General features: G+C 42.6%; 13 protein-coding genes across 16 annotated transcripts; 6 read left to right on the top strand and 7 right to left on the bottom strand.

Moving 5' to 3' along the window:
• The first annotated feature begins 11,770 nt into the window (after positions 1 to 11,770).
• Positions 11,771 to 15,126, top strand: cep57l1 (centrosomal protein 57, like 1). The gene is made up of 11 exons (XM_079179958.1): positions 11,771 to 11,900; positions 12,337 to 12,508; positions 12,618 to 12,806; positions 12,892 to 13,013; positions 13,175 to 13,288; positions 13,376 to 13,453; positions 13,699 to 13,788; positions 13,868 to 13,942; positions 14,054 to 14,286; positions 14,357 to 14,501; positions 14,652 to 15,126. Exons 1-11 carry the CDS (start codon positions 11,838 to 11,840, stop codon positions 14,850 to 14,852), a joined length of 1,482 nt encoding a protein of 493 aa, XP_079036084.1. The 5' UTR covers positions 11,771 to 11,837; the 3' UTR covers positions 14,853 to 15,126.
• Positions 15,127 to 17,684: 2,558 nt separating this feature from the next.
• cd164 (CD164 molecule, sialomucin) lies at positions 17,685 to 27,251 on the bottom strand. Of its 3 annotated transcripts, none has more exons than XM_079180563.1 (6): positions 27,020 to 27,251; positions 26,434 to 26,502; positions 22,320 to 22,388; positions 21,842 to 21,898; positions 21,385 to 21,468; positions 17,685 to 21,283 (listed from the first exon to the last, which is right to left on the bottom strand). In XM_079180563.1, exons 1-6 carry the CDS (start codon positions 27,087 to 27,089, stop codon positions 21,111 to 21,113), a joined length of 522 nt encoding a protein of 173 aa, XP_079036689.1. In that variant the 5' UTR covers positions 27,090 to 27,251; the 3' UTR covers positions 17,685 to 21,110. The 3 variants fall into 3 exon arrangements, with proteins under 3 accessions (XP_079036689.1, XP_079036688.1, XP_079036690.1); XM_079180562.1 differs by having other exon boundaries at positions 21,842 to 21,952; XM_079180564.1 differs by lacking the exon at positions 21,842 to 21,898.
• A 1,037-nt stretch (positions 27,252 to 28,288) lies between these two features.
• Positions 28,289 to 30,222, bottom strand: ppil6 (peptidylprolyl isomerase (cyclophilin)-like 6; the record flags this gene model as incomplete). Its single annotated transcript, XM_079180838.1, has 8 exons — positions 28,289 to 28,400; positions 28,496 to 28,631; positions 28,742 to 28,801; positions 29,028 to 29,175; positions 29,293 to 29,355; positions 29,478 to 29,666; positions 29,972 to 30,067; positions 30,145 to 30,222. 8 exons carry the CDS (start codon positions 30,220 to 30,222, stop codon positions 28,289 to 28,291), a joined length of 882 nt encoding a protein of 293 aa, XP_079036964.1.
• A 445-nt stretch (positions 30,223 to 30,667) lies between these two features.
• gen1 (GEN1 Holliday junction 5' flap endonuclease) lies at positions 30,668 to 36,728 on the top strand (the record flags this gene model as incomplete). The annotated part of the gene is made up of 13 exons (XM_079179869.1): positions 30,668 to 30,828; positions 30,918 to 31,116; positions 31,202 to 31,378; positions 31,614 to 31,724; positions 31,817 to 31,890; positions 32,006 to 32,088; positions 32,384 to 32,534; positions 32,966 to 33,002; positions 33,100 to 33,180; positions 33,267 to 33,397; positions 33,499 to 33,560; positions 34,237 to 34,386; positions 34,914 to 36,728. The coding sequence occupies 13 exons, from the start codon at positions 30,668 to 30,670 to the stop codon at positions 36,221 to 36,223; spliced, it is 2,727 nt and encodes a 908-aa protein (XP_079035995.1). The 3' UTR covers positions 36,224 to 36,728.
• Positions 36,729 to 37,919: 1,191 nt separating this feature from the next.
• On the top strand, positions 37,920 to 38,351 carry msgn1 (mesogenin 1; the record flags this gene model as incomplete). The annotated part of the gene is made up of 1 exon (XM_079179806.1): positions 37,920 to 38,351. One exon carries the CDS (start codon positions 37,920 to 37,922, stop codon positions 38,349 to 38,351), a length of 432 nt encoding a protein of 143 aa, XP_079035932.1.
• A 2,566-nt stretch (positions 38,352 to 40,917) lies between these two features.
• LOC306711685 (uncharacterized protein) lies at positions 40,918 to 42,510 on the top strand (the record flags this gene model as incomplete). Its single annotated transcript, XM_079180701.1, has 5 exons — positions 40,918 to 40,934; positions 41,135 to 41,284; positions 41,417 to 41,548; positions 41,687 to 41,812; positions 42,420 to 42,510. 5 exons carry the CDS (start codon positions 40,918 to 40,920, stop codon positions 42,508 to 42,510), a joined length of 516 nt encoding a protein of 171 aa, XP_079036827.1.
• Positions 42,511 to 44,966: 2,456 nt separating this feature from the next.
• mrps10 (mitochondrial ribosomal protein S10) lies at positions 44,967 to 47,760 on the bottom strand. The gene is made up of 7 exons (XM_079180192.1): positions 47,658 to 47,760; positions 47,464 to 47,516; positions 46,733 to 46,802; positions 46,474 to 46,613; positions 46,196 to 46,304; positions 46,025 to 46,114; positions 44,967 to 45,914 (listed from the first exon to the last, which is right to left on the bottom strand). The coding sequence occupies exons 1-7, from the start codon at positions 47,727 to 47,729 to the stop codon at positions 45,834 to 45,836; spliced, it is 615 nt and encodes a 204-aa protein (XP_079036318.1). The 5' UTR covers positions 47,730 to 47,760; the 3' UTR covers positions 44,967 to 45,833.
• Positions 47,761 to 48,578: 818 nt separating this feature from the next.
• tulp4a (TUB like protein 4a) lies at positions 48,579 to 74,206 on the top strand. The gene is made up of 14 exons (XM_079179931.1): positions 48,579 to 48,611; positions 49,681 to 50,599; positions 59,967 to 60,095; positions 60,676 to 60,837; positions 61,331 to 61,511; positions 64,593 to 64,700; positions 64,823 to 64,989; positions 65,431 to 65,655; positions 65,830 to 66,064; positions 67,184 to 67,328; positions 67,767 to 67,911; positions 68,046 to 68,139; positions 68,273 to 71,709; positions 71,846 to 74,206. Exons 2-14 carry the CDS (start codon positions 50,348 to 50,350, stop codon positions 71,960 to 71,962), a joined length of 5,397 nt encoding a protein of 1,798 aa, XP_079036057.1. The 5' UTR covers positions 48,579 to 48,611; positions 49,681 to 50,347; the 3' UTR covers positions 71,963 to 74,206.
• A 2,545-nt stretch (positions 74,207 to 76,751) lies between these two features.
• Positions 76,752 to 80,382, top strand: tmem181 (transmembrane protein 181). The gene is made up of 17 exons (XM_079180571.1): positions 76,752 to 76,846; positions 77,094 to 77,197; positions 77,382 to 77,449; positions 77,677 to 77,767; positions 77,859 to 77,977; positions 78,107 to 78,223; positions 78,376 to 78,456; positions 78,563 to 78,662; positions 78,772 to 78,902; positions 78,981 to 79,072; positions 79,162 to 79,219; positions 79,328 to 79,430; positions 79,519 to 79,570; positions 79,721 to 79,803; positions 79,918 to 80,007; positions 80,093 to 80,159; positions 80,245 to 80,382. The coding sequence occupies exons 1-17, from the start codon at positions 76,839 to 76,841 to the stop codon at positions 80,327 to 80,329; spliced, it is 1,449 nt and encodes a 482-aa protein (XP_079036697.1). The 5' UTR covers positions 76,752 to 76,838; the 3' UTR covers positions 80,330 to 80,382.
• A 1,196-nt stretch (positions 80,383 to 81,578) lies between these two features.
• On the bottom strand, positions 81,579 to 82,573 carry dynlt1b (dynein light chain Tctex-type 1b). Its single transcript, XM_079180572.1, has 4 exons — positions 82,501 to 82,573; positions 82,071 to 82,194; positions 81,904 to 81,981; positions 81,579 to 81,759 (listed from the first exon to the last, which is right to left on the bottom strand). The coding sequence occupies exons 1-4, from the start codon at positions 82,567 to 82,569 to the stop codon at positions 81,689 to 81,691; spliced, it is 342 nt and encodes a 113-aa protein (XP_079036698.1). The 5' UTR covers positions 82,570 to 82,573; the 3' UTR covers positions 81,579 to 81,688.
• An 18,769-nt stretch (positions 82,574 to 101,342) lies between these two features.
• gtf2h5 (general transcription factor IIH, polypeptide 5) lies at positions 101,343 to 102,340 on the bottom strand. 2 transcript variants are annotated; one of them, XM_079180830.1, is made up of 3 exons: positions 102,313 to 102,340; positions 101,825 to 101,910; positions 101,343 to 101,665 (listed from the first exon to the last, which is right to left on the bottom strand). In XM_079180830.1, exons 2-3 carry the CDS (start codon positions 101,857 to 101,859, stop codon positions 101,485 to 101,487), a joined length of 216 nt encoding a protein of 71 aa, XP_079036956.1. In that variant the 5' UTR covers positions 101,860 to 101,910; positions 102,313 to 102,340; the 3' UTR covers positions 101,343 to 101,484. The 2 variants fall into 2 exon arrangements, with proteins under 2 accessions (XP_079036956.1, XP_079036957.1); XM_079180831.1 differs by lacking the exon at positions 102,313 to 102,340 and adding an exon at positions 102,241 to 102,312.
• Positions 102,341 to 102,693: 353 nt separating this feature from the next.
• On the bottom strand, positions 102,694 to 108,841 carry serac1 (serine active site containing 1). The gene is made up of 17 exons (XM_079180856.1): positions 108,742 to 108,841; positions 108,142 to 108,236; positions 107,988 to 108,024; positions 107,760 to 107,902; positions 107,223 to 107,312; positions 106,462 to 106,593; positions 106,252 to 106,373; positions 106,038 to 106,166; positions 105,814 to 105,927; positions 105,310 to 105,472; positions 104,932 to 105,082; positions 104,686 to 104,827; positions 104,344 to 104,444; positions 104,058 to 104,155; positions 103,711 to 103,893; positions 103,468 to 103,611; positions 102,694 to 103,327 (listed from the first exon to the last, which is right to left on the bottom strand). Exons 2-17 carry the CDS (start codon positions 108,233 to 108,235, stop codon positions 103,191 to 103,193), a joined length of 1,980 nt encoding a protein of 659 aa, XP_079036982.1. The 5' UTR covers position 108,236; positions 108,742 to 108,841; the 3' UTR covers positions 102,694 to 103,190.
• Positions 108,842 to 109,377: 536 nt separating this feature from the next.
• Positions 109,378 to 111,739, bottom strand: myct1a (myc target 1a). Its single transcript, XM_079180616.1, has 2 exons — positions 111,494 to 111,739; positions 109,378 to 110,611 (listed from the first exon to the last, which is right to left on the bottom strand). Exons 1-2 carry the CDS (start codon positions 111,546 to 111,548, stop codon positions 110,064 to 110,066), a joined length of 603 nt encoding a protein of 200 aa, XP_079036742.1. The 5' UTR covers positions 111,549 to 111,739; the 3' UTR covers positions 109,378 to 110,063.
• Between the last annotated feature and the right edge of the window lie 11,386 nt (positions 111,740 to 123,125).

Genomic DNA, 123,125 nt, shown 5'->3' on the forward strand with positions numbered 1-123,125 from the left:
CACAATACCAGTCCACCACTCCACACTGGGCCTGAAACAATACCACACACGCTGAAACAACATCATAGCCGGGCCTAAGCCAACACGACACTGGGTAAACTGAAGCGGCACCATTTGGTGAGCAGCACCACACAATGCCTGCAATGGGAAACAATCCATCAGGTGCTGACCACAGCTAAGCTCATGTCTCAAAGTGTCGGGTCTTTGCAAGATTGAATGAGGTGCACAGAGGTGAACAAGAGCTTGCGAGCATTGTGTGTGTGTCATGCTGCATGTTTAATGTTTTCTCTCAAGACTAAGTACAGTTAGGGGACTTTCAACTTGTATGTATTATTGCCCCATTATTTCTGACACTCACACTATATAAAATGTCAAAACAATGAAAAATGTTGATCCAGATCCAGACCTCAAGGTGAGGCCTTCAAATTGCATTTTTGTCAAATCTGTGCTCCAAAACCAAAAGAAATTCTGTTTTCAATGATATACAACAGAGAAAAGGAGCTTGGAACCAGTAAATGTTTGCATGATAAATGACTTAAACACTCAAACCTAGCACACAGAGTGTTATTCAGTAGCACTTTCTGCTCAAGTCAAAAGCAGCAACATTAAGTTAAATCGATTAAGAATCACAGTTTTCCACCTGGATTCAGATTGAACAAAATTTGAGTTCCTGTAACAGAACTGGAGCGAGTGTCTAGTATTTAGCTTGTGTACTCCAGCTGGCTAAGCTTGGTGTTGAGCCTGTGTGGTTTGTATCCTAATAGGGGCTACCTCAGACTGAAGTCTGGACCGCAGCCACTGGGCTATTCATGCTTTGTGACCTGATCCGCAGATGCCTCTGAAGGCTGCATGCTCACGGCTATAAATCTCTCAAGACCTGTAAACACACAACACACACACACACACACACACACACACACACACACACACACACACACACACACACACAAGAAAAAGACAAACACACAAACCCACACACACACACACACATACTGGATGAATGCCCAGTGACCAGGGCAAAAGGAAAAAATGAAAATCATTTGCAGCATTGCATGTATTTAAACCAGCGCATGGAAAATTCCCATCCAGCAACTTGAGAGGAGAGCAGAAGCAGACCACAGACTAGTACAGAGCGCCCTCCTGTGTCCACACAGCTGAACTGCAGCAGCTTCAGTCCCTCGATGCGCCGTGTGAATGATGAAACCACTCAATGGGCGATTCTTTTTCATCAAGTAAAAAGCCAAGCATTAAGAGGGTGGAAGATAAAAGGCATATATTGATTTTTTTTTTTCAAATACTGCCTCCACTGGATGATAACCTTCATCCTTCATTTATGAATTCGATCAAATTAATCCTGAACAGATGATAGATGAAAGTGTTCGAGACCAGGAGCCGAGTGCATGAGGCCAGGAGCAGAGTGGTCAGCCAGCCGCTACTATAGGAAGATGTATTTAGTGGGATTGTATGAGTGTGTGTGCTTGTGTGTCCCTGTTTGAATACTCCCTCAGGATATCCAAAAGCCTACAGCAGGGTATAGCTTTGGTTTCAGAAGTAAGGGGGACACAATTAAGTCAGAGCACAGAAAAAGATATTTATGTGTGTATATATATATATATATATATGTGTTGAAGAAATATGTCTAGTTTAATTGATACTTCACAATAAATAATGTTGTATTTGAATATTAACTACAAAGAGCGATGGCCTTAGCTGCGGTCTTTGATTGTTATTTTAAGGAAGAAGTGGAGGCACTTTTTCATGTCTTGGTAGAGCCTTTAGTCAACCTTTCAGGCTGCAACAACCTCCATCAATAAAGTAAGGCGGACTATACGTAGCCTGAAGATCACAAAATACCTCTGCTGCTCCTTATGACCAGGGAATACTTGAAAAAAAACTGGTTCATATGACGTATCGGCAAAACTGTTAAAAGCCTTTCTGAACGGCCACAGTCGAAGCGGAGGGAAAAATCAGCTTTCATAGAGAGGGGCAAGACGTGCTATTGTCTATATAGACACAGCGCTGCACCCGTGTGGAAACACACTAAAAAAAGAGAGAGCTTGGGCATGAAGTTCAAAACCAGCTTTCCGTTTCACCTCCACACATTCCCGGGTCACAAAGGTGTGGGAATGGAAACTACGCTTTTTGAAATATACACGTTCCTGGAAATATTGAATGAGACAGAAGGCCTTTTTTCACGAGAGACATTTGGACTTGTCATAAAAAGGAAAAGCTGTTGATTGATTTTATTATTTACACCTTTGCTTTTACTGCAACTTGTCAAAATGTCTGCCTTGAAAAGAGGTCTATTGCTACAGGATAATGTAATGCGGTCACAAGATTAAAGGGTCAATATACATTACCTTTCTCATCGCAGACATTTTGACTTGTCAAAGCACAGGTGTAATTAATAACACAATGATGGCTCCATTCCATTAGTAAAAAACTAATCCTTATCTTTATCCTTATCCTTGTGACAGTTACAAAAGCTTCAGTTTCTGCAGGCAACATTAAACCAACAGAAAGGAGAGGTGAACACAATCTTGTGACCGACATGCTGAGAAAATTAATAAAAAAAGAGGAGCTAATGGAGCAGCAGGAGGCATTACTTTATAAATAATTTGTACATTTTAATTCCATATGCACGTTATAAATATCCCATTATGGCAATGAGAGAGTGAGACTTGTTTCTTCAACAGCACCATGTGATCACTTGATTCTTGAATCTCCTGATAAACCTGCTCTACCCGGGTTTGAAACATTACATGCAGAGCAGCAGAACATGTCCCATTATTTCTGTCACACACTGAACCTACAGCTCTGTTATGTGACTTGTCTTTGTGCGTTTGTCTCCTTCAAAGAGTTTGTTATCCCCCCCTCCTGCTGCAGCACTTTGTTACTGTTGTCCTCCGCCTTGCCTCCACCTCCTCCTCCTCCCACAGTCTCAGGGTGTGTGGGTGAGACAAGCTGAGCCTTGTGTCTGTATGCTTCTATGATGTATGAAGATAATGTATGCTTGATCAGACGGGAGACGACTGCAAGCCACGGTGGAATGCAAGGATCCGGGCTCGGCTGACAAAGTGACCTGATTATCAACTTATTATGAGGGAAATTATCATCTTTCATTTAGGGACATTTAAATCCATTACTCGTGGAGTTCGGTTCTGGACCAGAAAGAAATTATTATTATTATTATTATTATTATTATAGAAATGATTCAGGCTCCGGAGACTTGTCGTTGCTGACTGAATGCAGAGATTGTGTTTGTTCCACCTCTCTTGGGCCTACATGATCTATTCAACCTTCAGTGCGTCGACATCATGTTTTGCAACATTTCCACTTTAATTCTTTCCCACTATTACATCTCCCTAACACTCAATTCTCAAATAGCACTGCCAGAAATAATCACAGACAAGCCAGCACCCCCCACCCCCAAGTAACGGTGTCAAGCCACCCACCCTATCACTGCACACGGTGCGACTGGTACCATGACGACTGCTTTGGTTCTGCAAAAGCCCATAGCTAACATGAGCCCATCCCTCCCTCAGTGCCCGGGCAATACATGTTTTAGTGGAACAAATGAAGAATTAAAATTAAAATTTTTCTTGGATTTTTATGCATGTGTAATAATGGCTAAAAATTGTGAAGAAATGTGCTTTTTTCCAAACATGTATTCAGGCTTACAACAGGATTGACAGTGACCTAGTTGCACACTTCCCACATTCCCCCTCCTCACTAGTCTTCCCAAGTCTACAGCCGGGAGCATGCTGCACTGGCTGGAAGGTGTGGGGGGGGGGGGGGGTGGGGGGGGGGGGGTGGGTGGGGGGTGGGGGTGGGGGTCTGTGTTGTAGGATCAAAGTGGGGGCTTGTGTGTTCGTCTGCTTTCCTAGCGTGTTAGAAATGCTCTCTAATATCTCGGCAAAACAGGCATTTGGTGCTATTGTATAAATCCTCAGATTCTTGCACAGTTTATTTTCCTGTGCAGTGAACTTGACATACTTAATAAATGCAATCTATTATAAATTCATGAAATATTGGTGATTATTAAGACTTCCACTCACTGCGTGTTTTATTCAAAGACACGTGGCAAAAGTATAAAACCCACACAATTTAAATTTGATGATGAAGTGAATTGTACTAGGGCTGTAACTAAAAGTTATTACGAACTAACTGTAAATAATAGTTTCATTATCACTTTCTTCGTTAATCAACCAATCCACTGGTCTATAAAATGTCCCAACAGACTTCCCAAGAATCCAGGATTGAAATGTCTTCAAGTGTCGCGTTTTGTGCGGCCACCTATTACAAACCCAAGAAGAAGGAGAAACAGCAGAAATTATCAATTGTCAGAACTGTCGTTGATTTATTTTCTGTTTACTGAATTATATCCTCAAGCCTAAAATGCACCAAAACTTTGAAAAGCAACAGAAAATAAGCTAAAATGCATTAAATAAAAAGAGCTACAACATTGTGCAGCTATCATAGCCAGTATCAGCATCATCGGGGCCGAAAACAATCATATGATAAGAGAAAAAAGCCTTAAGTGGTCACAATATGATTGCACCATAAAGCTCCTATCAACACTGTCCCATCACTCTGCCCAGCTGGCTGGCAGCTGTAAATCCACAGCTTTATTTGACTCTATCACATCCTCCATATCCATGGAGGATGTACAGTTACTGTGCCAAAGGTCACTGCCTCCTGCTGCTGCTGCTGCTGCTGCTGCTTTCTCTCCCCCCTCAACATGCAGTTTGTCTGACCTGGTTCGAGCAGAGATGGCCCATAATCCAGCAGATCTGTCCAGACCATAAGGCTCTATCTCTCTCCGTGGGTCCTCCTCACTCTATTTACAGAGTAAGCAGAGGTAGCCCGGAGAGGACCGGAGGCATGCACACACACACACACACACACACACACACACGTCGACACGTACAGTACACTCAAAACACAAAGGCAAATATACATAACACACACACACGTTCGTGCACAAAAAGCATATGCAAAAGAGAGAACTTGTGACAGTGAGCACAAACGTTACCAACTCTGAACTAATGTTACCGAGAGGACTTTGACTCTGCCCTCTCTGAAAAGCACTGTTGCATCTGTCCACACTCCCGTCTGTCAAGGTTGAAAAGTGAAGTTTGTTTATATAGCCTCGCCACCTTTGAGACAGGTTCATACAGACAAGCTTTCCGAGACCAAACCAAATCTACAAATCGATCACGAATGAATACGGAACAATGCAACAACGGGTCAACCCACTGCACACAAGCAACCACGCAACACCTCAAACCAAATCAGCGAAGGGAGGAAAACATAAAAACGGATGAAACACTTTGGGGACAATTCAAATGAGGACTTTATGACATGTTTTTTGTCTTGACAAACTGATTTAACGACAGCGCACACCCTTTACAGCCTGTATGACAGTGACCTTATGCACCTGCCTTGAATGAATCAATTGTGAAAAAGCAACGTGATCAATATCTGATGTAATCTCCGAGGGCCTGGAGACCCTCCCAAGCTTTCCATGTAGAGCAACAAATATGCTCTACGGTATTCTGGGAGGCCAGATCCAGGAAACCATTTCACTTAATTAATCACACTTAAGTGTTTATTACAGGGGCTGCTGAGTCAGCCTAAATCCTTAGTAGCAAAAGAAAGTCAGACCTAAAATGGACTGGACTGCATATGAATTCAGAACTGCACTGACTCAAATTCAAAGAGACACTAATTCCATGTGGTATTTACTGTACATTCTTTACTACATCTTTTCATCTCTGGAGGCTGGAGATGAGGACAAAGTCTCTGAAATCTGAGCAGCACCAGCCTGAAAAGGTTGATCTTTTGAGAGTAGCTCTTAATTCAAGTTAGTGTAGAGGGCTAACTCAATGGAGTAATTACATAACACAAAGAAACCCCTCTCTGTCTCTGTCAAGCCGCCCAAGACTGGGCTCCTTTCATCCAGCGAGGCGACATGGTGGCCGGAGAGAGAAAGGGACGATGGAGTCTGCCCACTCCTTTCATACACTCAGAACAAACACTATTGTCTCTCTTGGTTTGTGCATATATGCATTAGATAAATATGCATTAGATAAATTAAGCTCAGTGACGTCAAGCCCCACGATGACCCCCTTCGGTGTATGTTGACCGTGTCGCAGGATTGCAAAGGTAAGTGATTTTGAATGACCCCGGCATACCCTGACACAAGGACGGCTCCTCCCCACGCACATGGAACCCTATTTCCAGCCGTGGCCCCGTAACCCTTGACCTCAGAAATATTGGGGCAACATGACACAGCAAATGTTCAAGCCCATTCCTTTAACTGTGAACAGCTTGACCTGCATATTCACAGGGAGGCTTGAAAAGCGAGCAAAGACTCAGATTACATAAAAAAGGCAGATGAGGTGACTGCTAGGACCAGAGAAGGTTAGATGATATATCAACACCAGTGCATATCAACACACTTGTCTTAATAGTTTGACATGTTGGTAAATTCCGAGAGTTAGATGAGAAGATCAAAACCACTCTTATATCTGTCCCCTAAATATAAGGCTACAGCCATAGGTCTGTTAGCATAGCTTAGCACAAAGACTGTAAACAGGGAGAAACAGCTAGCCTGGCTCTGTCCAAAGAAAATTAAATAAAAAAAGTGTAAGTCGTAAAGGGGAAGTCATGATGTCTTGTTGTCACCACAAGGTTTCAAGGCAACCAGCTGAACAACTGCTGGAAGTCACTGCACCCGGCCAGGAAATAGTTTAGCACATAAGCCCCCATAAAACCAGAAAGTGTGTTTTTTACACTGCTTTTTTATGGATTAAAAAGGAGCTGTATTCTGAACCCCACCCTCCGGTTCAACCTCAGGTAAAGATGATTAGCTCTGTCAGTACTTTCAGCGTAGTTTGCACCGTTAGCGCTGGTAGCGCTGTTAGTATCGTCGGCTATGAGCCCCCAGCTTGCCGTCGGCATGTTGAGAGCCAATCGAATTGCTCCCAATCTCAGATCTGGCACAAACAAGCTAATTAAGAGACATTGCTCGTTTTGTTACATGCAGAGAGAGCCAGTCTTATCGCTACGCTAAGCTAGCTGGCAACTCTAGTACAGCTGAATGTAGGAAATGGAATAAGTGTTTTTCCCAAAGTTACAAACTGTTGCTTTAAATGTGTGTAGGCGGGCCAATGTGCATTAGCATATTCTTTAAGGCTTTATTTTTACCATCTACTGTACATGAGTGCTTAGAATTAGATTGTTTTCATGCCACACTTGATTTTCTTTCTCACAGATGATAAAATGTGCAATCATATACGGTGGATATGCACAATGGAACAATAAACTAGCAAAACACAGTTCCAGGCCAAATTTTTCCAAGCCAGGAGGATATTAAGAGACATTATTCTCACCAGGCAGGAGGCCTTCCTCTTTAGAGGAAGGGGGTTGCCATGAGGAAAGGGCTGTCTGTGCTTTCAAAGATTTTGTCTTTAATCAGCGGATCTGCTGGTATTAGAGGTCCGTCTGAGCCCAAGCCCCCCTCCCTTACCCCCTTCCATCCCTCACAACGTGAGAAAGGTGTGTGTGTGTGTGTGTGTTTGTGTGGGGGGTGGGGGGGTGGGGTGGGGGTGGGGGGGGGGTCAGGGGGGTCTTCAACCGTGGGACTAGGAAGACATGAGCTGCCACAATGGGCCCATAACTGCACCCTTTGGCAAGCCCACAGCAAATGCAGCTTAGCATAATTCAAAAATACCAGACGGTGTGTACTATGGTGCACGGCTAAACCCGCAAAGCAGCTTTCTCCCTCTCTCATCTCTCTCTCTCTCTCTCTCTGCTCCTCTCCACCATCTTCCAAAAACACTTCCGCACAAACAGGAATTAAGGCCCCTGCCAAACAGTCTATTTCCTCAGAATAACAACATGTCAAGCCATCAGAAGTTGTCAGGCTTAGTTGTGCCTCTCAACAGAGGACTCATTAAGTGGAACAGGCCACAGCTCACACCACGGTAAATAAGGATAATTTTAACAGACAAAATATAATAAATCCAAAATACTTTAGTGCCAACATTAATCATCAAAACATATTAACCATGAATATACATTTATTTTAGGTCCTGTCCGTGTCTTATACTAAGGCTGGTTCAGAAAGAATTGACAACAACATGAATACAGAATCAAATTTGGCTCCATGCTGTGACCTGAATCCAGATTACACCCCACCACATCTGGAATAGCATTTAAAAACAGCATGGCATACTGATAGTGCCGACATTGATTTCAGCTGATAGACGGTTATGATGTCAGATGGTTGTGACATGTTGTTTTCCCTTCAGCCAGCCGCTTGTCACATTACACCAAACTTATACCAGAAAAATTGTTTAAACAAATTCTTGACTTGCCCTGTGCATGCATACGGTTGGAGAACTGGGTTGGTAAACCCTTGGCTCTTGTAAAGTTTAAGTGTTGATGAGTTCATGGTGTCTGGTCGTGTCCTTGAATGTAATCTACTTGACTAAACATGATGTTCTGACTCAACCCCAGTGTTTGCAATGCTTATGAAGAGGCGAAGAGAGGAGCAGATGGCAACAGAACAATACCATAAGCGCTAGTACGGAAGGGTATGAGACAGTATTGTGGAGCTTAATGCAACATGGAACAAGATGCTCACCGGGATCACATCATAAGCTGTATGAGTCTCCTACCTGGACGCCCTGTAGAAGCCGAATGCATCGCTCCTTGACGTCGTCAAAGGGACACCGTTTAGAGAGCATGAGGAGGTGAGTCAGGATGTCATTCAGGTCACTGTTGGGAGGGCTTCCTGAGGCTGGGGGTGACGGTGGTATGGGCCTGATGGCCTCCACCTTCCTCATGACGTCATGGCGGATGCTCTCCATGGCTTCAGATCTGGAGATGGCATCCCGGCTGCCCAGCCCGTTCCATCTCCCCACAGACTCCTGGACCTGCACTTCCATCTTTTGATGTCGGACTAACGTTTCTGCTATCTTACAACAGGCTTTGCAACAAATAACACATGGAACAGTCATTGTTTACATCACAGCATTAAAAAAAACTATGGGTGAGCGTGCACCTATAATTTTGAGTAAAAACAGCATAGCAGGAATTAGAGCCCCACTGATAAAATGGCCAGACAATACTATTGCCCGATATTAGTGTATGACAGATATATGGTACCAGCACATATGCCAATAAGTAACGGGAAATTTCACAATTAAATGTCAAAAATGGGTTTTCAAATTGTAATTACATACAAGGAGCATGTATATTTCTCACCTGTAAAATGTCCCATCAATAAAAGCGGTGTGCAAATTGCTAATTCCTCTATTAATATGGTATTTGTTAATTGCAATATACTGTACATCCTAGTATATCCAAGTACTATTTCTTGGAAATCTGTTTATGGATAAAATAACCAGACAGGGATGTCTGTTGTTAAAATAATCCAGCATATTAAATATAACAAATCTGGCATCACATTGATGCACAAATTGATGCAAAAATACAATATTACTTCTAATTGCTTGCTAACAAACCTATATCACATATCAAAAGGTATATACAAGGGTATATTTCAACATATTGCATATCATATATGAAGCCTAAAGAATAAAAACAAAAATATCAGAAGGAGAAGCTATTGGTTATCTGATTTCTAAACTCTCAAATAAAAAGTGTCAGTCGGTCTGTGACGGGCTTACAGGGATTTAAACCCAGATCATGCTTAAAAATGGTAATATTGGTATTTGATCTGTTACCAATTTCCAAGAAAAACAGCCTGGTTAGAGGGATTATTTATTGGTGTTACAAGCCACCATAATCTGGCAATTAAAGTGGTATTGCCACATAGCGTTTGTAAACAACAATTAACCGACGTTGCTTTATTGACTTTATATTTAAATATTAGACATAACATGACTGAAAATATACAAATACGCAACTTGTCAGTGAGTGAGTCCATTCAATCTCTCTCTCTGGCTTCCTTTCGTGTCAAGGCTCTCAAGCTGCCCGTTAACAAAGACACCATTAAAGTGCAACAAAAACGCGACCAAAACAACATTGCTACACACAAACCTTTCAATGTGCACCAAACACAGAAAGTGTCATTCTCTAATACTCACTTTATCCACATTCTTTGGTGCAGGTCTTCAGGTACGGGACGTCTTGCCACAGCGCTGACCAGTAACGTTAGTCCCACGGTAGAAACGAGAGGAGGCAACAATTTGAGGGTAAACATCTGATTGGCAGGACGGGCCGGCCAATGAGAGGAGTTCTTGGGCGTTCTAGGTTGGTGCCGTGAGGTATTCTGACAAATGATTGGTTGGAGCCGCCGGCGGGGCGGGGGGGGGGGGTATTTTTAAGAACTACATCTCCCATCATACGTAGAGCAGCCCCCCCCACCCCTCTTGTTTGTCTGCAGGCCGAGGAGAGAGTACATTTCCATTTGATTCGTTTCTGCCAAATTGCACACTGCAGGCAACTATCAATGTCAACACATTCTCTGAATTAAGTTTTAGTTGTATTCTGTTGTGCCATGTAATGAATGTCTGTGTTAGGGTCTAAGCTAAGGTGTATTTTTGCTAAATCTACAAAATATGCATAAAGCTGCAGAGGAAACCCCCAAAAGCTTAACCATTTCTATGGGACACTTGTCCTTTCTTTCAGTGCTGCACACCTGCCACATTGCTGACATGCTGCCTTTAGCTGCAGCAGGTCATTTGCGTACTGTTTTTCAAGTGTGTACAGGGTGATTGATTGATTGACTGGTTAAAGACACTTTGCTTACAGACAAGAGCCTATAGGTGATCAGAAAATGGCATCAACAATTGTTGTTGTTGTGAAAGTGGGCATGTCTCTGTCTAATACTCCACCTTCCCATTTTGCAGACCTCAAGGGTCTCATTTTCACACGTTAAACAAGGCCATAGCTTTGACACTGAGGTCATGTCCTGGGTATTTTGGGGGATATGTGTGTGGTGTGTGTGTGTGTGTGTGTGTGTGTGTGTGTGTGTGTGTGTGTGTGTGTGTGTGTGTGTGTGTGTGTGTGTGTGTGTGCGTGTGTGTGTGTGTGTGTGTGTGTGTTTGTGTGTGTGTGTGTGTGTGTGTCTGGTTAAAGAAAAAATATCACATTTGCCTTGTTTGAGTGATAAAACAAATGTAACATTATGCCATCTGTGTTGCCCTCAACTTTAATGGGTGTGATTTGTTTTCACTTAAATGCACCGTTTTTTGTAACATTAACATTCTAAAAATATGAACTTTGGATACTTATTCAGCAATGTGTCTGGACATTATCAAATACTCTACATGAGCCTACTGGTTAGTCATTATTCTCACCAAACAATGGCAAAAATACTTTCAATGCATAAAAAGCTTTTCTTGAAATGTATTACAAACACTGTGGGCATTCTCAGCACCTAATCTACAACAGATCCCTTTTGTAAGCATCCTTATGATGACAAATAGCCAACGTGTCAGTTTGTATTCAAATATTGAATGTATTAAATAATTTGTAATTCTACAACATTGCTTGTTTTTAGGGGGAGTATTCTAACTGTATCAACGTGTCAGATGGTGTCTCTGTGATAAAACCTTCAACAGATATCATCGAGTGTTTATTTTAGACATTGATCATATACTTATACATTTAAAAGTCTGTAACAGTCTGGAGGAAGTGAGTAAGGATCACAGTGCGCAGGCTCTCAGTGCGCAGGCGGAACCAATGTAGGAGGGAAATTTAAAAAGTCCGGACTGCCTGTGACAGGAAGCGTACTGGACAACTGAAGAAACCAGTTAGCTATAAACACAAGCAGTCGGGGAATATTAATATACAAACATATGATTAGTTTCGAAACGAGTACCTACCTCAATGTTCAAAAAATGGAGACTTATAACGACCAGGTAACACTAGCAAATCAGCCGTTAGCTGCGAGTGTGGCTAACGCATTAGCTTTGTTTACTTTGGCTGTCGTCGATTGTTAAGCTAGCTGCTAACGTTAGGTTGTCTGAAGGAGCTTTTCTACATGGTTTTGTTACGTAACGTTTATCTGGATTAACTTGCGCAAGGGCAGATACAAAGGGCGATACTGCTTTATGCTAAGATAGATATTTTAGCGTGGTTTGTTTTCGTTTGCAATTTTGAAATGAAGCTTTTTTTAGCTTAACGGTGGGCTTATTAGGAAAATCGCTTCTTGTTGCTGAAAGCTACTTCACTTGGGTACAGTGCGTTAGTTATCGTCAGGTAATTTACCAGCTAAAGCTAGATCTTTTCTGGTTTCAGCTCCACATATTGAAGAAATGTGAATTTAATTTATATACCTCCTCTTTTTGTCTGCAGACTTTAGACTCACCCTCAAAAAACAGTTACATCGGGAGCTATTACCAGCCTCCAAACAGGATACTACCAATAGCAAGACAGCTCGAGTTTCCTGTCCCCTCGTCCATCAGCGTGGACCAACAGATGACCAGTCCTCGGGTGTCCCACACCACACCTAATATTGACAGCACAGGTATGGCACAGCCATTATTTCTATCTTCTTGTCTCGTGACATGTTTTTGTTTTGTCCACCGGCTGCAATGACCAGTTATGCCTTTCTGTTCTCCTTAACTCCTCTTCAGCTGTTGTGGATGCACTGAAGACCCTCCAGGAGAAAATCAGGCGGTTGGAGCTGGAAAGGAAGCAAGCGGAGAAGAGCTATAGACAATTCTCCCATGATGCTCGGAGGCATCAAGAGGTCACAGGCTCTCACACGGTGCCCGGTCAACCAGCAGCGGGCCTGCCTGCGACAGATAACTCGGGCAAGAAAGGTAAGTGGTGGAAGCTGCAGAGGGAGAGGCCAATGCACATGTCTTTTCTGTAGATTTCTTCTAATCGTTGTGTTTATAATGACAGAGCTGGACTCAAAGCTGCAGTCTGCAGAGGCTCGGTGTAAGGTCCTTGAGAAGCAGCTGGACTACATAAGGAAGATGGTTGAAAACGCGAAGAAGGAGAGGAATGTCCTCATGGAGAATCAGGTGCTCCAAAAGATTACAAACTGAAAGAATCAAATCTGCCTAATATATTACAGAGAAACAATGAGGAGTATGTAAAACATGCGTAGTATTTTTCAAACAAGATTGAATTAACAATGTATGTTTCTAAATAACCATATAATCTCGGTTTACCTCCGCACTAGGCTTCACTGCAAAACCAGCAGCCGTGCATCTCAAACAGCCCATCTCAGCGGGATAAGCTGGAGAAACTCGAATCAGAGTGTCTCAAATTGAGTCGGACACAAACTCTGGCTGAGGTTAGTCACAGTTTCTTTCACTTGATTAGTCTAAACGCTGATCATCACAAGCTGAGTGACGTTATTTTAATGCTATTTTGCTTTCAGACGAAGCTTGCTATTCTGGAGCAAAGACTACTGAAAGAAGAGCACGAGCGTAAACTTGTGCAGGAAAAAGCCGACCAGGTCAGTCCACACACACACTGAAATCATCTAAAAGAAATGACACAAAATCTACATTTACACTTCTCCTTACCTCCAACCTGCAGAAAAAATAAGCAATTTTTAAAAGAAATCTGAATTCCATTAATTTTACTTCCTATTAAAGATATCTCATCTGTTTTAAGTTGCACTTACTGTCTAATAATAGTAAAATACCAACAAAGAATCTTGAAAAGGAAACTTAAACCAGGCTATTTCCATGTCCACAGCTCCAGAAGGAGTTGGACATCAACTTTCAATTGTCTGTGCCGACCGCTGAAGAAATAAAACCAAAGAAGAAAACAAAAAAGACCACCAAGGTACTTTTTTTATTGATAAAGCTAAATAACTTTTAATTTGTTTGCACAGCGTAGTGATAAAAGCTGTCCTTTTCCTCAGAAAACCTCCCGACAGAATGAGCTGCCATCGCCAAGGGGCCCAAGGCACAAACAAATGCCGTTTGTTGCAGGAACGGTACGTCAGTTCTGATGCATTATCACTTACTGTCACTTACTGCATTATCATTAACTCTTTACCCTTATTTGGTTTCTTTTGATTCATTTGAATTATCTCTCCCTGTCACAGTCGACAAGCCCGAGCCACTCGGTACACGCCAACGTACAGAGCATACTTCACATGATGAAGCACCATCAGCCCCAGCTGTGTGAACGAGTGAGCACGCTGCACAGGTCTGCTTGTGGAGCCAAGAAAAGCCTCCAGAGGGACTTCGCTTCATCTTCCACCGCTTTTCACGAGCCGCTGGGCTCACTTTCTGACCTGCTCTTGGCGCTGCAGGACGAGCTAGGACAAATGAGCTTGTGAGTACGCTTTTTGTATTCCTTTTTATTTCTATTTTTTACACATTTAACAATCTGCGTTTTTTTTCAGTGAGCATCAAGACTTGGTGCATCAGATAGATGCAACCCAAGATTGCAAGCAGAGGCATGACCTGCAGAGAGAACTGGAGAGGTTGGTCGCCAGAATGGAGGAGAAGGGAGCTCAGATCACGAAGCTCCGCAAACACCAGCAGACGGTACGTGAACCATCACTCGGTACAATCCAGCGGCATGCTTTGTAGATGTGTGAAAATATTTAAGCATGTCCGGTGTCAGTTTTGTGGCGCCATCCCTAATTGTGTACGTAGTTTAGGTCACTAATGTCGCTGACTTCGGCTCCTGCACAGGTCCACAAATTGACTCAGAGCCAGCCATGTGCCGAGGAACACACAGCCAAGAAGTTGAGTGGGATCAAGCCACCTGTTCCCTCTCCTGTTAAGAGTAAGGGAAAGAAAGGTGGGACCACCCACAATAACCTGCAGCTTCTTAGAGAGACCCAGAAGTTCAGAAACAGCCTGAAACAAGACGACGTGTCCTGGGAAACATGAGGTTCTCTGAAAGACCTTTCTGTGATACTACAGCTGGTCGAACCACAAGACTCCCTTTGGTTCCCTGCAGACGGTTTTTCTCTTCAAATGGCCTCTGGGACGTTTTTAGTAACAAATAAAAAGAGGGAACACACAAAGGGGTTGATTACGTGTTACTTATGAAACCTATTAAAGCAATAGGTGTTTGACTTAAATGAAGTCGTTCACATACAGGGTACTTTATAAATAGAGGGTGTAATGTCTATGAATCATGACCTCACCCTGTCATCTCAAACGAAGCTGAAGTAATCTATTTTTAATATTTTCACATTTTAATAAAGTTTATTCTCTGTATATTTAAAAACATATTTTTGTTTACATTTTAATTCTGCCAACACAAATGTTTTTTCTGCACCATTCATTTGTAATTCATACTTTGAACCACTAGGTGGCAGTGCTCATCCTATCTCTATTTTACAAATATGAAGGCTGTCACCCCACACACCCTGCAGTTGCATGTATAATAATAAGACATAACTTTTATAATGTAGCGTGCAGCATCAAGCGCCTACTGTCTTGAACAGATGGACCAAAAAGCTCTGTGAGCTCTGTTACAGCAGCAGGCTGGACAGCTGAGTAAATGTCGCCCTGACCACAGGACAAACGGATGTGGTTTTTATCTCGCAGTGCACTAGTGGGAGGAACTGCTTTTTGCCACAGGATTTTGCTATCTCACACTGCCAAAACCGCTAAATTCTCTCAAATTCATCAATGATGGCTATTACTAATTGTAGGCTGGTCAGATGACGAGACACCTTTTCTTTGCTGCCTGTTTATTTGAGTCAACCACCTTTTTATGGGAGCAACAACCACATGCTGCCTCATAACATTCCTGCATTATCTCCTCGTTATCAGGCCTCGGTCAATTGTCACAGGTCACATTTTTGATGAGCAGAAAGCATTTTTCTTTTTACCATAAAGCTATTCTCAGTCACTTCCTATACCACCAACTCCACAGTGGTGGTTTAGTCACACAATGAAGACATCCCTGTCCAAGGTTCTGGGTCACGGGAGTAGAAAACAGCTGACTGTTATTGTTGCCCTCCGCGTTCAGCCTTTTCAGTTCATTATCTAGCTAAAATTGCTTGGTCCTGGTATTCTTGGCATGACTCTGAGTTCACGGCATGGTTAAATGGATTGAGCTGGCCTATGGGAGAGAGAGAGAGAGAGAGACTAAACCTATTGCATTGTTTCTCTGTGCTCCCATATTAGATTACAGAGCATGACTGGACACGGCAATCAGGTTAGCTGAGGCAAGTCAAGCCTCCTCCGTGCCCACATACAACATCTCTCCTGACCCTGCAGCTCTGATACCGTGCGACTGCACACCCCGCTCTTTGCCTGGTGTGGAATAGCAGCGATGTGTTCGGAGAGCAGTGTATGTAGGAGGGCTGGGTAGATGCGAGTCTGTAAGGCATTTTTGTTGTGTGTGTGAAGGATTTCCCAAAACAGCTAAAAGATAAAGATACGTCTTAAGTTTACAATTAATTTACAGCTTACAGTCTATTTCTTTGAGTTATAAATTGACAGGGAGAACAATTGAAAAGTTACCTCAGTGTGTGAATACAAGTTTGTAGGAAAGGTTTGCCGAAATTAAGGAATTAAGGCCCCATAAGGGATGACCTCTGTCCATTAGCAGCAGAGACTGTGCAGGGTTACAGATGTTCTTTAATGGACACACACACACACACACACACACACACAAAAGACAGAAGTTATGGTGCGGTTGTCCAAAAAAACCTCTCTTTGGTTCTAGGAAACAGTGTCAGCTGGGGACTCAGGGCCACTGGAAGAAGAACAGTCTGCTCAGCACAAAAACATTGTACGCACACATCTTGTTCAAGAACGTAGTCAACTGTACAGACCGATTCTTGAGAGTGCACACACACACGGAAACACGTACACGATCATTTCCTTTAGAGCTAACAGTTTTTGCTACATCTGCAGAACCTTGCTGTGACCCTGGAAACTGACCATGTGTCAACTCAGTGTGAAAAACAAACTGGTTGTTTTAAACAGAGGGGGGGATTTCTTTGATTTTGTCAACTCATCAGTTGTACATGACAGCAAATAATGTTGCATTGTTGCCATAAACTTTGCACCCGTTTGCTTCGTTCAAAACATGATTGCTATCATACACAGAAAGTAGTAAACCAGTTCAAGTTGCAGTCTGCTCCATAAACTTTATGAAAGACAATACAGTGGATAATTGTGGGGCTTTTAGTTTGTATGTGGCCAAAGGGGGGCACTAGTGTCACTAAAACCCCTCTACATTATCAGGTGACCCCTCAAAACCAAGCAGTGTCTACTAGTCACCCCTCACAAGTAAATGAAAAGAGATAAAATGAGATACAACCAGGCTAAATATGAAGCTACCATCAGCCAGTTAGCTTAGCATAAAGTCTGGATACACCGAGAACTATAGTTGATGTCAAATCCAGATTTTATATGGAAATACCGCTGAATTTGGAGTCACCTACTTTGTTTAAACACAACTTGAGGAAATTGTTTGTTCAGCACTGCTTTGCCATTTTCTTCTGTAACATGATAGCTTGTTGACCTAGCATCACACACACACACACACACACACACACACACACACACACACACACACAGGGAAGTACAAAGCAAAGCCTGAATTTGATACATTTTGTTGTCCAGGCAACTGGCTGTTCAATTGTAACCATGGCAGTGGAGACCTGGCTGCGTGTCATCGTCCCACTCGGGGTTTGTCATGTAAATGATCCGCTCCACTGCTGCCAAAATGAAAAAGGTAAAACACAGTGATTTGTTTAACAATATTCAAACTTTATTGGCTTTACATCGTGAACTAAAAAGGCAACACTAGAAAACAAGGCACAAAATAAAAAGCTTTGAGAGAGCGAGAAAGGAGCACAAAGTAAGCACAGAAAACATTTCAGGAGGCTTTTTGGGGCACCTGCAAGTGTCTACATGTACAGTCTTGTGTATGTCAGAGCCAGAAATATCGTACCAACAAGACCGCTGGCCTCTAACACAAAAAGGGAAAAGATTTGTCACTACAATGAGCCACGGGGCAAAGAGGAGGGAATCAAAAAGCTTTTTACGCGTTGCTCTTGGAGCTGAACTGAGGAAAGCCTTCCATGACCAAGCAAACTTAAAATCCTACTCGACAGAAAACAAGTCATTCAGTAAAACAATTGAAAATTACAAGTCCTCACATGACTGTTTGCGTGATGGAGGAAGTGTTGCAGTTTATTACAACGTGCTGGTGATAAGTTGACCAGGCCACAAACCGGGCGTCATCTAGTTTAAAACCACTCATTAGCAGGTTGAAGCCATTTCACCAGCATTTAAAACGCCTATAATTCTATTGTGTGATTGGTTGAAATGTAGGCACTTAAATGCTAATAAAGGGCCAACCATCATGCATCCAACGCACTCACTTTCCAAACAAAAAGCAGCCTGGTGATGGCCTGGGCAGCTTGTCACTAGCGCAAGAAGTTAAGGCCGAGCATGACGGAAACAGACATTTAAGCAGAATACGACACAGAGAACCACTTCACAGGGGTCTGAAAGTGCTGAGTCACATTATTTAATAGGTGCGTCATATTTTACAAACTACAACTATAGATGGGTATTAACTGAATAAGGCACTTTTCCTTAAGTGGTGCACTGACTGAGTTAGTTAACTTGTCGCCGAAGCTGCGGAGAGGCAACACAATGGACATCGATGGGTACCAGAGGTGTTTTTGGACTCATCACGATGTCCAACCCGGGATGCTGTGTTCTTAGGGAATGCAGCCACCGTGTCGACAGCATAGAGCACTTACGCAGCATGCCACTCAACAGCTGTGAATAAAACTCAAAATGTTTCTCTTAAATTTGGGGCGAAGGCTCTCCACAGCTGAGGCGAAACTCTGGAGCCTTGTCGCCGTAGTTGGGTCTTTGGGCTGTAGCCTAATGCCACCAGGTGACTCGGTTAAAAAGGCGTGTTAACGGTGAGCAGCAGGAAACATGTAATCCTAAATTATGAAAAGAAAAAAAAAAAACATTTGCACACTCACACTCTGTGGCCGTACAGAACAAGGTGATTATTCATCCACTATCTAGTAAATATTCAAGACTGAGTATTTATACAAGCAATCAGATTTTTTTTCAGGGGGGGGGGGGGCTCAACCATGAAACATTTACAAAGTTACAAAACAAAGCTTGTCAGTGCAATGCTCAATTTCCATGCCAAAACTGAGGACATTGGCTCAAAGCACACTGTTTCAAGGCATTCTTTCAACTAGCATATTGGCTAATTAACAAGTGGTTTTAAATTGTCTAAATCCTTTAAGAGCGTATGCAATGGGAGGAAGAGTCACAACTCCCAAGCACCCAGCATGCAATTAATGAAAAGAAAGCATTTAACAAAACATCATCGACACTGACGAGCCGCTACGAGCACAACGTACTGATAAACACTCCTTCATTTAGCCTTTCCTCAAGAAGATTAAAAAAAAAACCAGGACGTGGCTATGTACAGGAGGGACAAAATGGAAAGAAATAAAAATCACACAGTTAGCAGCGAGCTAATAGGAGAATGCGACATGAGCTCATGAGCAGTTCTGCACTTCGATCACAATCCTCTCATTTACACGGCAAAGTCAGAAATCAGAGGTGCAATGCTCATTTGAACAAACAAACAGTCCAACATTTTTACCTCAATGCACTCTCTGCAATACTCAAGTTTTTAAATTAGGCCCAATACGTTTTGCCATTTCTTTAAAGTTGCATTCCCTGATTTAAAAGCACCTAACGGCGACCCCAAAATGTCCTGCAAGCTCATCGTTCATGTTCTGAAATTGACTATAAAACGTGAATAGTGAGGTGGTAGGATATTTGGGAGCAGTGTTGGGTGCCACAAAAAAGGGGGAGAGCACTTTAAAATACTCATTTATACAAAGTCACCAGTGAGAAGACCATAGGTTTCATGTACTGAATATATAGTCCTCTACTTTATAGGGAAAAACTTCAATCTCCATTGATCAAGGCCCTCAGATTACATCGATTTACTCCATTCCTCAAAATACAAGGCTCTTCAGTCCAGCTGGGATACAACGGTTCTCCCCAATATCAGCACAGCGATACCGCTTCTTTCTTAAAAACTAATGATAACACCTGGGCCTCAACCAGGAAGACTCCTCCTCTTCCTCTTCTCCCTTTAAGTCATACCGGACATTAAAGGCACTTCACTGCTATCACTGTCCACATCAAGAAGGTGCATGCCATTTTCTTTATCTCCCCATTCTCTGTATTAAACATTATTAAAACATATTCATTGTTAATATTCTACAATCTTTCGTTTTGACCTCCCCACAGAAATTCGGGCAAAGGGCCGGCTCGTTAGCAGTCGGAGTGGGTACATTTTAAAGTTGGTGAAGAAGAAATAACAACTGGGAGATTAAAGGATGGGAAATGAACTTGATATGGGACTTATTGCATTGATCTGCTCTCCTGGCAGTTGTTTTTTGACTCTTTTTTTTCAGCACTCCTAAATGCCATGGGACACACCCAGATTAGGATGGCTATTTGTTTTAGTCTGACGTCAGATGATTGGGTGTTGCTTTTATTCCCTCGTAGATACATGATGTATGAACACACACCGGGGGGGGGGGGGACCTGAATCATCACAGCCGTCACGTTAAAGAACAAGCTGTGAACTCAAACAGTGTTTCCAAATCAAGACACAAATAAAATAAAAAATGTGGACGCTACCAGTTTGCAGCCGTACTACTCCTAAGCATCAACAGGAAAGCTGCTTTGGGTACATGACTAATTCTTTAACTCTCATGTGGTGCATTGAATTGAGGAGGCCACGAGGAGAGGGGCTGTAAATAACACAAACCCCCTCAATTCACTCGGATAACTAACAGCATGATGGAGGTGGGAGTAACTATCATATTATGTAATAATTCCTGGAGAGTTCATTTATCATACGTACAGGCCTTAGTGTGCATATGTGTGTGTGTGTGTGTGTGTGTGTGTGTCTGTGTGCCTTAATACATACTACAACAGCAGGGCTAATGCAGGCCCAAACCACAAGTGGCACAAACATTGAAGATCTAGGACACCCTGCTTGAAAACACTGTTCGAGTCCACCGTGATGAGTGCATGCCGAGTGGGGAGTCTTCTCTGCAAGGTTCTGGTTGGTGGGGATCGGTCGAGTGATGTGGATCCAAACGTGCGGCCGCTTCAAAGGGTGTGGTAGTTGCGGTCCTTGGACTTGCAGAACTTGTAGAGGAAGAAGATCACGGCCTGCAGGCCCAGGATCAGCACTATTCCACCGATGAAGCTTGCGGCGTCGAAGGTGTTCTTGTGAGGGGCGGGAGAGGGGGCGATCGGGGTGGAATTGGTGCTGGGCCCCACTGTGATGAAAGGAAAACAAAAAAAAACATGTCATTATTGTGGTTTGTGTACACGTAAATGTTCTTGCTCCATCACAATGTCAGGATTTCTTTCCACGTACTTGAAGTAGGGGATGGAGCCGTAGGGGAGGAGAAGTTCCCACTGTGAGTCGGGAGGACGGTGGTGGAATTCATGGTCGTATTGCCTGTAGTGGGGCACAGTGAGAACGCATCCTTTTACCTCCACACCGTTTCACTTTTAAAGACGTTTGAAGTTGTAATCCTTAAGATTTCCGCCCTGGTAGTTACTCATGGCATTAGTAAGCACCCTTTAATACTTATACCTCCGATTCCCTCATGATTTATTTTTTAAATAAACCACATAGTATTTATTTCTTTTACTTTCTCTAGCTGTACTATTGCTGTCTTTGTGCTGCTGCAACAACAGCATTTCAATAAAGATTTAACTTATCTTGAAGATATGTCAATAAACACTATTAACAAGACCACTTCAAACCGTACATGCTGGACACCACGGACTAAAGCAGGTTGCAGCAGAGGGCATTAAGGACTGGTTACCTGTTGTGGGCTCAGGGCTGCTGGCGTTGGTGAAGGTGACAACACTGACAGGGAAGGCTGTAACGGGAGGGGGGGTAGGCGTAGAGACATGAATCGGGACTGTTGGGGTTTCTACAGCAGGACAGGGAACCGACACAGAGGAGACAGGGTGAAAGGAGGAAAGCAAGAGACACCACACAAACGACAATGGCCAGAAAGAACACAACGTGCCCTCATCATTTCTCCTGTGAAAGGTAAAATTAGTATTTTGGGAAACAAACAAAAGCCGAGAGAGACGGAGCCAAAGTGCAGAGACTGACCATTATCCGACACCTCAGTTCAAACGTAGCTAAACCCAAACAGAATCTGCAGATTTTAATAATGCGTTCCTTTGTGTACAAATATGGAGTCTGACGATTCTCTTCGGGCCTAAAAGAACATGTTAATACAAAATGTTAATTTCCCCCATCAGAAAAAAACACTATGCTGTTTGACTTACCTGAGCAGCTGGCTGGGGTGCAGGTCTCATTAGCTGGCAGGAGAGTCGTGTTGTAACAGCCAACAGTTACTGTGAGAGACAAAAGTAACGCGGATTAAAAGCCCGATTCGTGCTCGAGACGTGTTCGGTTTCCCCAAGCGAACAGAGTCGACTTCAGTGTCTTGTGTTGGCAAGAGCAACACCACTCTCAAGCCTGAGCAGCTATTTTGAGCTGACGACTGGACAATAAGCTCATATTGCTGGCAATATCTGGCAATATGAGCTCATGGCTCATTTTATTTATGTCATGTAAAATACATTTTTATTGTTTATCCGCAAAGTAAATAGTGACAAAAATGTCAAATAAATGCGTTTCCTTTTGAAATATATATAGCGAGTACAGGGAGTAGAAGAATAAAGTACCAGAAATGTGTCAAATACAAGCACCTTGTAATTGTATTTGCGTACAGAACTTCAGTAAATGTACTTAGTTTGATTCTACCACAGTTTTATTTGTTTTCTGAATGTTCAGTTCTCTTGACTCATAGCTTGATCATCGAGGCGTAGTCTCTCTTATTGTAAAATCGGATTATTAATTAACCATGACAGAAAGGGACTTTGCTCCGCCATGAAGTTCTGCCTGTGCCAAATACTCGATACAAGAACTCCAGATACAGACGTAGCGGCGGTTTTGTTGTTTATCCATTAACCTTAAAACAGGATTTGACTAAATGACAGACAGGATTAACCACAGAAAAATTCAATTCTATCGGTTAAAACAACACAGAAACGTCTATGAATGTGTTTGTTTCCTTTAATGGTTCAACTCTGTCACAGTGAGGAAAGCATGAGTCACGACAGACAGCACCTTGTGACTATAGATGCGTTTCACACCCGGTTATATCACTGCACTGCTCTTGTTATATAGCCAAACACGTCAGAAACTAAATCAAAAATGCCAAAAATAAATAAATAGAATATCTTTCAGATTTTAATAACTATAGTGACAAGAGAGGCCATTAAAGTCCCTTTACCTTGTGTTGATAAAACAATAGCTCTTGAATTTGTTTATTATACGAGCATATGGGAGCATTATCATCCCGGCTTACAGGAACATCATAAAGGGAACTGTGTCTACTCAACGTAAGGGCACCTGGTGCTGTAAAACAAGTAACGACTCACACCAGATGGCCGCCCATAAATTACAGATACGGCAATTTTAACAGTAACGGCCGCAGCCATTGTTGAAAGCATCTTTTGGCTTTCTCCAAACGGGGTCAAAGATGACTCACCAGCCCGTGTTACCTTCTCCACAGCTCACAGCGCTACATTTCGTAGCAGGTCGTGCGTCGTTATGCACTGGGCTCGAAGACAAGCAACTACCCAACGGCCGTGCTGACGTAATTATTAGTTAGTGGAGCCCATGATGTGAAGTTTCTGTGTCGCTTGGCTGTTGGTTCGATTATATTGTGGTTTTGTGGTATTCGGTAGCTAATCCGTCCACCATTGTTTCTCTTTGCCAAAGCAGCTTCTCCCCGTTTTACGAACTGCTACCTCACATTATTTAGCAGTTCTGCTACGACTGAAATAAGCTGCTTGATTTATCTTAAACTCAGAAAGTGAAACTTTTTAAAAGCTGGAAACGTAATGGCATCAAAGATCAAGTCAATACGAAAGTATTTGCTGCATTATTTTACACACACACTCTGTGTGATCCGACACTGCGATCGATGTATGTTGAAGCATGTTGGAGGAGGGTTTTGTTTTTCACTCCCTGGTAGGTCACTACTCAGAGGGCTGTTATCTCGCAGGCAGCTGTGAACGGTAGGACTGACTCTCACCCTTTTCCAAGATGGTGACATCATGATCATCATACACAGCTTGCTGAAGCTAAAAAGGTGTGAGTGAAAGCCTCCACACAGAACAGCGTCTTGGTTTAAGAGCACTCACAGACTACAGCCTGTACTTAAGAGGCGCTACGGGACTTGCGTGTACACGCGTAAAGTTTTTGAGTGTTCAAACACCGGGCAGCTGGGAAATGTGCCTCTGACGCCAAAGGCTTGTTTACACAAATTCCCTAAACCCGAAGACGAATGTGATAATGACACTGCGGCAGCAGTGTGGTTGTGCCGCGCTTCGGGAAAGCCATCTCGACTGGCCAGAGCTGACCTTTCATATAAAATAGGCGATCCGTTCTTGGGTTTGTGAAAAGGCTTCAGCTCTCGGCTTACTTTGTTGAGCGGTCAGTGTTGTTCAACACTGTTGAGCCTGCTGTGTCCCGTGTAGCAGGCTGGTGAGAGACAGCACTGAGGAAAGTCTTTGGGTAGAAAAGACACGTTTAAAAACCAGCCAAACCTCCCTGAAACTTTTAACAAAGCCTCCTTATCTTGTTTACAATAACATCACATGATCATGGTAAAAAACATAGCTGCTGATCAAATCTTACTCGTACAATAAAAACACAGACTATGTTGATCAAAACTTGTGAAAATGACGACAAATGCAATACGAGAACAGATCTCAACATATTTGGGTTGTTTTTTTGTGTTTACGGGTGCTGTGTTTTCCTCACTTGCATTAAATGTAATTGTAAACCTCTATATGAAATAAAACAGGCTTGTCCTGTCTCCCTCGGCTCTGAGAGGACGGGCATAATTACCGTCTCACCTGTCCTGTTCAACAACTTAACGAATTGTTGCGTAATAGGGGGGACATTCAGAGACAAAGCAGAAGGAGGGCGTGGGATCAACAGATCTCTATACGCCCTTTGAAGAGAATCACAGCTCCTCTTTGGTTAGGAGTGTCAAACTCCCATGAGAGGTAAAATACTTGTGCTACTTACGTTACCTGTGGTTGGAGCAAAGCTTAATGAATGTGTATCTGCTAGACCACCAACTAGTAATACAGTTCGGATTATTAGTTATATTTTGTACGATGAGATCACAGAACACTTTCCCCCCGAGCTGCACCCGAGGCACACATTACGAGAACAACAAGTCACGTGAAGCTAATCGTTGGTGCTTTCTGCACACTCCTTCCTTTGACTCTCTTTTCTTCTGCTCCCCAGCGTGAGGATATTGCAGGCTTCCTGTCACACATCCACTAGGTTCCTCTCCTGTTTATCTTTTACACAATCACGTGAGACCCGTGTGTGTGTGTGTGTGTGTGTGTGTGTGTGTGTCTGACTACACACACACACACACACTGAACTCAGGCCAACTTTGGAGTGCTGCCTTCTAGGGCAATATGGTGAACTTTTTTTGTTCACCTACAAGGTTTAGGTTTTGATCAGAAGTCTACCGTAGCAGTTACCTCACAAAACACTGAATAATCACAAGGGTTTATCACACACTCTTATTCACATGAATGAAAAAGTGACAAATCTACAATTCTTTAAGATACATGATGTCACCTGATCTCTGCTTTCCTCATACAAGCTGTAACCTCATTTCCTGACACTGATAACAAGATGAAAGCAAACAGCTCCTCTCCTACTAAAACAACAAACCATACAGGGAGCATGCAGCGAATGGAAAGCCGTTGGTTGACTCAGGAAACTTCTTTATAATCACAACCAGCGCACTCCCAAATTGGGTTGAAAATTACCACTGCGGCATATTTCTCCACATCCTCCGCTCTACCGTGCAGAAGTCAGAGAGATTTCTCACACTCGCAGCACTCGTGTGTAGACAGACATTCCCATTAACATAATGAAATCACAGGACGGCTACACAGAGATGTAGGCAAAGGGCAGCGAAACCAAAAATCAGGACAAGAGCACAGCGTTAATGCCGAAAAGACATACAGCTCTGCCTCTCCTGCCCTCTACAATTACATTATTGTGGGAAGAAATAGTGAGTGTAAGCAACAACCTCGACCCCTCACCCTACAGAGCTGTGTGCCAGCAGCTTACTCCCAAACCAACTTGCCCGTTGGTGTTGCCAGACCATTACGAGACAGTTCGGGCTTTCGGGAAATAGAGATGACATCATCTAAAAGTCGAGCATCGACTGCCGTGCATTCTCTCCATACCCGAGGAATCATGTGTCCAATCAGTCCAGCTGTCTGGGCACACAAAGACCAACCTGTGCCACTCCCTCCCACGACCTGCCACACAGTCATGACAGATACTCACATGTGCAGTTAGACCACTGGCAGCCAGCAGTGGTTCCACAGTCCTCACACAACTTAGAGGGACATTCATCTGCAAAGAAGACATTTATTAATTTAGTAGTGGTATTTATACAGTAACTTCCTCCAGCATGTGGTAGAAAATGAAACTGTAACAGTAGCTCTCCAGGTGTTGCTGCTAAATAAGGGATCTAACCGACAATAACTCAAATAATTTAGCACAAACAAACAGCAAAATATTACAATGTTGTGAATTTTAAAATGTGACACAGGAGGCAAATGAAAGAGGTTACATAACAAGCTGATCTGGATCTGACAATGAGAGTTACACCAGTCTGTCCTGTGTCGTTTATAGTATTCTAATAATAATAATAATATTAACCTACAGTCCACGTGACACCATGTCAACTGAATCTAAACCCACACTGGCTAAAGCGTGAGCTAATCCTGGCAATTTGAGCGTGGAAATAAAAACTGTAATGACCAAAAATGGAGGCATATACTCCAGACAGATTCTGGATCAGTTGACTGGTGGACGTCTTGGTTGTAGCTATAGCCGCTAGCTCAGCAGCGAGAGGTCGCAAACTTACCTGAGTCTGTTGCGGCTGGCGCGCCTATCAGAGCCAGAACCACAGTGAAAAACACCACCTTCAAGTACATGACTGCGGGCAACTTATTGCTCTTTGTGTTCCCGACGGAGGCAACTGTAATCTGAGGAGAAACGTCGAGGGTGAGACTTCGGAGATTTCACAGCTTCCTCCTCGTCTTTGCGTTTCTGGTCACTGCTGCTGCTGTTGTTGCTGCTCGCGCTAGCTCGCTACTTCCTACTTGACAGGTCATGTGGCACTTTTTTTTTTTTTTTTTACTGGGAGGAGGGAGAGAAAAACCAAAGTGCACGTGAACTGCCACCACGTCAAGGAGTAGAAGGGAAAAGGCGCTTATTGTTCGTTTAACATTAACCAAACGTCTGGGCGTCACTTCTATGTTTAGCTGAGGGAGACGTGACTCAAGAAATACCTGATGAAAAAAAGTACACCTGTGACGCAAAACACTGAATATTAATACACTAAAAATAACCTCTCGCATCCCTGGCCTGATTGGCACAGATTGGCCCCCCTGACACTCACTTCCCGTCCACTCTAAGTGGATTTTTAGGGGATACAACATGCACAGTATCAATTTAAATGATGTCAGGAGCCTCTTATCTCAGCCTGCCTCTGGACTGAATCTGTTCATATAGAATAAATTAAGTTAAACAAACACACAGTCTGATGAACAGGATATCTCTATCTGACTTCTAAAACAGATACAGGTTAATGTACCATTCATTGATATCATTCTGAGCCTTACTCATAGGTCATCATTATATTTTGGACAGCTAAAATTCAATTTAATGATGAAGTTTCACCTGCTTGCTCCACGTCTGCGCCGTTCTCTTAAGTTGATATTCAAATATACTTCTTGGCAAAGACAAAGAGAAATGTTTTCAGTTGATCCCACCTCATTTACTGAATTGGGTTTGCATTTTAGTACCTGCAGGTTTTACTCTGGGTTTTAAACATTATGAAATATATGTTGTTCGTACTACCTGTAAGTATTCAGTGAGTAAATGTTACTCTCAAAAACACAAAGAAACCAGTATAAAATCATATAAATATACACATACACAGAGTAATTGACGTGGATGTCATGATAAAATGCTATTTGACGACATAAAGACACAAAATGGACTTTATTCATGCACAGTATAAACAAAATGCCAAATTACAAGTACATACAAAAGAGAAGCAAATGTCAGTCGTATGTATCTTTATTTGATAACAAGAAAAAAATAGAAAAAAAACATTTAAACACTCAACTTAAAACTTAAAAACTCCACAATCTGTAACTTTACAATCATACTTGGGTCTTTCATTGCAGGTCAGAGCTCCTTCTAGTCTCCTGAGGACATCGACACCCTCAACCACATGACTAGAATAGAAAATAAAGACACTAGGCTTGAGCAGAACTGTATAAGAGATCTGAAATATTGCAGCTTTCTGAAATTAAATAGGTGTGATACAAACCCGAAAGCAACATAGGTCCTTTCCATCCAGGGTGTTGGCTGCAGGGTGATGTAAAACTGGGATCCATTAGTATGGGGTCCCTTATTGGCCATTCCTAGAGTGCCCCGTCTAGTGTGGGACACGGCAAAGCTCTCATCTAAAAGGAGAAAGGACACATTTACAATAAAATCCACTAATGTACACACATGCACAGTGGGTTCTCGTGGCAATTCTGTTGATGTCTTGGAACGTTTATATGTTCTTTACCTTCAAATGTTGGTCCATAGATTGACTCCCCTCCATCACCTTTCCTTTCTGGAGAAATATCTGCAAAATTGAAAGATATATGTATTGTGCAACTAGACCACAGTGATACAAATTCACTTCCTCAATCTCACAATATTTTTGCTGACGACTTTATTTTCTGTCACAATCATAACATGGGTTGGGCTGTAATGAGTAACGTGGATGGGAAGTTGGAGGAAGTCACTGCTTATCTCACTTTCTGGAAACAGAGTCAGATTAGTAGTATCTAGTTTAATGTGGACCATACCTCCACCTTGCACCCAGCCGTTAGGCACCACACGGTGAAACACGGAGCCCTTGTAGCAAAGTGGGAGGCCGCTCTGTGACAGACCTCGCTCTCCGGTGCACAGAGCCTCGAAGTTCTTTGATGTCTTTGGACAAACATCTGAGAACAGCTGAGGAGAGGGAGGACAATGTGCCTTATTAACATGCTGCTATGCTGTAATGGTAATCCGTTTAATCAGATAATGCAGGTGGTAAGCAATGATAAACTACATGAATTTGTCCCTCACCTCAAACAATAACTTCCCCACTGCCTCTCCTGCTATTTCAATGTCCATGAAGACAAACTGATGCTGTAACGGAATGACAGAGATGTGTATTCCTTTCATTTTAATGTGTCACGGTTGAACAAATATAAAGAAAAGGTCATTTTTAACCTAAACTTGTAATGTTTGTGTCAGTGGTGTGGACTTGCCCCATTGTCCCGGAGGTGTTTGGTGTAGTAGTCTTCAGTGAGAGCCAAATAGAAAGCCTGTGGCCGAGTGAAAGAGAAACTCCACTCATTCTGGGCCCAGGAGGCGAGGTCCTTCTCATTACCGAGGAGAAGGCCGTTCACAAAGCACATCAGGCTGCTGGAGTACTGCCACGCTTCACCACGCAGCTCCTTGAGTCACAAGGGTTTGAACAACAGATGTGTTGTGATTCAGCAGAATAACCGTAACGTCAAACTACAGCAGTACTGTGCTGTGTCTGTAGCTGTATAGTAGAGCATCACAACCCTCAGCAAGCAGCTGAAGCTTACACAATCTAAAATACATATAATACTGCTATGGAGTATTTGCTTTCCATTTTTTCGCAGTATATCTTTTCTCTGCTTTAATGACTTTAAGAGTTATTCCATTCAATTTGCAGCCCAAAAACTATTTGCTTGAGGGTTGTATTTGAAAGGAATATAAAGAGATGACTTACCCTTTTCTTTTGAAACAGATATGTGTGCCAGTCAAATTCCAGTAGTGGTTGAATTTTTGGATCGAGGAACGTCTCGGGAAACTTCTGTTTTAGTCCCTATTGTGCATAAAAGATAGAAGTGTTGATAACGCTCAGGGGAAATTATGCCAAATAACAAGAGATGGACGCTTTACCTCGGCAATACTTCTGGCAACATGGAAATTGCAATCTTTAATTAAGCCGACCACTTCTAGGAGTATTTCTGAGTCCATGGTGGAAAATAAAAACAGTCAAAAAAGTCTGTAAACAAGAGCCTGTCTCCATAACAACACGCATTCAGAGGCGCTTTAATATGACGCGCGTGTTAAAATGTCCGGCTTCGACCGACTTCGCGAGACTGTTCCCTTTCTTTCCACCTTGTAGTTGAAATAATTAAGTGAATCGAAATTATACAATCACATAAAGCCTCACAATGACCTATATTCAATTTAAACATCGAGTTGACTTTCTTTTTCCGCGTCCTGACAGTTAATACAGCAACAAGGCAGCGTAGTGCACAGATGTGTTCAACGAATTGGAACCCGGCCCAACGGCCGCCACTGTTTGAAAACTTGTCGTCGTCCTGTGTTGGTTTTTTGTGTTGTTCAGCGTTCACGTTTTCTACACACTCCACTGAATCAAATCAATTAAAAAAGCCGTTTTTTGGGGGGGTTAGATATGGGTGTTCAAGACTTGTGGTCCATCGTGGAGCCGGTTCGTGAGTCGGTGCCGCTGTACAGTTTGAGCGGAATGACGCTGGCAGTGGACCTGAGTCTGTGGGTGTGCGAGGCCCAGCATGTCCAAGCGATGATGGGGAGAGTCACCAAGCCACACCTGAGGTAAACGTCACATATTTCTCTTTAATTAATCAGCTTAAAACAGTTTCTGGTCACCGGTTACCCCAAAGGCAATGCTCTTGTGTGTCCAGGAATTTATTTTTCAGGGCGTCATCCCTCACGCTTATGGGAGTAAAGCTTGTGTTCGTGATGGAAGGAGAAGCCCCTAAACTTAAAGCAGAAACCATGAGCAAGAGGACACAAACAAGATATGGAGGATTCAAAAAGGCGTCTGCCCCGAAGACTACAGTGAACACCAGCAGAGGGCGCTTTAAAGCTGTCCTTCGAGAGGTTAGTTGCTTCCCCCACTCACCTGCAGCTCAGACAAGTCATGATGAATTACTAATTAGTATGCACCCTTCTCTGATACCTGCAGTGTGCAGACATGTTGGACTGTCTGGGTCTGCCCTGGGTGACAGCTGCCGGGGAGGCCGAGGCCATGTGTGCCTACCTGGACTCACAGGGCCTGGTGGACGGCTGCATCACCAACGATGGAGACGCCTTCTTGTATGGAGCCCGGACTGTCTACAGGAACTTCAATATGAACAGTAAAGTATGTCTGTGAAAGTTGAATCATCCACGGTGTACAACATCTGGAGACACTTGAACCCAAACCACAGGAGTGGAGTCTGATTTGAATGTGCTGCAGTGCTCATTCGAAAGGCTGTTCTGGGGATTAGTACTGAATTTATCTCTGAAGAATCCCCTGTTGATTTCCAGAAGAACATTCTGTATTCTATGTCTTTGTTCCTAATCTGCATAATATTGTTTGTGACTGTTCCCTGCAGGACCCACAGGTGGACTGTTACAGGACATCCAGGGTGCAAACAGAGTTACATCTCTCCAGAGAGAATCTAGTTGGTCTGGCCGTCCTCCTCGGCTGTGATTATATTCCTAAAGTAGGGAGGACCTCTTAATCTGAAATTTTGCATCCTCAAAATCACCAACATGAATGACTTATGTCAACTGAACAATGTCATTCTTCCGTCAGGGCATTCTAGGTGTTGGTAAAGAGCAAGCTCTGAGGCTTATCCAGATGCTGAAAGGACAAACACTTCTGCAGCGGTAGGACACCCAGATGTGTGATTGTACATTAGCACTATTTTTTTCCGTTGCCTCACATAAACGGTGTTTATAGTGTCGTGTTTGTGCGCTTGTAAGCTGTCTTTGATCACCTCAGGTTTATGCAGTGGAAGGAGGAGAATGCAGATGTGTTTGAGGGAGTGAAGAAGGTTCCTCACTGCAACATATGTCGACATCCTGGTGAGTGGGTGCCCTGCTTTGAACTCTGACCCCTGTTCCCGATAAGAGGTGGAAAGGAAAAGAGGGTGGGGGGGGGGGGGGGGGGGGGTCCCTGAGAGGACATGTCTCACACATGGCTGCTTTAAAGCCATTTAACATGTCATGTTAAAACATATGTGAGCGATGGGTTAGTCTGAATGTGCCTCTGACTTTACACCCAAGTCGTAGTAGTGTGTTGGATGTTTTTTTTTTTGTTCGTCTACTCTTTCTTCTCTTGTTTTATCAAATTCTGATTCATCTCCTTCCCCTTTTTCAGGCTCAGCGAAGGCACATGAACGTGGCGGCTGTGCGCTTTGCGACAGTAGACGTTTCTGTCAACCTCAGGACTTTGACTACCGGTGTCCCTGTGACTGGCACCGCTATGAACAGGCCCGGCAGGACTTGTCTTTTGAGGCAAATATCAGAAAGTATGTGACTTCACAAAAAACAGTCAATGTAAATGCACAAAATGGAAGTGGAACGGCAAGCAGGGAAATACAGGCAACATATTAAAAAGAAGATCAAGGCTAGTAGTCAATGATCATTCTCTGTCTGAGGAGGTGCAATGACGAGTTAATTAATTGATTGTTAATTATCAGAAAGATAATCGGCATCAGTTTTGCAATTTTCCTTTTAATCAAGGCATTTTTTAGCTAAATTGTAAAACAAATAATTCTTTGCAGCAACTCGGATGTGAATATTGTCAGATGTTCTTCTGTGATCGTAAACTTGATATCTTTGTACTATTGGTCAAAAGAACTGACTAAAGACATCAACATTGAGGTTTTGTCGTAATGATTTTAAAGGACAGTTTGCATGTTATGTATAATCTGTTAATTTTGTTTTATTTATTTTTTAGGAAAACACTGGCAAGTCAACAGTTCCCTTTCACAGAGGTACAGCTGTTCTCATCTGCAATGGCTTGTATGCTATCGCTCAGTCGTATGATAATCTACACTACATGGTTTCTAAATCTTTGAATGCATTTTGCAGATCATTCGTGAGTTTCTGATTTCAAAAGATGAGCCTGTGTCTCATTTTAAGAGGAGACAGCCAAATATGCTGTTGATGCAGGTAATGAGTTTATTTATTTGTATGACTTGTCCAGTCAGTGAGTTATATCTTTTAGTGATTTGAATGTTTAAATTTGTGTTTTTCAGAAATTTGCCTATGACAAGATGGAGTGGCCGACGCATTACACCAGTGAAAAGGTTTTAGTCCTGATGACCTACGTAGAGCTGATGAACCGAAAATATGGAAGAGAAATGTGCTCCCAAATCAAGCCCCTCAGGTAGTCTTACAAGCCCAATTTCAATTTTTAACAACAACAAAACTGTTCAAAGTTATTTCAGTACAATCATAACACAGAACGACGTGTTTTTCCTTCAAAAGAATATTCAAACCGAGGGTGAGGAATGCCGTCGCTTGCTTGGAGATCATCTGGAGCGCTCCAGGTCGGTATGAATCTCACGAACTGTCTTCCTTTTCTCATATTAGACGATCGCGATATTTTAGAAAAACATCCTCTGGGTTGAGTGACACCGGGTTGTCTGTTAGTGACTTGCTGTGAGGTTGAGTTCAGAGGTGACAGATCAGTCGCAACAGCCACTAGGTGCTAAACTGGCTTCCTCCCAATCTGTCATATCAAAGTGCTCTTCACTAACAAGCCCGCCTGACGTGACCGGCCCGAGAAACTCTCAATCAGCGTGTTCAGAGTGGGGTTCCTCATTTCCTGTATTATGTCATTTAAAATATGTACAACTCAAAGTATTACATAAAGGGTTTACATTTGTATTTACCATTAATGAGTATATTTTGAAGTAACAACACTTGAATTGATTGCAAATGCATAGGTAATCAAATTTCTGAAACATAAATATGGAAAACAAGAAAATTATTATATTCTTGTATAATAGAAGTCATTTTCTTTTACTCTATATGTTTCTTGATTTTTGTACTCACTTTTGTTCCTATGTTTATCTTACTATGTATACAATGAATGCACCAAAACACCGCCTTGTACGTGAAACCCACTTGGCAACAGACTGGATTCTGATTCTGGCTTTTGATTTTCTTATAAAAGGTATTGAGACCAATTTAGGTCTGACCTTGATTTTTTTTCTTCTACAGAACATTACGTGTTTCCTGAGGACCGGCCTGCAGAGGATCAACATGAAGTGAGGACGGTGGAGGAAGAGTCTCTCTTCCGTGTGTCCTACCCAGAGGTGGTGGAGAGCTACCTGAGAGACAAAGCTCAGGCCGAAGAGAACAAGACCAAGAGTGAGACAATCAGTTATTATATTCACTGGCATAAACATACAACATTAAGTGCCATGTGGTTATTTCTTTCTGGGAAGATTTTTATAAAATTATTCATGTCTGGCAAAAAATGGGAGGCCCCCCCCCCCCCTTCCCACACACACACACACACACAGACTTGAAAAGCTCCTGATCAAAGGCACCTGGTGCTGTGACTTGTTTTTCAAGGCCGTCTATTGCAGCAGCTCTGACACCTGAAAATGTAGAGTTTGGCAGCTCGGCTGGTTCACACCAAAGGCTTTGATGCAGCCGAGAGGTGTCTGTCTCACAGGCTTCGCTGTCACTTTATGCAGGTTGTACTCCGCTCCCCCCCCCCCCTCCTCTGGTCATAACTGCTGTAGAGCTTCACTTCCTAAAAACTAGCCACTGAGATTTACAGTCGAGAGATACCAGAGTGAATATGTTTACAGTAGCCTTTCATTCAATAAATGTGTTTTAAATCCTTTTTATTTGGTCACTGACATCCAGTCTCAATCTTTTTTTTACAGAGAAAAAGCCAAAGAGTAAAAAGGAGACGCCATCTGATGTCTCCGGTGGTATTTCAGACCTCTTGGCCCAGATGACCCTCCAGAGTTCCTCAAACACAAACACACAAACGCTGATCCATGCCGTTTCAACCACAGAGGAACCAGAAGTGGTGGTTTTGGACACTCCGGTGAACCATAAACAGCATCTGAAGTTAAAGGAAGACCACAGCAGCCCCAGTACTCCTCTGTCTCGCGCAGAATCCGAGGCTGTCGCTTCACCGTCTGTCTCTGCTGTTATCGACGCTCTACACCTGAGTGATATCGACTGGGATGCTTTGTCCTTCACATCCTCTCCAACTCAAGCGTCGGCTACAAACCACAACACTGAGCCCAAACTGAGCAAAACTCCAGACGGTGATGTCAGGGAAACAGAGGACAAGAACACAAAGCAGAAAACCTCAGGTGATGTCAAAGAAGCCGACTCCAGATCTGCTCCGGAGTTGTGCTACACAGACTGTCCTCTAAGGGACAGGCTGCTCATGAGGAACACAGCTAAAGCTATAAACCAGGCGGAGGCACACAGTGACGTGGTCTCAAAACAACTGAACTATGAGTTGGCTTCTCTCAAACACATTTCGTCTCACAACTCAAAACCAAAAGGCCAGATCCCCAGTAAAGGTGGTAGTGACAGTAAGTTGTCAGGAAAGGAATCTACTGTTGACAAAAAAGAGCCACTCACGGACAAAAGGCAGTGCGCAACAAGTAAGGCAGAAACAAAGGACAAATGTAATGGCTCCCAAAAGCCTCCTGTGAAATATAAATTTGTCCGAAAAGCCATCTCATCATCTGCTGTCCCCCCACAGAGGAGCCACTCTGAGCCAGCCCGAAGTGACAAGGACGGGAACGTGCCGCAGACCACCAAGAAGAGCGTGTGCATGAGCATGTGTTCATCGAGCGAGGACAGTGATGCAGAGAACCAGCAGTCTGGACCTCAAAGAAAAGCTCAAATCAAGCCCATGAACATGAAGATCAAGGGCGGCTTCCTCTCAGACTTCCCCCTGAAACCTAAAACGATCAAACCAGCAGCGAAGACGGCTCACACTCTTCAGTTACTACAACTAAAACCTCAGAGCTACAGTGCCGATGTCGAGATAAACGGCATACCTGCATCAACTGGAAGCAGATGCCAGGATGTTTCACCAGCTAATGTGGCCGGTGGTGTGTTCCTTCAGACTCCAGCATCACCTGCGTTGGACAGTGACGACTCAGTTATTTGTAGTGAGAGTCCACTGCCACTGGCAGAGAGACTGAGGCTGAAATTCCTGAAGTGAGCCGGACGATTACAGGATGATGGCCAAGAACATGTAAGCTGTGTTATGTTGAATGTGAACGTTTATTCTGAACCTTGGAAATGGAGGTTGAGCAAAAAGTCTTATCTGAAGGTTCACTGTTTACAGAAGAGCTGCAACAATTAGTGTCGTAGTCAACTGACGGAAAATGAATCGGCAACTCTTTTTCAGTATTTTTTCAAGCAAATAGGTCAACATTTTTATGGTTCAAGCCTCTCAAATACAATAATTTGCTGCTTTTCTTTGCCTTAACGGTATAACAGCTTGTATATCTTTGTGTTTTTTATCAGACTAAAAAAAGACATTTGTTGAAATCTAATGAAATTGTGAAGAATTATCAAAAAATAATCAAGAAAAACAGCCTGTTACTGTGATCCTAAATGGATCTGTTTCAATAAAACGGGGGCAAAGTTTAAACACAGTTGTAAGTATAACATGCTGATTATTAGTGAGATTTCAGAAAAAGCTAAAAAAATCAGACCGTAAGTCAAACTTTCCTACATTATTTTATTGAAGCTGTGCCAGTAGGTTCGATACAATGTTCTGTAACATATGTTGGTATTGAAAAGCCTGACTGATTGTGTTGCTAATGAACAAAAAAATGTAATTGTTACAATAAATCTTTTTATAAATCTTTTGTATCAACAAAGTTTGCCTTGCTATAATCCATCCATCTGATCCTAACAAGATCCGTTTATGTAAATCAGGGTTGACGGTTGTGGATTAGCACAGTTTTCATGTTATACCGTGTAACAGCACCACATGTGTTTTGTTTTTTTCTCCCTCCCACTTCTGCTTGACAAGCTGAAATGTCACTCCACATAGAGGCACTGCAGCTCAGGGGGACACCGAGGACGCTGAGCCGTTGGTTTTACAACCTGCCAGCGTTGGTCCCCTTGATCATGAGTGAGGCCTTACACACCTTTTCAGACATGAAAGGTCTGGCAGCAGCTTGGTGACAGCTGCATCCTCTACCCAAATAACAACAAGAAGTGCTGGAAATAGAGCAGTTTGTCAGGATCATTCTGCTCGTTTTCCAAATCAACTTGGCTCCTAAAGTTTGTTGAGTCATGTAATTTTTTTTTGTGAAGTGTAAATATCACACTTGATGTAAAGAGGAAAAAAACTGCATTGGAAACAAGTGACATTACTCCAGGTGTGCGTTTAAAGGTAAAACAGGATCTTAAGATTCAGTGCAGAACAGTAAAATATTGAATAATTTTGGCCTTGAATTACTTGAATAATTTGGTTAATATAACTCCTCAACTGAAGACACACGTGGGCCTGACTTACCAGAGAGGTGTGAAGATATCAGGTGAAGCAGCATCCCCTCATTCCTTCATTAGACAGATCACATCAAACTGATAATTGTCGTCATGCAGACTTTAAAGAGTAATTTCCCACTAAAGGAATCTAATTATTTTTCTTTCTATCACATTATCCGTCTGTTTAGCCCGATTCACACCCCAGTGATGAACGAGGTCCTTCGAGAAGGTCGCATTTTGGCACTTCAGGTTTTCTTTGAACTTTTTTCGCCTGAGCTGTGAACCCATAAACCTCCGGAGATCTGCTTCTATATAAAAACGCTTTGGCCAAAATCACCTCCACAGAATCTGTCATTCGTCGCCAATGTCACCCGCGCTGCACGAACGTCTGGAAGTCTCGGGATATTTCTAACATGGACCTGGATGTTGTCACCGCTAAAATGCTGGCTGAGTGGAAGAGCCATGAGAGCACTTTTGGGGGAGATCAGGACTCACTTCAGTCCACCTCACCGGAGTCCTCGATAGACTCCATGTGCACCTCACTGGAGATGTGCTACTCCAGCGGGCATCAGGAGATGAAGGACTTCCACTTCGGCTTCACGGGACGGAGGGCTACTCCAACGGCGCAGAGGCTGGGCAAGCCCAAGATGTCCACCAAAAGACGCGTGAAGGCCAGCGAGAGGGAGAAGATGCGGATGAGGAGTCTTGCGGAGGCTCTGCACCATCTCCGAGACTACCTGCCACCGGACTACAGCAAGAGAGGCCAGCCCTTGACCAAGATACAAACCCTCAAATATACAATTGAGTACATCAACAAGCTTTCAAACATCCTGAGCCGCGCGTAACGGACGCCAATTTGACTTTTTACGCATCAGGTTTACTCTCATCTGGACATTTAATGGAGTTAGTTTTATATACTTGATGAGAAATACAACATCTTTGAGATAACTTAATCATTTGATTTCATTTAATATGTCCTTTGTTTGCCGTTTTCTTGGTGTAAATATTGTTTAACGGGCACTTGGCAATTATTTTGTAGCCCATATGAGGCTGCCTTTGATGAATTCAGTGTTTGGATATACAGTGTGCTGTTTGTTGATATGTATATGTTTCTCTTATGGTATCTTAATGGGTATGAAATATAACTTTAGTGATGAAGAATCTCTCTATAGCCCATGTGTTTGTGTTAACAGAGAACTTAGTGTATTTGGTTTATGGTGTGTTTTAGAGTAAAGTAACGTTAGCTGCATGATAGATCAAAGTTTTGAAAGCTATTCAATAATTAGTCTTATCTTTTGTAAATGATAAGTTAATTTGTTTATTCAATTCTACCTATATTTGTATCGACTGTAAAATATAGGTTATAACAATCACCGTGTGTCAGATCCAGTTTATATACACGCGAATATGTCCTCTACTTAAACATCTACAATAAATGAGCGATTTGTGTTTAACGTGATGCCCAGTTAATTAATTAACCTTCTTTAATAGTACAATTGATTAGAGCGAACGTCATTCAATTCCTCCAATCAGAATGCCAAAACATCGCACACAGGCTGATTGAGAGCAACAAGTAGCCAATCAGACACCAGCATTCCTCCCGGTGGGCGTAACCCCCCGTAATGCGTTCCTCTCCACTAAATCTCAGACCAGGGACTAGTCTGACGAAGCCGCCATCTCAAACCGCTAAAGAGCTACAGAAGCTGTAGGACATTTTTGTACATTTTTATTTTACTAATATATATATTTTATTTGTATTATCTAGTAGGAACATTGTAATACTTTTTGAATCTACCTCGCCTCCATCATCACCTGAAGTAAGTCCCTTCTCTATCAACGCGTTTGTAAACCACAGGAACGCCCCCTTTATACACGACTAATTAACACTTTAAGACACAATTTATCAAAATGTCAGGTCAGCTCTGCGATGTTTACTCCAGGAAATAGACGGGGCCCTTTTAGCCCTTTAACCAGCCGTGCTCAACATTAGCTCCTGTAGAGACTTCAAGTGTTGCACACGGCCCCTCTGTTGGTCCTATAGCTTAATATTTCAGAGCTCATAGCTTCAGAATACAATGTTTGTGACACCTCTGGCTCTGCAGGCTTATTTACTTTAATATAACACTGTGATAATGTATATATGCATGACAGTCAGTGGCACGGTTACTGTCTGTGTAAATAGATATACAGATATAAATAGATATATTAAGATGGATGCATATAAAGAGAGAACATCTACCCTCATTGATATAAATGGGATGCACAAAACATAAACAACATTCAGATACAATTCAACAACACCACAAACAGGCTACACAAAATCCTTTTGTCAGAAGTCATTCATTGAAGCTAGGTGTTCCTTTATGTACATACAGTTAAGATAAAGTATTGGACAAACGACATACGAAAAGCAGATATAATCAGCACAGTTGCATACATTAAAACAGGCTTTAACAATGCAGGAACTCACCGTTTATCAAATAATCAGAAGTATATAAACACCAGTGTTTCTAAACCTGCATATAGACTTTGTTGTTTACTGGTAGACCATAGATAGACCAAGACCATAATAAGGAGATAATATTCCTACAGGGAGAGTAAATAGTACACATATGGTCACCTCATCATAACATGTCATGTTTTTTTGTCATGTTTTTTCAACTTGAACTTAACAGTTGTGCAGTATTTATTATTGTATCCTTACAGAGTTTATCTTAGAATGCGGTTCTTTTTAAAAGGGTATTTGGCCAACATGTGGACCTCTTATTAAGCTCATGGGATTTGTTGAATCCCCAGCCAAAGTTTCTGACACTCTGGAAGAAAAACTATTTATGAGGTTGCTCCCTCAGTCGCTCCAAAAATGCGAATTCCCCGAATAAGTGTCAGCTAAATGCTTAGTACCCAAACCCCCCCCCCCCCACCCCTCTTCTCTTCCTTTCCCCCTAAATCACAAAAGTCTGCTCTCCACACTCCACTGGCTAGCAGCGTCACAGATGCTGCATTTTACAACGGTAGTGATCCTGGCTTAGGGACTATTAATAATTTTCCCGTTATCAGCTTTGACTTGCAGTTGTCCCGTCCGTGCTTAACTTGGAAACCTGCCACCTGTTTCTCTGTGAGACATGCACGGTCTATGCAGGGAATGCAACACCGAGGTTTCATGTTTCAGTGACATTTTAAGACACATACATACCTAAACACATACCTAGCGAAATTACATTTTGTATGTAGAAATCTCTATCATGTCAGAGCAGGCTGTATATGTCTTTTATGTCCAATATTTTTTATTTCATACAGAAGAATGAATTGGAATATTAATATTGACCTGCATCGTTTCAGATGGATGCAGACGCAGGAGAAAAGGTGACAGAAACTTCAAAAAATTCCAAGGAAGAATCTCAGAGACCCTTAATGGACAACAAATTTAGGTCAGTCTTATTGTTCCTTCCAGCCTGATACTGTATTTATGGAGACATAATGGTTTTTAAACTGCATGTGAAGGAAAGCTAAGGGCTCCTTATCACTTGAGTGTCCTTCACTGCTTTTGGGTTTCGCCATTGTACAGAGTTGCCTGTATACGACTGAACTTGGACTAATGGCGGAACGGCTGTTTTCCTCATCTCCTCAGGGGTCATAGCTTTAAAAGCCGTGGTCGAGGGGGTCGGATGAGTCGAGGCGGCATGCGTGGCGGGCGGGGCATGATGAAAGGGTTTGATCCACATGGATATGGGAGGGGTCGAGCGAAAGATGGAGCCATGAATGGATTTGCACCCATGAGGTAAGGACATTTGAACAGTACATGGTGTTAGGGACAAATAAGATAAACAAATACCTTTCGTTACGTGCTGTATTTAAGATTAAAATGCGTAACTTTTATGGGTAAATAGAACTTCCTGCCCTTCCCTTGCAGAGGAATGAGGAGGATGCGACCTTACCCAGACCCCAGAGATCATCGGGGTCGGGGTGGACCAATGAGCATGGGCCCTCCTCCTCCCCCACTACCTCCCATGCATCTCAGAGGCCCCTTCCCACCCATGCCCAGGTAACCACCTCACACACAATCGCCCTACATGTTCTTTAACGCAGGCTCATCTGTATCACTCCCAAAGGTTTTCCTCTGATTGAAAAATGTATCCATGAAACTGTATTGTGTCGCTGTGACACTTCTCTCTGTCTCTAGGCACGGACCCCATCCACCCCCTCCTCCAGGTCATCCTGGTTTCAGAGGGCGTCCGCCACACCCTCGAGGCCGCGGCATGCTGCCCCCTGGACCTCCACGGCACTTCCACCCCCGCAGCCCAAGAGGGTAAGTGAATATTAATATCACGCTCGAGCTTTGCAAGTCACAATTCTCTGCAGTTTCTTTGCTACGCTGAATAGATTTAAAATGCCTCTGATGAGTACTTGAGACGTGGTTACACCAGTTACATTCCTTTAGTTCTGTGAAGCAAATACGCAGTAAACTGCGAGCCAACAGACAGAAGCTTGTGACACAATGCACATCCCTCTCTGTCCCTTTTCTCTTATGCTTCACTCTAGCTTAATTTCTTTCACGTTAACCTTAAAAGCTCTAATCATCACATTTCTTTCTCAGTTTGTCAAATAGAATCAATTATGAAGCCTTTTGCCCAACTCATTTGTCTGACTACAACAAATTGGTCAAAGAATGTTAACTTAGTTTGTAAATAAAAATTATAATATCTGCTCAACTATGTTAAGCCAGAGTCTTAAACAGTGCATGGAATAGTGACATTGGGAAAGACGTTCCACTGTATTTGCCTTTGATAGGTTCACAGTAAGTGAGATGGGATGACATCCCCGACAGGAGTAGTTCAGATGGCTGCTCTTAACAGAGTGTGCACCCTAGTGGCCGAAGCCAAGAATCCAATGTGTGATTTTATCCTTTTACACAGCTACCACAATGGACCGGTCTCTCCTCCGCCTCACCCTTCACCTGGCAGAGGCCAGAGGTGGCCAGGGCCCCCTGGTGGCCGACGCTTTTAACACGGCCAGCCCTAAAAACCATAACCAAACACTTGTTAATGTAGAAGGGGCCTAAGGTGGTGCAGTAAATGAAACTCCCCTTAAATATGTGTTACACAACGTCTCCGAGTAGCTTCATGACATACTCTGTGGCCAAATGTCTGCTTCTTGATATCGTCTACTGGCAAAGAAATAATGTGAAAACTTGACAAAATGACAACTTGAAATGCCTCACAACTTTAACAATGTAAAGGCATTCTGTTATCTTTGTTAAATATGTACTGTTGGTACTGTAGGAGCTATTTGACAATGTTGAGAAGCCGCTGTTCTCAAAGGGAGGAAACTTCTTGTCAAAGTTCATTAAATGTTCTGTGGTTCTTGTTACAGTCGCCCTGTGAGCCTTAAGACGTTTTCCTCAATCGTAATAAAGAATTGAAAAAATGGGTGACACTGTATATTTTAAGCTGGGGAAAGATGTGTGAATTAAATTAATTAAAAAAAAACAGCTCTGGAGCACCGCTGTCCACTAGCGTTAGACTGTGGAACTCTCTCACTTTCCTTTTGTTACATAGAAATAGTTACAGTATGTATTATAACAGCACCAAGCCGTGCACTATTGTTTAACGCTGACACATTTTCCAAAAGAATATTCCACTTGTTAAGTATTAATGAGTATTTCATTTCATATTTTACATTGTTAATGTGCAGCTATTTTATGTTTTACCAGTATTGCTGTTTGGAACATTCATGTTTGTCTTCAGCAATTTATCCTGTAATGGCAAAATGGAATAGACCTCACAAATGAATAGTATATTGAAATAGATTTCTAGTAGATTTTATAAAGCAAATTCCATTCGTATTTGCTTCAGTTAAGGACGAGAAGTTACTCTTTCCTGTGTCTAGTTTTTGTAAGTGTTATGAATACTCTATTTACTGTAATTAACATAACGTTTGTGAACCTGTGAATGTGTTTGATGAAAACCGTCAAGACATATGACATAGTCAAAATAAAGCTAAAAATCTACTCTACTTTTCTTTATTTGTTCATTCACAAACCAGTCTGAGAGTTGTCATTATAATTTACAACATATTTGTAATATATGGGAGAGAATGAAATGTCAAAACTAGTACTGTACACAGTGGCACAGCAACACTGTTTCATATTTGAAAGTGAACATTTGATCCATATAAATACCACTTTAAAATGGACATGATTATCTACATATATATATATATATATATATGTATAAATATATATATTTTGGAAAAGTGTGGAGGACAAAAGCCCTTAATGATTGCAATACTCAGCTTCCTGGCGGCTGAAACTTACTGCAGATAAGAAAAGACTTGGAAAAGTAATCTAAGTATTACACTTTTAGCAACTTGAAAATGGACTTTACTCACTCAATATAGTGCATCAATATTTATGTCACCGTGTTAATTCGACTGGAGGTTGAAATGCTTTTGACTGAACTTCAAGTCATAGTTCAAATTCAGTGGTAGCATGTCTAAAAGGAGGACATCATCTTCAAAAGATAAACACTCTGATATGACCAAGGACTTATTTTCTTGCTATAATAAGATATTGTCAGTAGTTTAATAATCTTATAATATCTAATTTCTCTTATAGTCCTGTACATTTCTATAAAAATAAAATCTGCCATGCATGTATGCGTATGTATGTGCATATAAAGTTGCAGTATCTTAATAGTAATGTAAGGACACCATCTCATGGGACATTGAATAAAATGGACACCAATTAAAAAGATATTTGAGTTCTTAATGTTTTGCAAGCTTTATGAATGCATGTATCTCTTTTTCCATAATGTGCTATTTTAGGCTTACTTACTTTTTTAAAGTTGTCACAAAACCCGTCATATAAAGATACATTTATTATTAGTACTTTATGTTCTATTTACTGATGGCAAAAACAAGGATTTTTCATGATTTCAGAACATTTTATTTTCTGAGCCAATCACAGCTAGTACGATGAATAAATTAGCCATGGCAGGTGTTCTTCTCTTCTTTTTTTCATCTCTTCAGCACTTTCAATACATGTTGCTGCCTCTTCAGTCTCTGCAGTCCCTTCTCATTTCTCCCTTTGGTTGATTATAACAGAATGACTGTTATTGTCTCCTAAAGGGGGGCACACAGTACAGGTAACCTCCCGGGCCCCCGGAACCCAGGCCCTTCCTCACATCTCTCCCCTCCTTCATCAGCGGCGTGACACTTCACCTGAACAGGTGAGTCTCCTCTTGTGTCTTAATCCCTAAACCCCTCCCTCTCTGATGCCGGGAGAGTCTCTCTTTCTGGATGGAAGTTGAAACAATGACAAAACTCAGTGACACTCAAGACGACTATAGCTCAATAGTTTATGGTACTCTTTTATTAATGCCTACAAACCATACATTTCAGATTTTTGCTTGACTCACATGGAAGTAAATCTGTACTGTGAGTTCCTAACAAGAATAGACAGTAGGTAGACCTTGTGTTAAGTGTTAACAATACCTACGTAACCATGCGAGGTACATCAAGTAGGCACAGAATTGATGATTACGTAAAACAACCCGGATCCCTGCAGCCATACCACCGCCAGATCTGTCCAAATATGAGTCTAATAACGTGATTTGTGTTGAATAGCTGGACATTTCTCTGCAGCAAAGACGATAAAGCGCCTCACCAGTTTACTTTGTGGGGATGACACACTGTGATATATGTTTTATGTCAGAGTGTCCTCTCCGTATGATGGCTCATTTTGATACAGAAAGAGAAGAAAAGTGTCTGCATAAATACGGGGACTTTTAACAGGAAATATTTGCCTTCAATCACAGGATAAGTATGCCATGTTGTTTTCACTGTTAAGCGGAGGATGGATGTGAAATTAAATGAGTTTCTTTTCTGCTTTGCCTCAAAGATTTTTGTATACTAATAATTCAATAAATGCAAAAAACAAATGTCTTGTGTTCGGGTCTTGTGTCCTACAGAATAACAAACTAATCCCAAATCTCTGCAGACAGTTAAACAAAAACATTGTAATATTAATGCAGTATTATTAAAAGCATAACTCTGAATGAAGAACTGCACAAAAAGGTGAGTTAAAGTTATTAGATGTAGAATTTTATTTATTTATTGAAGAAAAAAAAAGGAAAGAAACAAAAACATACAATGGATTCCATACCTTTTTGCCACAGAAAAAGACAAAACATGCCACTGAGTAAGTGACTGTTACATGTTGATATGATGACTGCAAGTTCTATAGCTGGCTCTTTTTGTGTCGTGTTCAACTCCGTGTTGATGCAAATGTTCTGGAGAAAACACATCCAATAAGCATCCATTGCTTGTCATCACTGGCTGAGCTTGTCATCAATGGGGTGGTCCTCCCACATGGGTTCAAGGATGTGATCTGGAACCTTCTCCATGGCGGTCTGATAGCATGAACAAAAGGGGAGGGAGGAAATTCAGCCCATTTGAATTCACAATTAGATTGAGCAGGTGGGATTGTTGTGGGTGTACGACTGACTCTCCAGTAACTCGCCTTTGTCACCTCCATGGCCACACCTTCAGGGAGGTTCCTCTGGACGTATTCAAGGAATACCTGTGCTGTGCAGCCCGTTATATGAGACAGCTGCAACACAAGAGTTTAGAACCATCACATACCACGGTGAGGCTCAAATACCAAACGTTGACTAATTTAATTAATCATCACCTCAATGCAGCGGTAGTGTGTCCTCATCTCATACTGGACCCTGTGGTTTTTGAAGATGTGAACTGACTTCAAGAGTGTAAACCTCTCCATGTCCTTGGGAAGTTCATGACTGTGGCAGAAAAAAAAGATCAGCAAAATATGTCCGTGAGAAAGATATATATATATATATATATATATATATATATATATATATATATATATATATATATATATACACTATAATATATGGCTAACATTGCTAGTGTCCTGTGTGGCAGATTAACTCTTCTAGTACTCACACTTTGTTGATGGTGATGCCCAGCTCTTTAGCTGCCATGGAGGCAAACAACTCATAGCTGTCCAACACGGCTCTGTCGTGACCTTTGACCAACAGTGACACCGTCTGAAACAGCGCGTCGGGCTCTTCTGTGACAGTGATCTGAGAGGAAACAAATGTAAACAAGATACATTACACGTGAGTGGATGTCTCACTTTTTTTGTATTATGTCAATATCGAGTAAAGAAAAAACAGTCTAAGATGAATAAATTGTAACTCACTGATGAAGGCGTTGATGAAAACACTGTTGCCGTGTGGAAGGAAGTGCTGGATGCCAATGGGAGATGGGACCTGCAGGCACAGAATGGTGAATTGTTAATGTAAATTTAGTACAAATGATTCTGTCTCTTTACTGTGTTTTAGTTTTGGTGTTGGCTTCAAACTGAATCCTGTTTTTCTGTTTAAAATTAAAAAAAGCATAACAAAGCTCACAACATCCTTCGTCTTCTTGTGTGTCGGAGCAGATTTTAGGATCATTTAACTTGTTAAGAGATCAGTTAGAGCCACATACACGCCGCTATTCAGACTGTTAGACCGGTACCAACGATGAAGCCTTCTGCACTTTTGATTGTCAAACTGTGGAATAAGCTCCCAAGTCATTAGATAATAATTATAATATAATTACACGTTTTCCTTTGAAAAATGCCTTGTGTTTATCTTTCTTTTGTTCCACATGTGCTTCTGCACATTTCATTACATTTCACTTTTACTACATCAAATAAAGTGCACTAAAAATAAACTTATTAGATAGACTTGAACGTGTGCAATGCTGCTACCACAATTTGTTGAGAAAATAAATAGATTAAAACTTGATATGGTTGATATGATATATGCTGTCTCGGTGTACTGTAGAAAACAGCTCAAAAGGTGACTTTTCATTATTGTATTTTGTTACCGTTATTAATAAACTACGTAGACTTCTAACGAGCGGAGATGAAAAACTGTAACATACCTTATTATATTACATTTCCTGTGACCTGAACAGGCCCCCAACGCTCTCGGTCCCTGTAAGTAAACGCACATTAGTAACGTGAGAGAAGACATTTAACGTTACGTATTAACTGTCAGTGACCAAACTGCGAGATGTCACATTAGTTAACTGTTAGCGGATGTTGTACAAATCAAAGAATATGTTAGTTACTATACCGAATGTGAGATTCCTCCAAGTATCCTTGTAAGAGAAAACAATTCTCTTCTGACAGCCATGGGGGCAGCCATGTTTTTAAGAAGGTGGGACAGAAGAAGAAAAAAAAAGAAAAGGTATTCTTCTTCTCCTGTTTTTGTGTTTATGGCGGTTGGTAAATAACGTTATGTCGCATTAGCGCCACCAAGTGGTATTGGAGGGTAAATTGCGATTCTAAATATTCACTAATTCAAATATTACAGAATAAAGTTTAAAATATATACAAAATCTCGGACTATTAATGAAATACAAATGTTGTGAACTGAGCACCTGTGTAAATGTAAACAAATATATAGTAGTTATATCACTGGTGTACGTAAAACAAACTCCTTATCTTTGTTCTTTTTTGGCAAACAGTGCGACTCATACAACAAGGTCAGGAAGTGGCCTATCCATGGTGGTATTACTGATAGGGACACCCTTGGACTCATGTTTATTTCAGTTATTTCTAGCTCTTGTCCATCCAAAAACGTTTAGCTTTTCTTTTCTCCCAACAGGGTTTCAGTGTATCTAGTGTTAGATTATTTTAGGATGCCCTTTTAAATGTACCAGGTTCTAAAAGACGATACTTTTCCCTTTATACTTTGAAATCAACTGTACATAGCCTCAAATAAATCAATCAGTGCAGCCCTGGAGTCTTAACTACTGGTACCAAGGAGGACCATCTTTATTGTTAAAAAAATATGTTTTTAATAAAAATAAACATGGGTATGTCTTATATGCTTAATTCAAATGTGGGCAACTCAAAAACCCACAGATTGTATATAAGAAGAAGAAGAAAAAACTTGAGTTATTGATGCGAACTGTGATAATTTAATTGGTCTAAATCACGTGCCTGTCACGTGACCCAGCTGTCGGGCCCTACCAGTGTACACAGTAGCAGGCTGCAGAAGAAGAAGCAGCAGCACAGAGCAGAGGTAAGCTCTTCACCGTTCGTTGGTGTTTCTCCGGCTTTGTTAATTAACTGCCCACTTTGTCAACAAGGCCACCGACCTCTGGGTACTATGAAAACCTACGTGCTAATATTTAAAAAACTGATAGGATAAAGAGTGCTAACGTGCTAGCTGTAGCCTGTTAGCGACCAAGTGCCAGCGGCGGATGGACGGAGCTCAGTCTCCGCTGATGGTCGCTCAGGTTCGGCTAGCTGGTCGGTTAGCCCGGGTTAGCTACCTCTGGCTGTTCTTTGTGGAGGGGGGAGACAACACAGACAAGCTAATGTTCACTCACGAGCATGTCGGTTAGCTAGATTAGCGTCACTGCACAAAGACGATAGCTACATTTAAACTGTGGAGATTAATCTGCTGACATGTTTTGATCTATGGAGCCAACACAGCAACATACAGAATCTAGCTATCTGTTGCTAGCAGGCAGCTCACGGTGATGGTTGTTTTGGCTGTTTTGTCATCATCTTCACCTGGCTTCAATAGTATTTCAGTATTAAAAACGTTATTTGTCTTTATTTGCATTAACGGCAGGATAAACTGGCTTATGTTACACTTCTGCTGGAGTAGCTGTTGTACCGCCACCTGTCTAAAATCTAGTTTTAGTGGAATAGATGTAGATACTATTTTTTTCTATATATATATATATATTATAATTGTTTGTCACTGTTTCATTTGGTTTTCTCTTCCGTCTGTTATCACATCGAATTGTTACTGACGCCTTGGTACATCAGTGCTAGCCTAATAAAACGGGAGCTAAAATAAAACAAGGTTCTCCTGAATAATTCAGTAGTTAAATGTCCTTCCGCTGAGCAGGATAGTCCTCAATCTGAAGTGATTGCTCTTCACGACATGAGTAAGTGATGGTTAATTTTAGGTTTGTGCATTAATATTTAAATTACCGGCAGAGGGTGGCAGGTGAGTGCTTCCACCGCTTTTACAGTTCATACCTTTTTTACATTTGTATTTTCTTTAAATAACACACGCATGTTTACTTTCTTAGCGACAGTTCTGTGTGATACTGACGTCCTCTTTTTGTCTCCAGCAGTCCTGCATGGGATCCCCGAGGCGGGTTGTAAAGACGTGATGACGTTACCGGGAGAAGCTGATGGAGTCCCTGCTCCTCCTCTCACACGCACACGGGGGTCGCATGAGGAGGACACGGAGCACTGACACAACACACTGAACTGGACAGAAACGCTACGAACATCAACTGGAACCTGGGTTTGTTTTTGATCACATGACTGGAGTCTGCAATCTGCCACGGTGGATTTCTAAATCCTTACCCGGTACTCTCTCGTATGTTGCCTTGTCATTTAAACATCACCAACAAGGCAGCTCACGCGTAATCAAACGCATCACAATGACTTGAATGAGTGCCTTTTTTGTTGTGTATGCAGCCCATTCAGCTGTATGACATCTTCCACACAGCTTCGCTAAAGAAGTCCACATTTTTGTGACCTCATTTGTACTTTTTTGGGGAAGTGTTCACTGATCACCTTTTTAATCGTTATTGCAAATCACCGAGATAGCCGAGGGAAAGCGTGAGTACTATGCACCGTTGTCGCTGTCTCACATCTGACACTGAACCAGTGACTTCAGCGGAGGAGAGGCGCTCATAACGGTACCGACCCCTCCGAAGAACCCGCCACCTCCCTCTGGGTATTTTTTATTTTCTTCTTTTATCTACGGGGGTGTGGAGAGCTGCAGGGATGTTCGCCGCCGTGGAGCACGGCCCGGTCCTCTGCAGCGACTCCAACATCCTGTGCTTGTCCTGGAAGGGCCGCGTGCCCAAGAGCGAGAAGGAGAAGCCGGTGTGCAGGAAGCGCTACTACGAGGAGGGCTGGCTCGCTACCGGGAACGGTCGTGGAGTCGTCGGGGTCACGTTCACGTCCAGCCACTGCAGACGGGACCGGCCCACCCCGCAGAGAGTCAACTTCAACCTCAGAGGACACAACAGCGAGGTAAGAGGAGTTTCCTGGGTAAATGCGTATTATCCTGCAAGAATAGGGCGTTGATATTTGGGTCGACAGGAAAGGTAAAGAACAAATCTGAGTAAAAAATGCGTTTCTGATTAGTTACTTAGCCCATGTTCCCTTCCTCGAGCTCAAACTCTACATTATAAATGTTTCTCTGTATTTATCCATAACATGTTGGTGTATTGATCCCCCTTCAAACAGTCTGCATAAACCTCCTCAGTCCCATACATCTGGGATGCAAATGGATGCAAACTGTTACCAGCAGCACTGTGGGCTCACAAAAATGTGATTAAAGAGTCGAGCCGGAGAAGATTTTCTTTCACTTTTTCCTTTCCCCAGCTGCAGCGTCGGGTGAAGAGCAATGTCCTTGAAGCTGCTGGTCTCTGTACTTATTTAGGGCTTATTTTGTCAACAAGCATCTTGTCTAGCAGCACAGAGGTGGTTCACTTTAGTTAAAGGGTGTCCGAAAACCTGTGCCACGGCACGCTTAGTGTTTCAAGTCTTTCTACAGCAGTTTATTTCACTGTTTTAACGCGTAACTAACTAGATAGTTTCACCATTCACTCCGTGTGGATACACCCGTCAGTATAGCAGTGCTGGCACCAGTAGACTGCAAACAGGTTGCGTTTTCTCTCTTAGTGGGTGGAGCTGTTGGTCAGATGGAGCAAGGTGCTGTGTCAGCATCCCATAAGGCAGCTGAGGGGAGAGTGGATGAATCCCTACAGAGAGTGACTGAAGCGCAGCAGAAATGTCATTTAACTCTGCCCACTTGAATCTGGTCCAAGTACTGAAATTTCCCTTTTTATTATTTTTGGTGCATGCGGTGTGGAGGAGGTTAAACCTACACAACTCAAATCTAACCACTTTTTTTTTTTTTTTATACATATTTGAATTTGACTTTATGCTCTTATTTGGGCTGATTTAAATTCATTATGACACACATTGAACACATGTGCTACTGGGAGAAGATTGCACACTTCCCTCAGCCCGGCACCAGTAATGAAAGCAGTAATGTCCTCTCCACTTCCACTCTATATTTGATATCATGCAATAAATAAATGCTTTGGGAAATCCATCACTCGTCCACCCTATGCATAATTTGGGGTTTCTGACAGTGGTGGAAATCACACTGCCTAATGACTTTTGTCAAGCGATGATGGATCTGTTCACTCACCCACGTCATCTTCTATCCGAGGTCTGAGGAGGAGAGAACGCTCTTTGCAGGATACAGGGCAACCACATGGGTGGTATAGAGTTTCTAGTACTGTCGGGGTATTCAAGCAGTTTTTAGAACAGGCAAAAGCTCTCCTCAAACCAACATTATTTCATTTTTAAAAAGTTGTTTTTTAAAATGCTGTGTCAATACATTTGGGTAACCTTTCCTCATCTCAAAGAAGCTGCACACTCAGCAGTTACGTCCCCCGACGGGCCCGTCCTTTAAACGTCAGCAGCGTCATTGAGCACTTGTCGTCGCTGGTGACGAGTGTCCTTTCACGTTAATTGGCTCATGTTATGAATGACTACACACACACACACACACACACACACACACACACACACACACACACACACACACACACACAGACAAATGCTACATGACCCATCCTGTGGGAGTCCAGTCCTGCCAAGATCAATACTCATGGCAGCGTCCTTAAGTTTGGCCATTATTCCTGTTTGATGTATAGATCAAAATGTTCTGTGATCATTTTAATGTAAGCGAGCGTCTGAACGGATGTGTCTTTTGGACTGGGCCCAATACAGGCAATGTAGTAAAGTACAGGGCGGATCTTAAGCTGTCAGACATCTGGTAAGAAGAGGGCAGACGGGTAGAGGACCAGAGGCCTGCAGAGCGCTGCACCGCCTCTCCCAGGATAGAGGGTTTTAGTTACACTGGGGTCCACCCAGTTTGCACTCATTGCACTATAAGATAAAAGCGTGTTGTGTTGTGTAACTCAGCTGTTGTCCGGTTGTAGCACCTGTTCCTAGGACTCTCATGATGTTCTTCAGATAATGAAAAGGCCTGTAACATATCTGTGATTGTCGCTCTCTGTGTTGTTCTGTGGGTTGGGCTGAGAGCGATAATAACAAGGTATCGGCTTCAAAGGGAGCGAGGTGTGTGGTGCCATGCTCCTTTTGTTCCCTCTCCCACAGACATCTTTTCACAGTGGGCGTGAGGAGAAACTTCTTTGTGTTTTTCATTGAGCTTGGTTGCTTAGCAGAAGTGCTCAGACTAAGTACACAGTATCGCATATCTATAAACATTTTGTTCATGTGTTTTCATGTGCATGCTTTTAATTATACTCGATGTCAACCATTAATTATATTATTTTATTGTCGTGGTTGTAGCCCTGTTTGATTTCTTATTGTTAAGTGTGGTTTATGTTATGTGTGCTTATAGTCTCATCCCGTTTCATGACATCAAAATCTTCTTCTTTCACATTATGTGAATTTTCACAATACTTTGTATTACAACGCAAAATAACATTAATTGAAGTAACTTCTTTTAGGACTAAAAATAAGACAACCAGACAAATAATAGTTGTATTGAAAGAAAATGTGTCCTCAAATGTCCTGATACTATTTTTATAGAATTTTCTAAACCGAGCGTCTGACCTTTTTTATCAGCAGGTGTGTCCGCTGCATTACATGAAAGAACAATAATATTGAAAATAGATGAAAGTGTCCCATCTCTCTAAGTGACTATACCTCTGATGCTGCGGCGTTATTCCTCGGGGACGTGCATCAGAATAGATCAACGACTCTTTTGACAATCCACTGCTTTTTTTGTTTTTTTTCCATCATTGCGCTCTCAGATGCTGAACAGACTGAGCAGACAGTCACTAGGAGTCCATTCCTTCTCCACGAGAGCTGAACATCCCAGACAGGCTTGACAATGACTGTTAGCATGTTGACAAGGAGTTTGAGAAAATTGTCTGCCAGCATCCCATCAACTTACTAGCTGTGCCATTTGTCCTACGGTGCAATCATATATATATATATATATATATATATATGCTTTAATATTTAAAAGTACTTTTATTTCTAGAGAAAATATCCACTATTCCAATACGGTTCCATTGTAGATTTAGGATGCTGTATGTTGCATGTTTTTTTTTTTTAACTCATTTAAATTTTCAGTATAAAATCTTAATATATTGGTGTTTATATTGAAGTTTAAAAGCCTTCTTTTGCGGCAACATCATTGGCCCTTGAGGGCCTTTCATAGAGAATGCAACAACCGCACCACTGCTCTCTGAAGCCGTTATTTCCAATAACCTTTGTTGCGTGGTGTATGCTGAGCCCAGAAAGTAGAACATTAAGAGACCATCTCAAGGGGGGGGGGGGGGGGGTGTTGTCACTTAAAGTCCTCAGTGCAATGCCGTTGTGTTTATGAGTTGTTGGGACTAACGCCCCTTTTTAGTGTTGTGTGTGTGTGTCTGCTGAAACTGTTGAAAACATGTGTACATACACACCTCGCTACTCTTCCCATGAGTCTTAGTGGTGGATTATTGCCCAAAGGCAGGAGTCCCGCCTGTTGGTTTTCCCCTTTGAGGCCAGACCCGGGCTCTTAGCTAAGTCAGAAAGGGACTAATTGTCTAAGGGCCTAAAAAAGAGACGGGTGACCCAAAGGGCACCAGCTTATGTTTACCCCTTCACCATGTTGGTTCTACTCCCAGTGCAGCTTCTTTGGGTTGTTGTTCTCTGAAACTGTTTCATGGGGTCTGTGCACCATGTCTCCCTCTCTGACTCATACAGACATTAAAAGTTGTTTCCTGACAGAACCTCATAAATAAGTCCGTTTCGATGGCCTGTTTAAGAACCAGCACTGATCTGGGACATGCACAGTTGTTTTCTGTGGGCAGGGAGTTTGACTTCTGTGGTGCAGTACAACTAACCTGTCTGCTCAGACTTGTTTACAGACTATAATAATAGATTGCATGACAGGAATAATGCTGCATCATTGTTCCTGCCGTACAAGCAGAAGAAAGTTAGAGGAAAGTCGTCACTTTTAATTGGCTGTGCTGCATTTCAGTTTCACTCCTCTCCACCTGTGTCCAGACACTTGTGTCTCGTCACACCGCCTCAGTAGTTCCTCCCTCTGCACCACAGCTCAGTCCTCCATGGTCTCCTCCCCTGTGCCGGTCACTATCTCACCTTTACACAACTTCACTTTCTTCTGCTCTCTCTTCGTCTGGCCTCTTAACATCAGAAGCCTCTGAGTACACGATCCATTCACCGCATTAAAATGGTCTCACCAAATGGGTTTAGTTGGCTAATCCGTCGTCGGCGAGGACACGTAGCATAACACTGGGGCTCGGCTGCTTCCTCATATCCAGGTGGACTTGTCTGCTCGCTAGAACATTTCCAAGAGAGACGGCGTGGCCTGGACAGTGCAGGTTCTTCTTGCTGTGAGCGGTGTTTGTAGTCAGGACATACAGTAAAAAGCATATCATTATCATTCTATTAATCTTTAAAGAACCGTAGTGTAGGGAGAAAATACAATCAAATGTTCTGCAAACATTAAATAATGAATCACAAGATTTTCAAGCATGTAACTGTTTGCCCGCTGCTACTTTCTTTCTTAGTCTTTGCATCATTCACACCCAGTGATAAGCAATGTAAATGCTATTATCGGATATTGGTATTGATTAAGGTTTTTATAACTTATCACACGCCTGCTCCACTCGTAAACATTTCAGATTCAACCTCCGCCGAAGGTCCCGCCGCCCTTTCCTTCACGCTGCAAATCACTCCGGGCCTTTACTTCGTCCCATTCTGGCTTCCTTGCTTTTTGTATCAGCGCAACGCAGCGCTTCTTTAATTGAGTTTTGCGTCTGATTTAATATCATGTCAGATCCCGAATCGGAGTGGGTGGTAGAGGGGGGGGTTGTACAGAGAAAGGGAAGAGCCTCTCCTTCCTGCTCGCTTGCACTGCATCAGATTTTATTGTCGCCCGGGTGGACTTTCCAATAATTCTTCACTCATTAGTCAGGCGTGGAACCAAGTGTTTTTTAGAAATTCTATGTTACTTTCTCTAATTTATGTTTATTAAATCGATAAGTCTGTATTGTTTCAACTGTTATTGTAGTCCTGCAATCCAAATTTCCAATATGGGACGATAAAGGCTAAACTGAACTATACCACGTTCTTTTATAATAATTGTAGCTATGACATATTTTCTGGCTTATTTAGATTATAAGCCCTTGCTTTACTTAAAGCATGTGTACTGCATGTGTAGTTTCATCTAACAGTATGCAGTGTCACATAGGTATAGATGTGACAAAACGATCTTAAGCTATACTTTTATGACATTGTGGTCGTATTCCACCAGTCCAGCCTACTCATCCGTAAGCTCCTTGCAAAAAAAGAATAATTTAAAACTCCTTCGTGCCAGGGACCAGTGCTGCCCTGGACCCGAGTGCTCACGACTGCACCACTCTGACGCTGCACCGTCACAGTGTCCTCTCACTTCTGCTGACTCCGATGTAACCCAAAGCTGTCCCTTGATTTGATTTGGTCTTCTCGGTTAAGTTGCTGGGGTCAGCTCAGCTCCCCGTCTCCAAGTCCCAGCAAGAGGCCAAGGCTGCAGTGACGACAACACGGCGCTGCAGGAGGGAAGACGCTGCCAACTTCCCAAGGAGAAGTTGTCAATGGCCATGCACGGGCCAAGGGGCAGTATTAAAGGATCGTAGGAACATGTAGTCTCCTCTTCTCCAGGTAGTGGTTTGCCTGGCTTGGAGCATGTGACTATAGCTGAGATGCACCGATTGCAATTTTCTTTGCAGATTCAGATTTTAAAGAAACGTCAAACGTGCCGATTGCGACTTTCTTTCTTTCTTTCTTTTCATTCTAAGATCTATAAATGAAGGAGTGAAGTGAAAAAGTCAGTAAATTGGCAACAATGTGTGTGTGGCTGAGATTATAGTTTACTGTCTGAGCCGCTGTGGACACGACCTGAACCATCTTGCGGCGCATGCGTGTCAAGCCGGAAATCGTCTGATTCTGGCCAATAAAGGCTTTTTCAGTCATGCTGTACTCTTGAAATGTCAAATTGTGTTATATTTAATTTTAAGGTACTTTGAATGGGCCTTGAGCACACAGGCATCAATCAACTGCTGCATAGCGGTTCATTTTTGTCGGTACTTGTCTTTGACCATGCAGCAAATTGATAACCGGTGAAGAGGAAGATCTGCGTGTGTTTGTTCCTTTCCTGCCCGTGATCCCTCTGGCCCCTCGCTGTCCTGTGGCTCCTCACTCTGATCCCGTCTGTCTCCATGTGACGTCTGATCTCCCCGATCGCTGCGTCACAGCGAGCTGCTCAGCTGTCCCCCCTCGCGGGATGCCTGACCAGCTCACACTAATCTCCATGCTGAACTAAATTTACACACTCACACACACAGATTATTCTCACCTCCATGAGGCTGCAGATAAGTGTGCACACATGCAAGACACAGCATGTAAACCGTGTGCTAATTTTGTCTTTTTTGTTGTTTTCATTTTGTCCCTTCTTTGTTAGTTTATGCACAGTGTATGAATGACGTTAGAATTACGCAAACTGGAGCTCCTACCTAATCTAAAGCCTCATATATACACTGGCTGGAGCTGCATCAGGTTGTCTAATACCATCTGTAAAATTCGTTTAGCTCACCAGAGGTTGCAGACGACTGGAGTAACAACACTGATCTGTAGTCCCCAATGAGATCCTTGAGCATGGAAATGTCTTACCTTTGACAATACTACGGCTGAAGCTGGTCAGCTTTGTGCCCACCGAGCAGTCTTAAGCTGCATCAGGTGACTGCTGTGGCTGAATGATGGATGGAAAGCCGTTTTTTTTTTTTTAATGGTCCGTGATTATGGTCTACTCAGTCAGAATGAAATAGCTGCAGACCTGCAACGGGCCGGGTCTCATTGTGTCCTCCTTCCTGCAGTTTGCCAGCTGAGACACACCTACAGATGCAACATTGGGATTTATACCACTGGGATTGGGAGTGAAAACACAGTAAATCTGGCTCACAGGACACCTTATTGCTGAGGGAGCGGGGCCAGGAGAGCGATGAATCCTACTGTTCGCTCATTACGCTGGAGGGGCTGCACATGGTGTATTCATATAAACATGTTTGTGTGAGACGGATCACTTTAAGTTCACCGAGGATAACCCTGTCTTTTATCACTTCAGACATTTAACGATGCACAAGGCGGTGGCTGGTGGGGAATTGCTGACAACCCCTACAGAATACATGTGATTGGTAACAGGAGTTACCTCAGCATTGTTGCTGCAGTTGCATAGAAACAACTTCTACTCGTAAATGTTCCCTGTTTAAACTTTATTTATAGGAGCATTACTCATGTACAGTGAACTAAAAATTGCTTACTATCTAACTTACCGTAAAACCAGGACGAAAGCTACCTGGGATTTCTTCCACCACATTCTGGTGATTATTAAACTAACTCCAGCCTGGCGTCAGACAATTTGTCTCCTGGTTTCCTGACCGTGTGTGTGTGTGTGTGTGTGTGTGTGTGTGTGTGTGTGTGTGTGTGTGTGTGTGTGTGTGTGTGTGTGTGTGTGTGTGTGTGTGTGTGTGTGTGTGTGTGTTAATACTCTGGCACATGCCCAACAACTGGAGAACGTTAAGGGCCTGGGGCCACACATTTTGCTCATCTATTAGTTTCAGGAGTAAATTAATATTTTTTCTTTTTGCTAATTTGTGTTTATTGGGTTATGAAAACCAAGAATGCATCAGCATATCGTGACTAAGTTTCATAGCGACAGACCTCCTGCCTGCATGTGCACAGCGAAAGCAAGTGGCCAAGAACTGCAATTCTTCATACTTTAGGCTGGCTCTAAAAGCGAGTCAATCTCCATAGATGCCCATGTTAAAGTCCCCAAAGCTTCATTTATAATGTTGATATTAAAATTATTATTATTATTATTAACTTAGGCTGAGTGTGTTTTATTTATTTTTTTCAGAGCGCTCTGACAAAAAAGTGTTTGCTCTCCGGCTTCCCACACCAGACATTCACAGTTTCATACAAAACCTCAGGTTTTGAATGTGTCCTCTTTTCGCTCCACGACAATATCGGTTATGAATTTGTCTTTCTTCAGGTTTCAAAGTTTATTTATTTGTAAACAAGACCAGTCTGGCCTGATTGACGGGCCGCGGGAGGGAATATTATTGTTTACATTTCTGTAACTTTCTCTTCTCGGACACAAAAACAGAAATGTAGTCTGAACTGAATGTTTGATTATTTATTAATAACACCTGTTCAACTGGAGTGTGGACAGATGGGACTGTGTGTTTGTCTCAGGGGTGAGGAGGGGGATGGTGTTGTTGGGGGGGGGGGGGGGGGGGGGGGAGAGCGAGACTGGCAGGCTTAGCCAACTCTCAGCCACTGATCTGTTGGACTTGCACTCAGAGAGCGTAAGCCCCGGTGAAACCTTCCCTGTGTTGAGTGTTTCAGCCTGTACAGCCCACGTGCTTCACTCGGCAAGAGCAGAGCTGCTCTCTGTTTCGGATTATTCAGCGGGGAATAGGCTGAGTCACGCTATAGAAGACCAGGCAGATAGACACACAGGGAGAGGGGGCAGGATGGAGACCGTAATGGGTGCCTTAGAGATGGATGACGCTGACAAAGAAAGAGATTATGGACAGTTTGATTTATAATGTTCTCTGCGACTGATCCAAACTTCTTCCCCTGCAACTCATTTCTTAGGCAAATGACCATCCATGTCTATATCTACCTCTGGGCCAATGCTGAAACCCATGCATCTGTGTTGGAGGCTATACAGTTTACTATATGCCCACCATATAGTGTTGTCTGTAGGGACGTTGATGCCTCAGTGCATTTTCTCTTTTAGATTACATTCCCCTTTAGTTACAAACCAAATGCTTTCTATAAAAGTATGATCGAGACATAAGTTGTGCTTGAAAGATGCACAACATCAGAAAGTATTCATCACAAAGTATTTTTGAAATGCATGTTATACGTGTGGTATGGTTAGACAACCCATGAATCTCATTGTTTGTAATATTCAGGATATTAGCAGCTCCTTTGCAACTTTTTCAAAATGAGGTTGACCCAGTTTGATATATATTTTTATCTGGTTCAATGCTAAATTTAGCTCATTGAAATGTGGAAACTTGGTTTTTACTTTCTGGATTTCAGGCGTTTCAGCTAACGCCCCAATTTGGAGCGACTTGCGGCGAGTGTGCAAGAGTTCAGAGTGTTGATCAAGGACACTCTGACAAGACACGGTGGTGTTGATCAACTCTCATTATCTGTTGTAGTTAAAGGAGCAAAGCTGTGTCAAAGGAAGGCCACTGCTAAATTCTTTTGTCCCTTTTTCTTGAAGGTGGTCTTGGTGCGATGGAACGAGCCCTTCCAGAAACTGGCCACCTGTGATACAGACGGAGGGATCTTTGTTTGGATCCAGTATGAAGGCCGCTGGTCCGTGGAGCTGGTCAATGACCGTGGAGCGCAGGTAAAATACACTACACAGAAATAAGACATGAACTAAATCAATAATTAAAAAGTGACTTTTTACTTTGACGCTGATAGGGCTGGGCAAAGTGGCTTATAAATACTATATCAATATTTTGGGTTTTATTTTGAAGTCAGATCTTACTGTAATGACTAGTACATACTCTTACAGTAAAACAACTGTCTCTTTCCATTACCGTTTCCTGAGTACCGTTCACTGGGAAAACCTCCCAGACATTCCACTTGCTGATTTTGATGATAACTGCCAAGCGAGGTACAAATGCTAGGACTGATCCATCAATCACTGGCATCTGTTGAGCTGCGTCTGACACATTGTGACGGCATCTTATTGTTTTATGATCAAGCTAGTTGGTAGATGACAGTCTAAACAATAGCTTCTCTCTTTAAACACATGGCCTATGCAGTTTGAAATGGCCCCTTTGCTCTTTTCCCTTGGAGGGTAAGATTTTATTTCATACAAGTATATTTGTCGGATAACTACCAGCTGTTCATTTTGATAATCAAGCTAGCGTCTCATCATCCTCATTTCTTTCTTACCTGATGTGTCCGGTGCTCTGTAGGTGAGTGACTTCACCTGGTCCCATGATGGCACCCAGGCTCTTATCTCCTACCGGGACGGCTTTGTACTGGTGGGATCCGTCAGCGGGCAGAGACACTGGTCCTCCGAGATCAACCTGGAAAGCCAGATCACATGTGGTATCTGGACCCCCGATGACCAGCAGGTAACATACACACACATGCACGTCCCACAGAAATGTGACAGGTGCAACGTGTCCGCCTAGCACTGTGCCAGCCTTTGAATGCTAATAGGCGTAGAAGTTTCCGGTTGTCATTTTCCACTTTTAGTATGTGGACTTGTCCCTCAGAAGGCAGAGACGGGCCCTGAGGGAGATCATCTTTGAGTGACGGCAACCGTTCTCTGTCTTGAATGTTTTGTGAGGCTATCTATGTATTTGCTTTCATGCTGTTAAGTTGTCAGCTCAGGTTGGACATCATTAAACTTTCAGTCTCTGCCTTTGTTCATCGCCTTCATCCCATTTACGACTATTTCTGTGAGTTATTTTCCGTGTGATATGCATTTCTTTCGTCTTTCTTTGCTCTCTCTGTCATCTCTGTGTCTGTTTCTAAGTGTGCCTGTCTTCTGTCTCAGTGAAATGTCTTGTTGTTTTTTCTCTTTCTTCTTCTCCTTAATAACACTCGACTATTTCTCTCTAGGTGTTGTTTGGTACTGCAGATGGACAGGTGATAGTGATGGACTGCCATGGGCGCATGCTGGCCCACATTCTGCTGCATGAGTCGGATGGCATCGTCAGCATGTCCTGGAACTATCCCAGTTTCCTGGTGGAGGACAGCAGTGAGAGCGACACAGACTCTGACGACTACTCCCCACCACAAGGTAAGTGCCTTGGGGTTAGATATGAATAGACGGCTCTTTGTGGCTTCTTCAGGCACACAACAACAAAAATGCCACGATGAGACATGATGTAAGTGTATAATCTGATGTAGAACTGGAGATAAACAGGTTTAGCTGGTAAGGAGTTGTGGCTATAAGAACTTTATTGGAGGGCTGGAGTAGTTCAGCTGTTTCATACGTAGGTACCTCGGTGCAGAAGAAAGCAGATGTGGGACCATCTGTTAGCTTCTAGCTCCGCCCACCTTTTACCTCCATCTTTTACTGCGCCATCAATTCGTCCTCATGCTCTTAGTCCTTAGGGAGGGGGAGAGATTTCCAAAGTTGGGGGCACCAGGTGGGGAAACATGCTATGGCTGGTAGGTCTGCGCTATATTGTGAATAGGAGCCTCAGCCCCCCTGGTATTCCCATGAATATTTTATACTCTGAAACACATAAACGGTGCCTGGATTCTCTGTCAAGTGATTAGATAAACATGAAGACCATATCTATGAAGGACATATAAAAGACAAAGCTGCATGCGTCTGAACACGCTGCACTTTTGACTTTCTTTTTGATGTTTGGATGTCTTTCTTGAGAAAACAGGGTCGTATTCTTGAATAAGGCACCACACTTCTATTTTGTCTGGAGTATACTATTGGACTAAAGTGCAAAATGTGTGAATTGAAGCTTATAGTTTGAAGGATAAGTCATTAGAAGGATAAGTCATTTGTGGTGCTGATCTCACAGGCGATGAGAGACATTTAATGGAGCTTCAGAAGTGGGAAGGTGACTATTCAACGATTTTCCACTTCTCTGCCAGCGGTGAAAACAGGGAGGGAGAGACTCATTAAAACAAAAGAGTGTGACCAAATGGAAGGTGGGTGGGGGGGCTGCGTTGAAAAGATGGAGGACAAGAGGTGGAGGAGGAGGATTGAGCTGACATTGCCACTCCCACCACCTGTTTGCTCTTAATGCTGCAGTAGCTATTGTCATACGGGGAGGTAGTGCCATCCTAATCATGTGCACACATGTACAGGGATATATATAGTCAGTGGTGTCTATAATGTGAATCCCTGGATATTAAGCACGGCTCACTATGCTGATTACGATACAGCGTGATGCCGCTGCTGTTACAAACGACAGAAATCCACCAAGTGCAACACATGTTAAAAAAATAGTGTTTCCCATGAAGACACCTGTCAAGAGCTTTGTTGAGAGGTGGCCACCTGCCATACCAGCAGCAGATATCGCAGTGTAGCGGTGTGCATTACTAGACTCTTCACGTACGACACACTGACGGTATGCTCAAGTGGACAATCGCAGCCTATACCCAGGAAACCTGGAAAAGGATATGCATCATCTTGAATGAAGATGCGATAAGTATCTCTTTTAAAATGTACAATAACAACACCAGCTGTTTGTACAGTTGTGCAATTAATGTGTAAATCTGTCCTCACTGTATTCTCAATGGTGCCGTCTTTAACCCAAATCCCCCAGGACTACCCTATAATAATTTTACCTGCAATGTCAATGATGGAGCCCTTGTACTTGTGTGCTGCGTTGACACAGTTAACTGCACACTATCTTTAGCATTAGGAGAGTGAGAACAGAAGAGTAAAAAAAAAAAAAAACCTTGCAAGATAAACACTTGCATCCCACTTTTTCCTCCAATGAACTTCTGTTCCGATTGTCATAATTCAAATATTTGCAGGTCATGTCAGCGTTTCTATTTTCTTTTGTGCCTTCCTGTGCTAACAGCCTCCAGACATTTACAATGGTAGTAATTAAGAACTGTTAATGGTGTTTATCTGGTGAGTTCACTGTCCAACATGTAGATGACCAGTGTGTATCTGGTGCACTGGGACGTGAGCAGAGAAGAGTTGTATGTGGTTCGCTTTCCCCACCGTCTTGCTGCTCTCACCGCCTCGTTTTTATTGGTTCCTGTTTTGTCTTTTTGCCTCCTTCTTTCTCTTGAGCCTAATTAGTCCCAGTTGCTAAGGCTGTAGTGGTGAGGGTCTGTCCTCCTCCTGCTGTGCTTTCTTTTTCTCCCTCACTTCCCCGCAGGCCACGCGGTAAAGCCGAAAAGTGCTTGCCTTAGCTGGAACACTGATTATGCTCTAACTCACTAATTTAACCAGTCAATAGTAATTGATTGGCCCCGATAGAAATTATCTCTCAAGTCGACAACCCGACTGAGACACTAGACCGCCTATTCCTCCGGCTGCCAGATCTCTCTATCATGATATATGATGATGACCCATTATCACTGCACAGCACAGCACAGCACACTGCATTCACAGCAGCACCATACATCTCATTTAATGCAAAACCCATTGTGAACTGATTACTAATGAGAAGTTGTAACTGTATTGGGCTGAGAGTCAAAACTACAGGTGGATTTATTTTTATGTTTTTCTTTGGGTCATTGCTGAGAGTGCGTTAGTGAAATAGTGTATTCTCATGAATATGACACAGTGGAAACTCACTGAAAATGAATGACAGCTGCCAAGGATATGGAACTGTCCTTGTTTCTCCTATAACAGCCCCGATCCACCTCACAAATAAGCACACAAACAGACAATATTTATAATGTTGAAATGCATATTCATCATCTCATCCCTTATAAAATGTCAGGGAAAAGCCGCATCACAATTTTCTAAATCCTAAGGAGATACCATCAAATTGCTTTTTTTTTGTCAAACCAGAACTGTTCAGTTTAACATCACATAGGACAAAGAAAATAAGTAAATCCTCACAATTGAGAAGCAGAAACTGAGCTAGATTGTGGTTGTAATAAGTAATGTAACTTACTCTCTATGTTTTGTCAAACAAAGTTAAACCCGAAGATAATATTAATGTAGAATTAATTATTGCATTGTATTCAACATACAGGTGTGTATCATTTTAACACTAGTCCTTCTTTGATAGACATTGATTGACATCCACTATCCACTCCACTGTAAAGGTGTATTTTTCTTTATTTACAGATTATGCCGTGTACTTTAAACTGTCACACGCCTCATTTTTGTTGCGCTCACATTGCCTGTTTACAGTGTTTGTGTTGTACTTTTGTCTCTTCCCAGTGTACAGCCAGAAACCGCTGTTAACAGTCAGCTTCACTTCTGGAGACATCAGCCTGATGAACAACTATGACGACCTCTCTCCCACCCTCATCCACACCGGTCTGAAAGGTGTGTGGGTATCCTATAATTAATGCACGCCCAAGTGTTCCAGTAACTCTGTCTACATTGCCTCCAAATGTAAATTCTGCATGACACTTTGGTTACTTTTATTCCCGTGACTTGTGCTGCAGATGTGGTGGTCCAGTGGTGCTCGCAGGGGGACCTCCTTGCAGTGGCGGGGATGGAGAGGACCGTCCTCTCCAACGAGCCCTCCTGTCTTCCCACCACCAGGAACGCACTCGTTAAGTTCTACAACGTTCGGGGTGAACACATCTACACACTGGACACACCAGCACAGGTGATGAACTGTAACAGGGTTAAACCTGGCTAATGAGTAGACTGAGTCACATATAATTGTATGTATTGTATTTCCTTTCCTCCAGTGATGAGACTCGATATGTATTTGAAGACCTAAGATGACACTAGCTAAAGTAATAGACTAACGTAAAGTAACAGTTTCAATTTGGAAACTTGACTGCTGCAAACAAGACAAACTTACAGATGCTTAGTTTTATTGCAGAAGACTACCAGTCTCAGAATTCACTCTTAGAAATGTACTTTAAAGATTTGCCAAGTTCAGTAAAGACTTAAATCAGAACCATAACGGTCAGAAACCTTAACATCGACCCATATTTCATTCTGGACATTAACATTGTGGAAGGATGTAGTGCAGAATCTAATAAATGTGGCAAAACAATCTTACCCCGCTCTCCAATGCATCTCCTCTGTCGCCCTGCAGCGCCCCATCACTACGCTGTGTTGGGGTCACCGGGACTCTCGTCTGTTCTTGGCGTGTGGCTCGGCGCTGTACGTGGTGCGAGTGGAGCACCGCGTCGCCAACCTGCAGCTACTCTGCCAGCAGGGCATTGCCACAGCAGTGAAGGAGGAGAAAGACGTTGCCAAGCTCACCATGCCTTCCCGCCTCTGTTCTTACGTCACAACTGCTTTTGTCCCCACCATCAAGGTAACAAAGAACAGGAGGGTTGTAGTTTACTTTCTGCGCAGCATTGCTTTCATAGCTTTCTGAGATTAGACTACTCTCCAAAGCTAAGCATAACAAACGTATACAGCAGTACACTTTAGCTCATGCTAACACAACAACTTGAGTTGAACTGCAAACCCATGTTTTCTCTTCCAGCCCCCCATCCCTGATCCCAACAACATGCGTGATTTTGTGAGCTACCCAACAGCTGGAAACGAGCGTCTGCACTGTACCATGAAGCGTACGGAAGATAACCCCGAGGTGGGGGGGCCCTGCTACACTCTTTACCTGGAGTACCTCGGAGGGCTGGTGCCGATCCTCAAAGGTCGTCGAATAAGTAAACTGCGTCCAGAGTTTGTCATTATGGACCCCAAGACGGATGGGAAAACAGGTAAAACTAAAGGTCCTCCATTTTGACATCCTCACCGAACAAAAACAAAACAAACATGTTACCTGATTAGAGTGTACGAGTTAAAATAGCTTTTCTCAACGGGGGCGTTCAGAAAAGTGTTTTTGTTTTTAAATCATGCCTGAACATGTGTTGACTCAGCAGAAATAACAGTAGATTATATTCCAATATGTTTTTCTATTAATCATTTCTTTCCATTTAAATAGTTGCATAACGATAAAGTATTTTAAAAGGTGTTACTCCCATGTTTTTGTTCAGTGAGCTATTACTGCCTTCTGTAAAACTGACTTGGATTTAGAAGATGTTCAAGAACCATTTTTTTTTCTATGTTTTTGATGATACCAATCATGAGTATGTGTTTAAATCACAACATACATCCAGTATATGTTTTACTGTTTGTAACGATTCAAACACAACTGCTAAATGTATTCCTTATAGACACGTTTTCCTGCTCCAGTACTTTGAGTATTCTTGAGTTGGCACTCAGAGAGTGAGTATGTTTTAGTCACATAGGGCAGACTGGGCTCATGTTAATTAAAAGCTGCTTAATGGGGGCTCTGATGGCCCCTGGGTTTCTCATAAATCAACCCACACCCTGCCCACACAGTGATAAATGAAGCCAGCCATGAAATGGTTCCAGCCCATTCACACTTTAATGCCCATCAAATAAATTAGCTGGACCTAAACTGGAGCAGCAGTGGTTCAGACTCCGTATGAATGAGGAAAAAGGGAAGAAGTGAGACTACTGAAAATAGGGTTTGCACTGAATGGGTCTAAATGTTTATCTGTAGAAATGGGTGAACATTGCTGCTGCCATCGTGTTTTTTAAACAACATGAAGGTGCTAAAATAGATTTCCTGCAATGCCAACTTTATTGTAATATTTGCCATTTAGTCCATGGAATAATACCCTTTTGAAACAGCAATATTATAAACATTTTAGCCAGAATCAAAGCATCAAGGTATAGGTTTGCTGCATCATTGTAAATGAGAGAACAAATAATGCCAATAGTAAACTTTATCTTGAGAGCTACACATTTACAATATATTTACTCTAAACTGACTCCATTCTTTCCATCCACATCTTGTTTTCTCTCCTCAGATGAGATGTACGGCAACAGTCTGATTACTGCCATGATTGACAGCTGTAACTGCTCAGACTCCAGTGACATTGAGCTGAGTGATGACTGGGTTGGCAAGAAGTCTCCAAAGATATCCAGGGGCAGCAAATCCCCCAAACTGCCCAGGTAACCAGACACCTGAACTGTGTGTACTGTAGCATGCCATCTTTAACTATATTTCATTTTATTTGTATGGAACATAGCAGCCAGTGGTCTGTGTGAAATGAACACAATAATACATAAATCAAGTCAATGTTTGCTTTTCATATTTAGTCAAATTGAATAAAGAAACTATTTTTGTCCCCATTTCAATTCTTTAAAAACATTTCCCACATGATACCCAGTTATTCAGTGTTTGTTTAGATGCTGCTGTGTCAACAAATGTTTATTAATAGTCATTAGTGTGGCATCCTGGCAGTTATTTAACTCTTAACCTTCGTTCCTATATTATCAACCCTGAACATGAATGTTTTACACTTGTTTATTGGTTCACTGCATGCCTAAACCTTATTTTTGTATTTGCTACCTTTTCTGTAGAGACTTAGTTTGTCCCTTTACCAACAGGATCAACATTGATCCCAGAAAATCGCCCAAACTATCTCGCACTACACAAGAGATATCCAGGTCACCACGGTTACCTATACGGAAACCCTCAATTGGGTCACCGAGTCTAACACGGAGGGAGTTTCCTCTAGATGACATCACTCAGGTAACACAGCTGAATTCAGTATTTTCTTCTTGTTTGATGATAAGCTCACACATTTCACTATTTGAAGATTTATTCTGTAGATTGTTTTGAATGTTTTTATAAAAAATAATATTATCTTTGTTCCTGTCTTGTAGCAAAATTACCTTGCTCAGGTCACATCCAATATTTGGGGAACAAAGTTTAAGATTGTGGGACTCTCCACATTCTTGCCAACTAATCTTGGTGCAGGTAACCAATCAACAACTTCTCCATTAGCGTTTAGCATGAATTAACAAATAGATGTCATCAGTCGTTTTAATTAGTCCCATTTGTCAATTGTCTTTATTGTTATCATTCATACTCTGTCTCTCTCTCCCCTCAGTCATCTATAAGACAAGCCTCCTCCATCTACAGCCCAGACAGATGACCATCTACCTGCCAGAGGTGCGTAAAGTCTCCATGGACTACATCAATCTGCCCGTCTTCAGCCCCAATGTCTTCAGTGAGGATGAAGATGACCTGCCCGTCACGGGCCCTGCTGGTAGCACCGATGACAACCCGCCCTGCACGGTCAACATACCTATTGCCCCCATCCATAGTCCCGCCCAGGCCATGTCCCCCGCCCAAAGCATTGGTCTGGTCCAGTCACTTCTAGCCAATCAAAATGTTCAACTGGATGTCCTAACGAATCCCACGGCCACCCCTGCTGGGGCCACCGCTGGTGGGTCAGACCAAAGCCAGGACACCATCCTGACAGCCCAGTACACAGTTCCCACGAGGTACTCCAATCCTGGTCAGGTCATCTTTGGGGGACTAGAAATGAGTCGCCTAATGGTGGGACCCCCACCTTCTCATCATCCTTCACAACAACCGCAACAACAACCAAGCCACCATCAACAACAGCAGCAGCAGCAGCACCATCATCAACAACAGCAACAGCAACAACTACAACTACAACACCAACAACATATTCAGCACCAGCACCAACAGCTTCAGCACCAACAGCAACTCCAACAGCAGCAGCAGCAGATACTCCAGCACCAACACTTACAACAGCAGCAGCAGCTTCAGCAACAGCACATTCAGCAGCAGCTCCAACACATGCAGCAGCAGCATCAACATCAGCTCCAGCAGCACATACAACAACAGCAACAACTACAACAGCAGCATCAACAAATTCAACATCAACTGCAGCAACAAATACACCATCAACAGCAAACACAGCAGCAGCATCAGATGCAACAACAACAGCAGCAGCACCATCAACATCAGCAGCAGCAGTTCCAGATTCAAATCCCTGTTCCCTCTATGTCATCAGGACAGCCGTCGGGTGCAGCTGTGCTCCAGCAGGGGACGCTGCAGATACAGATCCCTCATCCACCTGCGGAATTGGTGCTTGAGAGAACAGTGGGGGGTGAACACGAGCACCTACTGAAAATCAAAACCACTCGGTCAACGCCACAGCTGGCTGAGGGTGATACAGTGGTGTTCAGTGCCCCTCTAGAGCTCAGCAAGATGAACCCCCCACCCCCTTACCCTGGGACAGTGGCTGCCGCTGTGGCTGCTGCGGCTGCCGCTGCTGCTGCAGCATCAGCCGCCGCTGCAGCCTCCAATGCTGCTTCTGGAACAGGAGGCAGCACCAGTGGGACTCCTCCCCCTGGGGACCTTTGTCTGAAGAAGGGAGAGTTATCACTTTATCCTTCAGGTCAGCAGCAAGCGCAGTACCCCACACCACTGGGATATGAGAGGATAACAACGTTTGACAGCAGTGGGAATGTGGAGGAAGTATGTCGTCCTCGAACGCGCCTTGTCTGCAATCAGAATGTGTACACACTCCAGGGACCTGGCAGCTCTGCCACTCTCAGGGTCTCCTCCTCATCCTCCTCCTCACAAGACAAGAAGATCCAGCTGCCCTACACCTCTGCAACACTCAACAGACTCACTGCACCTCGCTATTCCATACCCAGTGGAGACCCGCCCCCATACCCTGACCCAGCCAATCAGAACAGTGCTGTCGGCAGGAACCCTGGACAGAGGCTTGACAGCAGTCTGATCCATGCCACTCTCAGGAGGAACAGCCGAGAGGCCGCTCTCAAAGTTTCCCAGATGCTGGAGCCGCCCAGACCATTGCCTCCTAAGGCTAAAAATAATAGTGCACTAGCAGCCTCGTTCCAGCAGAGGGTGCCAACAGCCTTATACACCTGCAGTCAGTGTAGCAGTGGCTCTAGTGTTGGAAGCACTGCCCCAGGGAGCACTAACGGAATAGCAGGAGGAACTATTATCAGACAGGATTTCCCTCCAGGGAATGGGGCGCCACACAGCACAGTTATTGTTCACTCCAACAGCGCTACTCCTCTGGCCTCCCAGTCCTCTTACAGCCTGCTGAGTGCTCTTGAAGGATCTGGTTCTTCAGCAGGAGGAGGAAGTAACAGAGACAGGGCTGATTATGTTAATTCAGCATTTAGTGAGGATGAAAGCCTGAACCAGTCACTGAGGAATCTGGCGCTAGGAGGAAATGATGCACCAGGGCTGGTTGTCAAACGCCCACCTCCCTATCAGTGGGACCCAGCTGCCACGGAGGAGGTGTGGGTTCCTCAGGAACGGACAGCAGCGCTGAATCCCACCGGACCCCCCGGACCCCACAAACCACCCCCACTTATTCTTAGCCCAGCTCAGCACTTGGATCTGTCCAGGCTGCCTTTTGTCCTTTCTCCAAAGTCCCCCACCAGCCCAAGTGCTGCATCATTTCAAGCTGCTGCAGCAGCTGCTGGCTACCAAATCTCTCTCCAGTACCCTCCAACAACTGCCTATTCTGGAGCACAGCTACAGCCCATGCCGGGGTCCCCACACCCCTGCTCCTCCCCAAAGGAGATGGTGGCACCTGTACCCTTCTCTCAACAGGAGGCAACCCTTGTATTACCGCCTGGTTACCCTGCAAACCTTGCAAACCTAGCCTGTTGCCCACTCCCACCCATGTATCCAGGAGGAAGTGCTTGTTCCGGGCTTCCCATTCCCCCTATTTCCCTTCACACTCCTTGGGGTACCTATAATTCTTGCCCGCCTCTGCCCAGTCCTGCAGTGCCACTACCACCCAAAGCCTCCCACATGGCAGTAGACAAAAAGGTCCTTTCGCCACCGCCTCCTCCTCCACCACCCCCACCGCCACCACCAGCAGAGCTGCAGAGCCATGGAGGATTACAAGAGGCCATGGCAGAGGCTGGGGAAGGTTTTCAGGAGGTACTGTCCTTGACTGAGAGCCCCGTCCCACAGCGGTCCGAGAAGTTCAGCAAGAAGAACCGCAAGCGGGTTGATGGGCGCACTGAGGAGGCTAACGTGCCACCTTTGGCTGAAGGGAGCAAATCGAAAAAGGAGGGCCGAGCTTTGGGTGATTTCAACGCACTCATCTCTAGTCCGCGGCTGGGAGGAAGGGACAAGAAGAAGCTTAAGGGACAGAAAGAGCAGCAGTTGAAGACCAAGAAGCTGAATAAAGCTACTGCCAATAGCGAGTTCCAAGACAGTTCAGAAAGTGAGCCAGAGCTGTTCATCAGTGGAGATGAGCTGCTCAATCAGTGCCAGAGTGGTAAGAAGGGCTGGAAGAGCAAGAGGAACATGAGGGCTGCCAGTGAGCTGGACGAGATCAAGTGTCGAAAGGCCAACGAGAAGGAGGACCGAGGGCTGGGCAGCCAGGGCTTTGTGTACGTCATGGCCAACAAGCAGCCACTGTGGAATGAAGCCACGCAGGTCTACCAGCTGGACTTTGGTGGGCGCGTCACACAGGAGTCTGCCAAGAACTTCCAAATTGAACTGGAGGGCAGACAGGTAAGAGAGCTCTTGTTCAAGGAATATCATCCACTGCATGTTATCTGTGTACTGAAATGACCATTACAAGGAATATGATGTTGATGAAAGTAGCTTCTACACTCTGTATTCACAATTTGTTTGTTTTTCTACACAGGTGATGCAGTTCGGCAGGATTGATGGCAATGCCTACATCCTGGACTTTCAGTATCCCTTCTCTGCTGTGCAGGCCTTTGCAGTGGCTTTAGCCAATGTTACTCAACGCCTCAAATGAGAGGTCCCCTCCCTGTTTACCCTGAGTTCTATCTGGGATTCGAACGCAATCTGTTGAAGGGACAGTTGTTTCATTTGAGATTAATAGACTTTGATTTTGGTGCGAAGACTTAAATCAGCCCTGGTCATAGAGAGAGATACAATCATGCTGCACTACACAATGCTGCCACTAGAGTTGGTGCAATAAGCATTGGCTGCATTCGCCCAAGGACGCCCTCAGATCTGCTCCGTTTGGCGGTCAGTGGCACCTTGCAATGCATGTAGGGCCAAAGAGCTGAGCTTTGGTAATCGTCATGCAAATAAATGCTGCTTTAGCTAGAAGAAGCTTATAGACATGATAACCGATCGGTTAACCGAGAGAAGAAGGTGCAGTTTTCAAAAGAAGCAGCAGTAATACTTGAAAACCACACTCTGGAGATCACCGTTGTGTTTTTCCGAGAGCGCACAGGTACTACTGGGCACTGAAATCCATTGCTGTACAAACTTCAGTGAAACAGTTACCACTTTATTATACTGCTTTTGCTTTTAGGATTTTATTAAATGACTAGGTCGGAGGTTGTTTTTGCTCTCTGCCATTCCTTTTGTTACTATCTCAGTCCATCTTGGTGGGAATTGAGGCTTAGATATATGCATCATTTAGGAGCACTACTAAGAGGTCACACATTTCACTGTAGTCAAAGGTGTGTCACTGTTAAAAACTGGGGCAGGTCAAGTAGTAAATATAGATAAGATGAACTGCAGTCTTTTCCATATATTTTCCTGGGACGTTGAAGGAAGAAGAAGTGTTACTCTGCTACATGGATTAATTTATATGTACATTTTGTTCCTTATCTATTCAGATATGAATTTTAACATTATTGTCATTGTTTGTGATACACAATCGTCACACCCTGTCAACATGGTTTTCAACTTACTTGCTTTATTTGGGAGAACTGGTTGCTGAATTTGAATATTAGGTGGAAGGGGTGTACTGAATAGCTTTGACTGATACGTCCTGCACTTGGTGAAATATATCTACATACGGTGACACAGGCGCAAAAGAAGTCGCCAAGGCCTGGATTGAACAACTTAACCTCTGGCATGAAGTGATTTGTCACCTGCTGTCACTTCTGTGAAGTGAGTGTGTAGTTGAGGGGTGGGGTGCGGGGGGTGGGGGTGCTGCCCCTGCTCTTTAAGACCACACTAAACATGTAAGCAAGGTACAGGAGATATTTTTGTATTTCCCCGATGCCATTTCATACTCTTTTCAGAAGTCGTGTAAATACATATCGGTCACATGTAAATGTTGTAAAGAGACTTGGGTGACCTTGACGGATGTCTGTTTGCACCCGTTTTCACTGTGTTTTAGGTGTAATTTCAGTTGTGGAGCGACGCTGTAGAACTGTTTAACTCCACAGCTCCAACCACAAAAAGAAAAGTTAACGGTTGAGATGAAATAGTCGTCGCTGAATCTTTGAAATCAGAACTCCAATGAGGGACGAAGCTATTGAAACCTGTTCATTCAGTAAGCTGACACTGAAATCTGAAAAGCTGTTTCTTTTTCTTTCTTTTTTTCCCAGGCAGTCCAGCTTGTATTTGTGTTGAACTAAGGACACAGAGCTGATAGGACCGTGGACAAGAGTAAATTATTAGGCAAATATATATAAATAGGTTTTATCTGTATAAGATGATAGCAAAACACATCTAAACAGGCCAGTAATATTAGGCAGGTGTGACTCGGGTCAGCTCTAACCTTTGTGCCAAAAGATGCATTTGCTAAAATTTATAGTTGGGGGGGGGGGGGGGAAATGGGCCTAGAGGGAAGTGTAACGTGACTCTTGCTATAAAGAAAAGCGATCACTTTCGGCCGGCTCTGTTTTGGTCTCTGAATTGATGAGAATATTAAACTTTTTCGTGTGATCTTTCTGTATCACAGCCAGATGCATGTCTGTCAGAGGGGCGTTGTGGGGATGTGGGTTGAAAAAAGAAGTCTCTTATGATCCTAAAAAATTAAAAGAACACGAGCATGTCATAAAGAAAATATCCATCTCTTTGTGTTAGTTGTGCAATATTTTCTTTGAGGGGAAAAAGATCCCTTGTCATCAATTTTGACCACAGTTTGATCCCATTCTTTTAGTTCAGCATCTCAGTTGCTGGTCTGTACATTTTATTTATGAGATTATTTCCTGAAGGAGATATAGTATCTATATATACTGTATATTGTGGAGTTTTCTGAACATTTCTTTGTGTTGATAAAAATTTGTGTAGCCCAAATTGTGAGATGGGGTTGGGTCAGGGAGGGGGGCGGGGGGAAAGGGGCAGATTTTCTGTGTTTTGTGAAGTTTGCATTGGATGGAAAAGATGTGAATGAGTAAGTGCCCAGTTTAGTGTAGTTGGTAGACTAGTTATGTAGAGTGTAACTGTCAAGTCAAGGTGTGTCTGTATTCAACTGTGCAGTCTACCGATCCCATCAGTGTTAAATCTATTCTATTTAAATGTGTGTGTGGTCATGGCTTCTTACACATACACAAACATCGTTGACACAAGTTCACAAGTGTAAGCCACTGAGTTCCTGTTAAGAAGTTGCCTGTGGACTTCGGCTACGGGTTCACTTTGAACTGATTTCATGAGATGACCTGTTGTAGATAATGTAGGATTTGGCTTTTCTTTAGAAAAGGTATGTGCTTTGTATTTGTAGATGTAGACTTAAATGACAAAAACACTTGAAAAGAGTCTGATTTGGTGACTGAACGTTTATAGTGAATGGATAGTAAGGCATGCCATGTAAATTATTTTATAATTGTATATGTCACGCATCTTTTGAATAAAATGTCATTGTTTTCTGAAAAATGCTGTCTCGTTTCCTAAATGGATCCATTATTATTGTTGAATTGAGAGATGGCAAGGTTCAAACCCAGCCAGCTATTGGACTGGACTAGAGTTGCCACAAGGTGGCTCTATTGTCTCAAACAGCAAATATTATGCCTTCAAAACAGAAAAGGTCTGGAGAGCTCGGAAGATCAATCAAGTGTAATGAAGGTGCTCTTTGATAGGGCACATAAAAGTTCAAGAAGAAAGGTAAAAGGCCTTTAATCATAATTCTAAAAACAGACGGTGCTCTTACGTGTTGAGATACAGCCGGGTTACAACCAGCTCTAACAATGGCCCAGTTCAATTCAAGTGTCCCAGTAGGCCAGTCAATAAGCATGCACAATACCAGGACCCTGAAACACAGCTATGACTCACTATCTCAACATGATAACACACTTTCTCATGATTTTAATATCTTTCTCATACTTGTGAGAATGTTTTTTATTTTTTTTTATTGTTTCTCACAAATTTGACTTCAGATTGGTGAGAAACACAGACTTAGAAACTTATGATTACAAAAAAAAGAAAGCTGCTCAATTAGGGATTCTCCACACCCCAACTAGACTCTAATTTGGGATTATGTATTAATAAAATGCTGTATATGTGATCAAAGTATGAATATGTAACGGTAGGCATTGATGGGTTGTGCGTCTTTGGAGCCACACACCCACAACACATTGATGTCTGCAGCTCTCTTTCTCTGTCCGTGGTGCTGAACTCTGATCACGTGTGTTTTCTATGCGCTTCCGCCCCCCCCCCCCCCCCCCCACCCCTCCCTTTTTTTAAAAACAGCTTTTGTTTTGTCTTTCTTTGAAGCGAAACAAACAAAACAGCCTCGGCTGCATTTTCAATTAAACGACGTAACACAATACAGAGTGATCATTGTGCGGTTCTCTATAGGCTGCAGGTTTGTTTCCCCCTCATCGCCATTTTTAGCAGCCAGACGGCTCGATGTAATCATGGATACCGACTACTCGTCCGGCTTGGAAAACCCTCTGTACACCGAGCTGAAATACTTCTGTAGGAAGATACAGGAGGCCTACAATGAGCTGAAGGAGGACCTGACACCTTACCGGGATGATCGCTTTTACAGGTGGGTCTCCTGTTTATCTACCGACACAATGGCAGACATACATTTCCCCGCTGCGTTTCAATATTGGGGCTATAGGAGAACCGTTGTTAGAATATGAGCCTATTGTGTAATGATGGTAGATAAACAAGAGGTGTCCGTTGAGATGTATTTGGGATTATACTCGTGTATTGTATGTTGTCGCTTTATATTTTAGATGATGTCAGACTAAGGGGTAGAGTAGCCCTAAAAAAGATCAGTAACAAATCAATGGAAATGGGGTAAATAGGGGAATACTTTGCATTTCACACATATTCTCAGAATGTGCTGATTTTTTAGATACTCTTTAAACAAGGTAGCGGCCTCTCGATTCCTCTCAAAGGCAACAAGTGTTGTCATGCAGAAGGGAATTGAACCATAGACCACATCTGCATTAAACGGTGTTAAATCACCATATGCCCTACTGCAAAATCCAGATGGTGTTCAAATTTGAAGAAATTAATTAAATAGCTTATTAGATATTTTTTTTAATTGCTCATTAGAAATTAAAAGTTGACGTAGGACGCAGTCGTGTTACGCAATACGCATACACACCACGTAGAGGGTTTTAAATACAATGAAAGATGACGTGTTCAGTCGTTGCCTTCAAGACTTTAAACCGTACGCCTCTTTAGCTGAACATAATACGTCTCAGCCACAAGTAAAATGACACATAAACTTAATGTCTAACACTGAAACATGACCGTCGATGTGGAATCATTTGAATGAGCATGACAGCTTCATGTATCTCATAAAGGAGGAGGAAAGCCCCTCTCGAGGGGAGTCACGTGACCACGGCTCCTCCCACTCAATGACGTTGCAGTCCAGTTGTCGCAGACTGATGTTGATACGCGGATGTGGATTCACCGCTAATGTTTGTTTCTTCTCCACCGGGCATCGACACTGCGAACCGAAATAAATGGAGCTGTAAGTGAAGCTGTGGTGAGATGTGTCACCGATGTCTATATGTGTGAGGGAGCGTGATAGAAACCACTCCGTGTGGCTCTGTCCTGCCATCTGTTACTGCTAGCATAAGCTAGCATGGAAGCTAGAAGTGTTGACATACCCGCACCTGCACCACAGCAGGCTTAACAGCGTTCACCACGTCGGTTGGTTCCGCTCCCTCTCTGCCTCTGCTGATTAGTGTGTGTGTGTTCATGTCTCCCTCTGACAGACTGGCCCCCATGCGGCTCTACACGCTGTCCAAAAGACATTTTGTCTTGGTCTTCGTGTTTTTCCTGATCTGCTTTGGCCTCACCATCTTCATTGGGATTGCAGGTAATGACCGAATATACATTTCTGCAACAGCTGGCACAAGCTGGGTGTCTGTCAGAAGTCATTTAAACAGACTGTGGGTTAGTTAAGTGAGTGAGTAATTCAGCTCTGATGAAACAATACGTAAAGAATGAAAACTGTTATTTAGACACTGCTTTGACCCTTTCTGTCTTCTTGATTCGTGTAGGTCCCAAAGTGATTACTGAGCAAGAGCACAGTGGTGATCAGTTACTTCTCAAGAACCTCTCAGTTAAGGTACGGTTAAACCGTGTATGTTACCGTAAATAGCAAGCACATAGTATCGCATTGTTGTTTTTTTATGCATCATTTCGTTTTAAGAGAAAATCTTTTAAGTTTTGAGTTATGATCCGAGCAAAGATGTCTTCTTCCTGTCATAGCACATTGTGCATTTCAGTGACTTCCATTGACAAGTATCCTTTTATAATGATTAGTAAATTATTTAATTCATTGTATGTTTTCAGACTGGGCCCTTCAATCTAGTCTCACCGCCCCTCACCACATACAACCAGCAGCTATGGCTCACCTGCGTGATGCAGGTTGAACACAGCAACAGTGAGACCACCACATCTCTTCCATTGTTATGCAAACATACTTGGTTTTGGTTATTAACAACATGTATTTTATTAATGCTTGTCTGTGTCAGTGGGAGACTTCCAGCAGCCCTTTGAGATCAACGTTGAGCTAAAAGGAGTGATGCAGGACGCCAGTGTGATGCACATCAACAATGTGCACCAGAAGTCCCGAACGCTACACTGCGGGACTGTAAGTGTCAATCAGCGAACGCTGTCGTGTGACACAGTAACATCCTCAGAGCCGGGTCATTGATGCACAGCACAGTTGGATTGTTGACTGAGCAAACAGTGACTCAGCGTTTGTTGTCTCTCCTTCCAGAAATGTGACGAGATCATTGTGCTCCATCTTGGCTATCTGAACTACACCCAGTACCAGGTCATGGTCAGCTTCAGCGGCCTGGAGAATATCACGTATGAAATCAAAGTCAAGTTTGTGGTACGTGACAAAGTCTGCACACTGACTCTGATGTTGTCTCTTTGTTCCTACATTGGATGCATATGTATAGCTTGGGCTCACATGTCAGCACAGCTTTTTTACTCCTTTTTGTTTCTTCTGCTCTTCTTCTCGTTTTTAACTGTCCTCCTCAGTGGAAGACGTACAACCCCACCTTCTCTCAAGTGGAGATCTGGTTCCGGTTTGTCTTCGTGGTGTTGACCTTTATGGTGACGGTAAGAGCACAGATTACTTTTTTTTTAGTTCTTAATCATCCATCGTGACTTAAAATCTGTGTTTGACAAATGCATTCCTGAAACTCTTTCCTCTGCCTGTCCCCAGTGTTTGTTTGCACACTCACTGAGGAAGTTTTCTATGAGGGATTGGGGCATAGAGCAGAAGTGGATGTCGATCCTGCTCCCTATGCTGTTACTCTACAATGGTGAGCTTCAGTGTTATCTCTCCTCAAGTCATATTTTACCCCTAAAATACATTTGAACCATTACGGCTGCACCTGTTGCTGAGTGTGTTTTGTTGCTTTTGCGGTTCAGATCCATTTTTCCCGCTGTCATTCCTGGTGAACAGCTGGTTTCCGGGGACGTTGGACACTTTCTTCCAGGCTCTGTTCCTGTGTGCGCTGCTTCTCTTCTGGCTCTGTGTTTATCATGGCATCAGGGTTCAGGTGGGTCCGGTACTACACATGTAAATACTTACCGTATTTATGAATCTTATTTCATGTGTTTTAATGTCGTTTCCACAGGGTGAGAGGAAATGTCTGACGTTCTACCTGCCTAAGCTGATAATCGTCGGTCTTCTGTGGCTCTCAGCGGTCACACTGGGCATATGGCAAACGTAAGTCTGACTCCACCGGCCGCTAAAAGATTCAAACTATGAATAAAAACAGGACTAAAAACATCTGCTCTCCTCTATTGATTTTGCAGGGTTAATGAACTCCAGGACCCGACCTATCAGTATAAAGTGGACATAGTGAACTTCCAGGTGAGACTGTCTTCATGGTACAGGTGTTTGGACAGTATTGTTACATTTCGTACACCCGGTGTTTATGTCTTCCCAGCAGTTTAATAAAGTCCCATGTTATTTGTCCAGGGCATGAAGGTCTTCTTCCTGATTGTAGTTGCCCTCTACATCCTCTACCTGATTTTCCTGGTCGTCAGAGCTTGTTCTGAACTCAAGAACATGCCGTACTCAGGTATCCACAGCACGCCTCTCCGTGTTTGATTCAAGTCAATCGCTGTTAGTATGATAACATTAATGTGCTGTTTGTTTTCAACCACTAGATCTCCGGCTCAGGTTTTTGACTGCTCTGACGTTTGTGGTCCTTATTATAAGGTGTGTTTTAAAGAAAATCCCAAAACCTAAAAGAACCGTGTGCGTGTGCGTGTGCGTGTGCGTGTGCGTGTGCGTGTGCGTGTGTGTGTGAGAGAATGTTTGATGAAGCGCTTTGTGGTTAACTTCATCTTGTGTCTCTTTCTCCTCCAGCATGGTCATTCTCTACCTGAGGTTTGGTGCCAAGGCTCTCCAAAACAATTTTGTCGCTGAACTGTCTACTCATTACCAAAACTATATCTTTTAAAACAATAGTTAATTTTGACTATTATTGCTCTTAGATATAACGTGTGAGATGCCGTATTGATGTCTTTAAATAGTGAGAAAATCTTCCTTAACTCCAGACATACCAGCTGAATTTTTATCATTCTATGGTCTTCTCAACTTTTACTTGTACACATTGGCATTTGTGTATTCCCCCTCCAAAAATGCACTTTATGGTAGGTAATACACTACAATTTAAATTCAGTAGATAATGAAGATGAAGTCATGTATAACCCGACTGGTTTTGTTTAATTTTCCCAGACTCCCAGTTGAAGGATAATCCTGCTTTCTCCATGCTGAATGACTCAGATGATGAAGTAATATATGGGTAAGCATTTATCTTACAGTTTGTGATGTAGTATCCAGTGTGAACTTTCATAAACCAGCTGATGTTTTCTTTTTCTTTTGTAAAGGAGCGATTATGAAGACATGCCTTTACAAAACGGACGCGCCATCAAAGCAACCGCCAAGTACCAGGATGAGAGTGACACTGATTGAGGAGGTCTCTGATTGGCTTGTTGTCCCTTTGTTGTGTCCCTGTTGGGAACTATGAGAATACAATGTGAATAAGGAGGAATTGCATTGATAATATGAAATGATATACTTTCCATGTACATAATTATATTTTTAAGAAAAGTTCCATGTCTACTGAATGTACTGTATTTTACTGAAAGTTGGGGCAAGTGGCCACTCGACCTTTTTTCTCATTGAAAACAAAGGAAACAAACTGGAGTACGATGATACAATTTCTACACGTTTGCAAACTCTTTTCCTCCTAAGATTTCTCACACAATGATTTGTTGTGTGTGAAATCAACGTTATTTCAAATGCTTTGTGTTGAACCACTGCTGTCACTCTATTGCACTGTGTTGTTTTTGTAACATCCTGTTCTCTGACAGTCTGAGAAGAATGAGAATGCATGTATCGGGCCAAAGCTGATTTACATTATACCGGTGGTAGAAAGTAGAGGAAGCTTATCCTGCAGCAGCAGCCGTAAGCGAACATTTTGGGCTCACAGGCACTGACATGAGTGATGAATGTGAATTAAAGGGCCATAGCAATGCTGGCTGACACATTCTGTTTGTTTTTTTAAATACAGAGAGAGCCTTAGCAGGAGTAGATCTCACTTCTCTTTTACCACTTCTTCCCTTGGAAAGCAGCTTTGTAATTGCACTAGTATAAGAATTTAACTTATTTCTCTAAAAAGTGATTTGATACTGTGTTATCTGAATGAATGGCTTTTGATGAACTGCTTGGATTTTACACAACTGAATGTAGAGGACTACTGACTAAATGTTTCTTATCCCCACACATACAGTACAGACCATTGGCCAAATCTTTTTTTTGCCTTATGTTGAACACTTTATTTTAAGCAATCGTCTTTTCTGCCGTAACTTTCTCGATATTGCTTGCAATGTGAGATGTGCTGACCTATTATTTTATAAAACTGGAGTTATGGACAAAAACAGCCAAAACAAATGTGTTTCATGTATTCATGTATTATATTCAAGATGGTGCCTTGTCTTTGTTTCTTTTATGTTAATGTATAAATGCTTTGACATAAATGTACATTTTTGATTCTTTCAGTATGAATGTAGTTTATAGTGGTTAAATGACGTTGTTGTGGGTCCTTGTATGATGCAAAATACCAACGTTTTTTGTTGCTTCGTAAGATAAAAGCTGTACATGTAACACTCTGTCACATCACATGTAAATAAAGCAAAGTGTATACAGCACAGTATTGCTTTAATCAGTTAGCACTTAATATACAAAAATATAACAGTTTATTCAAATATAGCCAACGCGAATATACAACTTCCTCCAGATTTCAAACACTTCAGTTGCATTGTAGTTGGTTCAGATGGCCAGCCCAAAAACACTGACGATACAGTATATGGACTTGTTCTCCCATCTCACCGTGCAGCTTCCTGTTGGGTGTAAATACAAAATACATTCAGTATTATCTCAACATTTACACAGTTATAGTATGTGACAACATGCCACCAGTCTCTGAGAGCTGACCCCCCCCCCCCCAAAAGCTGACAGAAGAGAAAACATATTCTGTATTTTACCATCAGTAGAGTTGTCCCAGAAGCACGTGCAAGATGTTTGCAGACCTGCTCCATTCTTTTGCATGATGATACAGGTCGCTGGGGGGGGGGGGGGGGGGGGGACAGACATCTTTTAATACCAACTACATAGCCCAATAACCATAACAATGCTATGGTTGCACATGTACCTATGTATTTGAAAGGCTTCCCGAGTTTGCTGAGTTGACTGAGGCTCTGCTCCACTACACTGGTGCTCCACTGGTTCACTCTGCTGTGCTGGTAGGCATTTCCTCCGATGGCTGCTTCCACCGACTAGAGACAGTGTAAACAAATGTTCAGCAACTAATCAACAAACACAGTGTGTTACCTTTTAATAGCCTCGCAATGACACTGTAATACAAGTAGATGTTATAAATCATACAATACAATTTACACAGCACAATACAGTACGACATTGTAGAGGAAAAGACGGTATGTGCCTAGCAACCGTTAAAGTGTCATTAGCAACCAACAGGTCGGTTTAAACATAAAGTTGCAAACTAGCCAAAGCAACGAGCCGATAAAATGTATGAAACTCTCTGAGGATAAACCGAGAGGCGTGGTGTCTTTCTACTTTACCTCTTTAATGATTTTGGTCACTTCTTCAACGACGAACGCAGTCTCCTCTTCTGTCTGATACTCGTCCATTATAGTGCCTCCGACGTGTGAGCCGAGAATAGCATGTAGCATGTAGCTATAAGCTAACTATATATGAGAAGGGACCAAGATACCCAAGACACTTCCGGTTGTACTTCTCCAGAATAAAAGGAACCAACTGAAATCTTTTTTTGTTGTTGTGATAAGCATTTATTCTACAAAATCAGCTTACAAGATCCCAAGCTTAATTGTCATAAAACTAGCCAAGTTACGAATTTTTTAACATAATCAATTAACGTTTGCTAACTTTAAATTGTTGTCCAATATGATGAAAATTGCTCAAAACAAAGTGACCAGATGTACTTCAGTGCAAAGTCATACAAAGTCATTTCTGCCTGCTTGATACTTTATAATTCATTTGTTTTTCATGTAACATGTAACATTAATTTATTAACAACCTATAAGCTAGTTATATGGCTATGTTAGGTAGACTAATCACAATGATAGCACTTGGGTGATGTGCCAGGACATGTTCCTCGTCTTGATGAAAAACAACAACTTACAAATGTGTTATGAAGCTAAACTCAAACAGGGGAAATAGCGTCCCCTCTGACCATTTGTTGCATTTCTCGGTATATAACATCAAGCTGACGCAACTTGTCTTCACTCGCTGGCTCGTCGAGAGGACAGGTTCAGGTCGGTGAAGGTTAATGCTTTTACAAACCAGCTTCTTTAAACGTTGTATTGTATATTTATTCCTCACTGTACCTCGACATTAACTTTAGCTGTAACATGTGTTGTTAATGTTCAGGATAACGTTAGCCTATAGCTTTAGTCCGTCGAGTTTATGTGACCTTGCTAGCGCAAATTGTAGCTTCGCTAGGCTAGCTGTAGCTGAATTTGCATAGGGACGCGTAAACGGAAGGTAGGAGCTGTGGTAGACACTGGTAACGTTAACGCTGGTTTATTGGTGTTAACTTTCTCGGTGAACTTGGTCACATTAATTAACATCATAAAGTTCGATAATTAGTTCCTCACATTACCCTTAACCTCACACTATAGCTTCTAGCTAAAGGTAATTATTAAGTATCGACGTTCTCCTGAAATGCGCTATCGTTAATTAATGCTAAATATTGAGCTAGCTAACGCTAACTAGCACTTTCGCTTTCGTGTTGAAGTTCGCGCTAAAGGACACTTATCAATTGTAATTTGCGTGGTTTAGTATTGTAATTTACACGTTTACTCCTTCAATTAGAAATTGTTTTGAATCCGATACCATTTGAACAGCTTTGACTTATTATTACATTACCTTCGAAACTGTGACGTTGATTGCTGCCGTACAACTTTTATTTTGAAAACACAAATACCGGAAGGTAAATGGTTCTGGTGCTAGCTTGATGCACGAGATCTGTCTCATGGGTGTCCGCATATCGATGGTTTAACAATATCGTTACCAACACTGATATTTTGATGATTTTTTCCATGTTTCCAATATTGAAATGTGCAACGTTACTTGAGCACAATGTACAGAGTAAAGCGCACATGTTTCCTGCATAGTTTCCGCCACCAGAGAGCAAGAAAGATCAATTTATCTTTGTAAAAACATTAAAAGCTTAAAGTCCCGCATTTTTTAAATTTTCATCCACACACACGATCCCGTCATTAGACGTATCTATATTAAATGTCGATCATATATTTTTTTACCTTATCAGTTGTACCTCCATTAAAGATATAAGTTTAAGGTAACGTTACCAGAAACAGCATTGTTCACACTCCAGACCGATAGGGGCCAGTAGCAGACATGACCGTTTTCCCACCAGCAGTGAACAAAGAAACAGGAAGTGCTTGAAATGTTGGAAAACAAATGTGTGTTTTTATACTTTCCTCTGATTTTTTTGATGTGAATCAAACGAGGTTTGGTTGCATTATGATTTAGCTTTATCTCTTTTGAAGTTGGGGTTGAGCTGTTACTCATTTACCAAAGTAAAATAGACAACACTGGTGGTTTTAGGTTGCCTTTTGATATGGAGATACACTAGTGCATTATGGGATATGCAGTATTCCTTCTCAAGTTAAATGTTAGTCATAATTTTAAGATTTAGTACCAAAGTGTGTTTTGTTTGGTGTTAAATTATTTTAGATGACCACCTGCTTTCTAATCTCAGGGTTTTTAAATGTTAAACACCGTCACTTTGCTTGGTTTGTCTCTGAATGACTTCTCTGCCTCCAATGTGTACAACTCATACTTACCTGGCAAGGGAGATACCATGATCAAGAAGGTGGTTCACCCAGGGCGAGGCTTAGCCATTGCACTCCGGCTGAGCTGACCTCTGCGAATTTCTCAAATGTAGAAATCTCGATTGCATAATTTCTGGTAGTGGGGGACTGCGTTCGCGCTCTCCCCTGATAAAGTGTATGAAGATAAATCTTAATTTAAACTTTTGTAAGTCCTGGTGACTGACATCTGTATCTATCTAAGCTTCATGTTAGCAGAACATATTTAAATAGTAGACTGTTGGGAAGCTGTGTTAGTTTAAATGGAAGTAGGAATCATGATGAAACATGAAGCCCCCCGTGCTCCGGTTCAGATCACGCGGTCACTCATTATCGTTAAACCCGAACATCGGCGGATCTGGTTGCAGGTTGTTGTTGTTTTTTAACTCAAAGTAGAATGAGGCGATTTCGTGGTCATACTAACTCATGACCACGAAACATGAGGCCCAGATACTGATGAGATGACGAGGTCAAAGAGCTTCAGGGCAGGGCTGAGATGTGAGTGGAGCTGGGCCTGGATAAACATGGAGGTCTAAACAGACGTAAAGGGAGAGCAGTACAGCTTCCTGCTGTCACAGTATTTGAAATACATTAATAAATCAGGGTATGCTAAATGCAGCCTCTGCTCCAAGGAGATAAACTACAGCAACAAGGGCTCACGTGCCCTCTCATCACACTGCCAGACACGGTTCACTGTAATGACCACAGCCAGAGTAGATTATCATTTTAATTTAAATAATAGAACTGGATTGAATGCATATTAATTACAAATAGAAGATCGGCTACAATTCTAACAGCTGTACAGTAACAGTAGACGTTAATATGAAGCCATACAGTAACAGGGTTCAATGAAAACTAATCACTTTATTTTGTACAGGCGATGGTTCTCGCTACTCTTGCTCCTTGTTTTTATTTGACTAAAACTTTTGAAAATGAGACCTCGTTCTCAATGGATTTTGTCTAAATAAAGGTTCATAAGAATAATAATGATTGAAAAAAAAGAAGCTAACTAGCCAACTGTTCAACTAGAGCTGAAATACTGATTAATCACTGAATAATACATTATTATTCTGCTTTAAGTAAATATTGTCTTATCACTTAATTTTATTCTCAGAGTACAGAATGCGACATTTTAAAGCTCATATTTCAAATAAAATTCAGTTCTACCTCCATTTTGCTCCACAGTTAATTTTCAGGCCAGCTAATTCTTCAAAAGCGAGAATCCTCTGCTTAATTTCTGCTCCTGCTGTTGCTTCCCAGTCTGATTTCCGTATACACACACAAAAGCAAATACTCTTAATATGTAAGCACTTCACTTTCTGTAATCTAAATTAACTCTTCGTGCTGTTAGTAACAAACAGTAGAAGCACATAGATGTGTTTAACAAACAGCATTGTTCACACTCCAGACCGATAGGGGCCAGTAGCAGACATGACAGTTTTCCCACCAGCAGTGAACAAAGAAACAGGAAGTGCTTGAAATGTTGGAAAGAAATGTGTGTTTTTATACTTTCCTCTGATTTTTAGATGTGAATCAAACGAGGTTTGGTTGCATTATGATTTAGCTTTATCTCTTTTGAAGTTGGGGTTGAGCTGTTACTCATTTACCAAAGAAAATAGAAAACACTGGTGGTTTTAGGTTGCCTTTTGATATGGAGATACACTAGTGCATTATGGGATATGCAGTATTCCTTCTCAAGTTAAATGTTCGTCATCATTTTAAGATTTAGTACCAAAGTGTGTTTTGTTTGGTGTTAAATTATTTTAGACGACCACCTGCTTTCTAATCTCAGGGTTTTTAAATGTTAAACACCGTCACTTTGCTTGGTTTGTCTCTGAATGACTTCTCTGCCTCCAATGTGTACAACTCATACTTACCTGGCAAGGGAGATACCATGATCAAGAAGGTGGTTCACCCAGGGCGAGGCTTAGCCATTGCACTCCGGCTGAGCTGACCTCTGCGAATTTCTCAAATGTAGAAATCTCGATTGCATAATTTCTGGTAGTGGGGGACTGCGTTCGCGCTCTCCCCTGATAAAGTGTATAAAGATAAATCTTAATTTAAACTTTTGTAAGTCCTGGTGACTGACATCTGTATCTATCTAAGCTTCATGTTAGCAGAACATATTTAAATAGTAGACTGTTGGGAAGCTGTGTTAGTTTAAATGGAAGTAGGAATCATGATGAAACATGAATCCCCCCGTGCTCCGGTTCAGATCACGCGGTCACTCATTATCGTTAAACCCGAACATCGGCGGATCTGGTTGCAGGTTGTTGTTGTTTTTTAACTCAAAGTAGAATGAGGCGATTTCGTGGTCATAATAACTTTCATGACCACGAAACATGAGGCCCAGATACTGATGAGATGACGAGGTTAAAGAGCTTCAGGGCAGGGCTGAGATGTGAGTGGAGCTGGGCCTGGATAAACATGGTGGTCTAAACAGACGTAAAGGGAGAGCAGTACAGCTTCCTGCTGTCACAGTATTTTAAATACATTAATAAATCAGGGTATGCTAAATGCAGCCTCTGCTCCAAGGAGATAAACTACAGCAACAAGGGCTCACTGCCCTCTCATCACACTGCCAGACACGGTTCACTGTAATGACCACAGCCAGAGTAGATTATCATTTTAATTTAAATAATAGAACTGGATTGAATGCATATTAATTACAAATAGAAGATCGGCTACAATTCTAACAGCTGTACAGTAACAGTAGACGTTAATATGAAGCCATACAGTAACAGGGTTCAATGAAAACTAATCACTTTATTTTGTACAGGCGATGGTTCTCGCTACTCTTGCTCCTTGTTTTTATTTGACTAAAACTTTTGAAAATGAGACCTCGTTCTCAATGGATTTTGTCTAAATAAAGGTTCATAAGAATAATAATGATTGAAAAAAAAGAAGCTAACTAGCCAACTGTTCAACTAGAGCTGAAATACTGATTAATCACTGAATAATACATTATTATTCTGCTTTAAGTAAATATTGTCTTATCACTTAATTTTATTCTCAGAGTACAGAATGCGACATTTTAAAGCTCATATTTCAAATAAAATTCAGTTCTACCTCCATTTTGCTCCATAGTTAATTTTCAGGCCAGCTAATTCTTCAAAAGCGAGAATCCTCTGCTTAATTTCTGCTCCTGCTGTTGCTTCCCAGTCTGATTTCCGTATACACACACAAAAGCAAATACTCTTAATATGTAAGCACTTCACTTTCTGTAATCTAAATTAACTCTTCGTGCTGTTAGTAACAAACAGTAGAAGCACATAGATGTGTTTAACAAACAGCATTGTTCACACTCCAGACCGATAGGGGCCAGTAGCAGACATGACAGTTTTCCCACCAGCAGTGAACAAAGAAACAGGAAGTGCTTGAAATGTTGGAAAGAAATGTGTGTTTTTATACTTTCCTCTGATTTTTAGATGTGAATCAAACGAGGTTTGGTTGCATTATGATTTAGCTTTATCTCTTTTGAAGTTGGGGTTGAGCTGTTACTCATTTACCAAAGTAAAATAGAAAACATTGGTGGTTTTAGGTTGCCTTTTGATATGGAGATACACTAGTGCATTATGGGATATGCAGTATTCCTTCTCAAGTTAAATGTTAGTCATCATTTTAAGACTTAGTACCAAAGTGGGTTTTGTTGGTGTTAAATTGTTTTAGACGATCACCTGCTTTCTAATCTCAGAGTTTTTAAATGTTAAACACCGTCACTTTGCTTGGTTTGTCTCTGAATGACTTCTCTGCCTCCAATGTGTACAACTCATACTTACCTGGCAAGGGAGATACCATGATCAAGAAGGTGGTTCACCCAGGGCGAGGCTTAGCCATTGCACTCCGGCTGAGCTGACCTCTCCAGATGGGGGTTACGCCGTATTGTAGTGCTGTCTCCCGAAAGGTCATTGGCTAATGTGCGAAAGTGAAACATTTGCTCCCCCAGCGGTCAAAGCCTGCATAAAGTCTGCGTTATTTGAAGAACATTTGCTCCCCCAGTGGTCAAAGCCTGCATAAAGTCTGCGTTATTTGAAGAACGTGTAATGTCGCCATCAAGTGGTCTATTAATATCGGTTCAATCAATAAATGTAGAATGGATATTCGTCCCTGAAGTTGTCAAACGGTGGTTTCAGCAGCAGAATCATGTACCACCATCTACTCCAAGCTTACATGTTCCATGTTTACAGGAGAGAGCGTCAACAGAGTCCCCACCACCGGAAAATATGCACACAAGATTCCCACATGTGTGGAATATGAAGCAGTCACAGGAGGAGTCTAGAACATGCCTCACCTCCTTTCAAGGTAGATGTTGCAGACACTGTTATCATCTGGATTGATTCATGTGTGTAAAATTGTCCATTTCAGATTGTAATTAGCTATTTATTGTGATACCTGTTGATGTTATTATAGAATGACGCTATAAATAGAGAATCTCAAGTATATTTGTGTCAGCAAATGCTCCATAATTCATGTCATTTATTCAGGTTACTGTCCTATCTTTTTTCAATAAAATGAATCTTATTCCAAATCAAAATGAGACATGTGAGAGAATGATTTTTGTTTACATTTGTCACTTCTGTTTTTTCAAATTCCCTTATGACACCTGGGAGGCTAATTAGAAGTAGTTTTATATTTTCTGAGGCTGTTTAATGTTTCTATTGCAAAATGATCTGATATCATTGTAATAGAGGCATATACACTGACACGCAAGTAATCTGGACCTCTATATACCCGTGTCCATATTGTTGATGAAAACAAACACTTCTGTTGTTGCATTCAATAATTGATATTCCACAACTCAATGTTACTGTAACACTTAACACTTTATTGAATACAGTGCATGAAATGGAGAACAATCAGAAAAAACAGTGCAGTCATAAAAAAGAAGACTACAATATGTACATGAAGATCTTAACTATTTACAATGTGCATGAGTATGTAAAGGAAGATCTAAACTATTTACAATATGCACGAGTATGTACAGGAAGATCTAAAGTATTTACAATATGCACAAGTATTTACAGATATTTACAGGGTGTCTACAGCTCATCGCTCCAACTTGTCCACAACAGAGGTAAAGTGTTCGTAGCTGTTGTACACTGTGTAGTCCAGACCTTTTGATGTGGACATCATCTTTACAGGGCAGAAAGCCTTTTTGTTGTACTTTTTATGTCCCTGGGTCGGTTGGCCACAGCATGTACAGACAGGGAGATTATGCACTCGTGACACCTTTGCACCTACTGCAGAGGGCTGTTCCAGACTCTTTCTTCTGTACTTCGTAGCTCTGGCCCAGGACGGTGGGCTTAAGTGAAGAGGGGCAGACATTGTGGGCAGAGTAGGAGGAGCAGACATTGTGGGCAGAGTAGGAGGAGCAGACATTGTGGGCAGAGTAGGAGGAGCAGACATTGTGGGCAGAGTAGGAGGAGCAGACATTGTGGGCAGAATAGGAGGACATTGTGGGCAGAGTAGGAGGAGCAGACATTGTTGAGTAGGAGGAGCAGACATTGTGGGCAGAGTAGGAGGAGCAGACATTGTGGGCAGAGTTGTAGGGACTGATGTCGTAGGAGGAGCGGGCAGTATGGGCCGTCGTGTGGAGGGGCCAGCAGTCTCAGCGGTTGCTGTGGATGCAGAGAGGGAGGGCATAGGTCTGCTGATGGTAGAGGTGGTAGAGGGGTTTCTAACTGCCGGTAGCAAAAGTGGCAGTGGCAGTGGTGGTTGAGGCCGGGAGAGTGGCATGATTATGTCCGTCCTTCCCTTCAACACTTTAGTCCCTGCCGTGCTGGGTGTGGGCACATACTCCATCAGAGGGTAGAGTGGTGGAGGGAGGACTGCCGGCTGGTGTGGTGCTGGAGGGAGGTCAGCAGATGAGATGGAGGTGGTTTTAGTTCTAGTGGACGGCTGTTTGCTGGCATGCAGATTAAGGAGGCGCTCTTGACATTGGATGAAGTCCCGTACGGTCTTAACGTTGATTTTTGGGAGAGGAATGCCTGCTTTACAGAGGATTGGATCCTCCACCAGAATCCGGTGCTGGATTCTCTCATAGGCCTTCAAGATGGTGGTCTTCTCAGGACTGCTGCGAGACCCTTGAGGTGAGCGCAACCACAGCAGTTTCACCAGCGTGTACATCAGCCGGTTGTGTTGAGCACTGATGTCTTGTTGAGCTGGTGCGTAGCGCTTAGCCATCTTTAGCCTCTGGATCACAGCAGCTTCAACAAGATCATCCCTCTTTGTGCGGCAGTAGAGGGTGTTGCCCCAGTGTGTCCTGTACAGCTGGTTGAACTGCTGCGGCTGCTTGTCGTGCTCCTCCACTGCATTCCAGGCTTCAAGGACCTTGTTCCTCTGCTCAGTGGTGAGAGTCAGCTTGTCCTCAGTCAGGCTAATCTCCACCAGAGCAGAGCAGAACTTTTCCAACCTTTCGAAGCCAGGAAGGGGGGTGGGACTGCAGGCATCCTCCTGTTGAAAAGTTGACATATAAAGGTGGTAAGTTCAAATGTGCACATTGTCCAGCAATCGATGCATTGCATTTAATTCTACCAGATACACAGTTACTCACAAAGGCCGGAGGGTGAGCAGTGGAGGTTTCGTCGCTGGTGAGCGTAATGTGGGGCAGGTTGGCACCCAACACATCCACATGTGCCTCCCCGTCGCTCTGGTACGCCTCGTCGGCCTCGGGATCTGGATCGGGCTGCCCATGCAGAACCACCTCCTCCTCTGGACCAGGTCCATCGTTGACTAGGTCCTTGAGTGAGAAGGGTTCAGATTCCCCCGTGCTCTGGCTGAACAAGTATTCCAACCCAAGCAGCTCGTTGGAAGGAACATTGGCCGGGGCCCGGAAATTCTCCTCCACAGTCTCTCCGAACAGCTGCCGACAGCGGGTGTTGAGGCGGTCGATCAGCGGTGCAGAGTAGGTCCTGTGGTGCCGCCCTTTGCCACCGAACACGGCATCTGAGCTCCTATCAGAATTCCACCGAGCAATGCCACTGATCAGGTAAACCTGATAGGGCCGTGCTGCACAATGGGGACCTGAGTCGAGTAGAACAGAGCAAAGTTAAGCTTTAATGTCCCAGAGGGGCAATTTGTCTTACAGACTACACATAAACAAAAGTACACACGTAGTACACATCACCGCTATGAAAGAATGAAGTGTTCCTTTATGTTTCATTAGTTAATTCGTCCCGTGTGCATTTAGCCTGTGTGTTCTCTCTTTCAGTGGTCAGGTTGTTGTTTCGGAAGGTATTAGAATAATGACAAAATCACATGATGTTTGTTACAACTATACAGGCAGCACTTGGAATCACCTGGAATCATGTGTGGTAGAGATTTATGGAATCCCTCCAGGCTGTTGCTTCCACGCAGACATTTGTAATAGGGCACATCCACAGTGTTGATGGTTGTGGTACGTGCCACCCTGTACATGTGCATGTCTGGTGGATCCTGGATGCACTCCAGGTGTCGCTGCTGGGCTGCCCACATCTCATTCATGGCCTCTGTAGATACACATGCATAAAGTGCGTTATGTTCACTTTGTATGCTACACTATCTGTTGCTACTATGCTACTATTAATGTTGTAATAACTATTTTTGTATAAGGTCTTTTATACCAGGTGTTTTGAAGAGGCTCACTCCACTCTGATCCAGCCCAGCGGGACCTTTCAGCTCCTCAATCGTCAGGTGGATGAGCCGAAATGTCTCCTGAGCCCCGAGTGTGACTCACGTGGTGTTTGAGCTGCTCCCTAGATATGTAGCAGCGCACAACATCCTCGTCTGAGACAGCCTTCATAGTTGCCGGGTCCTTGGCTCTGACTGCTTTGATGAGCAGCTCCATGTCTGAGCGGTTGTAGGCCAGCACTGCACCAGCTAGAGCAGACTTGAACATACCATACTTGCAGTGAGACTCTGTCCGTATGGGTGCGTCAAACTGGTGGATCCAGTGGAAAATGTCCAGGCGCACAACCATCCCATTGTCCACCCAAGGCTGGAACAAAGTCTCCACTGATGTTGGGCCCTGAGCCCGGCAACACCCACGGTCCACATAGAGGATCTCAGGGACAGGTTGATTGGCCAGCCGGAACCTCTCCATGACTCCATGGCACATCGGTTTCAGCTTCTGAGTTGACTCCTCACAGGTCAGCACAAACGAAACTATTTGCGAGTGCTCGTTCCCGATGCTGGTGAACCACTCGGCTGAGCCTCGACCTTCCCCAGACAGCTTCTTCACCACCTGAAAAAATATGTTGAGTTTGCATAATGTGATTAACTCTGTTAGATTCTATTGATATTGTGATTTTTCTGAATCATTTTACATCATACAGTATGGCATGTGTTTTGATTTACATACTTTCTTGGTGGAAACCATTTTCAGCGCAGTGCCAAAAGTGGAGAGGATCTGGCTGCGGTAGTCCTGCACATTGTCGGCCTCCGCCAGCAGGAAGGCGTGACGCAAGAGCCGCGCGGAGGGAAGCTCTCTTGGAGGAGGTGGAGCCTGGAATGAGTGTCCTAATGCGGAGACGATCCCTCCCGGTTCCACTATAGTCATGAGGAGCGTGGTGTACAGGTCCTTGCGTTGAAGGTACTCCTCAACGTGATTTTCCCGTACCTGCCTCCACACCTTGACCATTGTGTTCCCTTCGGTCCGGTCCCTCAGAAGGCGCACAACACTCCTATCGACACCACGCCTGTGAGTAGATTCACAATCAATATGGTGAGGTTGATAGAATACTTTCAAGTTAGTCTGTTGAATGCACATAATGTTCAGCAAACTCACCTGCTGGTGAGGATGGCAGGGAACTGAGCTTGATGAGCCTCGCTAAGTTGTATTGAAATAGCGGAATCCCATGCAAGCCACCGGCCCACTGTTCCACCTTCTCGGCTCCTGGCTGACTTTGTGCAGGCTCCACAGCACAGGACCTCGGTGATCACTGTGTACCAGCTGGACACATCACAGATGTGACGTACCTACAGTACATATTAAAGCGATCAATTAAGCGCCAACAGCAGCATTTTACGTTCTCTTTTTTCATGTTTACCTGCACAGTAATAAAGAAATGTAATAACACAAGTGAAGTGAGTTATACCCGGGTGTGGTAGCCAGACTTGTACAGGTGCACATTCCGTCCTCGACCCACACAGTCATCACCTCGAGGACACTTCAGGGAGTATCTCCAAACTCCAACAGGGCGCCACACAAAGACGCGGCTCCGAAAAAAGAGCTGTGGAGTTGGCAGAGCACCCTTGATGTAGCCAGGAGGTTCTGGTGGATAAAACCACATGCGGTCTGATTTGATCACCCGTCGCCTCTTTAACTGACCAGTGATGTCCTTGAAGATTTGAACGGGGGTGAACAGGCCTCGTTCTGTGTCCTCTTTCAGCCAGGAAATGTCTGCAGATGGGATGCCATTGGGGTCTTCCCACGGACGCACCCAACCCTCCAGCTCCACCTGCAACACACATACAAAACCTTTGGTTATTATTGTGTACAAAATATTGTTAAAACATGCAACCAATTTAAAAAACGTTACATTGTTTGTATAGAATGTGAATATCACTTACAGGAGAGTCATTCCGAGGTGATTCCATGGTGTAATCAGGACCCCTGGTTGTGGACGGGGTATCTGTGGGCTGGCTCGTTGACTCTGGCTGTTTCGGCCGGACGGTGGACTCTGGCTGTTTCGGCCGGACAAAGGTCTCTGGCTGATTCCGCTGCTTGGTCCTGTCTGTGGGCTGGGAGCCCTGGGACTGGCTGCTAGTCTTGGGACGTACTGACTCTTGGGACTTGAGCAAGTCTAAGAATTTACCAAACAGAGTAGTTTTGTATTGTATTGTATTATATTGTCTATTAAATGTTTTGATGTCTATTAATTGTATATGTTACTGACCTTCCACAGTCTGGCTTGCAGCAACCAGTTCAGCGTCATCACCTGGCGATGATGAGGGATCACACCTGGTGCTAGCCTGCTGGACAACAAATGTAAAGTTACTATCTACATTTTATGACATACTAGTTTTTAATTACCAAAAGCCAAGAAACACATTTTGCAGAGGTGCATAAACTATCAGTTATTTGAACAATTTTCCTTTACTATGCTATTCTGCTCTTCATAACATATGAATAATCAGATCAACACTCACTTGCTCCTTGTCCTTGATGTACTTTCTGAACCTCTTCATTTGTACGCTTGTGATGTGGGTCACCGGTGTGTTCAGCCACCTCCTCACAGAACTGGAGGCCTTCTGTATGAGCTCCCTCTGCTCAGCACTGAACTGCTCTGGCCTGTCTTTTTGGATGAGGTGCTGGCTGTAGAGCTCCCACATCTCCAGAAAGGTGTGGTGCTCAAACCCTCTCTGGCCGTAGATACACCTGTCGGTGTTGGCTTCAAGGAGACTGGAGACTTGTGGGAAGCTCTCTGCGTATTCATGCAGGTAGTCCTTCACCCACTGGTTGCCCACCTTCCCCTTTCTCTGTGGGTTTGTTGTTTCCGCTCTGTGCTTGTCAAGCATGCTGGAATCATACACATCAACTTAGTACTTATATCATTAATATCACTGCACTTGAGATATTGAGTAAAGAAACTTTGCAAAGATGAATAATAAACACTGATGATAGTTTTTGTGCAAACAGATATACAGGCCCATAAACATTGTATTTAAACTGCATAGCCTACAATGGTATTGATATAATAATGATAATATAACATGCTTACCACTTCAAGTAGCCGACATCGTTTGCCACAAGCCAGTGGAATGGTGCGTGTTCGTACTGGCCAAATGGAACCACCAGCTTTCCCAAACACAGCTGACGCGATGGTGCGGGTACACCCTCTGCTCGAAGGAGCTTCTCTGCGTGGGCCAGAGAAGAGGTCTCGTACAGCAGCTCCTGTGGAGGTTTGGGGAAGACCGTTCTCTTCTCCCTGTAGTCACGGGCTTCTTTGGTCGCTGTTACTACGGCCTGCTGACGATTCCCAGGGGCATCTGGGTTGATGATGCGGATTACGGGGGTCGCCATCTTCAAATGTTGCTGAAATACACTTGTAGAGTAACACCACAACAACAAAATATTATTATTACTATATTAGATATTGTTATATTATAATAATACATTACTAATATAACAATGAACGTACAACAGGCCATTGATATCCTTTTAGCACCCAGGGAGGAAGAGGAAGAGGAGGATGACAACTGCTAAACCCTGATTACAGATTAGATTAGAGATCTCTGAGGTTCTTATAACGTTAACTCATATATCATATCTCATAACTCCTGAGCCTACAACACTGACTGATTCCTCTGCTATTTTATCAACTGTTCAGCTTCCCTTTGGATAAGTTTCATGTTTTTACTCATGGCAAAACTCAAGAGTGTGCACGTCATCGTGCCAGTAAGATATCAGAAATATGACAGCACGTAAATAATTAAAAGAACGAATTTAAATTACTGTCTCCATAACCTCTGGAACACTGGCTAATATTTGGTTAACTATTGATTAATGAGTGACTGACTGGCTGTTGTGGGATGCAAAGAAGATTTGGCATTCGTAATAATGATTTAAGAGGTTATATTTAGAGACGCTAACGTAACGTTAACGTTATCTTACCGGACCCGGCCCGTACTCGAGCATCAGGATTTGAACCGTATGCAAGGGTTAACGGGTTAACACAAGATAAAATGCATATTGACAAATCATTTTCAGTATCATTTTCAGTAGTGGTAACGTTATAACAAATGCGTTATAATTTCAAATAAGTATAGCTGAGAGATGTCGACCGTTAACTAGCCTTAGCTGAACACGTACGTTACCTGACCCGCCGCACACAACGAACACTTGCTGTTGTGTTGTGTTCGGATTTGAAGAGTATTTAAAGCTTAACACAAGATAAAATAGATATTGACAGTAATACAATTTCGAAGAGATGTTATTGAGAGCTGCTAAGTCTTAGCTAGCTAGCTAACATTATCACTATATCGATTTTTTTTCCAAAAGACAATTGGGCAGTCTTACCAGAATTACTGCAAGGTCAACGCTGTGGGTAGATTCGCAACTCCACCTTGATGTATTCAAGATTTGCAGGTCCACTTGTGATTAGTGGTCTACAGTCGGTAGCTCCGATCCAATTGGTAGTCCACAATCAAACTGACCAATCAGGACGCGTAAATGTCTACAGTCACTGTAGACATTGCACGACTGTAGACTCGAGTGACCAGATGTACTTCAGTGCAAAGTCATACAAAGTCATTTCTGCCTGCTTGATACTTTATAATTCATTTATTTTTCATGTAACATGTTACATTAATTTATTAACAACCTATACGCTAGTTATATGGCTATGTTAGGTAGACTAATCACAATGATTGCACCGCTGCAGTGACTTGGGTGATGTGCCAGGACATGTTCCTCGTCTTGATGAAAAACAACAACTTACAAATGTGTTATGAAGCTAAACTCAAACAGGGGAAATAGCGTCCCCGCTGACCATTTGTTGCATTTCTCGGTATATAACATCAAGCTGACGCAACTTGTCTTCACTCGCTGGCTGTCGAGAGGACAGGTTCAGGTCGGTGAAGGTTAATGCTTTTACAAACCAGCTTCTTTAAACATTGTATTATATATTTATTCCTCACTGTACCTCGACATTAACTTTAGCTGTAACATGTGTTGTTAATGTTCAGGATAACGTTAGCCTATAGCTTTAGTCCGTCGAGTTTATGTGACCTTGCTAGCGCAAATTGTAGCTTCGCTAGGCTAGCTGTAGCTGAATTTGCATAGGGACGCATAAACGGAAGGTAGTAGCTGTGGTAGACACTGGTAACGTTAACGCTGGTTTATTGGTGTTAACTTTCTCGGTGAACTTGGTCACATTAATTAACATCATAAAGTTCGATAATTAGTTCCTCACATTACCCTTAACCTCACGCTATAGCTTCTAGCTAAAGGTAATTATTAAGTATCGACGTTCTCCTGAAATGCGCTATCGTTAATTATCGTTAACTAATGCTAAATATTGAGCTAGCTAACGCTAACTAGCACTTTCGCTTTCGTGTTGAAGTTCGCGCTAAAGGACACTTATCAATTGTAATTTGCGTGGTTTAGTATTGTAATTTACACGTTTACTCCTTCAATTAGAAATTGTTTTGAATCCGATACCATTTGAACAGCTTTGACTTATTATTACATTATCTTCGAAACTGTGACGTTGATTGCTGCCGTACAACTTTTATTTTGAAAACACAAATACCGGAAGGTAAATGGTTCTGGTGCTAGCTTGATGCACGCGATCTGTCTCATGGGTGTCCGCATATCGATGGTTTAACAATATCGTTACCAACACTGATATTTTGATGATTTTTTCCATGTTTCCAATATTGAAATGTGCAACGTTACTTGAGCACAATGTACAGAGTACAGCGCACTTATGTTTCCTGCATAGTTTCCGCCACCAGAGAGCAAGAAAGATAAATTTATTTTTGTAAAAACATTAAAAGCTTAAAGTCCCGCATTTTTTAAATTTTCATCCACACACACGATCCCGTCATTAGACATATCTATATTAAATGTCGATCATATATTTTTTACCTTATCAGTTGTACCTCCATTAAAGATATAAGTTTAAGGTAACGTTACCAGAAACAGCATTGTTCACACTCCAGACCGATAGGGGCCAGTAGCAGACATGACAGTTTTCCCACCAGCAGTGAACAAAGAAACAGGAAGTGCTTGAAATGTTGGAAAACAAATGTGTGTTTTTATACTTTCCTCTGATTTTTTGATGTGAATCAAACGAGGTTTGGTTGCATTATGATTTACCTTTATCTCTTTTGAAGTTGGGGTTGAGCTGTTACTTATTTACCAAAGTAAAATAGACAACACTGGTGATTTTAGGTTGACTTTTGATATGGAGATACACTAGTGCATTATGGGATATGCAGTATTCCTTCTCAAGTTAAATGTTCGTCATCATTTTAAGATTTAGTACCAAAGTGTGTTTTGTTTGGTGTTAAATTATTTTAGACGACCACCTGCTTTCTAATCTCAGGGTTTTTAAATGTTAAACACCGTCACTTTGCTTGGTTTGTCTCTGAATGACTTCTCTGCCTCCAATGTGTACAACTCATACTTACCTGGCAAGGGAGATACCATGATCAAGAAGGTGGTTCACCCAGGGCGAGGCTTAGCCATTGCACTCCGGCTGAGCTGACCTCTGCGAATTTCTCAAATGTAGAAATCTCGATTGCATAATTTCTGGTAGTGGGGGACTGCGTTCGCGCTCTCCCCTGATAAGGTGTCTAAAGATAAATCATAATATTGACTTGTGGAAGTCCTGGTGACTGATATCTGAATTACTAAGCTTCATGTTAGCAGAACATATTTACACAGTAGATGTTGTCTGTTGTGAAGCTGTGTTAGTTTATATAAATGTAGGAATCAAAGCCTTATAAGTTGTGTCCCACTACTAAAGAAGTTTGTGATAGTGTTATACCCTCACACTTATTTAGTTAATTCAGAAGGACTGCGTTTGCACTCTCAGCTTATATTTAATATGATCAGCGGTCTGTTGTAAATACATTGTAACATTCACACATGTGAAAATCACATTGTAAAGTATGAGATAGATACAAGATGTAGTATACGGTGAAATGACGTCGGGCCCCCATGCCTCCCTCATGGAGTCTGTGGCCCAGTCCCAATGTCCCCCCTAAAGCCTCAAACCCTGAACCCTCAAGGACTTACTGACGTCACCTGGTTAGTGGTCGAGTGTGAGATTCTGTGAGGGCTCGAGATGGTGTAAATAGGAATGGGGCAGCACTTTGCTGCAACATATCATGTTACCATGAAAACGACAAAAAATATGATGTATAATTGTGTGTATTTATTTTATACTTTGTACTTCCTGATTTGAACGTCTTCCAGGCTCTTTCCTCAAGATGAGAGGTAACGTCTTATAATCTATTTTCTTTTTTTTTGTCAAAGCGGCTTCAATGACAAAATCTAATATTTGATGAATAAATATTCTCTGATTTCAAGTTTATTTTTTGTTCCATCTTTAACCCTTAATGTTTGTGTAAATTTAATAAGACAGGCTGAACACATGCGAGCCATCCTCTTTGTTTACATTTTTTTTACTGCTGAATGCGTCCACTGGTTACCCCGTGTTTAACGTCACATTGCAATGATTTGTGGGTAATTCCCTTAGGCAAAGTCAGCATCCTATGCTGACTTACGGAAAGGGTTCATAAAGGGCTCAAAATGTCTGCGAGCGAGCCCTCAAACACTCAACAATTTGACGGTGGGACATCCCTAAACCCTTGGACTTCGCGGGAGCGCGTCTGAAAGTCAGTAAGTCCGTAAGGGTGGAGATTGGGATTGGGCCTGTATCTGTTTGGTCAGAAACATGCACACGAGTAGCCGGCTGGAGGTCATTTTGTAGGGTCCGGCAGTTCCTGTAGCTCCTCCCACCTGGTATCTCCTCCACGCTCTTACGACTGGGCTGAGAGACACAGCAGACCTCTGACCTTCTTGTGACGGCTTGTATGGATGCGCCATCCTTGAGCTGGACTACCTGTGCAACCTGAATGGACTGCTACCAGTAGAATGCTGAACTAGAGACGAATCAGGAAGGATAAGGACAGAGATATGGTCTGTGGCCACCACCTGCAAAACCATTCCCTTTTTTGGGGGGGTTGTTTCCTGTTGTGACTTTAATTTGCACCGAAGCAGGTGAAATTGATTCATAATCACTTAAATTCCTACCAGAACAGATGGATGTACCAGAGGTTTAATTGACTTGTTGCTATACTGTGATGATTAAGTGTTCCCGTACCTTACATTTTTGGAGCAGTGTATACTAAATAGATTTCTGGAATAGGGGCTTGCTCTGTCCACTCAACGCCTCAACTTAGCATTGCAGTACTTCCAAGAACGATGCACCTCTTATGACAGAAACTAAAAGTTACAAGGCACTTCCAAGTATTTCGGAAACCTGGAGCAAACCAAGAAGACATTTCGTGTCACTTGGACCCATCAACATGTTCTACTGGACATTACATAGACGAGCTTCATAGCAGCAAAACTATTCAACATTCTCAAGAGAGACTGAGGATATTAAAATGTGACTGTTTCAGACAAATAATGAAGTTGGAATAAAACAGGTTTACTGTATTTTCCCAACAGTGTGTAGAATATCTGAAAAAAGGGTGACTAAATGTCTTTGTTCTGTTTATCTTCTACCTCAAACATGACATTTCTCATGGTCGTTAAGCATCAAGTGATGTTTTTGAGTTAAATGCTGAACAAAATGAATGAATGTAAAACGGGTGCTATAAGTGCCAAATCCACTGAAAGATAAACCCCAATTTCACAGCTCAATGCACCTTTGTCTCGTTGCGCTTAACTTTGTTTCAATGACTTTGTCTGCTTTGAAGAACCATCCATTTAATGCCACGGCAGATGTAACAATGGAAACTCAAATCGTCAATTTAAACCATGATCAAGAAACAATGAAATGCATTAAACACATTTCCTGAATGGACATAATTGAAAGACGCCACAAATTACGGTCAGTTAAATGTTTTCAAATTATTCCAACAAAATAATGAGCAAATGCGCCATTTCAGTCTGCAGTTAAAACATTGCAGACAATGTTCATTTAAGGACGAACTCAAAACAGCCTTAAGTCCAAGAAGCGAGACTTCTTTGTGTTATTTCTGCGTGACGGTGAATGAATTCTGGTCCATTAACTCGCCAACTCTCTCCTGCAGGATCTGCACCACCTCTGCGAGGATGAAGACGTGCGTGTCGTCCAGGTCCTTGAGGATGAACTTCTTTCCCAGGGCCATCTTCTCATCCAGGTAGAGGAGGAACTGTTTCATGGCAGGATCGCTGGTCCAGTGTGCAGAGGGAACAGCTTAATAAATCATTACATTCTGCACACGTGACGATTAACGCATCTCAGTTCATAAATACATTTTAAGTGCAACAGCATCAGTAGAGAAATATTGATGGTCAGAATTACTTGTTCTAGACACATTTTTTCCTTACCATTCAACAAGGACACCTTTGTGTACGTTCACCATGTTGACACGTGCAGAGAAATCAGCAGTCGATGCAAACAAAATCCTCAAAACCTGTAGCACAATAAACAAAAGGTGCGTTACTTGCCTGCACAAGAAGCTAACGGAGGCAACAGGCAGACCAGTACATTCCAGTCAAGAAACATAAACCAAACTTTAAAAAGTTGCCGTGTTTAGGCCTCGATCTTTTTTTAACGAGACAGCATTAGCGGTTAACGTGGAGTAGCGTTAGTGTTTGAAGAACACAGCTGCTAGCGTTAGCTTCTGATTTGAGACTGGTTAGCTAGCTAAGCTAGCTCTGACTTAGTTCAAAGCTACGTGACATGACACCGCGGCTATTCTGCCAAGTACTGCGGTTTTAGAATATTGAACAGAATGCGGTACCAATAAAGATGAGATACGTGGTCATATTCAAGCGAAGGAGTTCGGGAGGACAAGAGACGGACTTCCACCAACCTGATAGCTTTTGTTGTTCCTGGTTTCAAAGCGTTGTGGGGACATACGGTGTGTAGCGAGGAACAATCTTCAGCGATGCAAAAATTGCGCAAGTGGCATAAATACAGTTTATTTAAATACGGTAAGTTTGTATTACCTTTTAATCCTAAAAAGCCATACTGTATTTAACAATGATGAAACAGGTTGATGTTGTGGTGGGTAAATATATATATAAAAGTCCAGTATTACCATAAAGCAGTCATATTCAATGATCTAATGCATCCAGAGATCTACACAACAAACATTGAATGAGATATGCATTGCAAAGTGGCTTTGAGATGAAAAAGATGCGGAACACAGACAAGTTCGACTCCAACTTAATACATTTATTCATTGTCAGCATTGCTAGAGGCAATTAGGACTACAAACACGTGGAGATTTAAACACATAGCCAGGTTAGTTTTGTTCAAATAAATACAACCCGAATTATATTAATACAGGTCCGGTTGAGGTAAAGTTCAGGAAGGAATATGTTTGGCAGACAATATGACTGACATACTGCAGTTATAATACAATACATAAATTACAAAATAAAAACTTTAAAAAAAATTGAATGATCTTTTAAAATTCTGACTCACTAGTGAGAGAGACCAATCTAAGGGGACGATTAGGAGAACAAAAGTTTTCAACACAACTGACCGCTCACAGCAATCAAGTTGTAAAAAATGCTACATTTTCCAAATCATATTATGATCACATTAGTGGTTGTTAATGTAAGTGTGGATTAAGGATAGGCAGTTATGTTTTAATATTCTTTTGGGGGGGGGGGGGCGTCAGTGGTCTCCCCCATTTCAAGTAAATAGTAGGTTTCATCAGTGTGTTGGGTTCATATATGTTACTCAGTGGCTGATGTAGCTCTGCAGTGCTTCCAGGATGAACTGAAGGCTGCGCTTGTAAAGAAACGAGTCCTTCTTCTCCGGCTTGCAGATGTTGAGATGATCCGTGTCCACCTCGATGAGCTCTCCAATGCCGAGATCTGAAACCAAACCAGAGCAGGCTGAAGGTAAGCGCTAAAAGAACGAGACAGATTGATTTAAAGATCTATGCTCTTCATATTCAAGCTATAAATAACAGATGGAACGTTTCTCATTTCACATGTGCAGTATCGTGACATACTTGCTGACTGTGTTGGGACCACCAGTATCTTGATCATGGGGCCGATGTTTGTTGGCAGCGTCTCTGCAAAGCTCAGCACCTTGAATTCCTTTTCTTTGGCCATGTTCAGGAAGTTCTCATTGAGGTTGCGCAGTGCCGGCGAGTCTTAAAAAGCACATTTGGACAACAACTCACAATAGATATTGAACAATTTCTCTGCAACACGGACAGTCATGAACCTCACAATTCATTTCCAACACTTACCTTTACAAAGTTCTCTGACTTCTACAGAGGGAAAGAGAAGATATCTGACGCTGACCGAGTACTCTGCCATAAAGGTGCCATGGTGAGGAACACTATAGAACATTATTCCCTTGGTGTTCTTTAACAGTTCATGCATATCTGGGTCTTCTGCGGCATCTAGCAGCATTTTCTTCACAAGCAATCCTGAATACAAACAGACAATGAGCACAACTTTTACAGTAGATACGTATAATCACATGTAGGTACAGGTGAGAAATAAGACTAAGCCATTTGTTTTCCATGTTGCGCTCAAGGGATTTGAGTAAAAGATTTGAAGTTCTTGTGGAAGGAAAGTTCTGACAGAATACCTCCCATACTGTGGGCTACCCAGACCACAGGCCTCTCTCCAACTCCCGCCAGCTTTAACTTCTTTAGGAGCTCTCGACTTCTGTAGGCCAAGGACTTCCTGAAGAGACCAAAGCAAAGAATGATTCAACAGTTCACTCCTTGAGAGTCTGGCATAATAAATACTGGAACATTTAGGATAATTAAACATTTCATTTCATCAAGAATTGTCATGTTGGATGGTCACCTGCACATTTATATAGTATACTACAGATTCTACAGTTTCTACAGAAACTACAGATTCGTCACCTCTGATTCTCAGCGGGACACTTGGCCATCCAGTCGCTGAGGTGACTGTCATACTCCACTGATAGTACTCTCAGATTTGGACAGTCGGCAGCCAACCACGACTGTCAATACAAGAGGACATAATAACACAGAAGAACAGAGAGATGATTCATCTTTTTAGGATTAATCAATGTCTTCGTGAAACCTCAAATTTAATGAAAAAACACTATCGAGTCTCCTTTATAGCCAGAAAGACCAAACCGTAGTTTTAATATAAAAATGTTGGAGGAGAAACATGGAAAGGCACTTAATGGTGACCCACAGTACTCCACAGTGATTATAGGAATATGGTGAATTCTTCACCTTCGGCCAGCACTCTGTGTAGTCCTCCTTGCTTTCTGCCTCCTCCTCTTCCTCCGACGTGTCGCGGTCCTTCTGCCTCCACGTCTTAAAAGCAGCCCCAAGAATCCCATGGATGAAGAGCACGTCTGCTTTGATTGGCTGGCTGGAAATCAACACATTGTCAAGTGTTGGTTTACATACCAACATAATATTGGAACTAATACTTTTATCAAAAACGTGTAACAATAGAATGAATCGTTTTCCTACTTGCCACGTGTTTGTGGGTGCAGGATGTAGACGCCGTCTTGGTATTTCTCTTTCACCGTCTCCCTATCCAGGTTGGCCAGAGCTCGGGCTGCATGAGACGCCTGCATGACGTGAGGAGACTGCATCATCTCAGCCAGGGCCGACACCCAGCCTGAAGGTGTGATACAGGGAGGGAAGGAAGGAAATGTAATGGATATATTATAATCTGTTGGTATGTTTTCAGTTAATACAATTGGGACAGTAAGTATTAAAAACGGAAAACAAACACAAACATGTGAACGTGTATTTGAAGTGTTTGTAATGGTGAATATGCAATATTCAATACAATATTACACATAACTAGACTCTATGGGACAAGTAGGTGAGCTGCAGATTTACCAGACTGGGATATGGCCTGGTGAACACTCTCATTGAGCGCCAAATTTCCTATGATGCGAACAATGTTCCTCTGAATCTTCAGGGAGTCTCTACGAAGCTGATAAACCCTCTGGAGGAGCTGCAGACCACCGTTGGCAACTATGTGGTCACAGTGGCTCTGGACCTGCAAACCGGATGCGTTTCAGTAAGTTCACAACATTTATTCACCTTCAATCAATATCAACCAGTCTTAACGGGAGTTATTCCACTGAGAGTTTTGTCCGGGTGTGAACCAAATTAACTGATGAGGTTGTCGTTGTTTCTGTTCAGAAAACTATGAAATCTAATTCAGTTCAGTGTGCCGTGTATACAATAAAAACACTTCTATAAATACTTGCATGATGACAAGAATCCCTCCAACCGTGAAACATAGGAATCCCCTCAATAAATCAAACTAACACAAAAGGTGCTTTGTGTCTTCCCCCGAGACTAGTTCATGTCTAGATGCGTAATGGCTGTCATTACCTTTGAGTGCTGTACCAGTGCCTGTAGGCAGAAGGATTCCACCTTCTCGGAGGGAACAGAGGTGAGGCTCTGGGCGTAAGGCAGCCCATTACCTCCAAAACACCACAGACCACCCTGCAACATAGGAGAGCGTATGTGTCAGTATGAGGATTTAAAGGTAGTCACTTTCCAAAAGACTGTATTCAGAGGTGCACGCGTGAGTCCCATCATTCCGTCTGAATTACCCGTTGTGCTGCCAAGGACTGGGTGCTCTCTCTGAGGGCCAGTGAGGTAAAGTACTGAACACACTTGTCCACCTCAGACTGAGGCAGAGACGCCAGCAGCTGCCTCAGTCCATCCTCTGCCGACAAACCCTGTGAAGAAGTCAAAACATCTTATTCATCACCTTATTTACCCGTGTGATGTAAATAGTGTTGAATGGTTAGTGGAGATACTTACATCCTCCAGGTCAGGCAGTGCAGGTGAGCGCAGGAAGAATCGAAGGTCTACCTGAGGAGTCCTGGCCAGGCCCACTGCTGTCTGCTGGTCTATAACCTGGGCTGCCGTCTGGTACTGGTAGTCTGCATTATTGACAACAGCTGTGAACTAATCCCACCTCAGGTTTTACAGTGAACCTGAAGTGATGTGCAACAATTTTGTGGATCTTACCGCGCCAGTGGTGATTTTCTGCAAGCTCCTGAACGGCTTGTAGTCTGATGGCTTTATTGGCTGACATTGTCCTCTTCAGTAGGACCCATAATGCCACCTCATGTGGGTCCGCATCCACATGGCTGAAGTGCTCTATGACAGACGAATAGAAAGCTCACTGACTAGCTGAACATACAGGTGGATACGGGGTAAACAAATACTGCTAAAGGCACTTCAAACTGCATTTACCACGACTAACTACCAGTCTGTACACTACCACTTTCAGATTACTCCAACAGCTGAGACGTTACAAACCTTGTGGTTTCAAAACTTGTGTCAACGTGGCAGCTTTTTATTTTTAAAAAGTCAAAAAGTTGATTTATTAGATATCTTATGGGAATGTAAGTAGATGAAAAATATGTCACATTTCTATCATTTAAAAACAAATCAGTGCATTTACAATTAAAAGTCAGGAGTGATTAACACAAAGGCATTATAAGGCGAACAAAACCACAATGTGTGTGTATTACAGCACACTATGCACATTAATACACAAACTATGAGACATCAAAACAGGATGTGCATGTACAAAGCAGGTGTTTCCTTTAGCCTTAATGTGCACACTCCACATAAAAATGAGTCGGCAGCTGTAGTTTTATGAGAATACATGTCTGTTCCTCTATCAGCAGCAACTTCTGCTTTCCAACCTTAGAAACAAGAGGGGCAGTACCATGGCTCAAACTGTGAAACGTAAGATATAATGACAACTTTTGGTGTCTTACCGTCTAGTGATTGCAGCAAAACCCGAGATGACATTTCCAGAAACCGCCTTGCTGCTTTATGAAGTTCCCTCCTCGCTTTGTGCGTAAGCCCTAGACACACAATGTGGAAAACAATACTACAATGACCTAGAACATTTGGTTTTTATTTCTATAAAGACTCTACCAGAAGCTGTTTAGTAATGTTTGCTCATTTGTTTCTCAGTATAGGTGATCGTTTCCATTAAATAAGAGAACCTTGACCAGTGGAAGTGAGATCAGTCAACAGGCTGACCCAAACATTCAGGCAACAGAGATAGTAGAGAGGGGAAGGAAAGACTGGAAGTAGCGATAACAGACGTCACTGGGCACCTGGACGTTGCAAACTCAGTATCAGTCTGTGCTCATACAAGACATAAATAAAGCCATTCAGCATATTCCAGATGTTATCTAGCTGGTCTGGGAAGTCCAAAAGCAAAACATCTGAACTAAAGCGAAATCTCAAAATGGTCTCATTCTACAGACACAAGATCATTTTCCCAAGTGGATGACTTTCAGTACCTGCAGTGAGGTTCTCCTTTTCATCTGATGGAGTGGCTTTCAGATAGATGTAAGACTTGTACTTCTCCTGAAGAATCGCACTGGTGTCAACGGTCACCGCCTTGTTCAAGGCCACCACTTCATAAGTGATAAAAAGACAGCCCCTATAGAAAGGTAATGGATAAGCTGCACAGTGAGAGATCCTTTCACACAAGTCCAGGATCAAAGTATGTAAACACTGTAACTCACCCAGAGACAACTGCACCAGTTACTTTAGCAACCTTCCCTAAGTGTCAACAGAAAGGGGATCCATTGAAAGATGGTTGAATCTACGCATTTAGAGTACTACAAGCTAGCACAATAAGCGGTGTACACACGTCAATTATGTCTCATGATAACTTACTTAAATGTTTCCACTGAAGCACTTTCCTCACTCCAGGCGGCCCAGCTGTGCTCAGTCTCCGACAGCGGATCAGTCGTAGAGCTGCACCCGACATCCTGCAGGTCACCCAGTATGTTGTAGATACGTTAACAGGAGACTAACTGCCTTACACTAGACACGAACATACACCATTGAGTCACACGTAAGGCCAGTGACACTCAAGCTAAGGCTTATTTAACGTAAAGCACGTAACTAACGTTATATAAGCAATGGTCAAAGTTATGATGCACAGCGATCTATGACCGAGGCTCTATCGACCTAACAACCGACAGTAGCGACAGTTAACCAACTTGTAACAATAATCGATGCCTAACGGTAATAGTCAACTAACTTATGTAGCTAGCTAGCTAATAAGTAATCAAATCACGTAACGTTACAAGTCCTCTAGCTAACATTAGCTAACGTTAGCTGCAGGTAGCTTGGAATGACAAGCGAGGGCTAAGCCAGTAGCGACTGTTACCTCAACTATCAGTCAGTATAAGCTCTCCGCACGTTTGCTAACTGTTAGCTACCCAGCTGGACCATTTTAAGTTCGTGTTCATTGTTGAACACTGACATTACCTTTTTATGTATCGACAAACTTCCAAAGGACTACAGTGATGTCCTCCGCGGTTGCAGCGCCCCGGTGTTCTGAAGCACAACGACAACTTGTCTCACAAATAATACGTCATCAGAAATATGTGCGTTATTATATGTATTCAACCTGCAATAGATGATGTGTGTTGGCTGTCCTGCACCAAACTTAAACATGGATACCCGGGTACCCGTACCAGGAAACCGTTGGACATGACGTACAAACATCTGTGCTCATAAGGGGGTGGACAAAATAATAAGCACAAAAACCACGTGTGATCCAATACCACAATAATACAAGAAACTCAAACTATTGTACAGATTATAATGTTTAGAGAATGATTTTCACAAGCCCGTAGTTTGCACTGGTGTTGTGTTCAATTGGATTTTGGACTCAGTCAACAAAAATGGACCTTTAGAAACTTCTCTGAGATAATATTTATTTCTATTTGGATGACTTTTGTAGTAAGTTGCAATATTTTGCAGGTGTTAATGTTATTATGTCCATATCTTATGTTGCCCTATGCAAGAAGGCGCACTGCTTTGTTTGTGTGAACAAACACCCTTCAGACCACAGGTGGTGGTGTATGGAAAAATGTTGTCACGCTTTTTCATTCTTGCTTTTATTGCATTCATTTATGAGAAAAGTTCATTAAATTACAATCTAATTAAAACAGCAACACGTTTGACACCCAACATTCTGTGCGTCTCTCTCAAACTCAAACGCACCGTACTCGCAAACACAGACACAGTAAATTACTTTGAATACCACGCACCCCCAAACACCACAGCTCTGTAAAAAACATGTTAGACGGCAATTAAAACATGAAATGAGTTCAAAGCTGTCTCCACCAGGTTTTTACAGAGATTCATCAATGACAGAGTTTATTAAATGCAAGTTAACACAGAAACAAATGCCTTCCTTTCGGCCACACACACGCAATCATTCTCTGTTTTGCAGCAGGGACAAAGGAGAAGTCTTGTCTTGCAGCGTAAATGCCCCGTCACCAGTATGTATTTGAATGTCTTTATACAGAAGTGGAATCATTTCTGTTCATAAGCAGCCCGCGTAACTGAGAGTGTGAACTGTTTTTTAATGTTTTAAATCAGTATTGAACTACAAACCAAAAGACAAACAAAACTGATTGTTGTTTCAAAGTGTCACACAATTTACCATCATGTCCTTGTTGACTTCTCTCTGCTCCACCTGGTCCTATAAATCAATACAGATTTAGTCCAATATCATTTGTAGATCCATTTACAGCTCTGGGCTCATTTAGTTAAGAGTCCGCCTGGTTCTCTCACCCCTCTCAGGTGCGTGTTTCCTGATATGCTCTAATAATGCTCTCATAAGCTGGAGGTGGGGTCTGTGTCGCATGGGAACCCCTCAGGCCATTGTTCCCCCAAAGTGACTCAGGTCTGGGCGGGGTGGCAGCTGGCCGGGCTGCTGTTTGAGCCGATCCCGTTGACATGGTCAGAGTCGGTGTACGAGGCAGCGTGGTTTGGCTCGCCTCCTCTGCCTCTCTCGCGATTTGGCTGCACTGGAGCAGAGGGTGGAAGGTGGAGGTCCTGAAGCTGGATTTGTGCCCCAGAGGATCAAGGGGATCTGGGGAGGAAGTCTGCCGGTGGAAGCTGAATGCAGCACTGACCAAACTGTTGTTGCTGCGCCGGTCGTAGCTGCTGTTGCGGTTAAAGCCTGGGCGGGTTCGGGATGACGTGCGTGATTGGTGGGGAGGGCGGCGGGTGATGCTGGCAGAGCCTGCTTTGCGTCGGGACATCCAGGTCAAGATCACGTAAACCAGGGCCCCCAAGACCAGGCCCACCGCGATGGACACACAGAAAGCTATGATCAGAGGGACTGGGAAGAGAGAAACTCATATCAAAAAGGATATTTTATGAACTGTGCTTCCATATGTATTTTTGATGGATCCTTAACAAACTCACTCCATATTTATTTTTTTGCCTGCAGAATTATCTTGTTTACTCTTCATGTTCACTGTAAGGAACACGAGTTTAATAATATTTATGCACATGCAATACAATCTACTTAATCCTTAATAATAGCCTTTTTTATTATCCCTTGGGAATGGAAGGAATTTTAGCCAACATTACAACAAACATCCGTTTGGATTGCCAACAGCTTCTTGACAAAATGATAATAATCTTTCCTCTTTCATGTTTACCAGAGCAAGTTATTTGGAGACAATGAACTGATTGCATTTCATTTCCACAAAAAAAGCACTGACTTTTGCTCTTTGCTTCTCTGTCTTGGAAGCAGAATTGCCCACATAAGCGTGCTTGAGAGAAGAGAGAGAATGCAGCGGCTAAAACAAATCCTGTGGACAGCTGCCAGCGAAAACAAATCAATTTCCTCTCAATACAGTTAAGCGTTAAAAGACTGAACCCACTTTTCTACCAGCCCATATTTCCACAGCGGTTTCTATTTTTCCTCTAACTTAAGGAAAAGGGGAAAGGAGACACTGGTCAAAAGTCATCTGGAAATGACATTTAGGAAAACTGAGGAAAAAATAACTAAGAAAACACGTCTGGACCTTATAGATTTGGAGAGAGTTGCAAAAGTCTATTTGAAGTAATCTTCAAAAAAGAATCACGCTCACATATTGTATTTCCGTTTCAGAGGTGATTAAAGCTGAGATTCCTGAGGGAACAACAGCGCCAATCAGAGCGACCACATGAAAAAAGACCTGCTAAAAGAGAAGGGAAGTTAGAAAAAACTCACCAGCATCATAAGACTGAAGTATTTCCAGAAAGAGATTTGTGTTGTTCTCGGCCATGACTTATACTCCGTTCAGTCTGTCTTTAACTCTCTCTTCTTCTTCTTCTGTCAGTTCTTGCCTGTGTCTCTCTCTCTCTCTCTCTCTCTTTACTTCTGATGGGTTTTCCTGTCTTTCTGCCTCCCCTCTTTGCTGTTCTCTCACTTTTCCCCTCTCTCGTCCCTTGCTCACTTTCTCTGTCAGTATGTCTGAGCCCAGAGGCACACAGGACTGGCGGCTAACTCTGGCGGCCGTCTTGTTTATGGAAGCGGAAAACTACACTGTCACATTTCCTGCTTTCCTGCTCGAAATTAGCAACAGGAGTGGCTTATCTATCCAGGACAGAGATCCTGGAGGTGGGGAGACGGGGTGTTGCTGTAATCACTTCCTCTCCCATCATTTCCTTCAGGGTTGATTAATGTGAAATGGTACCACCCTAGTACTGTCACCCTAAGACTCATTACTTCAGCTTTCACCATAGGAAAGTCCACCACACTCACCAATATTTTTGTTCCTTTCAGAAATGACAAATATTTCAATCTCTCACATATTTCTTTCCGCCCACCACAGAGACCACAGCAAACAGTTAACCGTGAGATGCATTGGCAGTTACAGGCCTGCAATGGGTGCTGAACACACAACCACAGCTGGAATTGATGGTGACGATACTGTAAGTGCTTTTAATACTCAGGTAATGATGCTCTGGCGTATTTTTTATTTTTAACGGACTGTGTGGATATCTGCCTGTTCTGATCTCCAGCGTCTTTGTTAAGCTCAGTCTTTCCACAGCTTCTGCCAGGTCAGCTGTGCCTGCGTTGGATGTCTGGTCCTTTCCTCAGTTGGAGAGATCCAGTAAAAACATTGTAGTTTGATAAGATAGAAAAGCAGCTCAGCTACTTTACTTTCAGAAATTAGGATACGGTAAGTGAACACGAAGCTCTTCATGTTCTTGATCCCGCAGTCAGCATTGTATTAATCCCCTCCAAGTCAAATCTGCAAGGTCGTCAGTATAGTCAGAGGGAAGGATGCGAGTAGTCATGTTGGTATGCATCTAACGTAGACCAGCCCCGTTTGCCCCATCAGCTTTGGATTTTACTTCATCATAAACCCTCCTTCACCTTAAATTCAACCTCAACATTAATCAAGTCTCCCTGTTTATCCTGTCCAGTAAAATGTAATAGTCTTAGACTATAAGTCAAAATCTTTGTGAGTGTAGTATACTAAGAATGTGACAACCGGCAGCCTTCTCACTGTAAAACAGAGAGAGAAAATAGCCCGGCCAAAGCCTGAACTTCCTTTAATTGTTGGCTCTGCTGTAAAACCTGTCCTAAAAAACCAGCAAACACCCATAACACTGTGTGAAAAATACTATGTGTGGCCACTGGCCATTGTGTTCTGTTATAGAGTAATTAAAGTGTAATGGGCTCATAGGTGGAGGACACATTCTTTGAACTGTTTAGCTGAAGTTCATAACCTTATCAAAATGTCATTGGGCAGAGTGGTGGGAAATTACAATGTGCAAACCTTCACATGTAAACAGGGACACAAAATTTCTGTAAGGACTTCAAGAATGTAGCCGGCAACAAAGGATATATTATTGCTGTGGTTAAGAAATAATACAGAACCGTGAGGAGTTTCTATTTGTAGATTAGATCAAACAATATCTCATCAATCTCCTAAACATGAGCGTTTATCAATGTGCCATTCTGGGACAGCACTTATGCATAAACTATTATTACAGGGAACATGGATAAGTGCAATGGAATGCTTTTTTTCCCCTATAATAAATTAATACCACTGAGGTCAGTAATATGTCGATGTAGAGAGGCCGAGTCAACCACTAGGGAGGGAAGGTCTCTGCTGTGTGGTCTTTCTGTTCCCTCTTTGAACAGTAGATGGAGTAATACTCCACGATAACTTCACAGCACATCTCATATGCATAACATGCAATTTGCTCAGTGTGTTATGCAGTGTGTACTGATTATTGTATTGTATACATACACACACACAGCATCATCCTCCACACTCATTTAGCAGTTTAGATATCACACATGTGCAGCTCAGTGAGGATTGGTCTGCTATGACGTATGCATTCGAAGTAAAGTTTTTGCAAGATTTGCGATAGCATGTGTTTTTTTTTCTTCCATAGAAAACAATAGAAATGGGTTGCGAGTTATATCCACATATTTTTAAAGTCTTATAACATTGAGCTTACAAACATAATCAAACTAAACTGTTATAATCAGATTATAACAGTTTAGTTTGATTATAACAGTTTGATTATAACAGTTTAGTTTGATTGTAACAGTGTAGTTTGATTATAACAGTTTAGTTTGATTATAACAGTTTAGTTTGATTATAACAGTTTAGTTTGATTATAACAGTTTGATTATAACAGTTTAGTTTGATTGTAACAGTTTAGTTTGATTGTAACAGTTTAGTTTGATTATAACAGTTTAGTTTGATTATAACAGTTTGATTATAACAGTTTAGTTTGATTGTAACAGTTTAGTTTGATTGTAACAGTTTAGTTTGATTATAACAGTTTAGTTTGATTGTAACAGTTTAGTTTGATTATGTTTGTAAGCTCAATGTTATGACATTAAAAATATGTGGATATAACTCGCAACCCATTTCTATTGTTTTCTATGGGAGAAAAAAAAACACATGCTATCGCAAATCTTGCAAAAACTTTACTTTAACATCACTTATATATAAAAGGAGATTTGTCCCCTTTGTTTAAGGAAACATCTGAGTCGATACCAGATAAAATGGCTTCTTGAGTGAGTTTTTCAGTACATGAATAGTTACAGAACAGAATTTCTCTCGGGCATTATGTTGTTTTTGACATGCAGGTCGGCAACAAACTTTGTAATGAGATTTTGGAAAACTGCTGACATTGCATGGAAGAGATTACCACACTGGCGGTCTTGGGCCCAGCTCTCCGCCTGTGCATTGATTAGATAAGGAAACGGATCTTAATGGGAATGGGTCTGGCTACTATAGGAAGATTTCCTATTGACCCACGTGCTTCGTCTCCGCTCTCTGCTCCCCTCTGCAGTGTCTGCTCTCCGTTTTGCTGAATCCGTTCGGTCCTGTGGGTCTCTGGACGGTGGAGGTCACCCCCAGCAGAGCTGCGTGGAAACGTAGGAATCAGCAGTCCGTCTCTGCTGCAGAGGAGCCAGCCGATCCAACTGAATCCCACAATTTATCACACCGGCCAGTCGAACAGCTGATTCTGACAACATACCCACAAAATGGTTAGTTCTGGACTCACAAATAGATTGTGGAGAGCCGTTCTGCTGTCCATAAAGTCACCCTCATTCGCCTGCTCTAATGCCCGCCATCTCATTAACATAAAACCACTCCATAAATTAATCCTCCAAGCAGATTGCACTACATCTGTGCAGTGTTTTCAGAGTCATTCATTGAGCAGAGGATCTGCAATCAATAATAATTTATCAGCTTTTATATGTCCCGTGCCCACTCCTCTGTCTCTCACTTTGTTGAATGAGGCTGTGGCCAGAGCAGCTCCTCTAAGAGCTCTCCTGAGATGATGATGATGAAAGGATTTGTCTAATGGGATTACACACTGTGATAAGTGCTCAGAGCCTAGTGGTTCGTCACACCTCCCTCATGCATTTCAGAGTAGCATTGATCTGCTGGGGAGCAGCAAATATTGGATATGGAGTTTTTTGAGAGATGTTTTATTGGCAGGGGCGCGTTTTCATCGATTGTTTACTCGTATCGGTGATTTTCTTTCTACCTGCACGTGTCACATTTCATTTTAAAAGGAAAGTCCACTGTTGCATAAGACTCAATAAGCAGTGAATGATGGAGTAATGCATAGTAAACTAAAAGAGCACGCATGGTGACTTCTTTACCATACAAGGACCCTTCATCCAAAATCAAACTGTTTTTTACTAAATACTTTATCGTTATTAGTTAAGTACATTGATTATGTCATGATTCAGTGTTTGACCCCAGACTCATCATCAATTTACAGTTTTATAAATTCAAATAATAACATTATAACTGTAATAAAATGGAAAAGTGATAGAAAGGAAAGTGCATCTCAGAGAAGCCCAGTAAGCGTTTACTTTAATCCATAAAGATTGACGTACTGTATCTGTTCTTTCATACATACTGAACATATTTATTTATGCACACATGCATCGCACGTGAATGACTATACATATTCATACACGTATATAAACATGCATACTCTTTACATTTCTTCAACCACCCAAGTCAAATAAAACTACAGTTGATGTGATGGGTCACTTATTTATTTCAGCAACCCATGAAAGTGATGTCATCAATTCAATTCCTGAAGCTCTGATTTAAAAAATTACAATGTCAATTCTGTTTATGGATGGATTTGACCTTTTAACATATGTAGTATAACTGCTTTATCTAAGTTCACATCCAGTAAGAAATGTGTTGTTGCCATCAGAGGCGAGTTCCGCTGCAGCAAATTCTGTCCTCCTGTTCTTCCATTGCGCCTCTCACTTGCTGACAAACACTTTCTCTCCCACACTCGCAGACATGACACACATCTTACGGCGGCACCAGTTGGCACGGGACGATACCCGGCATGCTATTGGTCCTGAAGTGAGGAAGGAAGAGCCATCCCTTGTGATTGGACAGAAGGTGGCAGTGCAGGCAGACCAGGAAGCTGTCTTGTCTGCAGAAGTGAAAGGCTCAGGCATACTGTATGTGATTGCTCGCATACACATACAGTATGAACTTACATCATCGTCGGGGGAGGAGCTTCTCCGAGTGAGAGGATTGCAGACTGCTACCGCAACAGGGATGACTTGAAAAGAGCAACAACATGGACACGATTCAGCCTTGACAGCCTGCAGTCAGTGGGAGACGCACAACTGCTGCGGCTCAATCTGAGTCCTGATCTCAGCATCGGAGCCTCGCCAGGTGGTGACGCACGGGAGTTTGGGACGTGACTTTGATGACCTCAGGACAGCAGCATGGCATCACCCAGGCACTACGGACACTCTACTCGGGATATTGCCAACGTGATGCAGAAGCTGCAAGGTAGGTGTAAAATGCTTACTCACTCAAAATCCCTCCACCTGGGTCTGCAGCGTTTTTAGGGGTGACCTAGTGCTTGGCATGACACAGCAAAACAGTATGAGCTAGAGACATTTACTGTTACTGTAAAACTGCTCTACATGTATTTGATATTTTCTGCTCATGTACGTCTTATCTGTGGAGTGCTGTTCAAGTTCAGATGTCTTTATAAACGTGTGGTATGGGAAGGACATGATAGAAAGGGATACGCAATATCACAGCATGCAGTACTCAAGCACATTGGACATGTTTAGGTCATAATCAGTTCTGTTTTGTCCAACATGTCGTTGCTCACAGTGCTTTTAGTTGGCTTTAAATAGAAAATAGAGATGCATGCAACTGTTGTATGTATTCACTGTTTGTGTTTGTGTGCACATGCTTGCATACATGCACAGTATGTGTTTGTGCCTGTGGATAGACTGGGAAGCAGACAATAGATAAAGCTAATCCCCAGAGAAGCTGGCAGGATGAAGTCCATTCCTTGATGTGGACAGTCGTATCCTCAGACTTCTGTTCATGTAGCGTACTGTGGCATGAATTACAGACATTTTATGAAATAATTTTGAACCCTTGACGAATTGAAACTAGCAATTCTGGTTTTCTTCTCTTATCTCTGACCTCTGCTCTTAACTTTTCTTTCATTTGTACACTGTATTTGCAGCAGATATCAACATTTATTCCGTCTTTTTTTCCCCCTTCCTAGAAGTCAAACGATGTGTGTGTGTGTGTGTGTATCACCTCCCTCCACTGTAAAAACAGTGTATCTCTGTGTCGCATAGTCACACATCCCCTCACTGACCGGATCAGATCGGTGACACTCACAAAGTAGCAGGGAAAGTCAGGTGACACCAGAGCTGGGATCCAATATGGCTGCTCCCTGTGTGGCTTCTGAGGTGGCAGTTTCTGTGAAAGCTAAGAACAGCATCACCAGCCACGTGGCTCCTCTGCATCACTGCGTGCAGGTGTTGGTGCACACTTTGAATCCCGATTGTGCTCCGATTGATCTAATTTTAGAAGCTTCACCCTTAAGATGCAAGAACATTGATGTGTTAGACATAGTATTTGGAGAGAATCAGACAATTTATCACATCGCAGTGGTGTGAAATCTTTCTATTATTTATGAATGAGGATACAATTTTCAAAAAAATAAATATATATTCCTTTTTTTGGGAAGCTACATCATATTTTATCTATTGAGAATATGTAGTAATAATGGAGTCCACTGCTTGTAGATAAATTCAGGACTATTATTTAACACGACAAGACAGTAAATGACATGAACTGTAAATAATGTCGCTTTGACCCAAGTGTGACTTGTTCCTAAAATACTCTTCTGACCGGGTCCTGTGGATGGGGGTGTGTCCACATTATCTAATTACACCAAACTGTCTCTTTACCAACAGTTGCGGAGACACATGGGCCATTTGAATGGCTTTTGAGGCTTTTGAATGACATGCTTGAGTAGAGATGTACGACAAGTCTCACATGCTGCCTGTGGTGTCAATAGAGTTGCTTTATTTCAGCGATGTCACTCATTATGCCATATATAATGAGTACGCCACACTTCTGGTCGGCATCCATCTCCTGGGAGACGAGAGCTGAACCTGTGATGACATCATCAAGATGTTTTGTCAGAATCAAAGAGGAACGCTTGTGTTTTTTATTTGTCTGAACATAAAACAGCGCACAGCGTAAAGAGAACATACCATAACGTGAGCGTTCCTTGCCTCGGGTATCATGCGGTGTTTCTATAGGTAGAAATGTCACAAATTAGATATCTAAATGAAGTCAATGGCACCTTTGTTCAGGGTGGCTCGCTTTTCATTTCCCAAGGTTGCAGTAATTCTCCGGCGGGATAAGCGTTCAGAAATGTGCTATATTGTCACGTTTATGTTCACGTTAGTGGTGAAAACATGAACGCAATCTTATTTCAGAGTTAAATGTCGGTAATCTAATTCTATTTTTTATGTCTTTTAAAGTCTGATTACATTATCATATTTTATTCATCCTCTCTAGAGAGGACAATGTTCTCAAATTAGCCACTTCCACAAATCACCGGCAACTATGAAAATGAACTGTACTCCCTTCAGGCTCAATTTGGAAGCTGTTAGTAACCGCTCAGCGCGACATCAAAACAATCAAAACTTTTGCCCCAGTTTTGGGTCTGTGTTTTTCATCGTTCACCCGTCTCTTTTGGTGTACCTCTGTGTCGCGGTTGGAAAAAAACAGCAATTAGTGACACCATATGGCAGAGAACGCGGAGTCCGCTTTGAAGACCTCCCAGCCTGAACTCCTCCATATGCTGTGGAATTTGCCCGTTTGTTGTCTCTCATTAATGAGAAAAGCGATGCGCCGTTTTTTCCTATTTCAATTTCTCACCTGCTTTCTCCGTCGTGGGCGGCAGAGGCGTGCGTTCCCACCTACGCCTCTGGGCTTTACCGTCTGCTAGCTTATCAAGCAGACGCCGTTGCTGAGTCTCATTGTATATGGGACACCTGCTTGAGTTGTCAGTGTGTAGGCTATGAGTTATTCTGTACTTGTGATTTGCTTTTGATCAAATAATACAGAAGGAGATTGCAGCAGATTTGCATGTAGTTTCTCGATCGTTTATGGCTTCGCGTATTCGGTTTTTTTCTTGGCAAAGCGACTGCATTTAAGGAAATTCTGCAGTGCGGTACAATTTTTATCAGCACCTTCTGTAATTTTTGATTAAAGAGGATGCTGAGCAGGAAGAAATGTGAAAAAAAGAGAGCAAAGGCAACAGCAGTCAGCAGCATATTAGATGGATGAAAGAGGGATGAAAGAGGCAGTTGGAAAAGCAAGAAAATGACACTGGACAAATAAGGGGGGGAGAGAGAGGGAGAGGGAGAGAGAGAGAGCCCACACACCCGTTTTTAAGCTCCTGATTGCTGGTGGTTCTGGCACAAATCCTCACGTTGGCACAGGTCCAGGGTGACATCCTGTTGCCAGGGGCGACATTATGGTTTCGGCCGCAGCCAAGGAAGAACCAGGCAGACGGTCACCTTGAGCCACGCCAGCCTCCTGTTTAGTCCTGACACCACCATTTATCGTCTGCGGCTCTGGGTACCACAGCGTGCCCACGCTCACACAGAGACACTTCAAACAAGCACTTGGTGTTTTTAAAAATAGCTGTGATGCAACTTTCATACTACTGGGTGTCAGCAGTTCAGCTAAATGGTTAAACAGACGTGGAACGAGTCTTCAAGGCCGCCAGACCGTCAACATGAAGCCATCGCTCTGTTGTAGCCTCAGAACTGTGGCAGTAGGGCGAGTGTGGGATGGAGTTATTTATTCTGCTGCTTCTTTCCAGATTGTGTTTATGACTTGTTGCCATAGAGGCAGTCGCATGACAGCCAGCACAGGCTTTTCTTTTTCGCCCTGTGGGCTTATTGGCCATGTTTTGTTCAGCTTCTGTTACTGCAACAGGACATACTGTTTGATAAAGCGGTGTGTGTGTGTGTGTGTGTGTGTGTGTATACTAAAAGGTATTTAGCGTGTTAAGTCCATGCTAGTTTCTCAGTGGCAGCTTCTATTACAGATCAGATCAGTCAGTGAAGGTTTGAGTGACATGTCACAAGATTAGGTCACTGGGCTTTATCTGCTTTCGTCCTTTTTCAAAGATCACACCTTTTCGTGAAGGTCTAAGTGTATTCCAACATTAGTTCAGCGAAGCGAGATATCGGTATTGATTCGTCTTTTTCCTCTTAAAAAAGATTGACTAAAGGCAACACAAGCAGTGTTCCAGATATAATGAAAGGAATGTTTGCAGCAGTACAAGCTTCCGTTGACCCAGTATGGACCATTAATGTGGAGCAAAGTTCCAGCTTTAGGCCACCCTGATTCCATGATACACTTCTGCAGCATTTCTGTAGCATCCCTGATTCTGTCAGATGGAGGCATCAGATAGTTTTGATGGACGTACGGAACAATGTCCTCGCAGATAGAATCCTCACACCTCAGCTCGTGACCCCAAGACACCTTCCCTCTCTGTCGGTAATGCTTTTGAGTCTCATGCATGCTCTTATCTTTCAACCACAGACACCTCTCTTTCCTTTTTTACCCCACTTGTCACAGTTTGATTGGATGGTGGGAAATTCTGCCTCTGGCGGTCCATTTAGCACTCACAGATTTTTTTAAAAAGAGGTCAGACGCCCTGGCCTCCTGAGAGGTCAGCTGGCCAGATAATGTGATGATATCAGCATACCTGAGTTAGTGAAAGAAAGTCATTCCCAGCTTTTAATTCAATCTGCTTGGAGCACCAGATGGGTTTGGGTTTATCACAGCTTTAGATATTTTTAAATAATCTGTCTCTCACTGAATAGAGCATTGACTTTCAAAATACAGCGAAGCTAGACTGAACCTTTCTTCACTCATTTTATTATCCTGTTAATAAAATCTGAATTTTGTTCTAAATATGGCTTTAAAATGTGTCATTTTCTCAGCTCTTTACTTATGTTGTGTCATTGTTCCTGGAGGGAGGGAGTCCGTGATCCCTTTCCATTTACCTACAATGTAAAACAAAGCAATGGAGGGTTGCAGCGTCTTTATGAAATATTATTTCCTGTTGTGCTGCATGCTGACATCTGTCCCCTAGGGCCCTTTCTCACACGCTGCAGACGCAAACAAAACCTGCCACCTGACACAACAAACCCTGTTTTCCTGCTTTTAATAATTCAAGAATGTTCAGGGCGGAAAAAGTGAGCATTCAAGCGATGTTTAGGGAATTTGAAGGAAATGATTAAATGCCTCAACAGAATGGGATCACTAACTGGACAGGTGGTCGTTGTTGGAGTAAGTAAGTAAAAAATAATTCACATTTACTTTCAGTAAGACTAAAAATGCCCCCAGCTGGATTAGAGTAAATACACACAAGTGGTTGTGTGCGACAATACATTTGTAGATGATTCTGGCTCTGTTCCAGTCAGTGTTTTTATTTCACAGCAAAAGACGGGACTTCTAACTGAATTTACTGCTCTGGCCACAGTGATTTATTTAGTGTGCTGACGCCAGTCCTTTCACTTCACTCGTCCCTGTAATGTGTGGCGGGCCACTGAACCTGGATAAAGAGCTTAGACTGTCTGACCCACTCCTGCACTCCCACGCACACAAAGCATCACACAGGCACACACACACACACACACACAATCCTTACACAATCATCACACACACACATTCATAGATAGAGCAGCAGAGAAACGCTGAAAATATTTTTTCAAAGCCAAATTGAGTCTCTGTAATGCTCTTAGTGCCACTGAGTGGCATTTTGATATGACCCCTGGAACCTCCCGTGGAATAGATGCTTTGTATCAGCCGCGTGTTCGGTCTGTTTTTGTATAGAGTTAAAATGCGGTTTTGTTCATTTGAATGTATTTACCTGATAAGAGTAGGACGGAAATTGCAGCTCAAATCCAATAGGGTACAATGGTTTTATGAATTTAAATTTTCTGCAGCATCCCTGTCAGAAATTAGTCAAATTTAAATTTCTATATTTTTCAACCCGAGGTGATAATAGTTTTTCCAATTTATACGTTCAGATTTTATCTTGTATTTTATTCAATTTTGAATACAAAGTGTTCTATTTGTTTCTTTTTACGTTATAAATACCTTGACTTTCATTCATTGGCATGCTGATCTGCTTTATTGCTGTGTGTGTGTGTGTGCATGTGTGTCTGTCAGTACTGCAGGTGCTGCAATGACTGTATCAGTGGCCTGGCTGTAATGAACACTGATATTTGGACATTTCTGTTGAACACAAAGGTGCCTTCTCTGCACATCTGGTGCTGAAAGGGGAATGATGGCGCTTGAAAGAGGAAAGGGGTTGTTTTGATAATCACTTTGACTTGTTCCCCCCTTCTCACTCTCTCTTTAATGTGGTTCATTATTACTGAAATGTAATTAGCTATGCTAATGGGCTGGCATTTTGGACTTCCGTCTCGGCACTTATGTTGGGACTGGTAAAAATGTGCTGTCAATGGAGTGGGATGGTGAATGGAGAGGCTGAATAGGCGTGTGAGGGTTGAGTGGATGTGCTGAGGGTGTGATAGAGGGTGTTATCGAGTGTTGGGGTGAAAGTACCCCCGGCGGAAGTGCTGAGAAGGGGTTTATAAATTAGGAATTGTTGGGGTGAAAGAGAAGAGCTGGAATCAGGAAGTGGATGAAGAAGCTTTTTAGAGGCAGAAAAGCCCCCAAAACCTGTGAAATCACTTTGAGTGTCAGTGCGGTGGATTAAATTGTGTGTCTGCACGTGTTGGGTGTGTGCTTGTGGATGTGTTTGTATGAAGCAATTACAGGCTACCTCTATAGTACACAACAAAGACATCCATTTAGTGCATGATAGCTTGAACAGGCCTGTTCCATTACTGTTGTATTGCAGAAGAAAATGCATTATCGCTAAATAAATATAACGGGCTGTTGTGTAGCAGCATGATATCAACACTCCCATTGGGACTCACTGGAGCTATTCATGCTTTCATGCTACTGTTCTTT

This window comes from Pholis gunnellus, assembly GCF_910591455.1.
Source record: "Pholis gunnellus genome assembly, chromosome: 19".
Taxonomy (NCBI): domain Eukaryota; kingdom Metazoa; phylum Chordata; class Actinopteri; order Perciformes; family Pholidae; genus Pholis; species Pholis gunnellus.

Coding starts and splice junctions, on each gene's coding strand:
- gtf2h5 (XM_079180830.1), bottom strand. CDS start 101,859: ATGGTGAACGTACACAAAGGTGTCCTTGTTGAATG. Junction 101,666..101,824: donor AAAGGTGTCCTTGTTGAATG/GTAAGGAAAAAA, acceptor ACACTGGACCAG/CGATCCTGCCATGAAACAGT.
- cd164 (XM_079180562.1), bottom strand. CDS start 27,089: ATGTACTTGAAGGTGGTGTTTTTCACTGTGGTTCTGGCTCTGATAGGC. Junction 21,469..21,841: donor CAGCCCTGAGCCCACAACAG/GTAACCAGTCCT, acceptor GCCCCACTACAG/GCAATACGACCATGAATTCC. Junction 21,284..21,384: donor GGCTCCATCCCCTACTTCAA/GTACGTGGAAAG, acceptor CTTTCATCACAG/TGGGGCCCAGCACCAATTCC.
- serac1 (XM_079180856.1), bottom strand. CDS start 108,235: ATGTCGGGTGCAGCTCTACGACTGATCCGCTGTCGGAGACTGAGCACA. Junction 105,083..105,309: donor CCAGGCCATATCCCAGTCTG/GTAAATCTGCAG, acceptor TCACACCTTCAG/GCTGGGTGTCGGCCCTGGCT. Junction 104,156..104,343: donor TGTCCCGCTGAGAATCAGAG/GTGACGAATCTG, acceptor TGGTCTCTTCAG/GAAGTCCTTGGCCTACAGAA.
- tmem181 (XM_079180571.1), top strand. Junction 77,978..78,106: donor GAACGCTACACTGCGGGACT/GTAAGTGTCAAT, acceptor CTCTCCTTCCAG/AAATGTGACGAGATCATTGT. Junction 78,224..78,375: donor AAATCAAAGTCAAGTTTGTG/GTACGTGACAAA, acceptor TGTCCTCCTCAG/TGGAAGACGTACAACCCCAC.
- cep57l1 (XM_079179958.1), top strand. CDS start 11,838: ATGATTAGTTTCGAAACGAGTACCTACCTCAATGTTCAAAAAATGGAG. Junction 13,789..13,867: donor AAACAAAAAAGACCACCAAG/GTACTTTTTTTA, acceptor CCTTTTCCTCAG/AAAACCTCCCGACAGAATGA. Junction 14,502..14,651: donor TCCGCAAACACCAGCAGACG/GTACGTGAACCA, acceptor GCTCCTGCACAG/GTCCACAAATTGACTCAGAG.
- mrps10 (XM_079180192.1), bottom strand. CDS start 47,729: ATGGCTGCCCCCATGGCTGTCAGAAGAGAATTGTTTTCTCTTACAAGG. Junction 47,517..47,657: donor TTGGAGGAATCTCACATTCG/GTATAGTAACTA, acceptor GTTTACTTACAG/GGACCGAGAGCGTTGGGGGC. Junction 45,915..46,024: donor TGGCCATGGAGGTGACAAAG/GCGAGTTACTGG, acceptor TCATGCTATCAG/ACCGCCATGGAGAAGGTTCC.
- tulp4a (XM_079179931.1), top strand. CDS start 50,348: ATGTTCGCCGCCGTGGAGCACGGCCCGGTCCTCTGCAGCGACTCCAAC. Junction 60,096..60,675: donor TCAATGACCGTGGAGCGCAG/GTAAAATACACT, acceptor GGTGCTCTGTAG/GTGAGTGACTTCACCTGGTC. Junction 67,329..67,766: donor AAATCCCCCAAACTGCCCAG/GTAACCAGACAC, acceptor CTTTACCAACAG/GATCAACATTGATCCCAGAA.
- myct1a (XM_079180616.1), bottom strand. CDS start 111,548: ATGGCCGAGAACAACACAAATCTCTTTCTGGAAATACTTCAGTCTTAT. Junction 110,612..111,493: donor ACTTCAGTCTTATGATGCTG/GTGAGTTTTTTC, acceptor CTCTCTTCCCAG/TCCCTCTGATCATAGCTTTC.
- dynlt1b (XM_079180572.1), bottom strand. CDS start 82,569: ATGGACGAGTATCAGACAGAAGAGGAGACTGCGTTCGTCGTTGAAGAA. Junction 82,195..82,500: donor TGACCAAAATCATTAAAGAG/GTAAAGTAGAAA, acceptor CACTGTCTCTAG/TCGGTGGAAGCAGCCATCGG. Junction 81,760..81,903: donor CTGGGACAACTCTACTGATG/GTAAAATACAGA, acceptor TACACCCAACAG/GAAGCTGCACGGTGAGATGG.